Source organism: Nicotiana attenuata, chromosome 10 (assembly GCF_001879085.1).
Source record: "Nicotiana attenuata strain UT chromosome 10, NIATTr2, whole genome shotgun sequence".
NCBI classification, from domain to species: Eukaryota; Viridiplantae; Streptophyta; class Magnoliopsida; order Solanales; family Solanaceae; genus Nicotiana; species Nicotiana attenuata.
Genome location: NC_031998.1, coordinates 345,786 through 489,964, shown reverse-complemented (window position 1 = coordinate 489,964; position 144,179 = coordinate 345,786). Strand labels below are relative to the sequence as shown.

The 144,179-nt window shown below is 39.2% G+C and overlaps 5 protein-coding genes across 9 annotated transcripts; 2 read left to right on the top strand and 3 right to left on the bottom strand.

The window, feature by feature from the left end:
• On the top strand, window positions 11,442-19,915 carry LOC109232877 (NADPH:adrenodoxin oxidoreductase, mitochondrial). 4 transcript variants are annotated; one of them, XM_019398566.1, is made up of 14 exons: window positions 11,442-11,557; window positions 13,515-13,736; window positions 13,847-13,951; window positions 14,341-14,454; window positions 14,564-14,617; window positions 14,776-14,892; window positions 15,583-15,692; window positions 15,778-15,851; window positions 16,010-16,071; window positions 16,969-17,167; window positions 17,688-17,748; window positions 18,367-18,434; window positions 18,695-18,837; window positions 19,234-19,915. In XM_019398566.1, the coding sequence occupies exons 2-14, from the start codon at window positions 13,620-13,622 to the stop codon at window positions 19,465-19,467; spliced, it is 1,458 nt and encodes a 485-aa protein (XP_019254111.1). In that variant the 5' UTR covers window positions 11,442-11,557; window positions 13,515-13,619; the 3' UTR covers window positions 19,468-19,915. The 4 variants fall into 4 exon arrangements, with proteins under 4 accessions (XP_019254111.1, XP_019254110.1, XP_019254109.1 ...); XM_019398565.1 differs by having other exon boundaries at window positions 11,443-11,557; window positions 13,534-13,736; window positions 17,685-17,748; XM_019398564.1 differs by having other exon boundaries at window positions 11,443-11,557; window positions 13,531-13,736; window positions 17,685-17,748.
• On the bottom strand, window positions 29,732-33,959 carry LOC109232876. The gene is made up of 3 exons (XM_019398562.1): window positions 33,180-33,959; window positions 31,389-31,823; window positions 29,732-30,388 (listed from the first exon to the last, which is right to left on the bottom strand). Exons 1-3 carry the CDS (start codon window positions 33,703-33,705, stop codon window positions 30,204-30,206), a joined length of 1,146 nt encoding a protein of 381 aa, XP_019254107.1. The 5' UTR covers window positions 33,706-33,959; the 3' UTR covers window positions 29,732-30,203.
• Window positions 35,850-45,915, bottom strand: LOC109232875. Its single transcript, XM_019398561.1, has 14 exons — window positions 45,452-45,915; window positions 45,287-45,371; window positions 45,074-45,113; window positions 44,733-44,981; window positions 42,814-42,913; window positions 42,648-42,722; window positions 41,169-41,267; window positions 40,821-40,937; window positions 40,623-40,738; window positions 40,426-40,525; window positions 39,639-39,997; window positions 37,696-39,442; window positions 37,096-37,233; window positions 35,850-37,021 (listed from the first exon to the last, which is right to left on the bottom strand). Exons 1-14 carry the CDS (start codon window positions 45,581-45,583, stop codon window positions 36,167-36,169), a joined length of 4,212 nt encoding a protein of 1,403 aa, XP_019254106.1. The 5' UTR covers window positions 45,584-45,915; the 3' UTR covers window positions 35,850-36,166.
• Window positions 58,543-64,431, top strand: LOC109232873 (MLO-like protein 13). Of its 2 annotated transcripts, XM_019398557.1 has the most exons (14): window positions 58,544-58,731; window positions 59,293-59,350; window positions 59,447-59,649; window positions 59,797-59,913; window positions 60,217-60,277; window positions 60,394-60,470; window positions 61,915-61,989; window positions 62,110-62,198; window positions 62,302-62,351; window positions 62,493-62,533; window positions 63,314-63,523; window positions 63,615-63,682; window positions 63,782-63,842; window positions 64,081-64,431. In XM_019398557.1, exons 1-14 carry the CDS (start codon window positions 58,612-58,614, stop codon window positions 64,288-64,290), a joined length of 1,440 nt encoding a protein of 479 aa, XP_019254102.1. In that variant the 5' UTR covers window positions 58,544-58,611; the 3' UTR covers window positions 64,291-64,431. The 2 variants fall into 2 exon arrangements, with proteins under 2 accessions (XP_019254104.1, XP_019254102.1); XM_019398559.1 differs by lacking the exons at window positions 63,782-63,842; window positions 64,081-64,431 and having other exon boundaries at window positions 58,543-58,731; window positions 63,615-63,686.
• LOC109232874 (TVP38/TMEM64 family membrane protein slr0305-like) lies at window positions 64,315-69,201 on the bottom strand. The gene is made up of 5 exons (XM_019398560.1): window positions 69,027-69,201; window positions 66,246-66,514; window positions 65,275-65,511; window positions 64,948-65,165; window positions 64,315-64,869 (listed from the first exon to the last, which is right to left on the bottom strand). Exons 2-5 carry the CDS (start codon window positions 66,495-66,497, stop codon window positions 64,605-64,607), a joined length of 972 nt encoding a protein of 323 aa, XP_019254105.1. The 5' UTR covers window positions 66,498-66,514; window positions 69,027-69,201; the 3' UTR covers window positions 64,315-64,604.

The window sequence follows — 144,179 nt, the reverse complement described above, 5'->3', positions numbered from 1 at the left end:
TATGTTAATTATGGGATTCTACGTACCAGTACCAGGAAGGGTAAAGGCAACGGATTTAGATTCGCAGGAAGTCTTTCAGGGTAAAGTATTTTGGCATGTGGTACTTTTAGGAATGTTTAAGAAAGTATTCAGCGACTTATGAGCCTTAGACGGTGTGGCTTTATGCTTGGCTCCATGTGGTAAGTCCGAGTTGAGGAAATTGTGGTGCTACAGAAAAAGGGAATATCAAGTTGAAGATGAATCAGAAGGAAATTTAGATAGATGGGGTAGCTTGGTAGTAGACCAGACCGGTATGGTAAGGATATTATTGTTCCTTGTGTGTGTTCGAGGTAATGAGTTCTTACAGGTATTTTGCGATAATGCTCGTAGGTTTTGACGGCTTGCTAAGCTTGGTCGAGTTAGAGGGATTCGGTCCTGGCAGGTCTGATTTGTGCAAAGGGAACTCGGAGAGTTCTTGATGGTTTTTACCGCGGTTTGGAGATGTATATTTTCTATGGGCATGCGGATCATGGGATGTATAATGATTTTCTTCTAGGTGGGACCAATGGAAAGTTCTTGACCAGTTGATTACGTAGATGTTTGTGGCTCGGAAGGGAGACGAGGTTCTCATGTTATCCTAGGATGGTATGGTATATGTGATATGTTGTGGAGGATTGAGATTTGCGTGTATAAGGTTACAGTTCAGTTCTGAATGGAAAGTCATAAAATTCTTAGGCAGCTCGGGCAGTTTTAGGTGCTTAGAGAAATGAGCTTCAGATGATTAGGGTGAATGATCTTCAGATGATTAAGGGAATGGTATTGCTAATCATAGTGATTTGACGAGGGTATATGTTTCAGATAAGGCAGTGTGATTAAGTTGATAGTACTTCGGTAGTACTGCGGCGCTTTCTTGTTAGATCGACTGCTGATATTCGAGTTTGCTTGATGGCACAGGGGAATTTTAGAATATCTTTCGTGGAATGATTGGGTACTTGAGGTGTGATATGTATTCGGACGGTGGAATTTGGGATCAGGTATGGTGATTTGTGTGCTACATAGAGTTGGAGACCGGAAGTCTTCATATTCAGGCTATGTTGTGGTTGTAGATCGTGTATCGGCACTGTTTAGTGACTATCGGGGTTTGGAGACCCGAACGGATCTTTTGTGGTGAGTATGTTAGATTTTGGATGTGATATTGGGTTCGGACTGGTTGTCTCCGTGTTAGGTTATTCTGGTCTATTGCGCGGTTGGCTATGCCGGGAATGCCATGGATTGAGTTGCATGGTTCAACGGATTATGTTCTAGTAAGAGTGGTTTTATAATCGAAGACCCAGCGGACGGCTGGGAAGGATTTGTCTTTCTTATTTGGGCTCTTGTGATGAGTGTCAGTGCTGAGGCTCCTATATTGATTCAGTTCCGACGTTGAGGAACTTTTCGGATGTGTTTCTTGCGGCCGGGCATGTCGCCGGGCGAGGTTGTGGATTTCGGTATTGATTTGGTGCCGGGCACCGTATCGTATGGCTCTGGCGGGAGTAATAGTAGTGGAAGGAGCAACTTCAGGCTTCCTTGGCAAGGAGTTCGTTGGCAGGCCAATGTGGATGCGTGTTCTAGCTTGAGTCGGCTTGGTTGGCCCCGAATTGTATTGTTGAGGGATAGGTTGATCTGATCGTTGTTGAGCTTACTAGTGATCTGGGAGATCTATGAGTTTCCTTTCTGTGTTGCGAGACGATATGATTTGTTGGTTATGGGCACATATGGTGCGGTTCTTGGGGTTCATAGTGGAAGTCGAGGGGGGAGAATAATTGGGTATTGCTCAGTGAATGGCGTATCGCTTATGTACTATCGGGCTTGCGTGGTATATGTTACTTGTTTCACCGAGGGTGTAATGATTTGCTTTGTTTCCAGATATCAGATTGTGCGTGGTTGTCAATTTCGAGCATAGTGACTTGAGGTGTCTCTCGTGGAGCCATGTTTGGTTAGGATCGCGCATTTGCAGCGAAGCTATATGGAGATATGACCTTGCGGGTTAGATTCGTGTGTTCTATTTTTATGATGTGAGACGGGTTCTCGGCCGTGTGTTGTGATGATACTGGTAAGCTTGGGGTACAGCTCTTTCGTTTGAGTTAGTTTCATGATGTGAGCATGTTCGGATTGTTGCTTATTGGTGCGCGGACTGCGCAAGTTGTGTCTTTAGCCTGTCTTGGTGTGTCATGTCACCAGAGTAATTGTGTTGGATTAGATGAGGTCGTTGGGGTCTGTAATAAATACAAACGGATTCGATTTCAGCATGTTTGATGGATAAATATCGAGGTTCGGTTCAGAAATTTGCTATGGTCCTTGCCAAAGGAGAAGTAACCTTATGAATGGCTGATCTGAGAAATGGTTATGGTTTATTGCGTGTTTCATTTATCGTTGGCAGTATATGGAAGTGTTGGAATGAGACTTTAGTTGATAAGAGGTTTTCAACCGGTACTCGGTTGTTGTGTGCAGCTGCTGTGATTAGAAGTTATCGCTACAAGTGTTTGAGTTATGTGGTATATCATGTTATTGCACCTGAGTTAGCATGTATGGGTTATTACAGCTTGTTCGGGCTTATTCAGAATATAAATGTGAAATTCTAATCGTATTGATGGGTCTGGAAGTGAAAATGTGGTTCGATGATTTATGGGCTAGACTGGATTGTGTAATTTCAGTTAAAAGGTGTTATCGGACCTATGTGAGATAGGGTGACGTGGGATCACCCCCGGGTTTATGCATGGTAAGGTTATTCGGCGATGGGTTGGCTTTTAGAACAACTCTAGGTACGTTCGAGGACGAACGTGTGTTTAAGTGGGGGAGGATGTAATGACCCGACCGGTCGCTTTGAGATTTTGCACTTTGATCGCCAGTTCGCGGGCATGACTTGCCCCGTGTAATGTATTATGACCGATGTAGATCGTTGGTTTTGGTTTCAGGAAAATCGGAATGAATTTGAAGAACAGTTTCAGTTGAAAGCTTTGAATTTGAAAGGTTTGACCAAGAGTTGACTTATTTGTATATGAGCTCGGATCGGAAATTTTTATGATTTGGTTAGCTTCGTTAGGTGATTTATGACTTAGGAGTGTGATCAGAATTGGTTTTGGAGGTCCGGTGTAGAATTAGGCTTGAATTGATGAAGTTAGTATTTTGGCGAATTCCGGTTGATAGGTGAGATTTTGATCCGAGGGTCGGAATGGAATTTCGAGAGTTGCTGTAGTTTCGTTATTTCATTTGGGATGTGTGTGCAAAATTTCAGGTCATTCGGACGCGGTTTGGTTAGGTTTTTGATCGAAAGCGTATTTCGGAAGATTTTTAGAAACTTAGGCTTGAATCCGATGTGTTTTGGGTATTTGATGTTGTTTGAGGTGTTTTGATGATTGGAGCAGGCTTGAATAAGGTTTTAGGATGTGTTGGTGCCTTTGGTTGAGGTCCCGGGTGCCTCGGGTGAGTTTCTGATGGTCAACCGGACCATTTTGTGCCTTAAAAGATAGCAGAAATTGCAGGCTTCAGTTGCAGGTATTTTGTTCATTGTGATCGCATAGGTGCCATTGCGATCGTGTAGAAGCTTTTGGGGCCAGTCCATTTTGTTCAATGCATTCGCATAGGATGGGTTGCGATCGCATAGTAGTAAGGAATTTATTGATTGTGAACGCGTAGGGAAGGTCGCGTTCGCATAGAGTAAAGTGGACCTGAGGTCCTAGTGGGAATTTGTTCATCGCGAACGAGGAGGGTTGTCCGCGATCGCATAGAGTAATATTGCAGTGGATTGCGTTCGCATGGTTTTTGTTGCGTTCGCATAGGGTTAAATTTGGGAGCTGAGTTTTTGTGCTTCGAGATCGCGAAGGTTTTCCCGTGATCGCATAGAAGGAAATTTTGCCTGGGCTGAATGTTTTTAAGGTCGTCTTGTTCGCGAATGTGGGTCTATTTTCACCCATAGCTGCTCATTTTTGAGAGATTTTGGAGGAGATTAGAGATTCAAGGGGAAACACCTGGAGGTAAGATTTTTGAACTCAATACTCAATTATTATGTGAATTCCACATAGAAAATCATGGAACTTGAGTTAAAAATGGAAGAACTAGGGCTTGAGATTTTGAACTTTTGAATTGGGATTTGAAGGACCATTTGGGGTCGGATTTGAGAACTTTTGGTATGTATGAACTCGTGAGGAGATAAGGAACCCGTTGATGTAAAAATTTTTGAGTTTCGAGAAGTGGGTTTGGGGCTCGGGTTTTGCTAATTTCGGGATTTTTTGATATTTTTCGAGTGTTTTCGCTTGGGCTTTGTTCCCTTAGCATATTGTGACGTATTTGTTCTGATTTTGGATAGATTCGACGCGCGTGGAGGCCGATTCGAGGGCAAAGGCGTCGCGAGCTAGAGATTTCGCCGGTTCGAGGTGAGTAATGATTGTAAATGATATCCTGAGGGTTTGAAACCCTGGATTTGCACATCGTAGTGCTATATTGTAGTGACTTACACGCCGGAAAGCGAGCGTGGGGTATAGCACCGTTGGGGATTGTGACTTGGTCTGTCCCGATTGATGAATTTACCGCGTATTTGACTAAGATTTACTTGTTATCATCATGATTTGGGCTGATTGCCATATTTGGGCTCCGTGCCAATTACTCGAACCCTTCGGGGAGTTTTTATCACTATTTCCTCACTGTCTTACTTATACTTGAACTCAGTCCTGTTGATATTTTCTGTTTTACAAACTCAGCCACCTATATTCAAATTTGAAACTTAAATGATATTTCTAAATGATTTTTTGGGCTGAGAACTACTGTTTTACTAATACCCGAGGGGCTTGTGATGATTTTCGGACTGAGTGAGGCCGAGGGCCATATGTGAGGATATGCTGAGTGATATGAGGCGAGGGCCTGAGATACATTTATATGCCACGAGGTGGCTTGAGTGATGTGAGGCCGAGTGCCGAGTGATGAGGCCGAGTGCCGAGAGATGATGCCACGAGGTGGCTTGATATTGCGCTTGGACCGTAAGGGGGTCCTCCCGGAGTCTGCACACCCCCAGTGAGCGCCGTCGACGAAATATATGGATCGGGCTGCACGTCGACGAAATATATGGATCGGGCTGCACGCCGCAGCGATATATGGATCGGGCTGCACGCCGCAGCGATATATGGATCGGGCTGCACGCCGCAACGGTTACTATAGGATACTATTCTGAGAGTGATCTGAGAGAGAGAGCCCGAGGGGCTGAGAGTGTTCTGAGAGTGAGCCCGAGGGGCTGGTACTATTCTGAGATATTTCCCGAGGGGCGAACCTTTATGTGTTCATCTTTCATATTTACTTGTCATTTTACCTATTATACTGTGATAATTGTGCCTGAGGGGCGGATTTTCTGTGCTTATCGGCGCTACTGTTTTGCAATCATTGCGTAACTGTTGAAAAAGTCAATTTTCAAAGAGATTAAACTGAGCTAAGGTATTTTCTAAAGATTTCACAACTTCACTGTTTTCCTCAAAGGGCTTTACACTGCTTCTATACAGCATGATTGTTTGCTTTATGTGATTTCTTACTGCTCAGTTGTTATTTACTTTATTACTCACTGAGTTGGAGTACTCACTTTACTCCCTGCATCTTGTGTGCAGATGCAGGTATTTATACACCCGATGGCAGGTCTTTGGCTGATTGGAGGCAGGGTTATCGGAGTTTAGCGAGGTAGCTGGCAGCGTTCGCAGCACCGCTTTTCTCCCTTTTCGTTCATCAGTCCTGTTTTGTATATGTCAGACATTGTAGTTATATTTCTACTCTAATAGATGCTCATGACTAGTGACACCCCGATGTCGGGCTGTGTTTGGGTTGTACTTCTGCATTGTTGTGATATTATCTGCTGTTTAGCATTATTAAACCATGTTTTAGCATGTTTTATTGCTGTTTAGTTGTTTAACTTCGAATTGGATATGTATCGGCTGGCCTTGTCTTTACGAGAGGCGCCATCACGACCGGGTATGGGTTTAGGGTCGTGACACAATACTACTTCTAACTTTTTTTCAGCAGTATTTGTTTCTCCAAAATACCCAAAAAGGGCAGGAGGTGCTTTTAAAAGGTTAAACAGAGAAGCTCTTTTATTATATTCCATTTAGCTTTTATTGTTTGTTTGGGTTTGTAACTATGTGACCACTGGAAGTGGAAGAGCTATTTGATGAGACTTCATCAGATGATTGTACAAGAAGGAACTAGATAGATTAGAGAGAAAAAAAGAACAGATGAGAAAAAATGATAATGATAAATAAATAAAGGAATTTTGGATTGGATCAAAAATTATAATAGTTATTATTTTTAGTAAAAAATAAAATTAAATTCTCCTTCTCATATATATATATTTAATATCAAAGTCAATTTTTGTATTAAAATTCCTACATAAGAATTTAAATTATATCTTTATATTGTTTATTTATTTCTTGAAATTATTGTTTATGTTTTTGTCTTTATTTTATCTATTATAATATTTTTAGTTACGTGAACTATCCATATAGCATGACCATATGAATTATTATTAAAACTTTTCTCATCTCAAAAATAAATTGATCTATTGAAGTTATTTAATTAAATATTTTCTCATTTTTTTTATAAAATTTTTCTTAAAAATATATAGATATTTAATTATTTTAAATTTAATTTAAAAAAGAGTAACTAATTATTAACTAACATAAATAAGTTTATAGTAAAATTACTACATGTCTTTCTCCTTATTCGTGAAGTAAAAGACTTTCAATTGTAGCTACAACAAACTTTATTTCGAGATAACCATTTATATCACATTCGTTATTGGTGAAATTGAGCATAGTTGCGTTAGAACCATTGAAAGTTGATACAGACAATGTAATGTAAGAGTTCAGTCCTTCACTTAGCTTGCTAAAGAGATATTATTCCCAAATGGATCTTTAGGAAGAAAACGGAAGCTTTCGTCACTTCAACAAACTCACTCTCTCCATTCCATGACACCACACTTGCAGATGGATAGATGTTACCTCCATATACATAGCATATACAATTAATTAAGGAACATATGATAAGATAAAAATCTACTGACTTTAACTTCAAATTTACAGTGTGTGGCTGCAATATATTTGCCATTAACTTCATTAGACCAATATTCATGTGAAGCATATCAAATTAATCCAACAAACAAAATCTGCTCTACCGAATGCTTATAACTCCAACAACAAAAACAACAACTAAGCCCTAGTCCCAAATATTTTGGATTACGCTATATAAATCTTCACTGATCATGTTACTCATATAAACTCATCGCAGACTAATATTATACAACATAAAAATAAAATAAAAGGTAGCTGTAATACTTTACATGCAAAGCTCTGACATGCAAAGCTCTTCTATAGTCAACAATGATCTATTTATATATAACTATTGTCAGAAGTAGACGAAACCCCAGAAATGTAAGAGTTGTTTCCGCTGGAGTCATTAGTACCCTTATCTTTGCAATGGGCTCCTACTTTGTAAGTGTGGATCGAATTACACCTTAGTGATTTTTCTGTATATGACTGTTCAATCTAAGACTGGTCAGAAAATAACACAAGTTTTCTTGATTAATTTTACACTTTACAGTCATAATTATAGGTTTCATAACACCTTCACACATTAAACCAAGTAGTAGTGGGTGTTATATTAGGATTAAGTTTTTTTATTTTCTGGCTCTGGTTATGGAATGGCGTAGTCATGAAGAAATTTATAGTCCACTTTTGGGTTCGGATTGGGTACATACTATCAGACTAAGATAAAACACATAATATATATAGTTGTATAGTAATTGACAATAGTTAAACTATACAAAAAGAACTTCTCTACCTGTCATTATTTTGCATATCACATCATGTCTATTGCTCTCATACGAATTAAATTTGGAAGATGGTATAGAGGAGAAGTTGGTTTGCCATGGATGAAAAGCAGTGCCGGCTAGAGGGTAAAGCCAATGAAGCAATGGCTTTAGGCCCCAAAATTTCTAGGGCCCTGTTTTTTAGATTAATAATAGGTTAATACTAAGGTAATTTTTCCAAAATATATTTGAATATTTATGGTAAAAAAGTATTAAGATTTTTCTAAAAAAGAATAGAGATTATTATTTAGCCAATGTGACTTATGATGACTAATACTTAATTTGCACTTTCATACTAATATTCTTCTTCTTTTTCTTTCTCAAAATAAAACTTGCGTTTTATAGTCTACTTTTCCCCTGTTACTAAGGTGTCTATTCTCTAAAAAGATAAGGGATGAAAGTGGTAAAAGTTTACCTACACCAGATGTTTATACCAGGCCGATGAATGTAAGATATATCTCATGCACACATATTTTATTGCACTTAACCGTAGTTGAGTGATATACATTTTCACTTTGATTTGTTGATTCTTAAGGTTAATTATTTGGTTAGGTGCAAACTAGCGTCGATGAGTATTTATCGATAGAAGACATGAATAAATTAAAACTGCTTCATTTTTATTTTTTTAAGCATTGCAGCAACAATAAAATTTATCTTATATCAGGTTATTGACTTCTAGAATCAAGTTCTAGTGTTCTAACATACTACTAGTTTTTCATTTAAATTTGAAGTTTATTATTTTTAAGTTTAAGGCCTGTCAAAAGAGTTTGGCTTTGGCTTTAGGCCTCTAGTGTTCTTGAGTCGCCTCTGATAAAAAGCAAGAGCGGGAAAATATTAAAAGGTTTACAGGAGAAGTTGGTTTCTTATGTTGTGCCATGTAAAATCAGTTGCTATTTTTTTTAAAATTTTAAAAATTCTGAAATTTTGAATTCTGAAAAAAGGGGTCCTTTATATTTTTTAAATAAATTGCAAACTCCAACAAAGTTGGAGAATTGTCCAAAAAATTTACATGTGACAATTTTTTTTTGTGCCACTTGTCATCATAACATTTCTTTGCCTCTCCTATTATATATAAATGCTCTCATACAGATTAAATTTGGAAGATGGTATAGAGGAGAAGTTGGTTTGCCATGGATGAAAAGCAGTGCCGGCTAGAGGGTAAAGCCAATGAAGCAATGGCTTTAGGCCCCAAAATTTCTAGGGCCCCATTTTTTAGATTAATAATAGGTTAATACTAAGGTAATTTTTCCAAAATATATTTGAATATTTATGGTAAAAAAGTATTAAGATTTTTCTAAAAAAGAATAGAGATTATTATTTAGCCAATGTGATTTATGATGACTAATACTTAATTTGCACTCTCATACTAATATTCTTCTTCTTTTTCTTTCTCAAAGTAAAACTTGTGTTTTATAGTCTACTTTTCCCCTGTTACTAAGGTGTCTATTCTCTAAAAAGATAAGAGATGAAAGTGGTAAAAGTTTACCTACACCAGATGTTTATACCAGGCCGATGAATGTAAGATATATCTCATGCACACATATTTTATTACACTTAACCGTAGTTGAGTGATATACATTTTCACTTTGAGTTGTTGATTCTTAAGGTTAATTATTTGGTTAGGTGCAAACTAGCGTTGATGAGTTTTTATCGATAGAAGACATGAATAAATTAAAACTGCTTCATTTTTATTTTTTAAAGCATTGCAGCAACAATGAAATTTATCCTATATCAAGTTATTGACTTCTAGAATCAAGTTCTAGTGTTCTAGCATACTATTAGTTTTTCATTTAAATTTGAAGTTTATTATTTTTAAGTTTAAGGCATGTCAAAAGAGTTTGGCTTTGGCTTTAGGCCTCTAATGTTCTTGAGTCGCCTCTGATGAAAAGCAAGAGCGGGAGAATATTAAAAGGTTCACAAGAGAAGTTGGTTTCTTATGATGTGCCATGTAAAATCATTTACTATTTTTTTTTTTAAAATTTTAAAAATTCTAAAATTTTGAATTCTGAAAAAGGGGTCCTTTATATTTTTTAAATAAATTGCAAACTCCAATAAAGTTGGAGAATTGTCCAAAAAATTTACATGTGACAATTTTTTGTTGTGCCACTTGTCATCATAACATTTCTTTGCTTCTCCTATTATATATAAATGGAATTTTTACCTCCTATAGCAAATGTTAACACCTTATTTATTTTAACTAAATATCATTTTAAAAAAAATTATATTCTATAGATACATTTTAATGTTTATAGCAAAATATCTAATTTTGGTTACCTCCTAAATACGCTATTTAGTTACACTATTTTCTTTCTCTCTCTACTTTGATACATCCCATTCTCTTCTCCCATCCCATTAAAATTTCCGCTCTCCTCCTCTTTCTAACGGCATCTTCTCTTTGATTCACTTTATCTAGGGTTTTTGATTGCTCTAGGTTTTGGTTTTTGTAGTGTAATTTTTCCTGAGTATATATTATCTTCTTTGATCGTTTTTGGGGTCTTTTAATCGTTCTATCGGGCTACGATGAACTGATTCTTTGGTTTTTAGTATTTGAATTCTTCTATTAATTCAATTACCTGTAGCAATCAAAAACCCTATATCAAGAAGAATAAGGATATGGTCAAATAAGGAGAAGGCCGACAAGTTGAAACAGTCACTTCCTCCAGGTTTGAGTGTGCAAGATCTTTGAAGATGGAAGGACTATTTGGCTACAAGGCGAAAATTAGGGTTTGTTCTTGAGCAAAGACGATGGAGTTTGGGGCTGAGCAACTTGATTTTCTGTTAATATATTTCAATGTATTTTCAACGTATCACGCTGTATTTTCATGTATTTCATTGTATTCATTGTCTTTTTTTTTCCCATTGTAATTCAATGTATCTCGTTGTATTCCGTGTATTTCATTGTATTCGCTGTCTTTTTTTCCATTGTATTTCAATGTATCACGATGTATTCTATGTATTCATATGTTTTTTTAATTAATATAATTTATGTATTCAAATATATTATATAATTTCTCTGAAGATTGCTATATTTTTGGGATTTTTTCAAGCTGACAATCTTTTTTATAACCGAAAATACAAATTTTGTGTGTTATAATTGAGTTTGTTGAGTTATATTAGGAGTCTATTATGTTAATTGATACACTTTCCGTTTAAAAATAGTATAATCCTCTTTTTCACGCCGTGAATACAGTCGAATATAATCGAATACAGTAATCTATCCAGCTGTAATCCCATGTTTCACGCCATGAATACAGTCGAATACATTCGAATATAACAACTGATTAGTTGGACTTCCCTGATTCATGCCTATTTTTGCTACTGTATGAATACAATAGCTTAAATACATCAAATACATCATATAACCATAGAAAAGATATCTATAATCCGTAATATAGTAAATGGTATCCATAGATGACTAATTACTACTAAAAGATAGTTCTTTATGAAAATTTTTCTATATAAATAGATACATAGATTTGTTTTTTTATTTTTAAAAAGTCTGGATAGGTCTGATTCGGTCAGACCTTTAATTGAGTCTTCATTCCGTTCAGAGGTTTAAAATACCGAAAATACCCGCCTCTTTTATCGGTGCTCCTTTTCTCTCTCTTGACATCGGGCTATTTCTTCTAAACCCAAAACAAATTTCATCCTTTCACACGTCTCTCTCTTTAAGGATCAAGCAGCCGCCGAATCTTTTTCTGGGTAAGATTTTGAAAATTATACTTGGAATTCTCCATCTTGTTTCCACTTTTCTAGTGGTAAATTTCAGTTTCAGTTTAGGGTTTAATAAAACCCCTTTTAAAATACGATTGAGAAGGGGCTAAACTAGAAGGTTTTGCTTGCCTCTTATTTCACTTTTGGATATTCTATTTTGATTGAATCTCTGAATTTTCTGTAATTTTTCTTGATTTTGTTGACATCCCGTCTCTAAATCGTAAATCTTAATTGGGACGTTTTCTAAATTGTTAGCAATGTTTTTTTCTCTTTTGCAGATTCACATAGTCCCTTTTGAACATAGTCCCTTTTGAACGTTCTTTTGTTTTCTTCAAGAATTGCATATTAGTGACTGAAATTCAATTTCTCTAGTTGAAATATAAACCGTAATTGGTGTTTATGAAGCTCGTCCAAAATTAATAAACTTTGCTATGGCTAGAATTCGGATAATGAAGTTCTGTGTTGTTGAAATAGAGACGCTATAGTTTCATATTTGGCTAGAATTCGGATAATGTATACACATAAGTAAGATTTATATTTCAGTGCATTCTGAATATTTATGTGCTATTGCTTTTGAATTATTCGTCATATGTTATATGTTTTATAATTGAACCATGCTTTCTTTTGTTTATTCAAGAATAGCTTCTTTACTTCCTCAATTTTTTTCCTATTTTGTGTTTAAGATCATACCATTTACTACATCTTTGCAATCTTCAAACATATTATTTGCTTAGAAATATACAACTTATGTTCATGGGTGGCTGGGTGAGGCTAGTAAAGCCTTCACTTTAGGCCCCAAAAATTTTGAGGCCCCAAAAAGTGTTGTAAAATACGTAATAATATTTTGACTTAGACAATTCTGAACTTTGTAGAAAAAAGTATAAATCCGTGTTAAAAAGGTTTTTGAAAAAACAAAGAATATTTACTTTTTAACATAAGAAATATTCTAGAACTTCGAATTAAACTACTCAAATTTTTGTATTAGCAAATAAAGTTTTTTACATCAAGATCCAAGGTAATGCATTGCAAACATATGGCTAACATCTTATTAATTTGAATTAACACTTGTTGATATAAATAATAATATTACTAAATGAAGCTAAAAGTCATATATCTTGTATGAATACTTTACGTTCAAAATATTTTTTTGGTTACATTTCGTTACTACAATTGTTGTTATTATATATAATTTTTATTTATAGTTCAAATAGTTTAACAATTGGATCTTACATAAGATGTGGTATGCAGATCTGAACACTGAGATTAAGATGTGGTATGCAGATCTGAACACTGATATTAGGATGTTGAAAAACAAACAATCTTAATCATTCAGTGTTCAGATCTGCATACCACATCTTAATATTCAGACATGCATTCATATTCAGACGTCTTAATCTTAAAAAAAAACAAACGAGGCCTCAGAAGCATTCAACCAAAACTTATAATGGAACTAAGTACATCCATTTCTTAAAGTTCTATTAAGTTTCTATAGTTATAATTGTCACGAATACCACCAATGTCCATAATAACACAAAGCATATGACAAAAAGTAATTAGTTTACAATAAGAACTGGCGTACGAAGAAAATGAATAAATTCTTGTGCCTTTGATTTTCAAATAGAAAGGCATTATTTATCAAATTTAGATTAATATGAAATTACTGAAAACAAAGTCAAGGTATATACGTACAAGATAATTTTTGTTGTATTGGGCCTAGTTTAATTGAGAGATCAAAAGATAATTACTTAAATTCTTTTTTGCTTATCCTTCTTTATTTTGCTAATTTATCTGCTGATGTTAACTTTGAATTCAAGGTATCCATTGCCGGGAAACCAAATCAGACATCTTTTTTAAGAATTGAAATTTAGGACAGTGGACTAAAAATTATTACTATGGAATTGGAAGAAACATCTCTGTCTATATTTTAAATGCATTACAAATGTAGGCTATATTTTAAACAGCAGCCTCTAAAAGTGGCTAGAGTGCGGTTAACCCGTTACCAGAGCAGACGGAAATTTTCTCCATTGCCGGAATAGAGAAATCTGGAGAGATGGCTGTTTCAAGAGCACTCAGAAGGTTCTGGAGAAGCTATTCAACGGTTTCGTCGGAGCGACTACGCTTTTGCATCGTCGGCAGCGGACCTGCCGGTTTCTACACTGCTGATAAGGTACCGTACCTCTATCACTGCTTTGAATTTTCTACAAATTTCTCATATTTCCTATTGTTGCAACTGAATTTAGGAACTTAGAATTTTTTTTGTCGACTACTATTTGACAGATATTGAAAGCTCACGAGAGAGCTGAAGTAGATATAGTGGATCGGTTACCGACGCCATTTGGATTAGTCAGGTCCGGAGTCGCTCCTGATCATCCTGATACCAAGGTCTTTTACTTTCTGGGAAATAAATTTAGCTATAGCTGCTTGAAAATCTTTTTATTTTCTATTTAAATGCACAAGTTTGCATCTTGTAATATTATTTGTGCAGTTCTCTAATAATAATCCCTCTATTTTATAGTATGATATATTACTATTTGGAGGAGGACATAAATTTTGCTGTGACCATATTTTTTTCAATAACGAATTCCCATCTTGTATTTCACTAAACGAGTAAATCAAAGCAATTTTTGAGTAATTAACAGAATGCTTCTATTTGAGACAATGAAAGCAATGAATTGGAGCGTTGAACAATAACCTTTTGGACATTTTAAAGTTTAAAACTTCATGAGATACTGCTCTTATTTGTGCTTAGTTTACCAGAATACTTGCAACAGATTGTGACAAACCAGTTTTCTCGGGTTGTTCAAAATGGACGTTGCTCGTTCATTGGGAATGTGTTGATTGGAACTTCCATATCATTGGCTGAGCTGCGTGAATTATATGATGTGGTAAGACTTTACATAGTGATGAGGAGGCATTTGATTCTCTGACATTTTTTACTTGTTTAGTGTAGTATGTATTAATCACCAGATTCGAAGTTAACTTATCATTTCACAGGTGGTGCTTTCTTATGGAGCTGAAAGTGATCAAGCTCTAGGAATACCAGGAGAGGTATGTGTACTCAACGGGCTTCTTTCCTTTATAATTAGTGTCTTAGGGAATAAATATTACTGATGGTGTCTTTTGATCACTCTTCTACTACTTTGCATTTGTTATTTCGTAAAGAAACATAGTTTCTGTTTAACCATCTAGCAGTGCATGTCTTGTAGGAGTTGGCTGGTATATACGCTGCCAGAGAATTTGTTTGGTGGTATAATGGGCACCCAGACTGCCGAAATCTGGCACCAGATTTGAAGAGCTCCGATATTGCTGTAATTATTGGTCAGGTATGTCTATAATGCCCATAATACTGTTACATGTGTTAGCCGCAGTGCAATTATGGTAAAGTTGTACTTCTAAGGAACACTACCGATGTTTTTAGTTCAATTTTGTTGTCATAGATTATCTCATTGGATAAGTTGGTTGTTTTTCTTTTTCCATTTATTGAACTTTCAATGACATGCGGATTCTTCTACAAGAGAATAAAGTAATAAACCATTATTTGCTTAAATTTAAATAGCATTACCAAGTTCTTTTTTTGGGTTAATAATTGCCGTATGAAATCTTTTCTTCTATCTCTATGCCTGTTGGTATGTCTTTGTCCTGTTGTATAATTTAACCACAGCCAAAGTTTATTTTGTAGACATCATATCTGCTATTGTTTAGAACTGAGGCTAAGGGATAGTTTCTGGTGCTTAGTTGATACATACTGTAACTTGCTCCAAATTGGATGCTTTACTGCATTAGTATGCGCATCAACTCATCAGTTTATAGTCTGAGATGTCTACGGGGAGATTGGCAAATGCATAATTGTCTCACCAGAGATGGTATCTTTTTCATGAAATATTGGCTTTATTTGAAGCAAAGTCTTCTCTAGGAAATAATCTTAGAACTTATTATTTTGCTTAGAACTTTGTATATGAACAGGCACAGGGAAATAGTGCTCCTTTCTAAGTGATTTTTGCACTTCTGTTAAGGGAAATGTAGCTCTTGACGTGGCGCGTATCCTTTTACGACCAACTTCAGAATTGGCAACAACTGATATCGCCTCCCATGCGTTGGCAGCTTTAGAAGAGAGCTCCATTAGGTCTGTCTTCTGTCTTCTGCTTTTGCAATTTAAGTGTCATCACATGTTGTAGTTAAATGATGAGCTTATGCTTGAATATTGTCAGAAAAGTATATTTGGTTGGACGACGTGGAGCAGCACAAGCAGCCTTCACGGCAAAAGAGCTGCGTGAAGTTCTAGGTGAGCTCATACAACTTTTTTTCTGTCTAGGATTGGTGGTTCCCTTCCTCCCACTTCCATTCACCATCTTCGTTTAACTTTACCCTCGCAAGATAATTAGATCCAAATATTGTTTGCAAAAGTAATTAACTTCTTAGATGAAATCTGTGTTGTTTCAGGTATTAAGGATCTATTCATTGAAATTCAGCAAGCAGATTTAAGTAAAACCCCAGTAGATGAGGTACGCTTACTATCTGTATTACTAGTTCAGGCTCCTAAGGAAATGATGTATAAATGTGAAGCCCTTAAACTTTACTCTTTTGTAGCATGATAGCTTCCGTTGCTTTTCTTCAATGCCAAATGTTTTAAGGGAAGTAACTTGCCCCTCCTTTATGCCTCAACTACCATATAAAAAACAAGAAAAAGAAAACGAGGATACAATCACATGATTGAGAGAAATACCTAAATGGTCGGCTAACTACAAGGGTAAGTGTAAATTTGATTCTTCAATGATATCCCAATGGTTTGGTAGTTAAATATGAATATTCTTTCTCACTTGTCTTTTAAACGAAGAAAGTAAAAGATAAGTAAATAAAATGCAAAACCGAGAATAATGTGCAGTGACGGGTCTTGTTGAGAAAAGAGAAGCCTATCTGGCTGAGGAAACTAATCGGATGTGTTAAGAGTCCAAATTGGTTGACGGAGTGAGTTGTTGTCTCCTCGTATAGTTTTGGGAAAGTTCCACCTCATGAGCTAGCTTTCGAGGTTGAGTTAGAACCAAGGCTCATGTTTCTTCACATGATATCGGGGTGTCTTCGATCTTGGTAGAGACTAAAACAGTTTTCACTACTCCTCAAAAAAAAAAAAGGTTTTCACTACTTGCCGGTCGTGCAAGTCAAAAATATGAAAAACAATTTCTGCAAAAACTCTTGTCTCAACCAAAAACGTTTTTTCATTTTTTTAAGCAAACACCACCTTAAAGTTAAGAGGGATTTGATGAGCTTTGCTCCAAGAGTTTCACTATTGCTTCAGACATCAAAAAAGAGAAAAAGGAATTTCACTATTGTTTCGATGCACTAATGTTATGCTTAACTCTCCCCCAAGTTGAGTATTCTGTTCTTTTGTTTTGTATGCAAAGGAAGAACTAAAGAGTAACCGGATTAAAAGGAGAATTCATGAACTGCTGTCCAAGGCAGCCACTTCTGCAGCTTCCGTATGTAGTCCAGGTCAAAAAGAACTGCACTTTGTCTTCTTCAGAAAACCAGACAGGTTTCTGGAATCAGATTGTAGAAGTGGTCATGTTGCTGGTTTGCGCTTGGAGAGGACAATTCTTAAAGGTAACTGTTTGCTGTTAAAGCTTGTTAAAGAGACTGCATGCTTATAAAAATTTTCTTGCCTTTTTGTTTTGGGGAGGGTATATTTTCTTCACTAGGAATTTTCTGCTCTTTTTGTTCTATTTAATGGTCTTAGCATGGAGTTGACATTGTCCAGTGAGGAAATGTAAAGTTGTAAATTTATTGATATGATGAGGGAATCTCGCATACAGACATGTACATAAAAGGATCTTTTGATGAGGATTTATGTTTTGTTCGGTGCTACCTGATGAATTAGTCGAGGTGCGCATAAGTTGATATAGACATTATCTTCACTTATAAAGAAATAATCTACAAAACTTGGTTGAAAACCAAATAACCCGTGTTTGTGTAATTCACGCATAAAACTAGTTTAAAAAATGTGAAAGACTTGACTTAGTGTTTGCATTATATCACAATTATATTTTAGTAAATGTGCATGTTGCAGATCTTGTTCATGACAGATAACCACTTCTAACTCTGAACTTCTGTCTACCTCCAGAAGATGCTGGCTCTGGGAGGCAGATTGCAGTTGGTACTGGACTTTTTGATGAAATGGAATGCGGGTACACTGCTTTAGTTTCCTTTGTTTCCCATAAATTTTCTTCCTTAAATGATTTACCAACTCTTATAACCTGTATGAAACCCATCAGCTCTAGATTTTATTTCACATTGCTGTGCTGTAGGAAGAGCCTTTTTAATTTGCAGCTAAACGTATCTTTCGCTGGATTCCCGTCATATTTTTTTTAAAAAAACCAAAAAGAATACAGAAGAGGGAAGAAGAATATAGTAGATGAAGTGGTGAGATTGGAAGAAAGCAATGTCTGAGAAGATACAACTAGCGAGCAGAGTAGTTGAACATCCAGTAGGGTTCTGTGACATAATAGTGAGTAGAAAAACCTATAAGTTAAAGAAAATGAGATAAGCCCATGTTTTCGATAGATTCCTCAGCTAAATTTATTTGCACTAATTACTCAATACGCTACGATGGGCACCTCCTCTTGGATCAAGAAAGATGCTTTTTAGCTTTTATTTGGTTTTAATCTTTCTTTGCTTCTGGCCTCCAAAGCCATATATATTGCTGGGTCAGTCACTGGTCACTGCACCAGTGGGCTCCTTTATTTTTTTTGTGCAGTCTGGTGTTCTGTACTGAATGTTGATGTGTTTTACTGAATTGTTTGTAGGCTGGTATTGAAGAGCGTTGGTTACAAGTCGAGACCTGTTGATGGCTTGCCCTTTGATCACCATAAAGGTATGTGCTAAATCATGACAAACGTATGATTGCCTTAAAGCTCATCGCTTGGATAGATCTCTCTATAATTTTAAGTTTCCAATTCATCATTTGTATATCTATTTGGCGATTGCAAATACTTCCGTTCACATTAATGTTTTTATTCCCTTCTTTATCCCATCCCATGGGTAAGTGTTTTCAGCATTTGTGTCAATTGCATGAAAACTTTGATTGCTGTGCGGTCCATCACTGTTGCAAATTAAGTGAGGCTGCTTTTCCAGGAATTGTTCCAAATGTTCAAGGACGTGTGTTAAGCGAAGCTTCTGGAGATGCACTAGTAGAGAAAGGCTTATATGTATGTGGGTGGTTGAAGAGAGGACCAACTGGGATAATAGCTACAAATCTTTACTGTGCTGAAGAAACTGTAAGTCCAAATCATTCATAAACCTGCTGCTTTACTATTCTCATCATCATGACCAAGGAATTTTCTTACAAGCTAATAGGATTAATAACATGTTTGGCCAAGTTTCTCCAAAGCCAAAATCACTTTTTTTTTTTTTTTAAAAAGCACCTTTGCTCAAAGTAGAAGTGTTTGGCCAAGTTTTTAAAAGGAAAAAAATGCTTTTGAGTAGAAGCATAAGCAGTTTTGGAGAAGCAGAAAGAAGTAGCTTCTCTCCAAAAACACTTTTTTGAAAAGTACTTTTGAGAAAAGCACTTTTAAGAAAAAACACATCTCAAAATAAGTTGATTTTTGCAGCTTGGCCAAACATGCTATAAGTCTAGAATATTATAGTTAGCTTTGCTAATTAAGACATAACAGGTCGCTAGCATATCAGAAGACGTACAGAGAGGATTGGTAACTTCAAGCTCTGGCTTACCAAAGCCCGGAAGGGACGGCCTGCTCCAACTGCTAGATAGCAGGAATGTCAAAATCGTTCCATTTGGTGGCTGGGAAAAGATCGACAGTGAAGAGAAAAGGAGAGGGAGTCTGAAAAACAAACCCAGGGAAAAACTTACCACTTGGCAGGAATTACTAGAAGTTGCCGCCAAGTGATGAAAAGTGTGTCCAGGATGGCAGATTTTGCTCACATCTGGTCGTTTTCCTGGTGAAGCATGAACTTGATAACTCCTTCAGATGTGTTGCATTTGATTGGCCCTCGGCATATAGAGGATTGACAGTGCATTTAAGGAAACATGAGAAATAATCAGTCCTGCCTAATTAACTCCTTATGGGCTCTTCTGTTCCTTGAACCTTCTACTGATGTGGTGACAGATACTAACCAGGTTCTGGCAGATGACGAGTTTGGTAACACATTCATCATTTGAAATTGAGCACTGCAGTTGTATTACAAGCTAGCATATGCATTTTTCATTTGTCCAAGTGTAACACTCCATAGAAGTTTCAACACTCGCTAAAAATAGAATTTAATTTTTTTGTTTTAAAAAAATAATCTTATATTATACTTCTATTAAAGATTTAAACCCTGGTGATTGACATTTGAGTTACTTCTCTATTTAAAAATAATTGGATATACAGTTAGGGGAATGTTATTAATTATCAAAAGTAGGTATCATTAATTATTAGTTAAGTAAAAAAAAACAAAACAAATAACAAAAAAATTGGAGGACAAGCCGTAGCCCATAAAGGGCTGTTGAAAGAAAAAGGCTTAAGGCTTTAAAGCCTTGCCTTGACGTCAAAACTCAAAAAGGTCCAAAGGAAAAGCAACAGAATATTACTATAGAACAAAGAAACAGAACGCTGCTCTGTTTATGCAGCGAACGCAGGCAAGGAAAAAAAAATTCCAGGATTCTTTACAAACCATTAAATTCTTGGTATGTGAAATACCCTATTGTCAATTACCCCACATAGTAATAGGTAAGAATTGAATAGTTAATTCCTTTCTTTCTCCGTATCATCAAATTTCATGTTTAGGTATGAAACTTTGAAATCAATTAAAATGCACTGGTTGTTGTAGAATCAATTATTTGACGGGCATAAATTGGATTGGGTCTACGTATTGGCTCAAGGAATTTTGAGGTGAGTGGATATAACCCTTTACTAAAATGGTTCTACTTACAAAAACATGCCCACAAAGTGATTGATAAAATGCTTTAAAGAGTCAACATGTGCTTAATTGGAACGAGTATTCTTGTTGAAGCTTATATATTTTACTTGAGAAGTATAACCGTCTATTCTTCATATTTTTATGCTTTTTACATGATCTTACATGTTAAAGTTTCAAGAGTTAGATAGAGCTTATAGACATACCTTGAGTAATTATTTCATGCTTATGCTATGTATACACTCAAGTATATTATTATGAATACTGATAGAGCACTTTCAAACAAGATTTAGACTTGAAAGTCACAAGAAGAAGTTTTAGAAAGAAAAGATTTTTGGGAGTATCCTTTATTCTGAGAAGGGGTCATCGTCCAGGCCGAGGGTCCTGATCTAGGCGTTGACTTCCTGAACTACTTGTGCCAAAGTAGGGAGCACACGAGCCGAGGGTCTCGTTGCTAAAAATTTACTTAGCCATGCTAAGGTATGATACATGAGCGCTGAGAACCATGAAGCGAGTGACACCTCGTGGATTGGGCCTATTCGATCAGGTTGGGGTTGAACTTGTGGCGATCACACGATGACTAAGACAAAAATAAGTCAGGATAGTTGGAACTCCCAAAGTATAAAGTTAAGTATTTTTATTATAAGAAAGAAAAAGAAAAGAATTTCTTTTAGAATATTCATAAACTGCTATTATGCAATTATTTTAGAATTGTTCTTATAAGCTTTATGTTTTACATGCATTTAGAATCTTTGCTCGTAATGTATATGTTATTAAAGTTTCTTCCCCTGTCGTTGAGACTCACTGAGTACAATGGATGGTACTGATGTTCTCTTTTGGGAACCTACGTTGGTCTGCGGTACAACATAGGAACCAGTTTTGCAGGCGAGTAGGCTACGGGTTAGGACTTCCTTCTCTTCCAGTGCTATTGGTGAGCTCCGCTTTTGTTCGTGGAGTATTCCTCAGAGCATCTTTACTTAGCTATTTCTTTGTTTACTTAGAGAACTGGCCAGGAAATCTCATGTCCTGGGCAGTGCGTCAGTTTATCAGTAGAGGCTTCATAGACACAGTCGGTGGGTTAAGATTCATATGTTTTTGATAATAACTTAGCAGCATTTCATTGATTACTACAAATAAAGTTTTAAAGTTGGCTTATTTTAAATATTTATTATTTAAAAGTATTTGGTTATAGTAGTGCCTTGTGGCATGTAAAGTTTGAAGTTATAATAAAGATTTGATAAGCGCAGATGGTTCGCTCGGTCATATTTAGTGATCGGGTGCCGATCCCGGCTTGTTCAGAAAATGGGTCGTGACACCAAGTGTGTTTCCAGTCAAATATGATCCATTTCAGTTAAGGGTGGTAAATGGAAATGTTAGGGGAGAGTGGTCGAAAACACTCTTTGTTTATCCAAACACTCAACATATGCTCTTCTTGTTTATCGTTTTCTCCAGTTCTTCTTTTACCAGGTCTCATTGTTAATCTACATGTGATTTCGATGATCTGACCACTAGAAGTATTATGTATATTTGGTAATAAGCGTTTGTTAGCTAGTTCATCATCGAGGCTAGAAATTACAAAGTTATCGGCAAGTCAAGCTAGTAAAGCACTTGAAGAATTGGTTGCTGAAGCCTGAATTAGACTTCGTTATGGTTCACTAATGGAATGAATGAAGGTAGATTTAGTTAGTAGCCTTTATGGTTCTCTTTGCTACTTTTGTTACTTTTGTTGTTTCTTCAAAAGATTCCAGAAACGATCTCCACTTAGTGTAGAGTGCTCAATATTTCTTTCGAAGTCAAACCATAGATATTACAAACCGATATGGAGAACAAAAATTACAACCAAGAACTAGCATTTGATTTTTTATTGGTTATCTTTCTTGAGAAAATAGCTCCTTCCCGTTGTAAGCCTAACAAATAGAACGTCGAGTAGAAAGGAAAAGGGTATCAACACAAACGTAAGTTGACACCTTTAGCATATGTGCTTTATATTATAAGGTACTAACACTTACTGTAATAGTTTGGGAGCTGGTCGTATATTTTGTCGGAGAAGAGAATAATTGGGAAAGTAATATTAGGGTTGTTTTTAGAAAGCCACGTGAGGAGTCTAGTAAGGCACGTGTATTGCCCATCAACGGCCAAGATGAAGCTCAGATTAACGGACCAGGTTAATTCAAGTGAATTAGTAGTTGGGCTCAATATTCAGTTACTGGGCTTAGCTGTTATAACAAATTGGGGCTGAGGGAGATTATTCAGTTTTTGACCGGTAATTTCTTTTTCTATCTCTCTTCTTTCTATCTTCCTTCTTCTTCTTCTTCTTCTCTAACTCTAATCCCTTGACCTAATTCAATTAATCTTCATTACAAGTGACATTTCAGCTGATTGAGGATTAATTCAGTAGTTCTTTTCCCATTTCAGTTCTGTATGGTGAACTTGTGGATTGTAATTTCAATTTGGTGATCAATAAAATTCCATTTTTGTGTTTTTGATTGAATTATTTTTGGAATATAACAACTTGGTATCAGAGCAACTCCTGGCCAATCAATGACGATAACAGAAACAAGGTCCAAATCCATGGAGGACAATGTTAGAAAGCTGGAAAATCAGTTACAAATTCATATCGAAAATTCACAGAAAAAGGCAGAAACGACTGATGCAAAAATTGATGATCTAGCTAAGAAGTTGGATATGTTGATGGACAAGCTGCTTCCAAATCAAGCAGGTATTCTGGGTAGTGCTCCAACTGGGGAAATCCAACTGGAAGGAATCAGCAACGGATCGAGAGGAGATCAATTTGTTCCTCCTAGAGCAGGGGAGAGAGTTCAAGGCCACCACAACTCCAGTTCTCGAATGGAGATTCTTCTGGACATTTCCCACTAAGCGATTTATATGAATCATTAATTTTCCTTTCATGGAGTTTCTCCCTTATTCATATAATTCCGTATTTCAAAAAAAATGTTTTAATTTAAGTAAAATAACTGGCCCTAGTGTCTATTTTTACCCAAGGCTTTGCTACGTCAGGGTATTTTAACTGAAATACACCAATCTGTGATATTAGTACCTGCTTTCAATCCGAGTGGTTAATANACCTGCAAGGAAGGGCTGAGGCATGGTATTTCTCCTACCAATTAAGCAAAGGCCATGTTAGTTGGCAAGAATTTTGTGAGGAACTATGCAAAAGGTTTCAAGATGCTGAAAATAGTAAGTTCAATCTTATTGGTGAATTCAAGAAAATAGAACAAAAAGGTACTGTCAATGAATACCTAGAAAAGTTTGAAGACTTGAAAGCATGGGTTCTTATTAGGAGCCCTACTATACCAGAGGATTTTTTCTTAGAATTCTTTGTAGAGGCACTGAAGGAAGAGATAAGGCATACTGTTAAGATGCTTAACCCCTATACATTGAGCCAAGCTGTTGAGAAAGCTAGGAATCAATAGAGGGTTATAGAGACCTGGAACAGGAAAGGGAAATCAATGTGGGGAAGGGGGGTTAACCCAATTAACTCCACATCTTCTAACCTACCAAGTTCTAATCCAACTGTTAGAAGTACAGGGAATGTTAGCCAGGGCAGCAAATTGTTTGAGTCCAGAAGAGCTCAAGGTCTATGCTACAAATATGGAGAGAAGTACCACCCAGGGCACCAATGCAAGAACAAGCAGTTGAATGCTATGACTGCTTCTACAGAACAGACTGAAGAAGACCCTATGTTTCCCACAGAAGAGATGGGGGAAGGAGATGAAGAGTTACCTGAGGTGGAGATTATGGATGAAGCTATAAGTTTAAATGCATTATCAGGAACTGAGGTTCCCAACACTATCAAGCTGAGAGAGAGATCTAAAAGGAACACCATGACCATTCTGCTAGACTCAGGAAGTACTCACAGTTTCTTAGATTTAGAATCTGCCAAAAAATGGGCTGTCTAATCAAGGAAGCAGTGCCTATGAGAGTTACTGTGGCCAATGGTAACCATCTCATCATCTTGCACACTTGTCCTAAATTCAAATGGAGTATACAAGGGGTGGACTTTGAAGACTCAATGAGACTCATCAGATTAGGGGGTAATGACATGGTACTAGGGGGAGACTGGATGAAAGCACACAATCCAGTTCTATTGGACTTTATAGAATATAAAGTCCAGGTGACTCATAAAGGCAAGAGGGTGGAACTCAAAGGAATTTACAGTCAAGTTGAGCTTAAAAGCATGACTAATTCTGGGGTTAAGAATCTACTTAAAAGGGGGCAAGCCATCTGGGCTCACCTCTTTACAATTTCAGCTACAGAGTTGCAGTCAGAAGAGAAGATACCTGCATCCATCAGCAGTGTTTTGGAGCTCTTTCCAGATGTGTTTTCTGAACCAAAGAGGCTGCCACTAAGGAGAAACCATGACCACTTCATTCCCCTGAAAGATGAAGCAAAACCAGTCAGCATAAGACCATACAGGTACAACTATTTTCAAAAGAATGAAATTGAGAAACAAGTGAATGAGATGCTTAGTAATGACATAATCCAACCTACTCACTCTCCTTTTTCTTCTCCTGTACTATTAGTTAAGAAAAAGGATGGTAGTTGGAGGTTTTGCATTGACTATAGAGCCCTTAACAATATGACTATTAAGGATAAATTTCCAATTCCCTTAGTAGATGATTTGATGGATGAGTTACATGGCTCTTGTATATATTCTAAAATTGATCTAAGGGCTGGTTACCATCAGATTAGGATGGGGGAAGAAGACATCTATAAAACTGCTTTTAGGACTCATTTGGGGCATTATGAATTCAAAGTCATGCCATTTAGCTTGACAAATGCCCCTGCCACCTTTCAATCCCTCATGAATCATGTGTTCAAGGCATATTTGAGGAAATTTGTGCTGGTATTCTTTGATGATATTTTGATCTATAGTGCATCATTAGAAGATCATATTGCACACCTTCAAGTGGTGCTGAATGTATTAAGGAAGGAGCAGCTCTTTGCTAAACTTTCTAAGTGCTCATTTGGGCAGTCTAGAGTGGAATACTTGGGGCATATCATTACTGGAGAAGGGGTAGCCACAGATCCCTCAAAGATTGAAGCAATGGCCAATTGGCCAACACCCACAACAGTAAAAACACTTAGGGGGTTCCTAGGTCTGACAGGATACTATAGAAGGTTTGTGAGGTCCTATGGAGTGATCAACAAACCCTCACAAATTTATTAAAGAAGAATGGATTCCAATGGGACACAGAAGCTGAGAAAGCCTTCCAATCACTGAAGACAGCCATGATAACTGCTCCAGTTTTGGCTTTGGCTGATTTCACTAAAACTTTTATAGTGGATACTGATGCGTGCTCCATTGGCATGGGAGCTGTGTTTATGCAAGAGGGAAGACCAATAGCTTATTTTAGCAAGGCTCTAGCACCAAGACACATGGGGCTGTCAACTTATGAAAAAGAGTACATGGCTGTTCTATCAGCTGTAGAAAAATGGAGGCACTACTTGCAAGGAGGCCATTTTATAATCAAAACAGACCACTAAAGCTTAAAGTACTTGCTAGAACAAAGAGTCACCACAGCCTTGCAGCAGAAAGGGTTGGCTAAATTGATGGGATTGGACTATGAAGTACAATACAAGAAAGGCACTGAGAACAGGGTAGCAGATGCTTTGTCTAGGGTGCAGGAGGTTGAATCTAGTTTGAAGGCAATGTCAACTACTGAACCAACCTAGATGACAGAAATTGAGCTTAGTTATGAGCATGATCCTACTGCCTTGCAACTAATCACTGAGCTGAATACCACTCCTCATAGCAAACCTCAGTATTCTCTAGCACAAGGGATATTGAGGTATGAACAGAAAATTTATGCGGGCAGAAGTTCTGATTTAAGAACTAGGATATTTGAATTGTTACACAATTCCTCCCCTTGGAGGACATTCAGGACAACAGGGCACTCTCAAAAGAATAAAGATGATATTCTATTGGCCTAACATGAAGCAAGATAGTTCAAGTGGATATCTGAGTGTGATACTTGTCAGAGGGTCAAAACTACCAATTCTCACCCTGCAGGTCTTCTACAGCCCCTGCCTATTCCTGACCTTCCTTGGCAAGATATAGCCATGGACTTTATAGAAGGACTACCCTCTTCCAATCATAAGAATGCAATCTTAGTGGTGGTGGACAGATTAACTATGTATGGCCATTTCCTACCTCTCAAACATCCTTTTAATGCTCAGGATGTTGCTGATGTGTTCCTAAAGGAAATTTACAAGCTGCATGGGTTGCCTAAATCTATTATCACTGATAGAGATTCAATATTCACCAACCACTTCTGGCAAAGGCTGTTTAAAGCCTTGGGTACTAAGCTCAAAATGTCAACAGCCTACCATCCACAAACTAACGGACAGACAGAAAGACTCAACAGGTGCTTGGAATCCTACCTCAGGGCCATGGTATTTACTAGTCCCAAACAGTGGGTTAAATGGTTGCCACTGACTGAGTGGTGGTACAACACCAACCACCATTGTTCCCTAAATAGTACACCTTTTCAAGCTTTGTATGAGTTTGCCCCACCTCAAGTTCCCCTTGGGTCCCTTCCACACCCAACCCATACTCAAGTAGGGGCATGCATTGCGCAAAGGCAACAGATGTTACAGTTGCTTAAGGAGAATCTCACACAGGCCCAAGCCAGGATGAAATTCTATGTAGATCAGAACAGAACTGACAAAGTTCTAGAGGTAGGAGACTATGTCTATCTTAAGCTTCAACCTTACAAGCAGTCATCTTTAGCAATCAGAAAGAATCTAAAGCTAAGCGCCAAATTCTATGGACCTTACAAAATCATTCAGAAGATATGGGAAGTAGCTTACCGATTAGAGTTGCCTGAAGGATCTCAGATCCACCCTGTCTTCCACATCTCTCAACTGAAGCGCCGTGTAGGCCCACATATCACTCCTCAACTCCACACCCCAATTTGTGACTCGGATGGCAGAGTATTGGTGCAACCAGTTGCAATTTTACAGAGGAAGATGGTCAAGGTTAATAATGCAGTTGGGGTCAAGGTTTTGGTTCAATGGGCAAATCTAAGTCAAGATGAAGCTACTTGGGAAGATTGGGGGTACGTGAAACGTCAGTTTCCGGAGTTCATCGCACAGCTATGACCTTGAGGACAAGGTCAATTTCATGGGAGGGGTATTGTAATAGTTTGGGAGCTGGTCGTATATTTTGTCGGAGAAGAGAATAATTTGGAAAGTAATATTAGGGTTATTTTTAGAAAGCCACGTGAGGAGTCTAGTAAGGCACGTGTATTGCCCATCAACGGCCAAGATGAAGCTCAGATTAACGGACCAGATTAATTCAAGTGAATTAGTAGTTGGGCTCAATATTCAGTTACTTGGCTTAGCTGTTATAACAGATTGGGGCTGAGGGAGATTATTCAGTTTTTGACCGGTAATTTCTTTTTCTATCTCTCTTCATTCTCTCTCTTCTTCTCTAACTCTAATCCCTTGACCTAATTCAATTAATCTTCATTACATGTGATATTTCAGCTGATTGAGGATTAATTCAGTAGTTCTTTTCCCAATTCAGTTCTGTATGGTGAACTTGTAGATTGTAATTCCAATTTGGAGATCAATAAAATTCCATTTTTGTGTTTTTTATTCAATTGTTTTGGGAATATAACACTTACCCAATTGTTTACTTTTATCTGGCATTAATCGGGAAAACTACTTCTATATCAGATATTAACCCATTCAACCGCTCTTGCTTTTCCGAGAGTTATTTTGCTCATCACATCTAATTCTAAAACCCATAATACAATGGTGTCTTCAGTTAGAATTGAGAGGGATGAGCTCACTTATAATACTTTTCATAAAATTTTACTTCCCAATGCGCTTTCTCTAACGTTTGTTCCTCATCTATTCGACTTGGGTACTGCAAGTTGTTTTTCTTGACTGGAGCACTCAACATTCACATTATCATTTGGGGGTTCTACTTTCATGCAGCTCCATTTCCTTTTCGAGGGGAAAAGAAGAAGAAGCATAATCTAGCTTTTCATTGTTAAAATAAATAAATTACTAACATAAGACAACAGGGGTGTGGGGTTCTTCTTTCATGCAGCTCCATTTCGTCTGAGGTAAAAAAAGGCATAATCTAGATTTTCATTGTTAAAAACGATAAATTACTGATGTAAGACAACAGGGGTGGTGGCGCAGTTGGCTAGCGCGTAGGTCTCATAGCTTCTGAGTAATCCTGAGGTCGAGAGTTCGAGCCTCTCTCACCCCATTATCCTTTTTGGTCTTTGTTAGAACTTTGAATTAATTCTATTTGTAATTCCTATTGCATTCATATGCTATGGTGGGATTAGTCGTTTTCGATTCCGTCAGGTCTTGATGCTTTATTTTTTTCTTCTTCCTCCTTCCAGCAAACAAAAGGTAGGGAAGGGGTTGAAAGGTCATCAAGCTGATAAAGTAACAACTTTTAGAAAAACTTGGTCCCGCAATGTTCATGTCTTGGGAACACCAAATTGCCTGGATACCACTTTGATTTTACATTTTTAGAAAACGAATAGATAAACAGGTTGAAATATGAGTTGGGCCCTGATAGTTGTCATCATATATATTATTGTGGTAACTGTCTCTTACTGAAATATAATTTTGGCATTTGATACTAGTACCTGATTGCTCTATTACATTGTTACTGAACTACGGCCCCACCTTTATTATGCTTGGCTCAATTGGAGACTTGCAGAAATATGTCCACTTTCCTCTATACGATAACATCTGAGTACAAGATATTCCATTATCATCTGTTCCTATTCCAAGAGCTATTCCTACCATTCACATCAAAAGTATTTGATAAAAACAGCATCTCTGAATTTCACCAGTTTTTGTTTTTTATTTTCATGGTCCTCCAATGCTACCGCCTTTATCTTGTATCACGTTCAGACTTGCTTCCAACTTATTTATTCAACCAAAATTAAGTTTCGGAGAGGAACCCATTTTATCCAAAAGATACACGTAATAACAAAAGATACATTTCATATTTTGAAATCCAAACTTGTTTGACAGTGGAGTCGTATTAACAGGTAACTTTGTTCGGCTTTCAGATAAATACTTTTCACATTGACCAATAAAAGAGAAAAACAAGATATGTGCAGGCTCCTCTTGGTATCAAAGAAGAGCTCTTTTATTCTTTCTTACTACCTAGTGTATCTAGTTACTTTTACAACTAATACTTCTCATACCCTGGTCCTCTTCAAAAACCATTTAAATATATCTCAGTGGCGGCACTGGCAACAACATTATATAGATCTCAATCTCTTCGCAGAAAAAATGATTACAAACTTCATATCGCAGATCGAGAGAAGGTAGAAAAAGCCTAGTGCACGGTAATGGTATACAAACATGACTGATCTGATCATCTATCAAACTGCAACAGTACCAAATACAGACATCAACATTGAAAGACATTTATGTTCTCAAATGCCCAACAGACCCGAGTACAAACTCAGGATACTAATTATTATGTGAGCAAACTGCAAGATAGCTAACAACCTTGAAATCTGATTTGCACATGCTCTAAACAAACCCTCTTGATTTAGTACCAGCAACACTGTTGCATCTTAAAAAAGATTAACTAGCCCGTCCAACTTTTATTAGAGCAAAACTGCAGCATGAAGCTGCCGCAATACCTAACCTATGTATAACTCTTCTTAAAACCCTGGAGTGTGTGCGTGTTGGCCGAGCAAATTAACCAATATTGTTAGGCCGTTTCGTGAGTGCCAGCACCTGGTGACTCACAAGGGTTTGAAATTGGTTGATGTTTACTAGTTTGTGGCAGGTAATTATAAGCAACCGCTGAAACGCCAATGGCAGCAGAGAGCCCTATACAACTCCATAGCCACTTCCTCTGCATTCTTTTCCTCTGTCGCTGCTTCCTAGCAACATCTGCAGAATGTTTGAAATGAAATTTGTCAACTGATAAAGAAATGGCATCATTCCTAGTGGTACATAAGCATATAATTCAATTATAAAAGTTATATATATATATATATATATATATATATATATATATATAGAGAGAGAGAGAGAGAGAGAGAGAGAGAGAGAGAGTTAAAACAAGTAGTTGGGGATTAATGTTTAAATTACACTAAATAAAAATGGCGGTTTACCAAGCTACAGCAGACTCCGACCAAAAATAACCCTGACCAAGGGACTATAGGCCAATAATAAATGAAAATATGGTGGTTTTCTCAAGCTACAACAGACTTAAAATAATCCTGACCAAGGGTCTTTAAGCCAAAATTGGGCAACTAATGAGATAGATCTTTTGAAAAAGGTTGATCAAAACATTCAGATACATCAATGGTGCAAATAACAGTGCCACTGTTTGCACAAGTTAAATAGACTTGTGGCAGAAGTAACTAACTCACTCCCATTCAAATTTATTTAGGGCAGAGTCTATGTTTAAGCAAGCATTATTGTCTCATTCTCATATCACATGATGCAGAAACTTCTGATCAACCAAAAGCGTGTACGACAATAAATGAAGCTCGTGCTAACTCAGAGGTACCCCACAACCATAGCTTATTATAAAGCATAGTCTATAGACTTCTTTTTGGTTGAGTGGGGGAAATAGGATATATCTTTTATTTAAGTAAAGATGCCTGGCTGACTGAAAAGATGCCAGCGAAGTGTTTCAAGTAAATGCAAGACACTTATCCTAGACAATCTTTTTCTATTGGATTATAAGATTCCTTCAGTTATAAGAAACTAAAGCTGAAGAAAGACCACAACAATATCAAAGATGCTAGTTAGCGATTACGAATAAACCTATCAGATTTCTGTGCTGCGGGTGTTTACTTACAGAAGGGTGATGTCTGGATGGTAAGACATTTATCAGAGTTGTTATAATTGGCATTCAAGTAGTAAGAGAAGCAACACCTACCAACAATTTCCTGATTTCTCTGGGACATCTCATGATTTACAGCCTCGTAGTATCGGAGTCTGTCTCTCAACCTCGAAATCTCCTGGTTTTTTGATTCAAGTATTGCCTCTGCAGCTAGTTCAGCTTCTGCACGAGCTTGACCTTTTGCTATTGCTTCAGCAACAAATCTTGTGACAGTTACTTCCTGAGAGAGCTGCTCAATTGAAAGATTATCAGGCTGCATACCACCAATGACATCCGAAGGTGATGGAAGTGTTAACCCTGCCTGAGATAGAACGTTACTGATGCTCTGCCACTGACATTGCATCATATTAAGAGAATCCTCTGCAGTTTTTCTCCTGTCAATTTCCTCAAGGAGTTTGAGCCTTGTGGCACGCAGTTCCAATTCAATGTTAGGGCCGTATGAGTTCAGCGCTGACCCTTCCGAGGAGAAATCTGAGATACCATATAAAGAAATTACAATCAGCATAGTACTATAGGAATAACCTAGGAAACACAACTTCTTCTATCTGACAGCTACCATGACAGAACAATTACAATCAAGCATAATACTGTAGGAATAACCTAGGAAGTAGGAAACATGACTTCTTTTGTCTGACAGCTATCATAAAAGAACAATTACATTCATCACTGTACTACAGGAATTATCGAGGAAACATGACAGGTTTTGTCTGAGCAACCATCAAAATAGAATATCCTGTCGTCACTCGTCACCTTACATTCGAGTATGTATTCATAAACATTACTACATTAAGCCAAAATCATAAGAATTTCTTGCATACAACTTTTTTTTAACAGGTATTGTTTCTCCTAGTAGAAATCCCTAGTCCAAAAATTGGACAACATTTACTTCTATGCTTCTACGACAACAATTAATCAAATATACCTTAATTTGAAAGTAGTTGTAATCGATCCATCCCTCTCTATTCTCATTCTAGTTCCAATCTGATATTTTTTTAATTATAAAGTATCCTGATTCCAATCTGACTATTAAGTCACATTAGGGGTTCTGGCAAACGAACTTCTCTAATATAACGATTATACCTACACGGCGTACAAGTCTCAAATCAAAATGAACGACTCCGGACATAAATCAAGCCTAATCTAAGAGTATGAACAACAACTAAACCTTGAAGCCAACTAATTGGTTTCGCCTATATCTATTCTTTCCTTCAATCTTATTCTGCTCTTACCTATAATTTTAGAATTCAAGTCTATGGAGACAATTTCTCTCCGTGTCAGCTTAGGTCTACCTCATAAACTTTCATCACTTTAAATATATTGCCACACCTGGAAAAGGTGCATATGCAGGCCTACAAAGGAAATGGCCAAACCATGTATGAAAACCTCATTTTATTTTATCCTCTACGTGCCACATGCACCCTTTGTGAAATGTTCTCATTTCTACAGAACTTTGATTCTGCAATAAAAATCAGTCTAAAAAAAAAGGAAGGAGGGGAGGGGGGGTCGAGCTATTCTACTCAACAAGTCAGATCTAAACGGGGCAAACCATTTCTTTTCTTTTACACCCTGTTTATGGACTAGAGCATTGTATGTGACAAGTTGCTCAAAGTGACTCCGCAAAAAGCAACACACTTAGCCTCAAGAATTGCTGCCAATAAGATATTAAAAAAAAACTCAAGGGTCTTAACAAAAAAAATCAGATGCATAGTGACAATTAATTAGACCTCTTAACCTAACTAGAGGACATATTATCATAGATTTGCTGAATAAAAACCATAGAAACAAAAAAAGAAGTAAATTGCAAAGCAGAAGCAAATATATTTATACCTTCATCAGCATCAAAGAACTCGCCTTGAACAGAAACAAAGCTGCGGCAATCAAGTCCTTTCACCTCATTATTAACACTTCCAACACTTAACACATCACATCTCGGATCCAAAAATCCCTCATCTTCATCTTCTGCCTCAAACAAATTATCCTCAGCTAACTCGTCTTCTTCCAATTTCAAATCCAAATCATTCCTCTCCTTAACTTGCTCAACTTCATCCAATTTATCCTCAAGTTTCCGGTTCGCAAATGAGGCTTCTCCACCACCGCCACGTCGCTTGTGGTTGACTACATACGGAGAAGGAGACAGCGAGCCAGAGGAAGTTTCCGGAATCGGAGCTTGCTCAGGTGTTATATACAAAGCCGGTGATATGTATATGTGATTCACCGGCGCCGGCGGTGGCTCAATATTCTCCAGCACTTTTTCTTCTTCCTTTTTCTCGTCATTTAGCTGTTGCTTTCCGTAGGATTTACGAACACGAGGTTCGAGTAGATTCTCTAAGGCTATTGCTGTGTAAGTCGGCATAATAGCAACGGAACAGATGAAAACCGAATTTTTCGGCTCCCGGTTCAGCGACTACGGCGGAGGAGAAGAGCTAGGTTTTGGACATCGGAGCTTTTGGGGAAAGAAAAAGAAATTCTTTCACCGCCGCAACGAGGGTTTGTTTTCTGGAAGAAAGAGGAAAATGACGGAATAATTAAAGGTGAAAAGAGAGGGAGCAACGTGTTATATGGCGTTCGATTCAAGTCCAGCGACTTTGGAGTTATGGGAACACGTTTGGTTTGTTGTCAGTATTTATTATTTTGGCTTCTTCTTGAAGAACAAGTTACGCTTTTTTAAAGGATCCGATTAGATTTAGAAAAAATCTTTTGTGAAAAACAATTTTGTTTTTGAAATAAATAATAATTCTAAATTAAATAAGTCAGTAAAGTTTTACAATTTTCTACGACTACTATTAATATGCGACATTTCCTCAAATTCTTTTTCAAGGACTTGTTAAAAAATTAAAGCAAAACTAATCCACACTGATACCCTTGTCTCCATTTTTTTTTCTTTCAAATGAAAATTTCAAAATAGAAACTTCTATTAATATGTGTCACCATCTTTTAAGAAATAGGGACCACAAAATTTTTCTTTGAAATTTGAATTTCGTTCGACGTAAAACTATACATTAGCCTTTTTATGACAGTAATATTGGACGCATCTCGACTATATCTATTTATATTTAATCATTACAAGTACAAAATAACTTAGTTCGCTAAAATTATAGTAATTCGAAATTCAAATAATTTCATCCCACTTCATTAACAGCAAGGCTACATTTACACCTTAGGTACATTAATTTATTTATCTCTTGAAGAAAATCAACTTCTAATTACTGGGTATAAGTTGTAATTGATGGAGTTGCCTGGAAATTATTACTAATAAATACGATTAGTATTCCATCCTTTTCTCTGCCCCTTAAAAAGAATGGGATACGACAGACTAGAATCAAGTGCTTTATCTGATGGTATAACTTTTCTTTTCCATTGTTATCTTTCCTCTCCGTCAAACATGAAAGCAAAATCCTCCTACATTTTGGATTTTGTTTAATTTAAAGTCTTCTATCCCTATTCTCTTGGAAGAGAATATCTCTTTATTCTATTTCCACGTTAATGACGAGATAACTTTTTATTTCTATAAAGATGGTATGGCAATTTTTGAATTAAAAGTGGGGGGAATTAGAGACCACTCTATATTACATTCCCATAGAAATGGATGATTCTTTTCTCTTTTTGGTGTATAGAAATAAAGATTTGATTCCCTATGTCAATGAAACATAACAGCAGGCAGATAATCCGCAACATTGTTAGACTATAATATAGAAACAAATGATTAAAATTTAATAACTTTACAATTGAGAGATTGATTCTACGATATTTGAATTACTTCAATAAGAAAAATAAGATTACTGTTATCAATATAACTTTATTTAAAGTAGTTACAAGCAAAAAGAAAAAATAGCCCGCATGGACAAATTAATACCTTAAATTAGTGCAAATTGATTGTTTGGTTCAAACTTCAAATTAAAGTCTTATTGGCGTTCAAGTATTCAGCGTTTGACGTCTATTCTCATGTGTACTTAAAATATATGCGCAGGAAATAACAATTAGTGCAATGTTAGTTGGAAGTTGGACTTGGAACTCAGAAATACCATGTGAATTGAACGCCAAAGGCCATTTTGAAACTTCGCCCTACTGCTTCTTTTTGGTACAACTACTGGTCAAACTTGATAAAAGGCCAAAATGTTGATTAGTTCCGAACCTAAGTAGAAACTTCTCCAACTGATTTACGAATTTTTGACGAGGTCTCACCAACATATTTCCTTTTCATTTTTTTTTTGTATATCAAGCATGAAATGGGATTTTTTTATATTATCTGACTGGTTTGAATCACAAACCACATGCAGAAGGAAACTGATGAGTGATACATTCGAAGCCGTGAGATCACATTGAATACCACGAAATAGAGAGTGATTAAAGAAGCATGTTAAGCCCCAATACGAAGCGTCACAACTCACAAGCATGTTTACCCCTAAGAATTTGAACCGAATCAAAATTAATTCCATCCATGAAAAGAAACAGGAAAAAGAAAAAAGAAAGGCGGAGCAAAAATTAACTAGGGGTATAGTCAATTTTTTTTTTTTTATAAAAGGGTTATAAAATCAAGGAAGACGAGCACAAAATAATGTGAATGGCAAAATTTCACCAAATCAAAGAATAAGGAACGGACGGGACAAACAAATTTACAACAAAGCCGATCTAACACCTAAGGTAACATTCCTATCAATGAACACGCAGCTTCGGGCTGCAGCATGCGTAGTGCGTTAAAAGAATAGAAAGAGTAAAGAGATTCTATTCCACAATTATAAGAAATGTAATGCAAGGAACTGTACCGCTCATACGTGGAGAATCTGCATGAGGAGAGGTGAGAATACAAGAGCACGTCAAGAAAAATCAATCATCAAAAGTTCACCAGGAACACTTGGTTTCTTATTATCTGGTGCAGGAGGTTGACCCGTGGCTGAAGTCGATGGAACAATTTCACCTGTTGTGGTTGGTTCTACAGCAGCTGACGTTGATAAGACCAAGGCCTGATTGTCTGAAGGTTTTTCATTCAATGCTGGTGCAGCAGGAACAACTGATTCAGCTGCAACAGAAGCATCTGAGTTTGATGCTCGAGTTGTACTTGATTCTGTAGAAGCGGCACCAGTTTCTGGAGCAGGTGCCGCACCAGTTTCTGACGCAGGTGCCGCACCAGTTTCTGACGCAGGTGCCGCACCAGTTTCTGACGCAGGTGTAGCACCAGTTTCTGTCGCAGGTGCAGCACCAGAGACTGACGCAGGTGCAGCACCAGAGACTGACGCAGGTGCAGCACCAGAGTCCGCCACAGGTGGATTACTTGATTCCAGTGTAGTTGAAGCCCCATTTTCTGATTTAGGAGGAACACCTGATTCTGATGTTGCAGTTGTATCACTTCCAGCAGGAACAGAAGCAATTGGTGCTGTCGTTTTAGATCCTTCTAAAAGTAGTGGTTTGCCAGGTTGTGGAAGGCCCTGTTTCCCCAAAAGAGGTTTGGCTTGACCGGGATTAGGACCATATAGAGATGCCATACCGGGTGGTAGTATTTCAATTGGTGGCTTCTTTGCAGCATCTGCCAAACTTGTGAGCTTAGGTCCCTCAAGAGAGGCCAGAAATGCAGCTGCTGCATCAGTTTTCGTTGATGGAGTGTGTTCCATCTCCTTCTGCAACGTTTTGTTCCATGCCTGGACCAAGGTTCTCAATGAAGGTCGCCCATGAGCCTGAAAATAATGAGACCATTAATAACTACTAAATCAATAGACTGAAATCCAACATTTAGAGAATGAAATTTTACATGTGCATGCAGTACAGCCTCAGCAAGCATCCCAGTTTCCTGCCATGCTTTCTCCATAAGTGCATTGTCTCCCAAAAGTGCAGCTGCAAATGCAGCCTCCCGTCCCGCACCAACTGATATCAAATTGTTTACCAAGTTCTGCAAAAGATTTATCAGTTATTCTGAATCCTGACATGCAGCTGATTCGACCGATCTCAAATTTCACAAAAAACCCTTATCATGTTAGTAGAGTCGAGTAAAGGGGAGGGGGATGACAAAATATACTAGAAGCAAAAAAAACTGAATGTATCCTTAAGAGTTTGACTACTTCCGTTATTCATTTAGACCCAGAAACATGGGAAAAGAATATAATGTAGAAATGTAAATCAATGGTTAATCCGAAGGTCAAATCAATTTAAATCTGATAACATAGATGGTCAATCCAGACTTGGGGAAGTTTATTATCAATGGCAAAGGTATAAAGGCAGCCAAGAGCCAGTGAGTAAAATTCTACGTATATGAGGATCTGAAACTAAAGCAGAAAAGAAGCAGGTAACATACTCCAAGTTGTGTCAGCAAAACCAGTTGGAAACAAAAGCGGAAAGAAAGCAAGTGACATACACTGAGTCGTGTTAATTCCCCATGATTTGCAAGCCGTAAAGCAACACCTCTTAATTCCTGACCTCGTAGAGCTCCCTTTATGGAACCAGCAGCTGCTAGTCTTTTAAGAGCTTCACGAGCAATATCAGCTTGTGCTGTAGCATCTGCAGCATCAATGAGATCCATAAACTCCTTGGCAAATTTAACAACTCCTTGAACAGCTTCAACAACATTTTCCTTCTTCTTTGTCATGCTCATAAGATCGTTCAGATCCAATCCAAGAGTTTCTTGCCCAATATCTCTGCTGTTGCTCATTATTAGAAGGCACTGAAGTGCTCTTTTCAAATCATTGCTCTGCAGGGCCAGATCAAACTCCAACCTCTTGGATATTCCAGGTAAATGAAGTGCTTCAGTAGCATAACCCATCCCAAGCATAAATTGCGCTAGATCATCATGATGTTCTCGGCCAAGTCGACTGGCCCATTTTACTGCACTAACAGCATCTCCATAAGCTGCCAAACATCGGCAACGGATACCAGGATGGCTGAGGGATATTGCATGAGCGCACATATATCGATCAATTAGCCAAAGAACACCATCTCGAACACCTACAATTAGAAGAGGTCCAACTGGTCGTGTTTGCTCTGCGGGAAAACGAGTGACAGCTACTGCAACCCCACCACCGCCAACTGCCACCTCATTAGTTTTACGAGCTTCCATCTCCTTGAGCACACTCGATGCATCACCATCAACTCTTGACTGTCTAGGCAATGACAGAAATGGAGGAATAGAGGGTGCATGCTGAAAAGAAGCCAACCGCACAACTTGTAGCATTGGGGGTCTCAATGCTATCCTCTCTTGTGGATTTGTTTGTGGATTGTCGACTGCTATCAATGCCAATTCTCCATGTTCAGCAACAGCTCTTGCCTGTGCCTCTTTAAGTTTCATTTCCTCTTTTCTTCGTTTTGTTTCTATGTCAATAGGCGCAACCCCAGCATCCACAAAAACACACTCAACGGTAGTTGGTGTAGCAACAAATAACTGCCTTCGCTGCCAAACTGCCCCAGTGGCATAAGGAATTGCCACATCCCCCAAGTATCTAAACTGTGGACGCAAGGAACATATGACAATGTGCTGTGGATAAGCAAAAGCACAATACTCAACTGTTTGATCCCACGCCGTCCAATCTGGTTGAGGAAGAAGACCACCCACTGGTTGAAATGTTTCCCAGCTGTATAATTGGAAGTTCTGCGGTGCTGATTCAGCTGCAGATTTTTGAGAACTGTCTTCCATAGTGCTAAATGAAGACACAGAACTACTTCCAAAGCCCGATAACGGCATAGATTGAATTGTTGAGATTGCTGTAGCAGCAGCAGGGCTAACTCTTCGAGAAGTTCGATAGGCCACACCAAGTAATGCCCCTCCATGCAAGCCAATAACTGGTTCACTTCGGCTTCCCACTGACTTCATTAATACATTTGATGTCCCGTCATCCAGCAATATACGAACTTGAACAGTAGCAGAAGAAGCAGCAGAAGCAGCAGCTGCTGCTGCCTGTGCTGCAGCTGCAGCAGCTTCCTTCGCTTTTCTAGATGAACCTTTTGGAATAATGGGAATTCTAGGAGGGAGTGCAGATTCCAACAAAGCAAACCTATCTCGACAAGTATCCCAAGCCAACAGCCTTGCGCTTCCAGAATCAACGACTGACCAATCGCTGACCTTGTAGATAGAGAAGTAAGGAATATCAGGCCATACGATTGCTAGATACCTGCAAAACATTACAGTTCAAACCTTGTAAAACTGTCCGGTACAACCTAAAAAAGGCATATAGAGATAATGGATGAGGCTTTTAACAATATGAGGCAATAAGACAAATCATGACAATGTTGAAGATACTAAATGCCGCCTGCTACACTAAGCCTGATATGGGGATTGAGTATCACTAGCATCTGTGAACCACTTACTTCCCAGAACTGCTGACAGAAAGAACTGAGTATGAATCATGTGGAGCTGGAGTAGTAATATGCTTTTTGGTTTGTTTGACATAGAGTTGTTCAGGTATCTCTCCTCTGAACCGTCCTGTGTCACTCAAAGAGCCATTACTTCCGAGTGCTGGAGGAGTGGTGCTGGATAACTGAAATTGCAACAGCTTCAATTCTCGTTCAACTACATAGACAGCAGTATGTTCACGACTTCCTGTTGGTGTTGGCAGTGCTGCTACAGGAGGAAGAGACTTCTGATCAAATTCACACAGAATAATGCCAATATTGGTTCCAGTGGCTACAAGGTGTGGCTGTAAAGGGTGTGCAACCATAGAATAAACCTAAAAGACCAGAGAGAAAACATGAAAAAGATGTAGTCAATTCATCTTCAAAAAGTCAAATAACTAGATGCCTCTTAATGTAGAATTTTAACCCTATACGATATGATAGAGTGCGTAAACAATCCTTAAAATTATCTAGCAGAAGAAACTAGTGGAAATTCTTCTTACAAAACGGAAACTACTATAAAAATTACTTTCCCATTGCAATTGCCAGACTTGATACACGAAGGCTTTGCTCGTCTTAAACACTAAACTCTTATTGGTTATTCATTTTTCCAGACATCATAATGTAGATTTAACATTTCAAATAATCAATCTTCCTAAACCTAAGAAGTTGCATAAGGAAAAATAGGTCGAATTTGAAAGACAAGATATACAGCAAGGAGAACATTAAAATAAAAAACGTTATTTATCTAAAGTAGTTTCACCTTCAGCTTCTTGTGAGAGGCAAGCAATTGTGGAGGAACTAGTGCAGAAAGTTCACACAATGGCCTTGTAAGAGCAGAATAGGTAGGATGCTCGATTGCCCTGCAAAGTTGCAACAGAAAATCATGTTCTGTCCGAAGAGGGAAAACTTTAAGCAGTGTTAATAATGTTCCAAGGGAGGCATGTGAAGTACGCCTACCATATATGGGAATCTTTGACACAGGTCAAGATATCGAGGTTGGGAGCCCGTGGATGGCACCACGACGCTACACTGTGACAAGCTAGTTTTGGAACAGGTTTTATTCGACGCAGTTCCTACAATTGGGTTGAAATTATTATTATCATAATTTATCCCCACGTAGTAAAGCTACAAATCAAAGAGATCTTGCACCAATACCTTAAAGGAGACAGTGTCCCAGATTGCTAATGTTTTATCAGCACCAATAGTAATGAGCTGTGGTGCATTACCAATCATTCTAGAGAGCTCTATAGCAACAACCCCGCCATCATGAGCCTATAAAATATAACATTGGAAGGTGAAGAAAAGCTTCAAGGATTTGATAGAAGCAGGTAAGGACTTGCAGTTCTATCAAATTTCATCTATCAGTGATTTTCCAGATGCATTCCATGGGCTTAATCGTTCTCATTTTTGCTTTTAGCAACGGCAAATGAAAATCTTATTAGTGTGAAATTAAGTTGCAATAGAAATTTAAAAGGAGATAAAACTGAAGGAATAAGAAGATACTTTTAAGCTGAGCTTAGGAACAAGCTCTCTCGAATCAAGAGCGTTGTCTGCACTCCAAAGTACAAGCAATCCATCATTACCACCAGAAACTAAAAGAGACTGCATACACATGATAGCAAAGAAAATGGCAATGAGATATCAAACAGAAAAAATATTAAAAGTATAACAGTTTCCGCCAGGTGAACCTAGTCAATTTTCTTACGTAAATTATATGAGAACACATAATTGACACTTACAGCAGTTCTGTTTAAAGTAAAAAATCTCATAGAGTAAAATGTCCATGTTCTTCATTACAACAATTCATTTTCTTTACGGAACTTCAGTTTCTTTTTCTCAGTTTATATATTGAGAGGGAAACACAAGGGACATTCAGATGGGGAATGGATGGACAACAAGCATATATACTTCTGTAATCCAGTTTCATTTAATAATGTATAACTACAAAGTGAACTAGGTATACAACCACGCAAGCGAAAAACCTCAGATAGATGTTTCCCTTTTTCCCCTTACTTCTCTCTAACAGAGAAACCGACATTGTCCTAACAAATTATATGCTTCATTTGAGATTTTTCAATCTGACAGTAAATGAATTACTAAGACAAGAAATACTTCAGAAGAACCTAAGTTCACCTTCTATTGAATTGCGTGAACCACCAAATCTAAAGTTTAAGTTGTTCCTTATCAAAAAAGAAAGTTTAAGGTGTTAGAGAGAGGACACCATTCTTTAAGTTGAAGTACAGCTACATTGTAGGTTGAAAATCCTCTTTAAGCTCTCTGTATTTTATCATAAAAACTGGAAAACATACTTTTCACAATCAATCTATTATTATTTTGGCTCTAACAAGCCTTCAAAGTCTAAAAGAGAAGTGATTCACAATCTTTTTTTTTTATTGTTGATGTGATTCACAATCTTTACTGGCTGATTCCTCTGCACATAGAAGATCAATTGCAAACAAATTGCAGGTTTAACTTATACGAAAGCTGCAGAGATGCACCATATCTTGGCATAATATGGTACCATCTCTTTCTCGAAAAACACTTCTCATCTTCTTCAAGAAGAGAGAAGAGGAAAATGTCAAGCACATCAAAAAAGGAAACCAGCTTAACCAAAATTTGCTGCTTAGATATTATTTCAAATATTTGAAATAAGTGTTTTTTTTAACAATCTGGTCCATTATATCAACTTCAAACTTGAAATAGAGAATTTTAAGTTTGAAAAACACGTTCGAGAGTATTTTAAGTTTCAACTCACAAACTTCAACTTTTTTTCAACTTCAAATTCAAATACTCTTTTTTTCAACTTTAACCAAGTCATGTTCATCGCCTTAGCCAAGTATAATCAAGGAGCGATTTTTCAAACACAATCTATCTCTAGAATTATAAACGGAGATACTAGGTTATGGATCAAAATTTCAAGTCCACTACATAGTGTAAGGTGATAAAAAGGATCTAAGCATCCACTGGAAGCATAACAAGTACCTCGCCAGAAGCAGCCATGAAACTCATCAAACAAGAAATTGCTCCCTTATGACCTCCTGTGTATCTTCGTGCAAGCTGCAGAAGGAGTCTTATTCATCTACTCATTTTGACAATGAATGGAACAATATCAAAAAGACTTGAAATACCAAATATCCTAAAATGAGACCTTCCATGTTATCATTGAAAGAACTCTAATTACACCATCTGACCCTCCAAAAGCCACAAGAGGGCCATCAGCAGCAGTTGTTTTAGAGAGGAATACCATACTGCAAGCGATTCAAAAGAACAAGCAAATTAAGATAATCAGATATGGTCTTTCAACTTTCCATGACCCAGAAAACAACTTTTGTAAGCAAGAAGACCAAACACCAGTATGAAAAAGAAGACTCCATTTTAGCTCAAACCAAAAACCAACAAACTCTATTATTTATATAATTAGTCATCCTTTTTTAGCAATCTTGGCTTCTTAGCAATTCTAACATCTGGTCTGTCATTCAACTGGTAGGAATTCCACCATTTTCAACCAATTCAATGAACCCTTGACATCCAACTACATATTATAAAATTTGAAGTCATTCTCGATTTATCCCACTCCGCATTTCAACAAAATTGGGCAATGATCTGAGATGGTTCTGGCAAGAACTCTCTGTTTCATGTACTTGAATGTTTCGTCCCAGTCATCGTTATTGACTCAATTCTTGAAGCTCTATTGCCAGAATTGTCTCTAAACCAAGTAAATTGGCCCCATGAAGAGGCAAATCAACTAAAGACAGGTCTGATGTCATCTCCACAAACTCTTTTATGAATTTGGTAAATTTAGCATTCAAAAATCTCTACCAATCACCCATGAACAATCCCAAAGCCCTCTTTACGCAGACGGCTCTTCCTATAGAATTTTTCGTCTTTCCTTGTACCAAGTCAATACACCCCATTAAAACCCAGTTTACATCATGTTCACCCCCCTCTGGTTGCACTGTGATTGTGTGATAAGTCATTGATTTATGATTTAGTTATCTCCATTGTCATCTCGAAAGGTTCTTTCCAACTCATGATTTCGTAATCCCATTTAGCCTAAACAAAAAGAAGTGTTGAAGACATATCTGTCTAATTCAACTTAGATCTTGTTAAACATAGTAGTTTTTCTCACTTTCGGTTTCCCAACTGTTGTTGAGACTTTTCCTCACTTCAATGTATAAAGTCTAGTGGTGAGGAACGAAAAGTGGCATCTCTAGCTGGTTGGCAATTTGGGGGTTTATTTAACTCAAGACAATTTAACAAAAAGAGGCATAGAAATCTGAAACAGGTGCTACTTATGCTTGACAAAGAATGAGAACATAGATCATCTGTTTTTGCATTGTCCTGTAACAAAGAACATGTGAGACACGTTTTTCTGCATTTTGGGAGTACAATGGTTAGTACCAATGAGGCTGAAGGAAGCATTTATTAGCTGGGGAAAATTGGGAAATCCATCAGAAATACATGGCAAGTGGTTCCATCTTGTTGCATTGGAGCCTTAGGACGGAGAGGAACCTGAGGTGTTTTCAATCTTTTGATGGAGTCTCAACTCCAATTCATGTATGCTTATTGAATCCTTTTGCTTGGTGTAACCATTGTAATGTAAATAATGCTCTAATGTTTTTGGATTTTGTAAGCCGCTTGAATTTTAGATAGGAGTGAAAGGAGTGTACAGGATCCCTCTGTTTTTGTATTGCTTTTGCATCGTCTGGATGCTGGTCCCAAAAATCTACTTTTTCCAGACTAAAAAAGGAGTATACCGGAGAGCAAGGAATGAGGAGTGGTTGTTGTAATGAGTAAAAGCAGTCAGAAATAGCAAGCAAACTTAGTGAAGTGTTGATTAAGTGGGACAAACATGAGATGCTCTAACTTGGCTGGTAGTTGGCAATGCTGATCTATCAAATAGTGGCATAGAAAACTTAATTTCCAAGGGAAATGGTAGTCTTAAAAAATAGTGCAGCAAGATAGTTTAGCTTTTAGGCAGATTCAAAAAGATTTAATTCGTTAAGAACAAAAAAAATCCAAAAAACTAGATAACACAAAAAAGATATTGACGGATTTAAGACTTGCCATAGAAGTGATTTGTTGTCAAGCTCCTGCTTTGGTACATCGCGGCCACGCATTGTCACCAAGTCTAAGAAGATAGCTTTGTTCTCACAACAAATCACAAGAAAATGGCGCCCTTTGGTTGATGCAGCAGGAGAAGTAAAAGTTGAAGTGACATGACCGGCAGCTGCTGGGGACTCGGCAGCAGCAGACTGATTCCGCCAGAGTTGCCAAAAGCGTATATCATCATCATAAAAGCTAACCTGCTTTACACTTGAACCATGCACCAGAATGGCATACTAAGATTCAACGAAGACACTAAAGAAACTGAAAGAAAATGGAAGTCCAAGGTAAGAATCAATTACCTCCCACCTCGTATGGCTTCTGTAGGTTTCCCTCTAGGCTCTGCATACAACATTGACATCAATCTAAATTCTACCTAAATTAGTCAATTTAAGATGATACATATACCCGACTCCCAGTAGTCTGCGACTGAGGCATAGTAATAGATGTTGCTAATGTTACTGAAGTGCCAATTTAATAATAATTAGCATAAATTAATAAGCACGAAGACCTACCTGATTCACCCTCGGCAAGCTTCTCCAGTTTAGCACCAACCAAACGCCGCTCATCAACACCACCAGGTTTCAGTTCATAAATAATCTAGCAACACAATTTGCTATTATTTGTTAATCCAACAAACAGAAAGCTTAATACCAAAAACTTTTCACGAGAAGACAAACCTGGCGGTGCTCCCAATTCCAAACGGAGACGTGATCGGATGCATCAGCGGTGACGAGCCAAGGGTGCGTCGGATGCATATGAATCTTCACGATCTTATCATTTGTCGGACGAAATGCCCTTAGGCGCAGCATTTTTTCCAATACTTTATGAAAATGCAAGCAACTAAGAAATGGATCTGATTATAAATACATGTATTTTGTGCTGTTTGGTGCTGCAAGGAACTGAATCGCGCTATCTCTCTAAGTGTCTGCCTTCCCAATTTCAGATGATAATGACGGATCTTTTCCGGCGGGTACTGGTGGTTGTTGGAGTGTTTGGCCGGTTCAGTGAAAATGGTTAACTATGGGTTTAGAACGGGCGGATTGAAAGACGCGTTGGACCGGCGAGCGAGAAAGGAGATGAAGTAAGACAGCGAGTGTCATTTTTTGAAAAAGAAAAATCAACCGTTTAACTGTGCTCTCCGTCAAAAATTTGCAAAAATAAATAAAGGGAAAAAGGCCATTATTGCCCCAGTACTATCGGCATTTAAGCACGTTTCTCCCTGTTATACTATACGTTCAATTCCCACTCTATCGTTAATAAAGTAAGCAAAAATACCCCTAACCCTAACGTTTTGACACTGTGGCACCCAGGACCCTCAAATAAATTGCCACGTAATAATACATGTCAGCATTTTTGTAAATTCACTATCCAATAAATTATTTTAATTCCTTTTTCCTTTTTTCTTTTACTTTTCTCTTTCTTCTTTTTTCAACATTATTTCTTATGCTTCTCTAACGCCATAGCCTACCAAGCTGAAAGCTTTCGAAACCCATAAGGATTGTTTAAGTTCATGATAATGAAATTAGAAAAAGAGTGAGTTTTTTCTGAATGGGTAGAAAATGCCAGGACTACTAATTACGATTAATCCCAAAGGTGATAGGCCATTAATCTTCTTCTTCTTCTTCTCCGGCGGGCATGCCGAAAAGATGCGATGAGGGGAGACAATAAACTAAATTGTTAATAGTTGAAACTGTCAACATTGAACAATATTGCCTGTTGACTTTTCAAAGCAGTGCGTATATATTGACAGGCCAGTAACTTTTTCCATCTTTGGTGGTCTTGCCGGAAAAATGCCCGCCGGTGAAGAAGCACTCTCAGATTTGGCCAAAAGATTATCGTTGAATTTTCTTTATCTTAACCTTTGTTTGTGGCAGAAATTTCTCCTACCAACCCCAAAATCTTCATGGGTCTGTCATGGGTGGTAATGGAGGTTTCCGGTATTATTCAATCCTACTATTACGATCTTGTACTTTTCATGGGAACAACATCAATCAAAATCTTGGTGTGAAGCCCCACTCTTTATAGACAGGATAAAAACAAAAGGATATGAATTTGCTATAGAAATCAAAGTTGATTGGTTGAATTTTGAATTCGACGGAAAAGATGATAACGCTGGAAACAGAGGAGAAAGGGAGAAGAAAAAGAAAGAGTTAAAAAGTTTAAAATTAAGTGGGACCCACAAAATTCCCTTTATCTTAAAAATAAAAAATAACACAAGATAAATTTAAGGACTATCTGATTTGGTCAATTTGATTTGGTCGTTGGGTTTGGGGATTAAAAGTTAGTGGAAGTCTGAGTTGGCAGCTGATCTGGCAGCTGACTTGGAAAAAAGAGAGGGGGTCAGCTGCCACATCGACGAGGCGTTAGGATTAGGGGTAATTGCATAAACTTTGTTAACGGTAGGGTGGAGATTGAACGTATAGTATAACGAGGGAGAAACGTGCTTAAATGACAATAGTACAGGGGTAATAATGGCCTTTGTCCCATAAATAAATAATAATCGGATTATTTAGTAGATGTATTCTTGGATAGATAGATTCATCAAATTAAAAAAGAAAAAGCTACACGGATTATAATATATATATATATATATATATATATATATATATATATATATATATATATATATTTGAATTTATAATAGACAAATTTGGATAGTTTAAAGGACCTCAAACTGGATGCAACAAGATTGGTAGAACCCGAAATAGTCTTAAAATAAAAAAGAATAAGACCCGAGAAAGGCCCGCTTTTATAGAAGAGCTACAGAAATGGAACTTTTATTTTCAATTTTAATTATGGTATTCTTAAACAACTTTGAATTAAGACAGATGTTGTGGTTATTATTTCACATGAATGTGATATAAAAATAATAGTAAAGTTATAATTGGCTCCAGAATCGCTTTTTGACGCAAAATCCAACCAAATATGAAATTAATAATCTCATATTTTATCACAACATTAGTGTCCATTTTTCCATGAACTTAAAACTGTATTTTATCACGGCTTAAAGGCAATTGCTCTTGTTGGCCCGACTATTATATGTTTTCTTGCATCTGATAGTGCGTATAGTGCGGGTACTTATGTGCTCGCGTACAGTTCCCATATATCTATACACTAAAATATTATTTTTCGATTAAGGTAGAAGGTTAGTGGGTAGTTTTTAGTTGTTCATCGATTGTCTTAGTAGCATGCATGTCCCTTCATATTCTTAGATTATGTGGTTTTGTTCGTCTTAGGTATTGTATTCCCTGTTGTTATTATTTGGTATTACTTATCACTTATCTCTCCCTTTTTCTTTTCGCTTCCTTCTTTCTTCCTTCCTTGTTTTCCCCTTCTTCTTACCCTTCCTGAGTCGAGGGTCTATTGGAAACAGCCTCTCTACCTGCATTAGGTAGGGGTAAGGTCTGTGTACAGACTACCCTCCACAGACCCCACCTGTTGGGATCATACTGAGTTTGATGTTGTTGTTGTTGTTGTTGTAAAATAATATTTTCCGAGAATCCTTTTGTTATGAAAATATTTTCCTTCATATCAATCACGTCGTAATTATTATTTAGATATTTAGAACGTTTGAATAGTATCTAAATTTTTAAGTTAATTATTTTACTTTTCTTCTAGTTGTTTGTAAATTTTGTTAGTATTACTCGATAAGTTTACCTTTTTGACTTATATTTCTATTATTTTTGTAGTAGATCCTTTGCTTTGTTTTGAATATTTTTAGGAGCTTGGGTTAGCAAATCTCCTCGAATTTCCTTGGTTGCAGTTCTTTGATAAAGAAGTATTCCTTTAACTGGGTTGTTGTAGGACATATAGTGTGTTGTTGGGACCCAATGATAAGAACTCATTGATTATGCATCCTTGTTTGACGGTGCGAAGATGACAAACAACGACAACCCAGTGCATTGGGGTCTGGGGGTGAAGATGTAACGTTTAAAACATATGCATGTTTCTTCGGATTCTTTTTACAAACTATTTCACTATAAATATATATGTGAAAATAATTTACCCAGACAGTACCAATTGTTAAATTCTCCACTTAACATTTTTTTTTTGCTAAAACAATCCTTCAATCCCCATGAATTCAATCACCACTAACCTAGATACTGCACAAATCCCCCAAAAACCGTCGGATAATACATTACCTACTCAAACAGTTGGTGACAAAAATTCATCCAACCCAAGTGCCATAATCCCCCAAACGTTCAAAGAAAAGCTCATGGGAAAGGATGAAACAATTAATATCAGCACAGACCCATCATCCACCCTCACACTCCCAATGGATATTCAAGAACGTGAGTCAGAGTTTCATCCGACCGAGGACAATGGAAATCTTTCTATCACCGTCCCCGTAACCATGGAAGACAAACAAAGAATTTATCATCTATGGAAATATTCCCTAATAATAAAACTACAAGGCAAAAGAATCCTTCACCGATATTGAAACAAAAAATTCAAGAGTCATGAAAAATCAGTGAAAACATTCCTCTCATTGATTTGGGCAATGACTACTTCATTGTCAAATTATAAAAGGAAGAAAATATGAATTTAATTCTATAAAAAGGTCCATAGTTCATCTATGGATATTTTCTATCAATATAGTGGTGGCAACCAAATTTTGTTGCAACGGAAGCAAGACAAGTCTATTCAGTGGTATGGGTAGACTCCCTCAATTACCAACTGAATTTTACGGCGGCAAAATGCTCCAAAAAATAGGAGGAGCCATAGGAAGGCTATTGAAGGCAGATGCTTGCACGTCCTCATCCTTGAGAGGAAGATATGCTAGACTATGTATCGAATTACCAATGGAAGAACCAGTGAAGAAATTTATTTACATAGATACACATAAACAACAAATTCAATACGAAGCAGACCACTTCCTTTGTAAAATATGTGGTAGGCTAGACCATAAAACCACCTTAAGTATCTATATAAGATCACCAACAAATGAACAGATCTCCACTCCAGTGGACCACATAGCAACAAACAAATCAAAATCGAAAGTAGCACAAGAGGAAGGGTGGCATACAACATCATTTACAAGAAGCTGGAAATTTACAACAACTAAGTCAAATTACAAAAGGAAGAAAATATGAATTTAATTCTACAAAAAGGTCCATGAATCATCTATGGATATTTTCTATCAATACAGCGGTGGCAACCAAATTTTGTTGCAACAGAAGCAAGACAAGTCTATTCAGCGGTATGGGTTAGACTCCCTCAATTACCAATTGAATTCTATGACGGCAAAATGCTCCAAAAAATAAGAGGAGCCATAGGAAGGCTATTGCAGGTAGATGCTTGCACGTCCTCATCCTTGAGAGGAAGATATGCTAGACTATGTATCGCACTACCAATGGAAGAACCAATGAAGAAATTTATTTACATAGGTACATATAAACAACAAATTCAATACGAAGCAGACAACTTTCTTTGTAAAATATGTGGTAGGCTAGGCCATAAAATCACCTCATGTATCTATATAAGATCACCAATAAATGAACAGATCTCCACTCCAGTGGACCACATAGCAACAAACAAATCAAAATCGAAAGTAGCACAAGAGGAAGGGTGGCATACAGTACCATTTACAAGAAGCTGGAAATTCAAAACAACTAAATCAAATGAAGCAGATGAAAAGAACCAAGACTCAGGTATTAATGTTAAGTTATTCAATGCAACAACAGGTAAGTACATTGTAACCCAAAAACAAAAATACATTCCTAAGATTACTAAAAATCCGTTTAATAACATTCAAATATCAGAACACTTGCATAAATTGTCCACAAATCACATTGAAAATAATCTCTAAGATACAAAAAATCATTTCTCAGCCATTAACCTAGACTATCAGCAAATGGTTTTGGGTAATACCACTATTGAAAATAATAAAAAAAACCACAAACTCTAGGTGCATGAACCGGATACAAAATACCAAAGATGTCCAAAACAACCAAACATCACTAGAAGACAAAACAGACATTACCCAAGAAACATCCCTTAATAACCTCCTTACCCAATCGGATGGTACTCTTTTATAATCTAATAATATCCATGATGCCCCTAACCCCATCATTAACACTAATCACTAATCACCAATCAGATATCAAAACTCCTTTGCATGCGGACCTACACCCGTCCAACCAAAATTACTCCTCAAAATAAATATCACAAACCTCGTTACACGTGCCTAAACAAATACATGCAAATCCCTCTATTAATTCTAACACACTAAACCTCTCAAATGCCATGCAAATAGAGGTAATTACTCCCCCTAACTCTCCATTAAACCCCTTAAATCGCCAGCTTCTAACTCAAAATAATGCCGAGAATCCATCTAAGCCATCGGAGGAGATTCAGATTAATCCAAATCCTAAGGAACTCATGTTCACAAGCGATGAAGAATCTTCCTCCCTTTCCTCTCCATCTACCAAACCTTCCTATAATATATGTACAACCCCCCTTCCTCAGGATCACCATCCAACTTCTTGGATAGAGCTAGGTTTAATGGGAAGGGGTGTATCACTCCAGCTCAACATCAACGGGCAGGAAAGTATCATATTAATACAGAACCCTCAATTCCTAGCACAACTAGTATCCGAGGGTCACCTAGAAATGAACAATTACATGAACCACATTTGGGTAAACAACATAATGCAACCACTAGCACCGAGAATGAACAACAATTTGATTCAAGCTATGCGTGCATAGTGGAATCTACCACCACACTACAACCAAAATCCATATCCACCCTAAAACATGAGTTTAGATCTATCCTTTTTTCCTCCCCAAGAGATGATTGCCCTCAACCTAGCCTTAATGACTTGGGATCCACCTCTAAACCACATGCAACCACAAATTCTGGTGAATCTAGGAGCAATGGACCAACAAGTTCCACAACCTCAAATGCCCCAAGATTTGGGAAATCCAGTGGAGGAGGAAATCAACCTAATAGGAGAATAATTGGTAGAATCCTCAAACCTAGACGAAGTAAAAGTATTTCTATTCGAGGAGATGCGGGAGAACAGGCTTATTCTAGCCTGTCCAACTTTACTATTCAAGTGCACAATGGACATGCGACCACCCCAAGACCCCACTGTGGGGAAAATAGCAATGATCCTGGTTCCATCCCTAAGGAGGAACCCACTATTCCCCCAGGGGAGTCAAATGAATGGTCACCACCACCCTCTACCCCAAATCATGAATCATGCTAAAACTTTCATTATATGGAACATCAGGGGAGGTAACAATGAGGGCTTTAGAAGGAACTTTCGTGAATTAATAGCCACTCATCATCCTTGCATGGTGACACTGCTAGAAACAGGATGATAAATCATGGTAGTTTAATGAATGAGTTCGGTTTCACGGACATGATCGAGGTCCCAGCTGAGGGACAAGCGGGTGGCATGGCAGTTCTTTGGATACAAGCTTAGTAAACGTCAATAACTTTGTCAAAAGAAACAATAAGATCCATGCGCTAATCGAGGTACCCCCTATACGTCATACTTGGTTATTTTCCTCAATATATGCTAGTACTAACATCTCTAATAGAAACAACGTGTGGGATAACATCACTAATATTTTTGATAACTACAAAGATGCTTGGTTACTAGGGGGGATTTTAATGATGTAATGATAGCTAATGAAAAATTTGGTGGTAACCCTATCAATAGAAGACGAGCTGCAAAATTATGGTCAAAAATAAATTATTGTAAATTAATGGATTTAGGCTTTGTTACATCTCGTGTTTCGCACGTTAAAGTTTCGTCTTCAATTAATCGACGTAGACGCGGGGATGGGGTTATCTTAAGGTTAACGTATTTATGCTATTTATAACAAACGATAAGTAAATGCCATGAAGGATAAAGGGTACACGAATTAAATAAGTTTCGTTGAAGGTTGCCGATTTGGGATAAAATACGGTCCGAGCTATAATAACCGATATTTATGGACCAGTACCATACAAGGTACCATATGACCGTGATAGTATGATGTATAATGTGTATCAAAAATAAGTAGAATTTTAAGTAACTTGAGACAATTCTTAATTATGCGGGTAATTGATTAATTATCGGGTAACGGGTCATTAGCTAATTAATTAATGAGTTATGGCTGGATAATACTAGCCATCCCTACCCCCCACGTGGCAACCACCCTTTCTTCAAGTAATGACTCTTTAATATAGTTAATCTAGGTGGCAACATAATACAATGATGTCAAGACACCTTATTCTAGAATTTTGAACAAAAAAACCACCACCTGATCAGTTGGTATATGTTGATGATTTTGCCCACAGTGGCCGAGATGATATGATGGAATGCCCTAAGAGGCTTGATGATATAATGTACATCTATACCTATGCATGACACGACATTTATACGCACGTGCATGACATTATAAATGTTTTCAGAATTTACAAAGTTATTCAGATTTATAGATGGATCTCTTTATTCCATGTTTCATCTATGTCTTTTGTGTACTGATTTTCATGCCTTACATACTCAGTACATTATTCGTACTGACGCTTTATTTTCCAGGGCCCGCTTTTCATGCCCGCATGTGCAGGTAGACAAGCCGACGGTCCCCCTTCTTAGGATCCTTGATCAGCGAGAGTTGGCGTGCTCCACTTGATCTGGAGCTACTTTTGATTTTGGTACGATATGCTTGTATATACATATGGGTATGAAGTGGCTCAGGCCCGTCTTTGTACAGTTGTATTTCTATTAGAGGTGTGTAGACAGTTATGTATAGTTGGATAGCATGTGGCCTTGTCGGCTTTCAGTTTTGGGTATATAGTTGCTATAGCCTTGCCGGCTCGTCCACTGTATTCCGCATGTATATGTACATATGCCTTTTTGGCAGGTTTCCTTCATGTATGTTATTCTCGTAATTCAACAGACGCCATTCAGGTTTATATCTTAGACGCATGCTTAGGGGTGTTCGACAGGTAGGACTCGGGCACCCGTCGCGGCCCATCGATTTGGGTCGTGACAGGATTTAAGGGCTGTAAATATACTTGGTCAAACCACCAAAAATTTAGTAGTGACCGTATTATGAAAAGATTAGACAAATTACTCGCAAATAAAAAATGGGTGGACCTCTTTCCTAAGGCTTCTGTAATACACTTTCCTAAAACTCACTCTGACCACAATCCAGTGCTTCTGGAATTAATATCCAAACCCTATAATTTACTCCCTAAGCCTTTTAGACTAGAAACCTACTGGAGTGGGCACCCAGAATTTGGGAACATAGTTAGAGACTGTTGGCTTAACAAGAGATTTGTTGATGCTTCAAAAAAATTTTAAAAATCGCATTATTGACTGGAAAAATGATACCTATGGTGACCTCTTTAAAAAAAAAGAAAAAAAATACTAGCTATATTAAATGGTATCAAAAATTTACTTCATATGGCACTAGCACCTTCCTAAATCAATTGGAAATCTCCCTTAAAATTGACTATAACAACCTCCTTAAGATGGAAGAGGATTATTGGAAAATTAGATCTAGAATTAATTGGCTAAATGAAGGTGATTAAAAACTAAATTCTTCCACATAAGTGCCACTAACAATAGAAGGAAAAACAAGATTGTTTTTTTCAAAGATTCTGAAGGAAAGTGGATAGACGATCCATCAAAAATTATGGATCACACTCTCTCCTACTTTGAACAAGTCTTGTCAACTAGTCATAACTATTCAAACTAGACTTCAATAAAATCTGACCCACCTAGTCACCAAATTATCGACCTATCATCTTTAGATTCTAATATATCCCCCTCAGAAATAAAAATGCTATATTTTCCTCCAAACCTTTTAAATCTCCTGGTCCAGATGGACTCCACCCATTTTTCTTTCAAAATTATTGGTATTTTCTAAACTCCTCAGTCACAGAACTTTGTCACCAAGCTTTTGAATCCAGAAATCTACCAACAAGCACAAATGATATATATCTTTGTCTTATTCCAAAAATTACAAATGCAAACAATCTGGAAATTTTTGGCCTATTGGTTTATGTAACACTATTTACAAAGTCATTACAAAGACTATCGCTAATAGACTCAAACCTTATCTAACTAAGATTATCAGTCCATACCAAGCTAGCTTTATTAAGGGCAAACGAACGAGTGATAATGCCATAATAATATAGGAACTTATGTTAAAAATGCATAAACAATTAGGTTCCAAAGCTAATATGATCCTAAAAATAGATCTCGAAAAGGCTTTGACCGGTTAGATTGGTCATTTATATACAAAACTCTTTGTCACTTCAAATTTTCCCCCTAGGATCTCTAAACTCATCATGAGTTGCATTACCATAAGCAGAATATTTGTCCTAGTAAATGGTAGTAGAAGTAACTTCTTTAACCCTAGTAGAGGAATTAGGCAAGGTGATCCTTTATCCCCCCTACATATTTATCCTCTGCATGGAAATGCTATCCATCCAAATCCGTCACAATGCAAATATAGGAACTTGGTCTCCTATTAGTATCGGGAAGAATCATTGCTTATTATCTCATCTTTTCTATGCGGACGACCTTACTTTAATATATAGAATTGATAAAAAATCACCAACTACTATTCTTAACTGCCTCAATTTTTTGATACCATATCAGGCCAAAAAATAAAGTACACAAAATCTAAAATAATAGTCTCCAAAACTTGCCCAACACACCTCCAAGGCTCTGACAAAGCTTTTTAACGTCAACATTAATAATAGCTTTGGAAAATACTTGGGATTCCAAATCATAAATAACAAATCAAAATCATCGGATTACCAATTTATCCTTGATTACATGACTATTAGATTGGCCTCTTGGAAATCAAACTTCCTCAACATGGCAGGAAGAACTACCCTTGCCTCTTCTATCCTGAACAGTATGCCTAATCGTATTATGCAATACAATTACCTCCCTATTAAAATTCCCAAGCATATTGATAAAATTCAAAGAAATTTCATTTGGGGTTCTATAAACACTACTAAAAAATTCATCTTATTGCCTGGGATATTGTGACCAGGGACAAGAGTAATGGGGGGCTTGGCATTCACTCAGCAAAACATAAAAACCTAGTAAATTTGGCAAGCCTCACTTGGAGACTTATCCATAATACAAATAATCCTTGGTCAAAAATCCTTTCTTCAATATATGGCTCCACCAAAATTTTTAAAAATACTTCATTTATATGGAAAAGCATGGTGAAAGGCTGGGACATTTGTAACAAAGGTACAAAATGGATTCCTCACACTAACTCAAATATGAACATCTGGCAATCGAATTGGATCCCTAAGTCACCAAACCTTAGACAACTTGTGGAGGGCCCTCTCATAAAGTCATGCAATAACCTTACCATCAGATATTGGGTTAATAATAATTGAGAGCTAGAAAAAATCTCCTTCAATCTACCCAAACAAACTAGGAACAATATCCTATCCTTACACCCCAGGACATGCTCAAGTGACACTATGATTATGGATCTAACTGGGGATAGAAATTTTTCTTCTAAAATCTACTATAAACTAATTATCCAACAATCAAAATTCAACGGACTTTAGCTGGATTTGGGAAATGAGGTGTCCAAATAAGATCAAATATTTATTGTGGAAATGCCTTCACAATAAACTCCCTAGTAGATCCTACCTCCACCATATAGGAATAAACATAGATCCTACATGTCCGATGTGTAAAAATGATAAAGAAACAATTGAGCATATTTTATCAACTGCAAAGCAATCCTCAATTACTGGAACATGAGGGGTTTAATGCCTTTCCTCATCAAAACACGTCACGTTGGCTGCAAACCATTAGAAATTTGAATAACACCACACCCTTCCCTTACCTCACGTGGAAAGAGCTATACCCGTTTGTCCTATGGAGCATTTGGCTCAACCGTAATAGCAACAATCACTCTAACACGACCTACAATTTTAATCCTAAACACGCCATGGCCTTAGCAACTAAGTATAAGCTCCTTCCTGAAAAGGAACAACTTACTGTTCATTCCCATGCAATTAAAGTTGCATGGCACAAGTCCTACCCAAACTTCTACAAACTAAACGTTGACGTTGCATCCCAAGAAAAAGCTAAGTTAGGGGGTTTGGAGGCGTATTCAGAAATCATAATGGTAGTTGGATAATGGGCTTCCAACATCAATGCCCAGCAAGTTTACCTCTTCAGGCCGAGCTAGAAGCACTCAAGGAAGGTCTCAACGTAGCTCTAACGAAGGGATACACTGCATTGATCATTGAAACAAACGCAACATAGGTAATCAAAGTATTAAATTCTGGTTGTGCCTCTCACGATATGATTCTATGCACTTGCAGGTGGTAAATGCTCTAGCTGAAGCAGCCGTCAATCCGCCATAATTTCAGGGAAGGGAATAAAATAGCCCATAAGCTGGCAAAGGAAGCTCTTAATCATGCTAAGGAACATCAACTTCTAGACAGACCGCTCCCTTATATTATAAATAATCTGGCTACAGATAGGGCGGGATGTGTTTATTTTGTTAAAAATATTAGTATTGAGGTATGCTGTAAGCTAGCCAACTTGGGCAATACAAATGTCCTTAAGGCATGTAGTTTTCTGGATGATGTAACAAACAATATTGCGTAGCTTATAATATATTATCTCCCGTTTGTAAAAAAAAATAATAACAATAATTTACCCAAATCTATTTACCCCTTCATTTTCACCCTTCGTCTTCCCCTTCGCCTCTCATAAACGTTCCTAAAGGATAGCTTAGGCTAGACCATGATTAGTAAGTCTTGACGCATATGCTATCACTCACACATAGTACGAAATATTTTGGGGAGTTGAAAATCAGCATAGATCCTGAAATTTTTGAATAGGGCAATCTTTCGAACTGCTTTTGATCCATAGGCAGCCAAGAGAAAACCAGGCGAACTGAAAGATCTTATTAGCAAGAGGAAAAGAAAGCAAATGCGATTCTCATAGTAGCGGCAGGCAAAATGGGAGCTGCCTAAATCGTGAAAACGAGGTTGTGGGAGAGCAATACAAGCGCCGTACAGCTAGGTGAAGAAGCGGCCCAAATACTGCACCCTAGATGGCGAAAATCCAGTAGCCGAAAGCATCACTAACTTAGGCTCTGATCGCGTGCCTGTTGAAGAATGAGCCGTCGACTCCGGGCAATGGCTTGATTAAGGGAACTCATTGAAGCCGTTGTAAAAGCGAGTCTTCAGAGGAGAATTAATTGTCACTGCTCTACAAAGATGTGCGAGTCTTAAGGGAACCCATCGACAAGAATTTTGTGTGATGCCAAATCATGAGAATGTTTCAATCCAAATGTGTCAGTCTTTCTAAAATCTACCTTTGCAAGGTATAGTATCCCAAAGCTCCAAACATGAGATGAAGGGAATAGTACACCTTAGGCCTTCTGTTTTAAGCAAAACAAAGGTGTCGATCACTTGGACAATGTACTTTTGAATTTCTTTTTTCTAGAGAAGTAATTAAGAATTTCTTAGAAAGATATGGTGCAAAGCAAAGACATGTTTTACACACCTCTAGTAGAAGTTATTTTTTGAGAATATTCCAAAATACTTAATTAACAAAAATATATTTCTGATGAGACTTTTCTCTTTAATTAATAAATTAATCAAATACTAAGTCTTTTTTAATTGGAAAACTCTCACAAGCACAGTGATAGCATTTGTTCTTTGCTTGCGCACCCTTATCTACTTTTCCCTCTCTCACACTTATGCTTTGCCTTAGCTTCAGACATGGCAGCTGTTTCTCTACCTTTATTTTTCCTTTATATACAATGAATGGTTCAGGAATTTGCAGATCAAACGGGGATGTGTGCATTAATTAAGCTTTAGTAATTAATAAAAATGGCGGAAGAAGAGTCACGGTCGCTGGAGTATACACCAACATGGGTGGTCGCCGTCGTCTGTATCGTCATTGTTCTTATTTCCCTTCTTGCCGAACGTGGCCTTCATCGTCTTGGAAAGGTACTTGTTTTATTAAGTAGGCGTTTGGACATTAAAAAATGGTAATGTTTGAAAACAAAGGAGTTAAGTTGAAAACTGATATTTAGAATTTGAAATTATATATATTTGGACATGCATTTTACTTGAAAAAATATTGCAGCTTTGTAAGTGGACGTTTGGACATAAGAATTGTAAATTCCAAAAAAAAAAAGTGAAAAATTTGTTCAAGTGAAAATGGTATTTGAAATTTAGAGTTGTGTTTGGACATGAATATCATTTTGGGTTGTTTAAGTTTTTCAAATTTTTGAAAAATTCCAAAATGCATCTTCAAGTGAAAATTGAAAATTTTATGAACAAACGCTGATTTAAAAAAAAGGAAAAAAATTCTTATGTCCAAACGGGCTCTTCTTTTCGATTTTTTTTTTTCAAAACTTTTAAAATTTCATGGACCAACACGTTTTTTTTAAAAAAAAATATTTTTTTTATGGACAAACGGAGCCTAATTTATTGAACATTTTTGGTACAATTAAAAGCACTTAGTATCATATTATTATTGTTTTAATGATTTCATGTTGCATGCAGTTCTTCCGGGACAAGAAACAAGATGCATTATTTGAGGCCCTGCAGAAATTAAAAGAAGGTTTGATCCTTGCATTTTCGTTACAATATTTTGAGGAAATCGAAATTATCAATTCATAATTCCTTTTTTTAAACTTTTGGCTGTTGAATTTTCCAGAATTGATGCTTTTGGGGTTTATTTCCTTATTATTGACGGTGTTCCAAGGGCCAGTAAGCCAAATATGCATTCCTGAAAATATATCCATAATAATGCTTCCTTGTACGTTGAAAGAATCTGGTGCCTCTAATCATCTCACTGCAACAACTGGGAGACATCTTTTAGCTGGAGGTAACAGTGTAGACCATTGTAGCCGTCATAAGGTATATATATTGTTGCATTGCTAAAATAGTTTCTTAAATAATGCTTGACGCGACTCAAATTAGGTCAATTTGTATACATATATAGAGTGTGATCCACAATCCACACTAATTGTTTTAAGTATATATCTTATTGATTTGTTTGTGTAGGGACAAGTTCCACTTTTATCATTGGAGGCATTACATCAACTGCACATTTTCATATTTGTGTTGGCACTCACACATGTTGTCTTTTGTGCCACGACCATGGTTCTTGGAGTTGCTAAGGTAGGTGTCCTTTAAATTTTTTTGAAAGAAAATTTGTACTTTCTTTAATTTCTTCTCAAAAAAATTCTGGAAGGGAACATTTTGAGCAAATACCAAATTGACAGTAGAAAAAGGATATATTTTGCCGCATGATAATATTATTCAAAAGCTTATAAATTAGCTTATATTGTCTCATTAATATCATGACCTTATGTTAGTGTTGACCTTTTATTTACTTGTAATTTGTAACAATATATTTCAATAATTAGTACGCAACCACGTAATGTAAAATTTACCACTTAACGCCTCCTTTAAATAAAATAGATACAACGTCAATGGGGACATTGGGAGCACTCAATTCAAAAGGAACCAAGGCCACACCATGGTAAACTTTGTGTTGATTATTATTTGGTATTTGTTTATATTCCTTTTTCTAAATTTTTCTGAAGTCAATATAGGATTTTTAACTAATTATTACCATGATATCTCCTCTTTGTGTAGTGCATATTATCCATCTTAAATCATTCATGGATAGAGCTGGTAGACGTTGGAGGAAATACACTGTCGTGAGTTGGACGGTAAGTTGATCGACCTGACGCATTTGGAATGACTGAAAACATTTTTCAAAAGTATTTTTTTTTAAAAATAATCGGTATTTGGATAGAGAGTGAAGAATACTTTATAGAAAAAATGTTATTAAGTAATGATAATTATTTTTCGATGCTTGGTTGGAGAGTAAAAATTTTCTAAAATATATTTATTAAATAATGAAAATAATATTAGCAAATCGGATAACCTTTTAATAAAGAAATTTAGTAGTATTAAAGATTGATGATAATGTTTAATTGTTGGTTGGAGCTAGGGGTGTACAAATGAAACCGACAAACCGCATCAACCCGCTAATTCGAGTCGAACCGAGAAAAAAATCTTACTATGGTTTGGTTTGGTGTTGGAAGAAAAATCCCGACCATAATTGGTTTGGTTTGGTTTTAACTAAACAAAAAAGTCAAACCGAAACCAACCCGACATTATATGTATAGAAGGTTTAAATATGTTTAATTAATACATAAAAAAATTATTGTACCGTAGTTTATAAATATTTCTTAAATTTTTCGTAGCTAACATTATCTTTAAACGTATTTTTCAAGTTTGGACTTTAATTTTTGGATGCTCCAATAAGTTTTGTAGTCCATAAATGGTATCCTAAACCAAAATCAAGTTAATACTAATGCTAATAAAAGACATTCAATTCAATAGTACTATGAATGAAATAGTGTTGGATATCTACTTTTTAGTTTTCCCGTGGTTTAGATAAAATACATAGCTTATTTTTCTCTTTAGTGTTTAGTGAGGTAAATAATAGTAGTACTTATTAGTCGTACTTATTTTAGCAACTTAATTTTAAATTATGTTTGTTTTCATTATGGTTTATTAATATATATTTATTTTATGCGATTTTATTATCTTGTTGAATATTTTTAGTACAATGCCATGACTCATCTCCTATTTATATTATTTTATTGAAAAATACCTTATTTAGTTCTGTCTTACTAGGATTAAAGAAATATTTGGAACACAAATTCTATGTTTTGTGCTATGAAGACTTTATGGGGAAAAAAACCCCGAAAACCCGAAAAATCCGAGAAACAAAGATTAAAAAACCCGATTTTTATTTGTTTGGTATGGTCTTTAGATTTAATAACCCGACACAATTAGTTTGGTTTGATAATTAGAAAATCCGAATCATTCCGACCTATGTACACCCCTAGTTGGAGCAATAATATGATGTGAAGGAAATCGACTTCCACACAAAGTGAGAATATGGTTTGATAAAAAAAAAGTTCCTTGAAAATATTTTTTGACAACCAAATATCAAGATATGACTTTTTTTCGAAAAATATTTTTCTCATACCACAAATATATACTAGTATTCCTCAGAGAAAAATGTGGAAGACATAACATTTTTCTTTTCCTTTTTTTTCTTGGTACAAGAGTTAACATTTTTCATGTGTATATAAATAGGTGGCATTTTTTAAACAATTTTATGGTTCAGTAACCAAGTCAGATTATATTGTCTTGCGGTCTGCATTTATCAGAGTAAGCATTAGTAATTCTTTCCATTATCTTTCATTTTCATTTATCATTCCTTTGTGTCAATTCTATGTTTTTATTGGAACTACAGCTTTTTAACTACAATATATTCGTTTATGTATATAGGAACATTGCCCAACCAATTCTAAATTTGATTTTCACAAATATATGATGCGGACACTAGAGCATGATTTCAAAAAGATTGTCGGAATCAGGTAAATTAGCATACATATACTAATTATAGTTAGGATAATAATTTGATAATTTTGATTCAATTATATATAATCAAGCTAATTTCTGAAAAATGATCTTGAACAGTTGGTACTTGTGGCTTTTTGTCGTTCTCTTTTTGTTGATGAACATTGCAGGTACTTTTCTATCATAGTATATGAATCTTAATTCTAATCTTGCTTTTTTATTTTTTTATTTTTTTTCTTCCCATTTCTGGAATTATGTATTTCATTTTGAACAATAAAACGCTCCTATTAATGTATGGTTCAAATTTGCAGGATGGCACACCTACTTTTGGCTATCATTTTTACCCCTGGTTGTAAGTGACTAATCTTTTCTTCCCCACCCCCTTTTTAATGCCAAAAACTCAAAAAGAAAAGAAAAGAAAAGAATAAAAGAAGCCATTTTGGGTAAAACTTAAATCATATTCAATTTCAAACTTAGACTTTAATGAAATATGCCACCGTATTGCAAGTCCATTGAAATCTGACCTTTTCTATGCAAAAAAAAAAATGTGAAAAGCTGAGTGCTAATTAAAGTTTACTTCAAGTTATTCATCTAACAATAAGATAATTATTATTGGGATTTTTACATTCCTATATACTATTGAAAAATATTATAAACATGTTATAAAATCTTGAATTATGGTGGATGTCCATAACCACCAAGGGAGTAATGCTCACTATTCTCCGTTATCTCCATAACCTCCTCCATGATCTTCCTCTCAAATGCTTAATGACATATTCAATGACATATTTATGTAGTGACCATTCCACTCAATAGTGGCCATTTCTCTCAATAGTGGCCATTCCACTCACTTTTTACAATAATGATTCTTCACTTTTCGTGCCTATATAAAGGCCTTGTAATAGATATGAAAGATATCATAATTGAAGAAGAAATAAGAATCTCTTCCTCTCTGTATCTTTTAGCTTGTTTTTTCTTATTCTATATTGTTATTTTGAGCTATATTTCATAACAAAGCAAGATTATTGAGAGACCCGAAAAGATTCACACATGTCATATAATTATGTTTCAATCTCGAGCAAGTTGCTTTATTTAACAATATATATTATGACATGTGAAAAAATATATGCAGCTATTACTACTAGTGGGAACAAAATTGGAACACATAATAACAGAATTGGCTCAAGAGGTTGCAGAGAGGTCATCAGTAGTAGATGAAACCACACCAGTTAGACCTTCTGATGAATTGTTTTGGTTTCACAATCCAACTCTTGTCCTTTACCTCATTCACTTCATTTTGTTCCAAAATTCCTTTGAGATTGCTTTCTTCGTCTGGATTTGGGTAACTTACTTCACTCACTTTTCTTACTTTTATTCACCCTAGATGATGAGAGCTTCTAACATCAACATTATGTTAATTGACAATTCTCCAGTGTACTTATGGATTCAAATCATGCATCATGGAAGAATTGGGTTTCATTATTCCAAGACTTGTTATTGGGTAAACCCCTCATATCCCATAGACATTTTTTCATTCTCAAGAAACACTAGTATTAGTTTTTGGCCAAAAAATGATCATGTAAATTTTGTGGTGTGACAGGGTGATTGTTCAAGTTCTTTGCAGTTACAGTACTTTGCCCTTATATGCTCTTGTCACACAGGTAAAGAGTTCTACCCCATGTCTTTTAGGATTTATATCCCCTTATATATCAAATCTAATTTACAATGATGACGAGGGTCTTCCGAGACAGCCTCTCTACCTTCTTAAGATAGGGGTAAGGTGTGCGTACACTCTACCTCCTCGGATCCACTAGAGGGATTACACTTGGTTTATTGTTGTTGTTGTTGATTCTTGAATAAGAATTGTGTGTGATTTTTGCAAATTTGACATGGACACAGATGGGAAGCAGATTTAAGAAAGGGATATTTGATCAGCAAACAGAAGGGCTTCTCAAGATCTGGGCAGATGGTAGTAGAGCTGGTTCATCAACCCAAAATAAGATGGCCATGGAAACACTAGAAAGCATCTGTGTTTCTAAGAGACCTGCAATTGAAGGCATCTCATCAACTGTTGAGCTTTCTAATCTAAACAATCATCAAACTCCTTAATTATACAGTTATTAGCATTTCTGATGAACATAATAAGAATGAACATTTATTTATTCTTTTAAGAGTAAACGGGTTGTCTTTGCGCTGAGAGAGAGGGAGAGATGTTCATGCTCCACAATCAAATGTTGTGTTCATTTTCCAGGATCAATTAGTCAGGCATCAGCTCTAGTTACATAACACCATTTTTTTTTTTTCTCGATAAGCATCTTTCGATTTCTAGATACAAATATGGAGGGATATTTAAAACACGCCCCTCTAGCTCAAATTATTTACACTAGTTCCCTAGACAGAGTCGAGGGTCAACATTCCTCTTACTACAAAGTTGAGCAAAAACTAGGGTGCTTGGAGTTTTCCATTGGGAGAGGTTCCATTTCTAACCTCCCACGGTTAGAGGCAGAGCCTTCACCATTGTTTTCTTCTTCGCTTTCAAGTTGACTCAGTGTCCTCTTGGCATAGACTGTGAAAGCCACTATAGTGATGACTGCTATAATGAATGAAATAACATTATAGACAATCTCAACTCTAGTCAGGTGATGGTTCCCATATTGCACATCCGCAAACGTCCTCATTAGCCGACCACTGAATACAAATTGCAGGAAGACAACATAAGCAAATGAACAAAGAAAAGAAGGGATGGGTGCAGTGTGGGGTATTTACCTGTAGATATAAATGAAGGATTCCGGAATCATTCCTGCTATAGATCCACAAAAATAAGGCCAGAACCTCATCTTTGTCACTACCACTGCATAATTGAAGATTGTGTACGGAAATGGCGAAATCCTAAATACTGCAACCACACGGAATTGATGAAACCAACTCCCTTCTCCCACCAGTCTAATCATGGCTGCCTTCTGAGGCCATCTCTTTAACCATTGCTGCAGATGCAATCAACTAAACACGATGAAGAACAATACAGGAAATTACTATTACCAGTCCATAAGACCAACGAACTAATAAACTAGACAAGACACAAAGGTATCTCACATGAATTCTATCTCGGAAAAGCAAACCAACAAAATATGGCAAGGTCATCCCAACTGTTGTTCCAGCCATTATAATAACAAATCCAAGTCCGTATCCAAAGATCATCCCAGCGAGCCACATTGATGGTCCAGAAGGAATTAGGAATACCGGGAACAGTGCCAAAGAAGCTACAATTACGAGAGCAAGCACTGGACGGCCAAATGCAGTGGCTTCCCATTGTAGGACTGGAATTAGAATCTGTAAACTTAAAAAATGCAATGATTAACAAGGAAACCTTACTTATGCATCTTCTACACTAAGAAACAGAAGAAGAAAAACAAAATATCCATTGCAAGAGTAATGCACTTGTAAGGTACAGGCGGAGTCCGTCCCGTGTCTGAGAATCTTGAGCTGAATCACACTAATTTCCAGTTTAATAAATAAAGGGGAAGTGTTATCTTTCTCCACCTCCAGTTTTATTATCAATATTTCTGTTGCAGCTCACATAACTAATCAAAGTTAATTTGCAGAGCCCAACATAGTACATATTCATTAATTCCCATCAATGCTATATGCACTGTGTAACATCTGTTAACAGAACATGATCCAATCTGCCAGAATCTCATGCCATTCAGTCATTTTTAATCAACATAAGAGGATTCATATATGCCTACAACTCAAGCAAACCATCTCGATTTGTTTGGCATTGTTTGACTGGACACAAAATTAAGAAAAAAGGGCGAGGCGGAGACCTTTGAAACATAAGCTGAATATGCATGAAATACCATAATACCCATGTACCAAACAATTTGGTCTATACTCAGTGAGCCTACAAGTCATGTCAATGTCAAGTGGAATGTTAAAGTGGCTGGTTTCTAAAGATGGAAATGTGTCAATCTTTTTGGACGGACAAAAAATGAAAGAGCACTGACCAAATAGGGACATATGGAGTATATAGATAATAGCATGATCAAAATGAAAATTAGGAGTACCTTCTGAAAAAGAAAGGGCGCTCCCCACTTTATGAAAACTAGTAGAATTATCACAGTGAAAATACACCCAATGATGGCCTTGATCCACCATATAATAGACTCTCTTCTGGACAGTGATTGGGATTGTGAAGTTTCAACTTCAGATGTTCTTTCATTTCTTATAACAAGCCTCACATACTCGCTGTCTTCCTTTACTTGACTCTCACGGTTAGTGTTGGCTTTGTCTGAATCATCCGTTGACTCTGGCATCATCGTTCGACACCAGAAACCTGTAGATGAAAGACAGATGAACAAATTAAAATATGTAATCATAGAGACTGAAGATATTCTCATACGTATTCAGGATTCTGTGGGTCATATTTCATCATAATGAAACATAAAAGGATGAAGAGGAAAGAAAGTTCCATTACCAATCCAGATAATCATATGAATTATGAAATGGTAACTATTAACTAAACCCATAATATGAGCATATTTTTTTACTGAACTTGTACAGATTAGCCCAACTATACCAAACCTGGTCCTTTTTTTCAATAAGCCCCAAAAAAAGGAATCACCAGCCAATAGCTGAAAATAAAAACAACGCCATTCCACAGAAAATCATAAGTACATCTACATTGAGAAAAGAGACACACGTTTCTCTACACAAAAAAACAAAGGGAGTAGTACTCTTCTCCATAAAATCCATTAGTGGAACTTATCCAGAAAAAAGAATCCCCTAACGGAATTCACAGTAGCACTAAGATAAGAGCCATGTCCTAACAGCCTCGAAACCCCTTTTGGGATAAGTTGTGCTCCTATTCCCCTTAGAAGCCCAAGAATAAATAGCAGCACCACGGACCAGAAGTTTAAAGTGGTTGAGGCGGAAAATTTTGGTTTGACATTTCCCTTTCAAGCACCTTCAAGTTATGGTGTTACAAAGACCTGCTAACATTTACTCAAGAACCAAGAACATACCGTTTCATCTTGGTCTTGCATAAGGTAAGCAACGAAACTGGTAGAGTGTGGAGACCAAGTATTTTATAGTTTTATACCACCGATTCCTCATGACATAATCAGATTCAACTTTTGAGCCCTCTACCCCCACTATCCTATCCCAATACATTACAAAATAATGGAAAGAAGGAAATTGCTAACACTGAACTTAGCTTATATCAAGTATCATTATGGTTCAGACTTCTCAGCAAATTAAATTGGTGGACTCAAATGACTCGTTGAGTAGTAAAATTCCAAAACCGGAGTTTCTTCCCTGAAAAGGAATCAATCTAGACAAAGCTAAAAAATTCTGGACTCCAAATTCTGCATTCCTATAACCTAATAAAGGTACTAAAGAAGCATGATTTAAGGTGAAAACAGTTTTCCTAGGAGGAACGATATACAAAAAAGCCTATTTTAAAGCTATGACAGGTCAACAATTAAAATCTCTAAACCTCTCAGACGGTCAGACTTTAGAGTCAATGGCTCCAAGATCCTTAAACTCCTCTGAGCAAAGGACCGAAGATTTATTTTTAACAGATACACTGGACTACTAGTAGCTCCCAACTGGACATATCCACCTATTTCTCACGTGCCAATTCTTAGGTAGCTCAACAACGTGCAAGTTCAAGCTTGCAGCTCAAAAATTAGGAACAATACATCATTTTGAACAGTCAGATTATGTTAGGCCATCTAGTAGAAAGTAGTCTTTGCAGCGAATGTTCAGGTAACAACAGCTTGCAACAGTCGAACTGTCTAAGCAATGCGTCGATAGTTAAAACAATTGATCCAACAAAGAATTTTACAGGCAGAAAATTGAAGTTACAATGGCGTTTCCAGTTTGAAAGAAGAGGTAATAAACTAGTCAACCATTGAGCTAGGGAACTTTCCATCAATACAATAGAATACTGTGCTATTAATGTCCAGCTACATGCTTCACTTACATCAAGTGAAGGAATTTCATCCAGAGGGGGATTAGGGTATAGCTTCGTTGATGAGTTTACACACTTTTTACCATATTGGTGAAGGTTCATATTGCCGTATTTTATTCTCCACCACTTCCCTCCTCCCACTTCCCTCTCCCCCAATATGATAATAATCAAAAAAAAAAAGAAAGGAATTTCTTTTAGATAGCAATAGTTTTTGCATATGTAGTTCCAAAAAATCTAGTACCATTCTTGGTCCTGAGCACATAAAGAAGTAATACCACCAAAGGCATGCATGTATGAAGAGGAAAGATGGATCAACAAAGAAAAATTGGAAACAGAAGGCAAAACACAACACCGTTTCTCCTATTTGAGCAAGCTCAATGCTCATCAAATTTGAACTCTAGAACAGAAATACAAAGAAATTATACTTCAAATTGCAGAACACTTGAACCACATATTTTTTAAACTAACGCTTAACACTTGAATTCCCTTTTAGACTAATTGCAGGGTGAACAATTCATATTTCCTGAGCTCCACTGTACTCATCAAACTACACATACCAAGAAAAAGAAATTCCAAAATAAAGCAGGAGACTTCTTATAAACCTCCAATAAGGAAAGTACATTCAACCCCACCTTCTATCTAAAGAATTCATTTTTACCAAAACCCACAAACAAACAAAAATCGTGCTCGTATAAGCTGCTGTTGTAGGTTTTACCTTTGTTTTCTTTTAATTTAAAGTTCTACTTTTCACAAAATAAAGACAAATGTAAATGAGCAGAAACCAAAAGATCAAAGCTTTAGCAGTAGTCAAAAGATGATCAAAGTGAACCCATAACCACATTAAAAGAGTAAAAGGGTTTTCAAGAAAAATTACCGGTGACCGGAAAAGATGAAGTTTCCCGGCGGGTACCACTAATTAGAGAATATTCAGTGTAGTTGGTAGAGAAATGCTGCTAATGTGTAAGGTGTAGGGCTTTCCCAGGCACTTTCTTTGGTTTTCTAATTTTGCTTTTTTCTTCTGCTGCTTTCCTTTTTCGTGAATAAATTGGTTTCCTTTTATTTTATTTTTTTGAATATTGTCGTTCCGTGAAGGATTTCCCTAACTTGCCTTCGACTATTTTTCTTCCTTTTTTTTCCTTCCTTTTTTTGTTTTGTGAAGATGAAATATTATTCAAATAAAGGATGACGACTTATTCCTTCCTAATGAAGGTATTGATTTTATCTCTTAAAGTAAGTAGTGTAATTATAAGGATAATAAGTAGTAGTAAAAAATTGAATTAACATTTCGTGTTTTAAATATTTTGACAATAGAAAAGGTCCAAATACCCCTCTGACCTTTACGATAAGGTCTACAAATAACCCTCCTTATAAGTTTGGCCCATTACCAATATTTTCTTACACTCTTGGCCTGGATACCCCTTTATTTTAAACGGCTGCCACAATGGATAAGTTATCTACTCATAATGTGACATGTGAAAATTTAATTTACATCCAAAATTTTAATTCATACCCAATCGGATTTAATTGGCCTATCCGTTACCCGACCCGTAAAACTTAACCCTTTCTTAAAAATACTCAAATTTGACTTAACTTATCAATTAGGGATAGTTATTCTTGTCAATCTCAATAAGGAACTCATAGAGTTACAGCTAATTCCGGTACAATTCTGGACGACCAAGTTAGGGTTAGTGCCCCGACCATTTTTCACCATTCAATTCCCAAAATATGAGCCAGGGATCTCTGAGTTCATCATATGGTTCGAGGAGGAAATGCTATTGTGGAGTTGCTGCTAGACAATTCACTGCTTGGACTTCAAATAATGCCGGCAAACGATTTAACAAGTGTTCAATGCCGGCGGACGGTTAGGCTCACCACAGTTACTACATATCATCTGTGTCCCCTTTCTTGATTGACTCCACTCCCTATAAAATTTACCTTAGGCATTTAAGTTAATAAAATGCTTTCCAATTCAAAGGATTCATCAGGTAAATCATTTTGACACACATTGCCTAAGTGATGCCAAATATTACAACACAAAAGAAAACAAGGAAAGAAATTGCTTGGGAACTGAGTTTGGAAGGAAAATGAGAACATGAAAGTGAATTAGAGAAGTTTCTTTTGGTTAACCAAACTTGATCATATTGTGAATGCGACTTCCAAATTGATTGCTTGGTAGCAAAGTAAGTTAAGTATTATTTTTTTGGATAGTGCTTCTTTTTGAATGGCATATAAATGGGCATATGCTATTAGACAATCAACTCAATTTTGCATCATCAGTGGCCTACACTTTTTTTTTTGTTAATATAGGTTTGTTATTCATGGTCCAGTGATCAAGGAAGTGGTTTGAGAACCTCAAGTTTCTTCCTATCTGTCCAAGTCTTGATAGATAGGGATGGGCATTATTTGGACAAACCCGAAATCCAAATCAAAATCCGAATTTTTTGGATTTTTAGCTTGGATTTTCGGATTATAGATTGGATTTTGGATTTAATTTTTAAAATTTGGATTTCGGATTAGATGTTGAATTTGGTACTTCAAATTTTTGGATATCCGAAAATCCTAAATTCTTATACTTCATATTTAGTCAATTATCCATATGTCAATAGTAATAAGTTCAATACCCTACCCATTTATCTCATATATTCAATATTAATTACTAAGTTACTATGAGAATACTTTCTATTTGGATATGGTTTTACCATTTCTACTTCTTATCGGCCATATTAATGTCTCTATTATATTTTTTTGATAATGACTTCATTACTCTAATACTTCTTTTCGATGATAGTGGTGAGAATGAGGAACTTTTTAGGCAATTTAATATGAGTACTTCATTTGAATATCCATTTTTATAAAAAAAAAAAAGAAACATCTCAACTTATAAGTTCAAACCGAAAATTCAAAATATCCAAACCGATTAATCCGAAACCGAACTTATTTGGATTGTCATTTCTTCAATCCGAAAATCTGTACTGCCCGAACGCCCACCCCTATTGATAGTTAGAGTTATCTGGTACCTGTTGCTGGTGGAAGGGGGCAGATAACCCGTGAAATTAGTCAAACTATGTGCAAGTTGACCCGGATACCACAGTTATAAAAAAAATAGGTTAGTTCAAGATGGACGGAGAAGTGACGTAAAAATTGCACGGGACGCCCTATTTGGTCGCCCCCATTTAACCTGTACCCATATTTTTAAAATTATTTAACCTATACTCTAATTTTAACAACTTCAGACGCCTCCTCTTCTTCCTCCTGACCTATGCGTTCGCCAATAGCAGCGCCTAATTTCAGACAATGTCTGAAGTTTATACTTTAGTATCTGAAGTATATACCCCATATGTTTGACAATCTTAGCCAAATATTTGAAGTTCATAACCAAATGTGTGAAGTGTATGTCAAAATATCTGAAGTTATATCAAAATGACTGAAGTTTATAGAAAAATATCTGAAGTACATAATTGAACTGAAGTTTGCCCTTGCTTATGAACTGAAGTTTGCGTGATTGCTTTGCAAGTCAGGCCAAACTTCAAGCAAAAATATCTGAAGTTTGGCTTTGATAAGGCTACACTTCAGGTAAAAAAATTCTGAAGTTCAAACTTCAGACATACACAATACTGAAGTTTGACCTTGCTTATGAACTGAAGTTTGCGTGATTGCCTTTGCAAGTCAAGCCAAACTTCAGGCAAAAACATCTGAAATTTTGCTACACTTCAGGTAAAACATTCTGAAGTTCAAACTTCAGACATAAATTTTTGCTGCTTCAGGCCCGTATGTGAAGTTACGCGAAAAGTGGGTACACTTGCAATTTTTTTTGCAAAGCGAGTATAAGTTAAAAGGTGACCCAAAAAGCAGATACAGATACAAATTCCCAGAAGTGACTCATAATTGAATTTTCCCAATTTCAGATAATTTTATATGGTAATTGCTATACCAAATTATATAGTAATAATAGATTTATGCCGTTGATAAAAAAATAGTAGTAAAAATCCTAGAATTAGTCTGCGCGTTCACATTAGTCTTGCATTTTGACTTATTTCATTTGGTCGCTATTTGGCAGCTGCGCAACCTTTTATAATACATGTTTATCTTGACAGGGATTCTTACTTAAACCTTAATAAACTAATCACTCAAGTCACACTAATTATTTTTGTTTAGAATTTAATAATGGGTATAGCCATGATAAATTTATTATGGATCGAATAGATATTTTAAATATGGTGTAAAAAGCTGCGAAGGGATTAAAGATTTCGTTCATTGACTTTGCATTGAATATGCTTCTAGAAGTTGAATTTATGCCACCATTAATGAACTTTTCCACAACTCACAAACACTCAAGCATAGTAAAATATTTCATCTTATACAAAATACAGGATAATAAAGAGCTGTTGGGACTTGCACTTGAATTTTTTTCTTTTTTTTTTTCAACAATATAAAAATTCTAATGCTTAAAAACAGGGGTGTTCGTGGTTCGGTTTGGATCGATTTGGATAGGTTTTTTCCTAAAAAGAAACCAAACAAGCAAGTCGATTTTTCCAATATTGGAACCAAACCAAATCAATTAAGTCGGTTTTTTATCGATTCGATTTATGTCGGATTTTATGTTTTTTCGGTTTTTTATCTATTTTTTCTTAAATATATGAGACATGCACTACCAAACGCATATTCCGCCGGCTACATTTTTAACATAACACTATCAAATCAATTGCTCTTTGAGAAATCTATTATTTACCAAGATATATTGATGATAATTAAATAAAAAAGTGAGGAATAATTTAAGGATTAAATTTAAATTAAAATAAATTATTTTAACATGAAATAGATTCTTAGCAACAAAAAAAACTACCAATCAAACTAGAATGTAAAGGCAAAAAATTAGACTAAAAGCGAAAATGATTAACATGTACTATAATATTTTAGAAACTTTGTATAAAAATATACATATAGATAGCTGAAATAATAAATAATAAATAGCTACTTCTATAGTTGGTTTGGTTCGATTTTTTCCTAGTTATTTTTTGAGTAAAACCAAAACCAAACCAAATTTGATCGGTTTTTAAAATTCAAAACCAAAACCAAACCAAACCAAAGAAGTATCGATTTTTTTTGTTGGTTTGGTTTAGTTTTAGAATTTTTACCTCCTATAGCAAAGGTTGATACCTTATTTATTTTAAATAAATACTCTTTTAAAAAATTATATTCTATCACTAGCTTTTAATTTTAATAGCCAAATATCTATTTATGGAACCTCCTACCCTTAAGCCATAAAATATGCTTTGTATTAATTTTCTCTCTCATTCTTTCAGATTTTTCTCTCACAAAATTACTGTATTTGATGTAAACTTCTCTCTCCACATTCTCTCTCTCTAATTTCTCTCACTCACATTGCCATTCTGTAATACATTCTCAGAACCCACGATTCTTCACTTCAATTTCTCTCACTCTCATCGCTATTCTCTTCCCCTTTCTCAGAAACCACGATTCTTCACTTCTTCATCTGCATTGTCTCTCTCAATTTTCTATATTTTTTGCTCCAAATAGTTGTGGTAAGTATTTAAGTTGTTAGATTTTCGCTTTTACTGTGTTTCTTCTGTTTATCTCTACTAAGTTTTTATAAATAATAACCATTGTTATGCTTCCAACAAAAAACTTTAAAGTTCCTCTCCAATGGCTGATTCAACATCCAAGAAGATGGTTTAAAGAGGTATACCCACCAACACACTCAACTTCGATGGTCCTCTTTCTCTTTGCAAATCACTCAAGCGGAATTGTCACGACTCAAAATCCACTAAGGGTCGTGATAGCGCCGGACACCATTGTCAGGCAAGCCAACACCAATTTACAAGTAATTTTTTGTTTTAGTATTTTTGAAATCTTTTCCTTTATACATTAAACAATAAGTAATGAATTTCACTGAATAGATATTGATGTCTTTAACAAACTTAATATTAAATAATACCATGTCACAAGTGCATGTGCAATCACTAAGTAATTAAATAAAGTACAATAACTGTACGGAATACAAATTGGACAGAAAGTAAGTACAATACACTGAAAGAGACTATACTGGCTGCGGGTCGCCTCAAGGAATGCAGCTCACCTAGTCTCCGTATCATCCATGCTGCTACGCCCATTAGGCCACTCGAGATACATGTGCCTGTGCAACAAAAATACACAGCAGGTGTAGCATGAGTACGAAAACAACGTGTACTCAGTAAGTATCCCGTCTAATCTCGAAGAAGTAGAGACGAGAGGTCGACTTCGACACTTACTAGTGGTCCAATAATGATACGCCAATAATATAATAAATCAAAGATTTTATAAACATGGTTGCAACTCAATAGAATAAGCAAATAAATAATTCTTTCTTTCATAGGAAATTTCCAAATTCCTTTTCATTAGTTATACATTTATCTCAGGCCAGGGAGAACGAATATCAACATTTATAAATCTCAAGGAAATATTACAAGCATGCGCAAATCATGCCGAGGTCGTACGGCCCGATCCAACAATATTTAAATTGTGCACTGCCAGAGCGTCGAATGGCGGGAACCATAGATGCATCTATTACCCCGCTCGCGAATCATACATGCGACGCTGTCAAATATAAATAAACAATCGCCCTGCTCGCGAATCATACATGCGACGCAGGTACACATAGAAACACACAGTTAAATAGTCAATCAAGACTTCATCAGGGAAAAAATTATTCAAGGAGGTGTAAATTTCTCTTTTGCAAGTCAAGAAAATGAAGTTTAACCCTTTTAGAAAGTCATTTGCCACTTCGATATAATTTAAGCAATTTAAACTAACAATAAGGTTACAAGTATTACAAGTAAAGCATGTTTTTGGGTCCTAGACTACCCGGACATAAGCATAATAGTAGCTACGCACGGACTCTCGTCACCTCGTGCGTGCGTAGCCCCCACAAATAGCAGCACATGTCCAATTAATTCGCCTATGGGGACAATTCCCTCTTATAAGGTTAGAAGGGAGACTCACCTCGCTCCGAAGTTCCATAACCGGCATTCCACGTCCTTTCGAAGACTCAATGCGATGCAAAAATGCTCCAAAACTAGCCAAAAATTATGTAAACCCATTAATATGTGTTCAATTACTCATTATAGTCCAATTTATAACAATTCCTAACCCCTATCGAAAAGTTGACAAAATTGCCCTCGGGCCCACGTGCCCGGATTTCGAAATTTTCGAAGATAAAGTTTGCCCATGACCTCACGAACTCAAATACATAATTTATTCTCAATTCCATGCCCAAAATCGTGGTCGAAATCCAAAATCTAAATTTTTAGGTTTTTCTTTAAACCCCAAATTTTCCTTTAGATTCTCATGAATTTTGATGTTAAATCTAAGGTATAATCACAAAACATAATTGAAAATTGGTTAGAGGCACTTACCCAATGATTTGATACGAAAATCCTCTCTTAAAATTGCCCACTCTCGGACCTAGGGTTCAAAATACGATAAAATGAAGCAAAAACCCGAGTTACACAGCTGAAAACAAGCTGCAGATGTCGCATATGCGATCCAGGGTTCGCAATTGCGAACCCTCGCAAAAGCGAAGAAAGCCTTTGCAATTGCGAACAAGGAAGGGCTGGAAAAGGTCGCATTTGCGACAAAAAGTTCGCAATTGCGAATTGGGCATCGCAATTGAGATGGATATGTTCGCAATTGCGACCATACCAGAAGCAGCAGTTTTCTGACACAAAAATGAGCATAACTTCCTCATACGATATCCAAATTCGATGATTCTTTTCTGCTATGGCTCCGTAATTACGATACGGATCTACTAGTTCAATAAAAACTGAATTTGGAGTTCATTTGCTTAATATGGTACCCTTTATCCCTAAAGAAACGACGTTGAAACATCAAATAAGAGCGCAATACAACCCTGAGACCCCGTCCAATCACACAACTCAGTCCCATAACATAACACGGACCTGCTTGAAGCCTCAAATCACGTCAAACAATGCTAAAACCATGAATTGCACTCCAATTCAAGCTTAATGAACTTTAAATTTTAAAACTTCTACTTTCGATGTTTAAACCTATCAAATCACGTCCGATTGACCTCAAATTTTGCACACAAGTCATATTCGAAATTACGGACCTACTCCAACTTCCGGAATCGGATTCCGACCCTGATATCAAAAAGTCCACTTCCGATCAAACTTCTCAAAAACCTTCAAATTCCAACTTTAGCCAAATGACCCCAAAATGACCTACGGACCTCTGAATTCACATCCGATCGTGCTCCCAACACCAGAATCACCATACAGAGCTATTCCCAGATTCGGAATCCCAAACGGATATCGATAACTCTGAAATGCACTTCAACCCCAAACTTATGAAATTCTTCCAAAATGCTAACTTCCACAATAGGTGCCGAAACGTTCCCGGGTCTTCCAAAACCCGATCCGGACATACACCCAAGTCCAAAATTATCATAAGAACCTGCTAGAACCTTCGAATCATGATTCGAAGGTCGTTTACTCAAAAATCCAATCTTAGTCAATTCTTTCAACTTAAAGCTTCCAAAATGAGAATTCTCTCTCCAAATCAACTCCGAACATTCCGGAATTCAATTCCGACTATGGGTACAAGTCATAATACCTGAAGTGAAGCTACTTAGGGCCTCAAACCGCTGAACAACGCGCTAGAGCTCAAAACGACCGGTCGGGTCGTTACATTCTCTCCCACTTAAACATACGTTCGTCCTCGAACGTGCTGAGAACTGCACTGAAGCAGTCTGAAATCACTGCTTAACACCTCGTGCACCTGCCCGTGCTACCTCAACTCAGTTTTGCACATTAGCTCTATCAAATCTAAAGATAACCTCTTTCATTTAGGCAAATAAGCCTTAGAGCCCAGTTTCAACATCTGAAATTCTCGGCCAGGCCTGCTTTCAACATATAAACACCGTATAAAATCACCACACGATGCGCCGATACAAGATTGCATACCTTTGCTTAATTCACACTATGCACCACGTCATTCACAGGACCATAATAACATTCTCTGATCATAATACCCGACATTCCCCGAATCTGATGCTCACAATGCACCTCATGATATATATAAGTCTTGTTCCAACTTTTGCAATACCGCCATGACGGAAGAGATGCGTGGAAACTCATAACCAACTGCTGAGTCGACAACTCATTGAGTCTATGCTCCTGAGAAGAATCATTACATCCTTCTGAACCAAATAATAGTATTTGCCCTTTAATATGCTTCATATAATCCGATTGCACTGATTCTAGATCCAATAATCTTGTCTCACCCAATACGAACTGCTCAGGCAATAAGTCACCCCAGATCTGACCAAAAGTCTCATATGATGCCAAAATGTGCCAATAGGCCACAAACTTGAACCTGATACATAAAAGAAATGAACCATGGAAGGGACTACTCAACTCATGCAACTAATATGAACCTTCCTCAGAAAATGGGAAGCAAAACACACAAAAATTAGAATATAGGGGACTGAACTCAATATCACATTGTTGCGGCGTGCAACCCGATCCAACCAACATACAACTCACATAAGGAGATGCACACCGAGCTAAAATTGCTCGTTACTACAAAATACCGAATATCGGTCACAATCATGTTAAGTGCATAATACCATCCCTGGGGAGACATATAGCGCCATAAGCTACAAAACTCAAGCACAACGGAGGTGCGATATATGATCAGAAACTCAAGAGCCATCCTACTCACATAACACCATCACTACGCGGAACCTCAAAACATAAGAAAATTATCAAGCCGTTTCACAACTCACACGGCACAATATAGCATTACATGAGATAGCCGACGACGAAATAGCATCCAACGCCCGAATGCTCCTCCACAAGGAGCTATGCTGAAATGAACACCTCCAGCCTGATATAGAGCCCACATTCATATTTAAATCCATTCAGAGACCTTAAGCCAATTCTGATCGTACCGAACTAGGCCAAAAATCTTTCTTGGTTCCATAATAACCCCTTTTTCCCATAACACACAAGAACAACCGTCATAACCAGAGTAATCCTCCACAGTATACAACCCAATAAAACAAGTGCCCTCCAGGCATAAATTCTGAAATTAACAATATCACCACAATCTTCATACTTGGTTTAATTCTCCAATCAATCAAGTGACTACATGCCACACTTATACAACCTTCCTATGGGGCACGCTCCCACGACCTTCCGTAACAGATAACATGTCTGCACATCCATACCACCGGCTGCACTAACGCTGAGAAGCGATCAAGAATCCTTAACCAGGATGCAAAGCCCTTTTCACAAAACACCGATCTCAGGTGACGTCGAAGACAATGCCAGCTTACTCTAAACATTCAAACCCCATTCCTGCTCATCTGAGCTCGTGACATCTTTGTCAACACCGAACCGTAACCTTGATCCTCACTTTCAAATCCCATACCACTCACTGCACCCAACATGCCAATATGCGATAGCACAAGATTTTTATCATAACTCCGGAACTACTATTAGGGTAAATACCTCATTACATAGAAGCTTCTTACTTAACTCATTCCAAGAGAACCATAGAAACACGCGAGTAACTTCTCATAACTGTAGAATATGTAAATCTCTAAGTAGTGGTCTAAGCCACCATAGCCCTTCCGGGATCTGTCTACACATAACAGGGTCATAACACTAGAATACTTTCGAATAAAATTAATTGCGGCGGCCGTCAAGCCTTGCACGTATCGTCACAAATCACCGGCATAACTCAATCACGCTGGAGGAACTGACCACTGCCACCAATATGCTAATTCAACCATGGCTAACCAATCTAACTTCTTCTAATTTATCCTTTATCGCCTCAGAAACAATAATAACTCCATTCAACACATAACAAACTCAATCTGCACTCCTCCCGAGTGGCCTTGTATCACGAGACTATGCTGTCTCAAATCCCACAAAGCGTCTCATACCCTCCTTGTGGCGCATATTCGCATCTTCATTTGATATACCTATTCTAAAAATCCCTTTCCGAATCTGAAGTCATTCCCTTTCATTCCTCCAAAAGCTATGCTACAAGCCGAAGATATCATAGAACCTTCCGGGCCTCTTTTCATAATCCACTGCAAAGTCAATTCTTAACCATACTTATGGACTCGAAATCCTTAGGCGCCATGCCTTAACCTTTGAATCCACTAGGACCGTTATTAATAGTCACCCACTCTGACTTGGTCCTGAATATAATCAACTCCAAGACTCTTCTAGCACATGAACACCCTCTCAATGAAGCACCCGCATCTACACAAAGCGTAAATCCTAAACCTTCCCCAAGCCTGAACATAATTGATAAGGCCATTTAGGGCACACATCTCTCGAACCATTTGCTCAAATTACCACTTATATTCTTTTCCCTTAACTGCCGATAGCCAGAAGCCTCACAAGTAGTTAATCATGCAACCCAATCGTAAGCGGTGGGACTCTCCCACATAGCTTGGAGCTACTATTACACAAATCTGGAACCCAACAAGATCTTTATCTCTCGTTGACATAACCTTGCACAACCAACCGCCAAATTCCTCGAAATCCTTCCGTTAGCATTTCATGAACACTTTGAATCTCTCGCAACATTCACATATTTGACTTCTTGCTAGATAGCCAGTAAGATTCTTCGCAGAAGCTTCGCCAACCACGCGACCGCTAATCTGCTCACAGGAGATAACCCACCTGTGGAAATTACATGCCGACATCTTCCAACGTTGTTGCACGAGGTACAATCACTACGACATCAATAACCCACCCGAGCCCATGCTCATTCACCAACTGTACTAGTCCGTTCACTTCTTATGGACATCAACCAAATGTGCGACAATATCATCCAATTCAAAGTTATATTGCATCCTTCTTCGTATCAAGCAACCCCCCCTTTCTGTTGCATCCAATCTCCCGCCGTATAATAGCCAATATTTCAAATTAAGCCCGTGGACCTAATTACCATCCATTAAAATTCCCAAATCACTTTGACTTTTCCTCAAGGTGTGTAGTTACCCTGCTACTGAAACCATATGCTATTCTGCCACTCTCCCACTTTGGTCAAACTCACTCCTTTAAGCAACTACTCGACTCCCGTTTCCTATACTTGGCCTTCTAGGAGTTTAATCACCACAAGACACTTCCCACATGCCCTTCCTCATCCTTCGCTGCTCAGTCAACTCGCAGGAGGAAACATCACGCACCACATCTGCAGTACCATTAAAATTCCTCAATTCTCGATTATAATAAGCGCTTTGCATCGCATAGATTGAGTAGGAAAGAAGTAAAAACATAAGCCTCAAAGGAATCAAACCGCACGATAAGGAATCAAGAAGGGAAGTGCTCCTAACAACCCTGTAGCCTCTCGAAGATAAGTACAGACGTCTCCGTACTGATCCACAAGACTCTACTAGACTCGCTCATGACTCGTGAGACCTAAGGGAACCTAGTGCTCTGATACCATGTTGTCACGATCCAAAATTCACTAAGGGTCGTGACGGCGCCGGACACCATTGTCAAGAAAGCCAACACCAATTTACAAGTAATTTTTTGTTTTAATATTTTTTGAAATCGTTTCCCTTATACATAAAACAATAAGTAATGAATTTCACTGAATAGATATTGATAACTTTAACAAACTCAATATTAAATAATCCCATGTCACAAGTGCATGAGCTATCACTAAGAAATTAAATAAAGTACAATAACTGTCCGAATTACAAATTGGACAGAAAGTAAGTACAATACACTGAAAGAGACTATACTGGCTGTGGGTCGCCTCGAGGAATGCAACTCACCTAGTCTCCGTATCATCCATGCTGCTACGCCCATTAGGCCACTCGAGATACATGTGCCTGTGCAACAAAAATGCTAGTACGAAAATAACGTGTACTCAGTAAGTATCCCGTCTAATCTCGAAGAAGTAGAGACGAGAGGTCGACTTCGACACTTACTAGTGGTCCAATAATGATACGCCAATAATATAATAAATCAAAGATTTTATAAACATGGTTGCAACTCAATAGAATAAGCAAATAAACAATTCTTTCTTTCATAGGAAATTTTCAAATTCCTTTTCATTATTTATACATTTATCTCAGGACAGGGAGAACGAATATCAATATTTATAATTCTCAAGGAAATATTACAAGCATGCGCAAATTATGCCGAGGTCGTACGATCCGATCCAACAATATTTAAATTGTGCACTGCCAGAGCGTCGAACGGCGCGAACCATAGATGCATCTATTACCCCGCTCGCGAATCATACATGCGATGCGGTCAAATATAAATAAACAATCGCCCCTGCTCGCGAATCATACATACGACGCATGTACATATAGAAACACATAGTTAAACAGTCAATCAAGACTTCATCAAGGAAAAAATTATTCAAGGAGGTGTAAATTTCTCTTTACTAGTCAAGAAAATGAAGTTTAACCCTTTTAGAAAGTCATTTGCCACTTCGATATAATTTAAGAAATTTAAACTAACAATAAGGTTACAAGTATTACAAGTAAAGCATGCTTTTGGGTCCTAGACTACCCGGACATAAGCATAATAGTAGCTACGCACGGACTCTCGTCACCTCGTGTGTACGTAGCCCCCTCAAATAGCAGCACATATCCAATTAATTCGCCTATGGGGACAATTCCCTCTTATAAGGTTAGAAGAAGGGAGACTCACCTCGCTCCGAAGTTCCATAACCGGCATTCCACGCCCTTTCGAACACTCAATGCGATGCAAAAATGCTCCAAAACTAGCCAATAATTATGTAAACCCATTTATATGTGTTCAATTACTCATTATAGTCCAATTTATAACAATTCTTAACCCCGATCGAAAAGTTGACAAAATTGCCCTCGGGCCCACGTGCTCGGATTCCGAAATTTTTCGAAGATAAAGTTTACCCATGACCTCATGAACTCAAATACATAATTTATTCTCAATTCCATGCCCAAAATCGTGGTCAAAATCCAAAAATCTCAATTTCTAGGTTTTTCTTTAAAACCCAAATTTTCCTTTAGATTCTCATGAATTTTGATGTTAAATCTAAGGTATAATCACAAAATATAATTGAAAATTGGTTAGAGGCACTTACCCAATGATTTGATACGAAAATCCTCTCTTAAAATTGCCCAATCTCGGACCTAGGGTTCAAAATACGATAAAATGAAGCAAAAACCCGAGTTACACAGCTGAAAACAAGCTGCAGATGTCGCATTTGCGATCCAGGGTTCGCAATTGCGAACCCTCGCAAAAGCGAAGAAAGCCTTCACAATTGCGAACAAGGAAGGGCTGGAAAAGGTCGCATTTGCGACAAAAATTTTGCAATTGCGAATTAGGCATCGCAATTGCGATGGATATGTTCGCAATTGCGACCATACCAGAAGCAACAGTTTTTCCCGACACAAAAATGAGCATAACTTCCTTATACGATGTCCAAATTCGATAATTCCATTTGCTATGGCTCCGTAATTATGATACGAATCTAATGGTTCAATAAAAACTGAATTTGGAGTTCATTTGCTTAATGTGGTAGCCTTTATCCCTAAAGAAACAACGTTGAAACATCAAATAAGAGCGCAATACAACCCGAAACACACCCGAAGCCCCTGGGACCCCGTCCAATCACACAACTCAGTCCCATAACATAACACGGACCTGCTTGAAGCCTCAAATCATGTCAAACAATGCTAAAACCATGAATCGCACTCCAATTCAAGCTTAATGAACTTTAAATTTTAAAACTTCTACTTTCGATGTTTAAACCTATCAAATCACGTCCAATTGACCTCAAATTTTGCACACAAGTCATATTCGACATTACGGACCTACTCTAACTTGCGGAATCGAAATCCGACCCCGATATCAAAAAGTCCACTTTCGGTCAAACTTCTCAAAAACCTTCAAATTCCAACTTTAGACAAATGACCCCAAAATGACCCACGGACCTCTGAATTCACTTCCGATCGTGCTCTCAACACCAGAATCACCATACGGAGCTATTCCCATACTCGGAATCCCAAACGGACATCGATAACTCTGAAATGCACTTCAACCCCAAACTTATGAAATTCTTCCAAAAATACTAACTTCCACAATAGGTGCCGAAACGTTCCCGGGTCTTCCAAAACCCGATCCGGACATACACCCAAGTCCAAAATCATCATACGAACCTGCTGGAACCTTCGAATCCTGATTCGAAGGTTGTTTACTCAAAAATCCAACTTAAAGCTTTCGAAATGAGAATTCTCTCTCCAAATCAACTCCGAACTTCCCGGAATTCAATTCTGACCATGCGTACAAGTCATAATACCTGAAGTGAATCTACTCAGGGTCTCAAACAGCTGAACGACGCGCTAGAGCTCAAAACGACCGGTCAGGTCGTTACAGGAATTAAAATTTGCAGGTTCAGAAGCAAATACAATTGCAGAGAGGAGAACAAAAATACGCAATGACACATCGAAAGAAGTCCAAATTGAGAAATATTCGAAAGAATAAACACTTCCCGATGCAAAAAAGAGAAGAAAACCTATGGATAATCCTTCTGGTGTTAAGGGAAAGGAGGTCGATGCAAGAACTAGCTCGGATACACGGGACGAAAAGGTAATTGTTGATGTATCTATATGTATTTGAGTCCTCATACACTGAATATTACCTTCTCCAATGGGTTTCTCTTATTGTATTTATTGTATTTATATGTGTGCAGTGGTGGATACATTGCTTTCTCTTCTTTTATGTTGATATTATATACATGTATGTTGATGTATTCATAAGTATTCAACAGTGCCTTCACTGAATTGTACCTTTTTCAATGACTTTTTGCATATTTTATGTAGATGTATTTATATGTATTCAAAAGTTCATTCACTATTTTGTATTTATTACATTGCCTGTTGCATATTATATTTAGATGTATTCAAAAGTTTATTCCACAACTTTTTTAAATACACTATTTGTTCTAGTTTTAGTTAAGTATTTCAACTAAGTATTTTCATGTGTATTCTCAAGCCAACTGTATTCTAATGTATTTACATCAACATTCATTGCCATAACTCTCATTTTTTTGTGGTAATTACCAATACATTATGTTTGCAAAACATGAATGAGTTATGTATCGCAAAAGATTTATGAAATTTTTTGTAATTTTTGTTATATGCAGGAAATAAAACTATTTCTGAAATACCTGCCTATTTTATCACCGCATATCAGTTCCTACACTAACACAGACATAGTATCCGAGCTCAAAGAAAAACTTACTCCAGAACAGTACAAAATATTTGGTACTACTTATTTTGGAAGTTTCCTTGATATGAAGCGTTGTGAGGTCCAACATCAATTGTTCAAGTGCTTCATGGTTTTGCAGATGGAAGGAAGTCATGATGATTCATTTTCAATATACGTCAATGGTCCAACATTATCCTTTTCAATCAGGGAGTTTGCGCTTGTCACTGGTCTCAATTGTGTTGGTGACCCTGAAGATTTTCAGTTTAACACAAAGGTGCCTAACAGGATTGTTGATACATACTTTGGCGGTGCAAAGAATGTCAAGAAGAAAGAAGTGTTGAAATGCTTTGATGACAAGAATTGGGGTCATGACAACGATGGGGATGCCATCAAATAGCTCTATTGTATTTATTACACACTTTCATATTTTCCTCCAAGAAAAACGCTTTTACCATCCTAAGAAAATATTTTGACTTGGTCGAGAGTGGGAGATATTCTGATTATCCATAAGGTAAGGATGCATTCAAATACCTTGTTAAATATATTAGCAAGAAGATGGATTCTCAGAAGAAGTACTATAGGATAGGGGGGATGCATCTCGCTATGCAAGTATGGTTTTACGAGTGCTGTTCAAAGGTTGACCCCAAAATTGCACGGCAAGTTGATAGCTGGATACCCAGAATACTCAATTGGAAATCCACTGTCAACCGGACAACTTATGTTTTTTTTAATGAACGACATGTTCAATAACCAGGAAAACATGGTAATTTACTATTCGTAAGTGGTTGATTTTTTTTTAAAGAATATATTTCTGTTAGTGAATTCATTGTTGAAATTTTCATTGAAATATAGTTCAATGCATCATACATCAATGTCCGTGTTCCAAAATTAGGTCACATACTGTATAATACATAATACAGTGTTAGAATTAAATATTAAATACAATTGTATACATCATACAACTTATTTATCTGTTTTCCAAATTGACTGGAATACATAGGAATACAGAAAACAGTTTACAGATACATATGTAATTCAATGAGCATAATTTTGTAATCATTCAACAAAGGTCGTTCATTTTTAGTGTATTTCTATTTTCATATTGTTTACAGTGACATTCAACCAAGCGATATAGAGCTTGCTATTATTCAGATTCCTCCAGAAGGCGTTGATGTAGAGAATGGTCCTACTCATTCAGACAACAATGAAGATGATTCAGATGACTTTAGTCCTACGCTGCCTCTTCAGCCTAAGAAGAAACATGATGCAAGTGTTGGTCCATCTTCATCACCGTCTCACAAAAAGCACAAACAACAACTTATAGATCCCTTAACTGCAGAGAGTCCAATTTCACATGTGTTGGCAATACCTCAATCCAAGACTCCTGCTGGCATATCTGAAATCAAAGAAACTGTAATGCATGTTAAGAAGCTAGCATATTCTAAATCAGATGATTTGTCTTCTTTGAGGAAGGATCTAAATTCATTGAAGGATTATGTGGGTATTGGTAAAACATTATAAACTTTACCGTTTATGTATTAAATTTCATATAATTTTCTAACACCTCTCTAATTATTTGTGTATTAATTAGGTGATGGGCGAGTTCACTTCTCTATGAACATTGATCAATAAAAATTTCAAAAAGCTTTCTGACCAGGTTAAAGCCAATCAGAATTCAGAAAGCGTATACCAGAGAAAGAAATATACCGGGAGACATGATGATGGTATTCAAATGTCATTTGATGCCAACTTGCCAGATAATCCCAAATGCCAAACACAGAGTGACATAGCTGTTGGGGAGAATTCAGATGTTAACATTTTTAACCTCTTTAGTATATGTTTATATAACTATATTCAGAATATATATTGTAATTTAGTTTTTACTATTATTCAGTTTAATCATATATATTACAAAATACAAGTCTATACATATTAATTCAGTTATACATATGTATCAGGGATTATCTAAATACAGATTTTAAAATAATTTTTACTATCCTTCAGTTTACTCATGTATACGGTAGCATACATATTACAGAATACGATTATATACATGTGAATTCAGTTTTACATATGTTTTTAGGCTTTTATAAATACATTTTCTATCATAGCCTTCACTATTCTTTAATTGTACCATGTATGCATCAAAATACGGTTCATAATACACTCATATACAGATGCATACATTAATAGAATACATGTTTGAAAAAAATATGCTATATTAATATAATCTATTGGTTGTGTTATTAGGCCATGCAAAGGAAGCTGAACACCGACATTCATGCCTATCAACACCCACATGCTATTTCAACCGGAGACACGTTAACTGCATCTATAGAGGTTAATCTTGTTTGTGGTGAAGTAATAATGGAGGGGAATACTACATCTGAGGTGCCGTGTATCATACCACCTATATCTGACGAGGGTGTATCCAGAGAAGTACACGTATCACAATTTGAGTTGGCGGATGAGTTTCTTCCAAGTCAAATTCCAGAAACTAGAATTGTGATACATCATGCACCAAAAATATTGATTCAACTCCTATACCCTCTCATAGGAATCGGCGTCCAAGTCGATGGTATATTTCGCCTTACGAGACAAATTTCGTCTCCGCCGGTTAGTAAATTATTATATAAAAAATATGTATAATGAAACTATAATCTGTTTTCCCATGACATCTATAATTAAATGTCTCTATTAATGATTTTAATGAACTATAGGCACTTCGGTAAAGTTGACTCCCATATATGACAAAAAATACCCTTTGAAGATGATTGATTATCGGGGTCACATCCTGCATTAGTCATTTAGGAACACGATAAATGAGTTCGTGATGGTCTTCTTGCTAAACATGATCAAAAGTAAGTTTTTTTCCGATATGTATAATATTGTTTTATCAATTAGAAAGTTGATATAATATTTTTTCCAATTCCTTGTAGAAATGATATGGAAGACCATTACTAGAAAACAAGTCAACACTGCCTATAACGTTGGATTTTGGAGTTGATCAAGTCATTTCAAAAAATTGGTTTTACCTTCTCTCATTTGACGGTAAACTATGGAATGACAATGTAAGATATAACCCTTCTAAATTCAGTTTAATTCTTTTTTCTCTGTTTGGTTTGTCTAATTGTATATTTCACAATTTTGTTAGTGACATACAAATGCTAAATTCATTGTATTTATATTTTACTACTGGTATGTAGATAGATGTATTCTATATTAACAGAAATACAGTTAAATACTGTATTCACTGTTCCTGGGATGTAGATAGATGTATTCTATATTAATAGAAATACAGTCAAATATTGTATTCACTGTTCCTTGAAGAGTTTTATCTATTGTTGTTGTTTAGTTCAACGAGTTATGTATATTCAATGTATCTAAATGTATTCAGATTTCTATTTGTTTCACTGTTTTATCTAGCAATTAGTTAAAAGCTATATGTATTCTTCATTAGTTTTTTAATGAATGACTGATACAAAGCAAATTTATAGTTATTAGTATGTATTTAACTGTATGCAATATTAAATACTCAAATCTATTCAACAGTATGTATCTAACTGTACACACTATATTCAATTGGTTTCAGGCAGTACTGCCTTCTATAATCATTTAATTTTCTTCAACATACAATACCTGTATATATAAAGTTTCTTCAATGAAATTTGTTTTCCTTGATTTCATTCAATAAACTGACGCTATGTATTTAATTTTATATATAGCATATTGATGTCATATTTTACTACTTGAGAAAGAAGGGCAAGTACAACCAAACCGCCACCTTAAAGTATACAACTGTTGATAGTATATTCAAGACAAGAATTGCTGAAATCTTTGACAAGTATGCTGATACAGATAGTAATGCAAGTGTATCCAAAGAAGAGGATGTGGTATGTGAGTACATAAGGGGCTACTGTAACGACCCGACCGGTTGTTTTGAGAAAATAATCTCTGTTCGGCAGCGTAAGGTCTGGAACAACTTCATAATATGAGTATCGACTTGTGTGCATGGTTGAATTCAGATAACAGATGATTCAGAGTCAAATTGGAAGAAAGAATCTAGTTTTGGAAGTTTAAACGGTGAAAATTTGACCGAAATTGGACTTTTGAGTAAACGGCCCTGGAATGGGTTTTGGGTGATCTCAACAACTTCGTATGGTGATTTTGGACTTAGTCTTGCGTCCGGATTCGGATTTGGAGGTCCGTAGGATAATTTGAGGCGTTTCGGCGAAAGTTGGAAAAGTTGAAGTTTAGAAAATGGAGAAGTTTGACCCATGGTTGACTTTTGTGATATCGGAGTCAGAATGCGATTCCGAGAGTTGGAGCAGCTTCGTTATGTCATTTTGTACTTGTCTATGAAATTTGGCATCGTTCCGGGTTTATTTGATAGGTTTGGGCACAAGTTTTCGAAGTTGGAAGATTTGGAAGTTCATAGTTCGATTCATGGTGTGATTCGTCGTTTTGGCATTGTTTGATATGATTTGAGATCTCGAGCAAGTCCGTGTTAGGTTATATGACTTGTTTGTGTATTTAGACGGGGTCCCGGGGGCACTCGGGTGTGTTTCGGATCATTTTGGGCTACTTTGGATGCTGATTATCTGATATCTGGTGTTGTTCTTCGCGTTTGCGAAGAAGAATTTTGCTTCTGGAAGTTTTTTTTCCCCTAGTCAGCTAGTGGCAATGTTGTGTCTTACTACTATTTTANTTTGTGTGCAAAAAGTTATGGTAGTTACATTACAGGCTGTCCGGGGAGGGTTCGAAAATCTCTGCTGCACTGGGTTGACTTTGAAAGCTTATATCTCGCAATATATAATGACTCAGGAATTGAGAAACCTATGAAACTATAGCCCCTGGTGTCTAGTTTTCAGAACATCAAACCATTTGTCATTTGGAGTTGTGTGTAAAACGTTATGTCCATTATACTAAAGGCTGTCTGGAATGAGTTTGGAAATCGCTGACGAGGAATTTACTCATCGCGAACGCGAGAGAGGGGTCGCGAACGCGAAGAACAACCCTTGGGCAGGCAGAACATATTCCCAAATCGAGGGTTAGATCATTTTATTCATATCTTGACTTGTGGAGCTCGGTTTTGAGCGCTTTTCTTTGAGAGTTTTTCACTCAAATCGATTGGGTAAGTGTTCTTCATCTAGAATCTAAAATATTCCATGATTTTATCTTCATTGTTTTCATTTAATTTGTGTTTTAGGTTGGAAAAAATGTTGGTTTTTGAAGAAAATTCCTATAATGAAAAATCATGATTTGAGGGACCAAATGGTATCGGAATTTGATAAATTTTGTATGGTTGAACTCGTATCGGAATGGGTATTCGATTTTTGTAAATTTGTCGGGTTCCGAGGTGCGGGCCCGAGGATCGACTTTTGGATTTTGTTAAAGATTGAGACTTATGATCCGGAATAGTTTCTTATGTGTTTTAGTTGTGCTTTAAAGTTAATTTGGTTAGATTTGAGCCGTCCGGAGGTCTTTTTTCACCCGAGAAGTGCATTTTAGAGTATCGATTTGTCGTCTTTGAGGTAAGTATCTTGCCTAACCTTGTGTGGGGGACTTCCCCTTAGGATTTGAGTCTGCTATGTTGATTGTAGTTCGTGTACGCGAGGTGACGAGTGCGTGCTCGGACTTATTTGTGGAAAAATTGGCCTTTTAGGGTTCTTAGGTCCTTATATTCAGTGTGTATGAATGTGTACTTGATATGCTTGAGTTTTCCACTTACTAGTTTCACCTCTACATTATCTAATTGGAATTAATTGCTTATGATTCATTCTTATTGCCTATTTGACTCTTATTTTGCTTAAATGAAGATTTTTACCTCTTCTATTGTCATGCTATCATTCATAACTGCTTGTCTTTAGTGGAAATCATTATTATCTCCCCTGTAATTGTTTAGTCTTAATTGAGGTTATGATTATCTTCCGCTGCTCATCCTTAATTGAAATTATTGTATATTCTTCGTAAATTGCCCAACCTTAAAAGAAGTTTAGATAGCCTATATTTAGTTGACGTTTCCTTATTTGGAATTATTTGATTCGTGTTAGCTTCCTTGTTGTTGAATTACATATTGTGGGATCGTTGCTTCATATTATTTTCTCCCTTGTTGAGCTGTTCTTATTACGCTTAGTATTCTCTATTGTGGTTATTCCTTGTGAGCTAGATTTACCGTCTCCTTGTGATCGAAAGATCTTGAGTTGATTTACTTGTCGTGTTCTTGTATATATTGTCATTGTTGCTGTTGTACTTGTTGTGGTGGTGCACGAGGTTTCTGCCGTGCGGTTGTTGATATTGTGATGCACGAGGTTTCTACCGTGCGGTTGTTGTTATGGGGTTGCACGAGGTTTCTGCCGTGCTATTGCTACTATTGATATATTGCACATGCGGTGTGACAAGGCGGGGTATGTATATATATGCTTATATGTGGGTTGCGCATGTGGCGAGACAAGGTGAGAACATTATGATGCACGTGTGGCGAAACAAGGCAGACACTTATTAGTTATTATTTGCACACGCGTCGAGACAAGATGGGCTATGTCAGGGATTGATTGTGATGATTGTGATGGCCTGGGGGCATTCTTGTTGTTTGATATTGTGTTGTGGTACGCTTACCTGTATGAGCTTTATCTCGTGGAAGTTTTGAGGAAATATCTTACGTGTTGTCCGTTCTTTTCCTTATGCTTATTAGCTGGTAGGAACTATGTTAAAGCACTTGCACAAGCATACACGTAGTTGAACACTCCTATTGGATGTGAAGTCCTCCTGATTTTGCTGAGTATAGATGCACACCCTTGTTTACTTGTTGTATATGTGAGAGTGGCTTTAGTTAGCAAGTGAGTTGTCAGCACGACAATGAGATGTGATGGGGGAACAAGATGCCAAGTGTTAGATTTCAGGTACTGGGACTCGTCTGCTGTAATTTGTCCGAGATTCGGTACTTCATGGAAAATACTGGATAAGACCTGATGCGAACACTATCGTAGGATCTGAGTTATTTCTTACCTTTACTGTATTGTGAATTTAGGATTTGGGTTGTGTTTTTGCTCGCTCTTCTATGTCATTAGTTTTGGTATTTTCGCTGTTACTTGCTGTTTTCTTCCCTTATTGTGATTGTAGTATTGTTAGCCATTTCGTGTAGTCTTTATATATACATCATGTTCCGTTGTTCCTATATTTGTACAGTTTATTGGACCGGTAGGTGTCTTGACTGTTCCTCGTCACTACTCCACCGAGGTTAGTCTTGATACTTACTGGGCACCACCGTGGTGTGCTCATGCTACTCTTCTGCACATTTTTTGTTGTGCAGATCCAGGTGTCGACCATTAGTAGCTGTGCGGATCATCGCTGAGGAGACTCAAGGTAAACCTGCTGCTGCGTTCGTAGGATTCGGAGTCACCTTCTTACTTGTATTCAACTGTTTTCACTCTTTTTCGAACATATATTTAGAAGTGGTAGCTAACTCTGTAGAGCTTATGACTTGTACTACCGGGTTTTGGGAATTATAAATGTTGTAGATATTTCTGCTTCAAGACTGTTAAATTTCATTTATTATTGTGGTATTTCAGTTTGAGTTAGGCTTACCTAGTCCCTAAGACTAGGTGCCATCACGATACCCAAACGGAGGGAAAGTTGGGTCGTGACAAGTTGGTATTAGAGCTCTAGGTTCATAGGTGCTATGAGTCATAAGCGAGTTTAGTAGAGTCTTGCAGATCGGCACGGAGACGTCTATACTTATCTTCGAGAGACTACGGAACTGTTAGGACAATCTCACTTCTTTCATTCCTATCGTGTGGGCTTATTGATCTTGGTTTCTGAACTATTATCATTCCATTCTCTCACAGATGGTGAGGACACGCTCTGCAGTTATCGATGACGCTGCTCCCGGAGCAGGTGTCTCTAGAGGCAGAGATAGAGGTCGACGAGGAGTACGTGCCACAGCTAGAGTACCTACCAGAGCAGCTGTTGAGGAGCCGCCAGTAGCTCCAGTTGGGGGGCAGGTACCCAAGGCGCCTGCTGTTACCCCTGGACTTCAGGAGACCTTAGCACAGTTCCTGAGCATGTTTGGTACATTGGCTCAAGCGGGGTTGATTCCGGCTGCACCAGCTACTTCACAAATCAGGGGAGGGACTCAAACACCAGCAACCCACACTCCAAAGCAGCAAGTTCATGTCGGTTAGGTTCCAGGCGTCATGGCTGCACAACCTATGGTTCTAGTTCAGCCCCTAGTCAGGGCAGCAACATCCGAAGAAGAACAGCTTAGGCTTGAGAGGTATAAGAAGTACGACCCTCCTACCTTCAGTGGTTTGGCTTCAGAGGGTGCACAGGGTTTTCTGGAGGAGTTCCATCGCATTCTCCGCACTATAGGTATTGTTGAGACGAGTGGGGTTGCTTTTACTACGTTCTAGCTCAGGGTGGCTTATCAGTGGTGGCGGACATATGAGTTGGGTAGCTCGGCCGAGTCAGTTTCACTTACATGGGTTCAGTTTTCAGAGATGTTCTTGAGAGATTTCGTACCTCAGTCCCTTCGGGATGCATGGCGTGCGGAGTTTGAGCAGCTGCACCAGGGCACTATGTCAGTATCAGAGTACGCCGTTAAATATAGTGATTTGGCCGAACATGCACCGATTTTGGTTTCTACTGTTTGGGAGAGGGTCCGCTGGTTCATTGAGGGACTCCATCCCAGCATCAGGACTAGCATGGCCTGAGAGTTGGAGATAGATATTTCGTATCAGCAGATCGTGAGTATTGCTAGGAGGGTGGAGGGCATGCTGGCTCGAGAGAGAGGGGAGAGAGTAGTCAAGCGAGGCCAGGAGAGAGAGGACAAGCGGGGCCATGAGAGAGAGGGCAGACGAGATCAAGAGAGAGAGTTTGAGGAGGCGAGGAGGCCTCGTAGATCGGGGAGATCTGCTGGTCCTTATTTTGGAGGCAGAGTGCGACATGGTAGAGGTTTTGGGTCAGCCAGTTCAGTTCGTGCTTCAGGCTTTGCATAGTGACTCAGGTGTTCATGGGTCTCGGAGTACCCGTACCGCACAGTTCCCACAGCCTCGTCAGTAGAGATGTTGCTTTGAGTGTGGAGATACTAGCTATATGGTGAGATTGTCCCAGACTTTGGGCTGATGTGTCACAGCGAGGTATTCGAGCGAGTAGAGGGCGCCCAAGAGGGGGAGGCTCGACTCATTGATGTGTTTCATATAGTGGGCTTAAGGCCTCTACGCCAGCTGAATGTCATTCAGGTATGATTTCGGTTTGTTATAGAGGAGCACCATCCGTAGTTCATTACAGTTCTGCTTATCGGGGTGAGTTCCCCTATTTGTTGCTCCACTTATGGGTGCGTTTCATGATTAGCACTCTGTTTATGTGATTACCCTGTTGGGAGGTTCTATGAGTGATAGCCGTGTCTATCGTTTGTTTCTAGTCATTTTCGAGAGTTATGAGACAGTAGTAAATTCCTGTTGTCCATTTCGGTAGGTTTGATGTGATTTTTGAGTATTTTTGGCTACGAGCTGTGATTTTTATGCTCCACCGGTGTGGGAGCCAGTACGTGTTGTAATTTTGTTGACGGAACCGATCTAGTGAAAGGTTTCAGTTGGTTTGATGTACACCCTACTTGTGATTCAGAGTGGAGGGTGGGACCCTCGTGATTTCATGTGATTTGATGTGTTGAGACCGGGCTGTGTACCGCGGTGGGAGTTATATCAGTATGAGATCCTTGCGATTCTTTTATATGCTTTAATTCTTTCTTGTTAGATTGTTTTGTAGATTAGTATTGATAGAAAAATTTATGCTTGTCAGGCTTGTTTGATAGTTCCCTCATGTGTTTCCCTTTCCATATTCATACATTTTTCGTTCTGTGCTTCTTGAGTTTTAGCTTGTGGGGTGTGTGCCCGTTGGTATTAGCTGATATTTGGTGATTCAGGTGTTTAGTTATGTGGCTTTCGTGGTTATTTTATCATCGCCAGTGTTGTGGAGGTTTGAAACAAGTTCCTATTGAATATGAGGCTTATAGCCGGTGCTGAATTTGATTTCGGGCAAATATTGTGATCAGAAATATTACTGTGGGCCTATGTGTGATGTGTCATGTCGTAAGGTTGTATTATATGGGCATTGGCATGAATTGATGCAGCTGGTTGAGACTGATACCGGGTATGGATTTAGAATCGGGTCTTTTGGAAATGGATGGAAGGTGAGAATTCTGGTTCTAAGGCTTATCGGTATTGCTAGAAAGGCTAAGTTTCAGTTGAGATGGTGTCGTCAGATTTATGTGGATTGGGGTGACGTGGGATCACCCACGGGTGTATGTTGGAAGTGTGCACTCAGTGACCTGAGGACTTCGAGGCAAATCTTGGCACGTTCGAGGACGAACGTTGGTTTTAAGAGGGGAAGGATGTAACGACCCGACCGGTTATTTTGAGAAAATAAGCTCTGTTCGGCGGCGTAAGGTCTGGAACAACTTCATATTATGAGTATCGACTTTCGTGCATGGTTGAATTCAGTTAACGGATGATTCAGAGTCAAATTGGAACAAGGAATCTAGTTTTAGAAGTTTAAACGGTGAGAATTTGACCGAAATTGGACATTTGAGTAAACTACCCCGGAATGGGTTTTGGGTGATCTCAACAGCTTCGTATGGTGATTTTGGACTTAGGCGTGCGTCCGGATTCGGATTTGGAGGTCCGTAGGGTAATTTGAGGTGTTTCGGCAAAAGTTGGAAAAGTTGACGTTTGGAAAGTGGAGAAGTTTGACCCATAGTTGACTTTTGTGATATCGGGGTGAGAATGCGATTCCGAGAGTTGGAGCAGCTCCGTTATGTCATTTGGTACTTGTCTACGAAATTTGGCGTCGTTCCGGGTTGATTTGATAGGTTTGGGCACAAGTTTTCGAAGTTGGAAGATTTGGAAGTTCATAGTTCGATTCATGGTGTGATTCGTCGTTTCGGCATTGTTTGATATGATTTGAGACCTCGAGCGAGTCCGTGTTAGGTTATATGACTTGTTTGTGTATTTAGACGGGGTCCCGGGGACTCGGGTGTGTTTCGGATCATTTTGGGCTACTTTGAATGCTGATTATCTGATATCTGGTGTTGTTCTTTGCGTTCGCGAGGAGCCACTCGCGTTCGCGAAGAAGAATTTGGCTTTTGGAAGTTTGTTCTACGCGTTCGCGAGGAGACTCCCGCGTTCGCGAAGAAGGAAATCTCGGTTGCACAGGTCTTCATTTTTATCATTTAATTTGTGTTTTAAGTTGGAAAAAATGTTGGTTTTTGAAGAAAATTCCTAAAATGAAAAATCATGATTTGAGGGACCAAATGGTATCGGAATTTGATAAACTTTTTATGGTTGAACTCGTATTGGAATGGGAATCCGACCTCGATATCAAAAAAGTCCACTTTCGGTCAAAACTTCTCAAAAATCCTTCAAAATTCCAAACTTTAGGCAAAATGACTCCAAAAATGACCCACGAACCTCTGAATTCACTTCCGATCGCGCTCTCAGTTTTCAGAACATCAAACCATTTGTCATTTGAAGTTGTGTGTAAAATGTTATGGCCATTATACTAAAGGCTGTCTGGAATGAGTTTGGAAATCGCCGACGAGGAATTTACTCATCGCGAACGCGAGAAAGGGGTCCCGAACGCGAAGAACAACCCCTGGGCAGGCAGAATATATTCCCAAATCGAGGGTTAGACCATTTTATTCATATCTTGACTTGTGGAGCTCGATTTTGAGAGATTCTTTGAGGGTTTTTCACACAAATCGATTGGGTAAGTGTTCTTCATCTAGAATCTAACATATTCCATGATTTTATCTTCATTTTTATCATTTAATTTGTGTTTTAAGTTGGAAAAAATGTTGGTTTTTGAAGAAAATTCCTAAAATAAAAATCATGATTTGAGGGACCAAATGGTATCGGAATTTGATAAATTTTGTATGGTTGAACTCGTATCGGAATGGGTATTCGGTTTTTGTAAATTTGTCGGGTTCCGAGGTGCGGGCCCGAGGATCGACTTTTGGATTTTGTTAAAGATTGAGACTTATGATCCGGAATAGTTTCTTATGTGTTTTATTTGTGCTTTGAAGTTAATTTGGTTAGATTTGAGCCGTCCGGAGGTCTTTTCACCCGAGAAGTGCATTTTAGAGTATCGATTTGTCGTCTTTGAGGTAAGTATCTTGCCTAACCTTGTGTGGGGGACTTCCCCTTGGGATTTGAGTCTGCTATGTTGATTGTAGTTCGTGTACGCGAGGTGACAAGTACGTGCTCGGACTTATTTGTGGAAAATTGGCCTTTAAGGGTTCTTAGATCCTTATATTCAGTGTAGTTGATATGCTCGAGTTTTCCACTTACTCGTTTCACCTCTACATGCTCTAATTGGAATTAATTGCTTATGATTCATTCTTATTGCCTATTTGTCTCTTATTTTGCTTAAATGAAGATTTTTACCTCTTCTATTGTCATGCTAGCATTCATAACTGCTTGTCTTTATTGGAAATCATTATTATCTCCCCTGTAATTGTTTAGTCTTAATTGAGGTTATGATTATCTTCTGCTGCTCATCTTTAATTGAAATTGTTATATATTTCTTCGTAAATTGCCCAACCTTAAAAGAAGTTTAGATATCCTATATTTAGTTGACGTTTCCTTATTTGGAATTATTTGATTCGTGTTTTCTTCCTTGTTGTTGAATTACATATTGTGGGATCGTTGCTTCATTTTATTTTCTCCCTTGTTGAGCTCTTCTTATTACGCTTAGCATTCTCTATTGTGGTTATTCCTTGTGAGCTAGCTTTATCATCTCCTTATGATCGAAAGTTCTTGAGTTGATTTACTTGTCGTGTTCTTGTATATATTGTCATTGTTGCTGTTGTACTTCTTGTGGTGGTGCACGAGGTTTCTACTGTGCGGTTGTTGATATTGTGATGCACTAGTTTTTTGCCATGCGGTTATTGTTATGGGGTTGCACGAGGTTTTTGCCGAGCTATTGCTACTATTGATATATTGCACATGCAGCGTGACAAGGCAGGGTATGTATATATATGCTTATATGTGGGTTGCGCATGTGGCGAGACAAGGTGGGAACATTATGATGCACGTGTGGCGAAACAAGGCATGCACTTATTATGTTATTATTTGCACACGTGGCGAGACAAGGTGGGCTATGTCAGGGATTGATTGTGATGATTTGTGATGGACTGGGGGCATTCTTGTAGTTTGATATTGTGTTGTGGTACGCTTACCTGTATGAGCTTTATCTCGTGGAAGTTTTGAGGAAATATCTTACGTGCTGTCCGTTCTTTTCCTTATGCTTATTAGCTGGTAGGAACTATGTTAAAGCACTTGCACAAGCATACACGTAGTTGAACACTCCTATTGGATGTGAAGTCCTCCTGATTTTGCTGAGTATAGATGCACACCCTTGTTTACTTGTTGTATATGTGAGAGTGGCTTTAGTTAGCAAGTGAGTTGTCAGCACGACCATGAGATGTGATGGGGGCACAAGATGCCAAGTGTTAGATTTCAGGTACTGGGACTCGTGGGCTATTATTTGTCCGAGATTCGGTACTTCGTTGAAAATGCTGGATAAGACCTGATGCGAACACTGTCGTAGGATCTGAGTTATTGCTTACCTTTACTGTATTGTGAATTTAGGATTTGGGTTGTGTTTTTGCTCGCTCTTCTATGTCATTATTTTGGTATTTCTGTTGTTACTTGCTGTTTTCTTCCCATATTGTGATTGTAGCATTGTTAGCCATTTCGTGTAGTCTTTATATATACATCATGTTCCGTTGTTTCTATATTTTTACAGTTTATTGGACTGGTAGGTGTCTTGATTGTTCCTCGTCACTACTCCACCGAGGTTAGTCTAGATACTTACTGGGCACCACTGTGGTGTGCTCATGCTACTCTTCTGCACATTTTTTGTTGTGCAGATCCAGGTATCGACCATTAGTAGCTGTGCGGATCATTGCTGAGGAGACTCAAGGTAAACTTGCTGCTACGTTCGCAGGCTTCGGAGTCACCTTCTTACTTTATTCAACTATTTTCACTCTTTTCCGAACATATATTAAGAAGTGGTAGCTAACTCTGTAGAGCTTATGACTTGTACTACCGGGTTTTGGGAATTATAAATGTTGTAGAGATTTCTGCTTCTAAATTTCATTTACTATTGTGGTAATTCAGTATGAGTTAGGCTTACCTAGTCACTAAGACTAGGTGCTATCACGATACCCAAACGGAAGGGAAAGTTGGGTCGTGACAAGTTGGTATTAGAGCTCTAGGTTCATAGGTGCTACGAGTCATAAGCGAGTTTAGTAGAGTCTTGTGAATCGGTACGGAGACGTCTCTACTTATCTTCGAGAGGCTACGAAACTGTTAGGACAATCTTGCTTCTTTCATTCCTATCGTGCTAGCTTATTGGTCTCGGTGTCTGAAATATTATCATTCCGTTCTCTCACAGATGGTGAGGACACGCGCTACAGTTACCGATGACGCTGCTCCTAGAGCAGGTGTCGCTAGAGGCAGAGATAGAGGTCGACGAGGAGTACGTGCCACAGCTAGGGCACCCACCAGAGCAGCTGTTAAGGAGCTGCCAGTAACTCTAGTTGGGGGGCAGGTACCGAAGGCGCCTGCTGTTACCCCCGGACTTCAGGAGACCTTAGCACAGTTCCTGAGCATGTTTGGTACATTGGCTTAGGCGGATTTGATTCCGGCTGCACCAGCTACTTCACAAACCGGGGGAGGGACTCAGACTCCTGCCACCCACACTCCGGAGCAGCAAGTTCATGTTGGTCAGGTTCCAGGCGTCATGGCAGCACACCCTGTGCTTCCAGTTCAGCCCGTAGTCAGGGCAGTATCATATGAAGAAGAGTAGCTTAGGCTTGAGAGGTACAAGAAGTACGACCCTCCTACCTTCAGTGGTTAGGCTTTAGAGAGTGCACAGGGTTTTTTGGAGGAGTGCCATCGCATTCTCCGCACTATGGGTATTGTTGAGACGAGTGGGGTTGGTTTTACTACGTTCCAGCTTAGGGGAGCGACTTATCAGTGGTGGCGGGCATATGAGTTGGGTAGCCCGGCTGAGTCAGTTTCACTTACATGGGTTCAATTTTTAGAGATGTTCTTGAGAGAGTTCGTACCTCAGTCCCTTCGGGATGCATGGCATGCAGAGTTTGAGCAGTTGCGCCAGGGCACTATGTCAGTATCAGAGTACGCCGTCAGATTTAGTGATTTGGCCAGACATGCGCCGATTTTGGTTTCTACTGTTCGGGAGAGGGTCCGTCAGTTCATTGAGGGACTCCATCCCAGCATCAGGACTAGCATGGCCCGGGAGTTGGAGATAGATATTTCGTATCAGCAGACCGTGAATATTGCTAGGAGGGTGGAGGGCATGCTGGCTCGAGAGAGAGAGAGGAGAGAGTGGTCAGGCGAGGCCAGGAGAGAGAGGACAGGCGAGGCCATGAGAGAGAGGGCAGGCGAGACCAAGAGAGAGAGTTTGAGGAGGAGAGGAGGCCTCGTAGACCGGGGAGATCTGCTGGTCCTTATTTTGGAGGCAGGGTGCGACATGGTAGAGGTTTTGCAGGTCAGCTAGTTGAGTTCACGCTTCAGGCTTTGCATTGTGACTCAGGTGTTCATGGGTCTCGAGTACCCGTACCACACAGTTCCCTCTGCCTCGTGAGCAGAGAGGTTGCTTTTAGTGTGGAGATACTAGCCATATGCTGAGAGATTGTCCCAGACTTCGGCCGATGTGTCACAGCGAGGTATTCAGGCGAGTAGAGGGCGCCCAAGAGGGGGAGGCCCGGCTCGTTGATGTGTTTCATATAGTGGGCTTAAGGCCGCTACGCCAGCTGAATGTCATTCAGGTATGATTTCGGTTTGTTATAGAGGAGCACCATCCGTAGTTCATTACAGTTTTGCTTATCGGGGTGAGTTCCCCTATTTGTTGCTCCACTTATGGGTGCGTATCATAATTAGCACTCTGTTTATGTGATTACCCTGTTGGGAGGTTCTATGAGTGAGATCCGTGTCTATCTTTTGTTTCTAGTGATTTTTGAGAGTTATGAGATTAGTAATAAATTCCTTTTATCCATTTCGAGGTCCCAAGCCCGAGAAATGAATTTTTAAAGAAAATTGTTTTCTAGAAAATATATGAGTTTTTGGAAATGAAATGTGTTTGAAATTTGATGGTATCGGGCCCGTATTTTTATTCCGGAGCCTGGTACAGGTCTTATATGTGATTTATGTTGAGTCTGTGAAATTTGGTAAGAAACGGACTTGAAATGACGTGAATCGGACCTTATTTGAGAAAATTGGAAAATTTGATGTTCTTAAGTGATTTCATGATTTTGATGCAAAATTCATAGTTGTTGATGTTATTTTGGTGATTTGAATGCACAAGCAAGTGCGTATGATGTTTTTGGGTTAGTGTGCATGCTTAGTTTGGAGCCCCGAGGGCTCGGGTGAGTTTTGGATAGGCCACGGAGTGGAAATTTAACTTAGAATGTTGCAAATCTTTAACTGGTATGTTGCAGGCCTGCAAGCTTCGCATTTGCGAATCCTGGCTCGCAAATGCGACCAACCCATCGCAAATGCGAGTGAAGGCCTGGGCAGGGCTGATCGCAAATGCGAAGTGGCCCAGAAATTCCCTTCGTCGCAAATGCGACTCCCCCATCGCAATTGCGCGTTTGCAAATGCGAACTTTTGTCGCAAATGCGAGAATAGCAGACTTCTGAAGGGTTCGCAATTGCAAACCCTAGTCGCAATTGCGACATCAGAGACCAGTTAATTAACACTTAGACACATTTTCAGCCATTTTTCATATCTTCTCAAAACATAAACTCTCGTGCGATTTTCCAAAGAAAATTTCTTCTCCAAATCGATTAATTCGTTTTTAACTCGTTTTCTTCAATCTTCAACATCTTTCCACATGATTTCAACTCAAAATCAAAGGTTTTCATGGGGGAAATTGGGTGTTTTGGGTAGAACCTAGGTTTTTCAAATTTTGGGGATTTGGACCTCGATTTGAGGTCCGATTTCAAAACAAATTATATATTTGAGTTTGTGTGTGAATGGGCAATTGAGTTTTGGTTCGAACCTCGGGTTTTGACCATGTGGGCCCGGGGTCGATTTTTGGCTTTTTGGGAAAAACTTTAGAAAACTTATTTCCATGCATTAGAACTGATTCATTTAGCATTTATTGATATAATTAAGTACTTGTGGCTAGATACGAGCGAATTGGTGGTGGAATCAAGAGGTAAAGCGATAGTTGAGGCTTGAACTGTGTTCGAGGCATCGAGGTAAGTGTTTGGTCTAACCTTTGCTTGAGGGATTAGGAGTCGAGTCCTATTTACGATGTGTTATTTGATGAGTACGACGTATAGGGATGGTGACGAGTATCTATATGTTGGTGTCAAGCATGCCCGCGAGTCTTAAATTGAAATCGTTGTGCTCTTACTAAGTACTACAAATGCCTAAGTTGTTGATTCTCTGTGTTGGGCAAGAATTATGATTATTCTCGTGGAAATTGCTTTTGGTTGAGTATTGGTTCCAGTTGAGGTCACTTTTGTGAAGTTAAATGTTGGAGCAAGTTTGGTTATAGCTAATTCCCTTGCCGGGACGTAATTACTGCTTATTGTCGATTTCCTTGCCGGGATATTGTTGTTCCCTTATTTCTCCCTTGTCGGGATTCTTTTTGATTGGTGTTGCATTATATATTGGGATCGGGTTGCACGCTGCAACAATATTATATGGATCGGGTTGCACGCCGCAGCAATATTATATGGATCGGGTTGCACGCGCAACAATAATATATGGATCGGGTTGCACGCCGCAACAATATTTTATGGATCAGTTTGCACTCTACAACAGTGACATATCATATGGATCGGGTTGCATGCCGCAACAGTGTCTTATGATTTGGATCGGGTTGCACGGTGCAACAATAAGGAATAAAAGTGGATATTGATTTGTTACTGTTCCCTTATTCCTTCTGCTGCGAATTTTAAATTGTTCTTATGATTTTCTCCTGAGTCACTGTTGGTAAATGATAACCCCCACAGCATGTCCCCTTCCCACCTTAAACTGCTAGTTTTCCCTTATTATTATTTGCTATATATATATATATATATGATTTAACTGTATAGGTTTATTTGGTAGTCTGATCCTAGCCTCGTCACTATTTCGCCGAGGTTAGGCTAGACACTTACCAGCACATGGGGTCGGTTGTGCTGATACTACACTCTGCACTCTCTTGTGCAGATCTCGGTGCTTTAGCTTACGGTCCGCAGTGAGATTGCTGTTTCTTGTTCATCAGGCGACTCGAGGTAGTCCTGTAGGCGTCCGCAGGCTCTAGCGTCTCCTGCTATCTTTTATTCCTGTTTCTTTCATGTTTTTCCAGAGACAGTGTTGTATTATTTCTTTCAGACCTTTATTTGTAGTACTCCTAGACAGTCTGTGAAGTTGTGACACCAGTCTTGGGTAGATTTGTTATGGATTGGTATTAGCAGTATTATTAAAACTTTGCATTCAGTCTTCCGCCTATTTAAATTATGTTGTTATTTAAATGTTGGTTCTTAATTGTTATCGGATTAGAAATGGAAACAAGGTAATAGTTCAATTGGTTGGCTTGCCTAGCTTTCATTAGTAGGCGTCATCACGATCTCCCGAGGGTGGGAAATCCGGGTCGTGACAAGTTGGTATCAGAGCTCTAGGTTACATAGGTCTCACAATTCACAGACAAGCTTAGTAGAGTCTGAGGGATCGGCACGGAGACGTCTGTATTTATCCCCCAGAGGCTACAGAGTTAAGAAAAACTTCACATCTATTCTTTCTTGTCGTGCGGTTTGGTTTCTCAATGCTAATTGAATTTCTACTATGTTCTTTCGCAGATGCCGAGAACACGCGCTTCCTCATCGCTGATCAGCAGCCCGAGCCCCCAGCAGTAGCTCTCACGAGGGGCAGAGGGCGAGGCCGAGGCCGTGCTAGAGGCCGAGGTAGGGGCAGGGCTCAGCCCGGAGCAGCAGCACCAGTGGCGGAGCCTCAGGTTGAGTTTGACGAGGAGGCTCCGGCCCAGGTAGTTCCGGTGGGCCCAGCTCAGGTCCCAAAGGGGTTCATTGCTACCCCAGTACTTCAGGATGCTCTGGTCCGTTTAGTGGGCCTTATGGAGAGTGTCACCCGGGCAGGCTTGCTTCCTGTAGCACCAGCTGTCTCTCAAGCTGGAGGAGGAGCCCGGACTCCTGCTACTCCGCACTCCGGAGCAGGTGGCTCCCTAGTTTCAGACTCTAACAGCTCATCCAGCTAGAGCAGTTCAGTCGAGTGTGGTAGCCCAGACCGGCGATGGAGCGGCTATGTCTGCCGATGCCTTATGGAGATTGGACAGGTTCACCAAGCTCTTCACTACCACTTTCGGCGGTGCATCTTCTAAGGATCCCTAGGATTATTTAGACAGCTGTCACGAGGTTCTCAAGAACATGGGGATAGTGGAGACCCATGGGGTCGACTTTGCTACTTTTCGCTTATCTGGATCCGCCAAGACTTGGTGGAGAGATTATTCTTTGGCTAGACCAGTTGGGTCACCAGCTCTGACTTGGGATCAGTTTTCACAGCTATTCTTGGAGAAGTTTCTTTTCGTCACTCAGAGAGAGATCTATCCGAGGCAGTTTGAGCGTCTCCAGCAGGGTTCCATGATTGTTACTCAGTACGAGACCAGGTTTATTGATTTGGCCCGTCATGCTCTACTTATACTTGNCGAGAGTTATGAGACAGTAGTAAATTCCTGTTGTCCATTTCGGTAGGTTTGATGTGATTTTTGAGTATTTTTGGCTACGAGCTGTGATTTTTATGCTCCACCGGTGTGGGAGCCAGTACGTGTTGTAATTTTGTTGACGGAACCGATCTAGTGAAAGGTTTCAGTTGGTTTGATGTACACCCTACTTGTGATTCAGAGTGGAGGGTGGGACCCTCGTGATTTCATGTGATTTGATGTGTTGAGACCGGGCTGTGTACCGCGGTGGGAGTTATATCAGTATGAGATCCTTGCGATTCTTTTATATGCTTTAATTCTTTCTTGTTAGATTGTTTTGTAGATTAGTATTGATAGAAAAATTTATGCTTGTCAGGCTTGTTTGATAGTTCCCTCATGTGTTTCCCTTTCCATATTCATACATTTTTCGTTCTGTGCTTCTTGAGTTTTAGCTTGTGGGGTGTGTGCCCGTTGGTATTAGCTGATATTTGGTGATTCAGGTGTTTAGTTATGTGGCTTTCGTGGTTATTTTATCATCGCCAGTGTTGTGGAGGTTTGAAACAAGTTCCTATTGAATATGAGGCTTATAGCCGGTGCTGAATTTGATTTCGGGCAAATATTGTGATCAGAAATATTACTGTGGGCCTATGTGTGATGTGTCATGAATGGGATGTTTTGAAAGATGGATGCTGGACTCCGGTCTTGAGTTGCCTACATATCCCTAGTTCTACAAGAATCAGGCCATGTGTAGTTCTGGATTCATTGGCGGAATATACCGATGAAGTCATTGCAACAACGGACACGAGGTGCAAAGAGCGGTTATGATGAACGGTTAAGCTTGAGATAGTTTGAAGGAACTAGAGCGAGGTCGCTCCTACTAGGATAGCGGTTGCTTGCTGGTCACCTGCAGATAAAAAGATTGCTACAAACATGCATTTGTTCGAAAATCAAAACATGATGCAGATTCCCTTTTGGACCATGAAAATTGTCTTTGGACGGTTAAGGATGACGTCCACAGACCATGATGTCCTGGGCCATGAATTGTTTAGTGAGGGATTCGCAGGCCATGAGATGGTGTTCTCGGGCCAGGAAGATGGTGCCTCCGAACCATGACGCCTTTGAATAATGATATGCAAATTTGAGGGATCCTCAGGCCATGGCATGGTATCTTCCGGCTATGAGGATGATGCCTTTTAGACTATGACGCCTTTGGATAGATTGGCGATATTTTAGCCCATGATATGCAATAATATGATGTTAACAAGACAGGGCTTAGTCTTCTGAAATGGAGGACAAAGCTTAGCCCGATTGAAAAGCAAATAGGTAGGACTAGAAATAGAGCAATATTTGTGCAAAGAGGGATAGTGCTTAGTCCCATGCAAATGGGGGAGGCAAGTATTAGCCTCATGCAAGTGGGGAGGCAGGGATTAGCCTCATGCAGATAGGGAGGCAAGGATTAGCCTCATGCAAATGTGGAGGCAGGGATTAGCCTTATGCAAATTGTGAAGGCAGGGATTAGCCTCATGCAAATTTGGAGGCAGTGATTAGCCTCATGCAACTTGTGGAGGCAGGGATTAGCCTCATGCAANCCGCGTTCGCGAAGAAGGAAATCTCGGTTGCACAGGTCTTCATTTTTATCATTTAATTTGTGTTTTAAGTTGGAAAAAATGTTGGTTTTTGAAGAAAATTCCTAAAATGAAAAATCATGATTTGAGGGACCAAATGGTATCGGAATTTGATAAACTTTTTATGGTTGAACTCGTATTGGAATGGGAATCCGACCTCGATATCAAAAAGTCCACTTTCGGTCAAACTTCTCAAAATCCTTCAAATTCCAACTTTAGGCAAATGACTCCAAAATGACCCACGAACCTCTGAATTCACTTCCGATCGCGCTCTCAACACCAGAATCACCATACGGAGCTATTCCCAGACTCGGAATCCCAAACGGACATCGATAACACTGAAATGCACTTCAACCCCAAACTTATCAAATTCTTCCAAAAATGCTAACTTCCACAATAGGTGCCGAAACGTTCCCGGGTCTTCCAAAACCCGATCCGGAAATACACTCAAGTCCAAAATCATCATACGAACCTGTTGGAACCTTCGAATCCCGATTCGAAGGTCGTTTACTCAAAAATCCAATCTTAGTCAAATCTTTCAACTTAAAGCTTCCGAAATGAGAATTCTCTCTCCAAATCAACTCCGAACTTTTCGGAATTCAATTCCGACCATGCGTACAAGTCATAATACCTGAAGTGAAGTTACTCAAGGCCTCAAGCCGCTGAACGACGCGCTAGAGCTCAAACCGACCGGTCGGGTCGTTACAGGAATTGAAATTTGCAGGTTCAGCAGCAAATACAACTGCAGAGAGGAGAACAAAAATACGCAATGACACATCGAAAGAAGTCCAAGTTGAGAAATATTCGAAAGAATCAACATTTCTTGATGCGGAAAGAAGAAGAAAACGTATGAATAATCCTTCTGGTGTTAAGGGAAAGGAGGTCGATGCATGAACTAGCTTGGATACACGGGACGAAAAGGTAATTGTTGATGTATCTATATGTATTTGAGTCCTCAAACACTGAATATTACTGTCACGATCCCAGTTCGCCCTCCGTGAACCATCGTGACGACACCTAGTCTCTACGACAAGGTAAGCCTAACAAATGCGGAAAACAACTAATCTTGCGAAATAAATAATCAAAAGCCGAAATAACTGAAAGAAATAATATTTAAATGCTGCTCGGCATATACACACAACTTGTCAAAAATCTGATACATTGTCCCAAAACCGAAAACTCACGGATCCACAAGCTGAGAAAACACTACATAGCTCTAATCTCCGGAATGTCTAACAAGAACATAAAGTACAGAAGGGCTAAACACTAAATGCAGGAATAGAAAGAGACTCCTCGGTCTATGGACGCGGCAGATATACCTCGAAGTCCTGTAGAATCGCCTCACCTCAAGAATGGTAAGCTTGAGTAGGGGTACCTGGATCTGCACATGAAAAACATGCGCAGGAAGGGCATGAGTACACCACAGCGTTACTCAGTAAGTGCCAAGCCTAACCTCGGTTGGGTAGTGATGAGGAAGGTCAGGGCCCTACTGAGGTTAAATAAGATATAAGGTTTAACAGTGTGAAATAACCAGTATAAATAAGTAACACAAGATATGAAGGACATCAACAACTATTACAAAGGCAAGTACAATACAGTAAGAGAACACAACTCAGCTCCAAGATAAAAACCGGGATCTCCTAGGATATCGTCCTGTAGTCCCCAAATATAAATATCATATCCAGTGGATCTCCCGGGTGCAGTCCCGTAGTCCAACTCATAAATGTGCAGGGGGATCTCCCGGAATGCAATTCTGTAGTCCCAAAGTAAACATACAAGGGAGCTCCCGGGATACCGTCCCGTAGTCCCAAAGTAAACATACAGAGGAGCTCCCGGGATACCGTCCCGTAGTCCCAAAGTAAACATACAGGGGAGCTCCCGGGATACCGTCCCGTAGTCCCAAAGTAAATACGCAGCAACAACAAGAATTCAATCCAATCAATTGCATATCAAAGTGAAGCAGGTAATCCTAACCTAGCATGGTTCACGTAATACAAATAAGGCAGTTAAGGCGAATATACCAATTTAGTCAAGTAGACATGCTTCTCTAAGCTAACGATAGGCTTAATAGTACTAATAATATAAGCAGGAGAAGAAACATACTAATAAGTACTTAAAGAAAACCAGATTTCCAACAATTTGCACACGTACGCGCTCGTCACCTCACGTACAAGGTATTTCAATTACCAAATATATCAAACCTAAGGGGAAGGTCCCCCACACAAGGTTAGACAAGCCACTTACCTCGAACAAGTGCAAGTCAACCCGAAACCACGCCTTTGCCACGAGTATCCGACTCCAAATGGCCCAAGTCTATTCAATTAAATTTCATAATGTAAATAACATTTCAAGTAACTGATTCTATAATTACATTTTAAGCTAATACGCAAAATTAGGTAAAATGACCAAAATGCCCCTCAGGCCCACGTCTCGAAATCGGATAAAATTTACATTTTCAGAAACTTCGTACTCTCACGAGTCTAAACATAACAAGAACACTGAAATCGGAGTCCAAATGACCCCTCAAATCCTCATTTAAAGGCATCTTAAACTCAAGCCCTAATTACCCATTTTTCCCAAATTTTCCATCACTAATTAGGTCTTTAACCACATAAAAACGAGTTATGAAGTCAAGGACATTACCTCCAAGCGATTCCCCTTTGTTTTCCTCAAAAATCTCTCTCAAAAGCTTCAAACCTAGATGAAAATGGTGAAAGAATGGCTCAATTTCGCAAAGGCAACTAATTATAAGTTCTGCACAGCGATTCCCGCATTTGCGGCCCTGGGACCGCATCTGCGAAAACTACGTCGCATCTGTGACTTTCATTTAAATGCCAGATTTCGCATCTGCGGAACTCTAACCGCAGGAGCGATTGCGCTTCTGCGATCAACTCACCGCATCTGCGGTTCCTGAGGAATTTCCAAATTTCGCTTCTGCGGCCACTTAGCCGCTTCTGCGGTCCCCCTACCGCAGATGCAAAAATACCAGAAGCAGCAAAAATACATCAGCTGCAACATCTTCTAAATTTCTCGCCAACCATCCGAAATCATCCCGAGGCCCCCGGGACCTCAACCAAAGGCACCAACAAGTCTAATACCACTCCCCAAACTTGTACCAATCCTTAAAACACCTAAAACAACATCGAAACCTCAAATTAACCATGGATTCAAGCCTAGGAACTCCAAATTTCTCAAAATACGCTTTCAATAAAAAAGTCTATCAAACCTCGTTCGAATGACCTGAAATTTTGCACACACTTCCCAAATGACATAACGGAACTACTGCAACTCTCGGTTCCATTCCGACCCTCGGATCAAATTCTCACTATCGAACCGGAAACTTCAAAATTCGACCTTTCGGCATTTCATGCCTAAATTAGCTACGGACCTCCAAAAGCCAATCCGACCACGCCCCTAAACCCGAAATCACCCAACGGAGCTAACGGGACCATCAAATTTCCATTCCGAGGCCGTCTTCATACTGTTCCGACTACGGTCAACTTTCCAACACTTAAGCTCTCATTTAGGGACTAAGTGTCCCAAAACTCTCCGAAACTCAAAATCGAACATCTCGGCAAATCAAAATAGCAGAAATAAACTTGGGGAAGCAGTTAATAGGGGATCGGGGCGTGAATTCCAAAAAAGACCGACCGGGTCGTTACATCCTCCCACACTTAAACATTTTTTTGTCCTCGAACGAGCACAAAGACATACCTGAAGTAGTGAAAAGATGAGGGTACTGGCTGCGCATATCCTGATCGGTCTCTCAGGTCGCTTCCTAGACCGGCTGACCCGTCACTGAACCTTCACTGATGCAATGTTCTTTGACCTCAGCTTCCTGACTTGCCTGTCCAATATTGCCACTGGCTCCTCAACATAAGATAGATCCTTTTCCAATTGGACTGAGCTGAAATCTAACACGTGCGACGGATCACCTTGATACCTCCGGAGCATCGAAACATGAAATACCGAATGAACTCCTGCCAAGCTGGGAGGCAAGGCAAGCTCGTAAGCAACCTCCCCAACACGCCTCAATATCTCAAAAGGGCCAATAAATCGGACTCAACTTCCCCTTCTTCCCAAATCTCATAACGCCCTTCATAGGCGAAACCCAAAGCAGAACCCGCTCTCCAACCATATAGGAAACATAACGAAGCTTCCGGTCCGCGTAACTCTTCTATCTGGACTGGGCTATATGGAGTCTATCCTGAATCACCTTGACTCTCTCCAAAGCATCCTGAACCAAGTCTGTGCCCAATAATCTGGCCTCACCAGGCTCGAACCAACCCATCGGAGATCTATATCGCCTACCATATAAGGCCTCGTACGGTGCCATCTGAATGCTGGACTGATAGCTGTTGTTGTAGGCAAACTCCGCCAATGGCAAGAACTGATCCCAAGAACCTCCAAACTCAATCACAGACGCACGGAGCATATCCTCAAGAATCTGAATAGTGCGCTCGGACTGTCCATCCATCTGAGGGTGAAATGTTGTGCTCAACTCCACCCGAGTACCCAACTCCTGCTGTACGGCTCTCCAGAACCGCGATGTGAACTGAGTACCTCTGTCTGAGATGACGGAAACTGGAATACCATGCAGACGTACAATCTCCCGGATATAAATCTCTGCCAACCGCTTCGAGGAATAGGTAGTACACACAGGGATGAAATGCGCGGACTTGGTCAGTCGATCCATAATAATCCAAATGGCATCGAACTTCTTCAAAGTTCGTGGGAGCCTAGATACGAAGTCCATGGTGATCCGCTCCCACTTCCACTCCGAAATCTCTATCTGCTGAAGCAATCCACCCGGCCTCAGGTGCTCATACTTCACCTGCTGACAATTAAGGCACCGAGCTACAAACCCAACTATATCCTTCTTCATTCGCCTCCACCAGTAGTGCTGCCTCAAATCCTGATACATCTTCGCGGCACCCGGATGAATGGAATATCGCGAACTATGGGCCTCCTCTAGAATCAACTCCTGAAGCCCATCAACATTGGGTACACAAACTCGACCCTGCATCCTCAGTACTCTGTCAGCACCAATAGTCATATCTCGAGCATCGCCATGCAACACTTTGTCCTTGAGGACAAGCAAATGAGGGTCATTAAACTGACGCTCCCGGATACGATCAAACAAAGAAGACCGAGAGATCACACAAGCTAGAACCCGACTGGGCTCCGAAAGATCCAATCTCACAAACTGGCTGGCTAGGGCCTGAACATCCATCACCATAGGCCTCTCTGTTGCTGGTAAATAAGCCAAACTCCCCAAACTCTCTGCCAGACGGCTCAAAGCATCGGCCACCACATTGGCCTTGCCCGGGTGATACAAGATAGTGATATCATAGTCCTTCAGCAGCTCTAGCCATCTCCTCTGACGCAAATTAAGGTTTTTTTGCTTGAACAGATGCTGCAAACTCCGGTGATCAGTATAAATCTCACAAGGCATGCCGTACAAGTAATGACGCCAGATCTTCAAGGCATGAACAATGGCAGCTAACTCAAGATCATGGACATGATAATTCTTCTTATGTATCTTCAACTGTCTGGACGCGTAGGCAATCACCCTACCATCCTGCATTAATGCCGCTCCAAGGCCAACTCTCGAGGCATCACAATAGACAGTATAAGACCCCGAACCGGTAGGCAATATCAAAACTGGGGTTGTAGTCAGAGCTGTCTTGAGCTTCTGAAAGCTCTCCTCACACTCTTCCGTCCACTGGAACGGAGCACCCTTCTGGGTCAGTCTAGTCATAGGTGCTGCAATAGATGAAAACCCCTGAACAAATCTACGGTAATAACCCGCCAAGCCAAGAAAACTACGGATCTCTATAGCTGAGGATGATCTGGGCCAACTCTGTATGACCTCCACTTTCTTCGGATCCATCTGAATACCTTCTCTCGAGACCACATGACCCAAAAATGCCACGGAATCCAACCAAAACTCACATTTTGAGAACTTAGCATACAACTTCTTCTCTCTCTAGGTCTGGAGCACTGTCCTCATGTGCTGCTCATGATCTCCTCGGCTCCGGGAATATACCAGAATGTCATCAATAAAAATGATCAGGAACGAATCAAGATATGGTCGAAAGACACTGTGCATCAGATGCATGAAGGCTGCTGGGGCATTAGTCATCCCAAATGACATAACAAGGAACTCGTAATGACCATACCGAGTCCTGATGGCAATCTTCAGGATATCTGGCTCCCGAGTCTTCAACTGATGATAGCCTGAATGCAAGTCAATCTTAGAAAACACACAAGCACCTTGTAACTGGTCAAACAGGTCATCAATACGAGGTAAAGGATAGCGGTTCTTCACTGTCACCTTATTCAACTAGCGGTAATCAATACACATACGCATAGAACCATCATTCTTCTTTACAAATAATACAAGAGCACCCAAGGCGATACACTGGGCTGAATGAAACCCTTATCAAGTAATTCCTGCAACCGCTCCTTCAACTCTTTCAACTCAAGAGGAGCCATACGGTATGGAGGGATGGAAATGGGCTGAGTGCCCAGCAACAGATCAATGCCAAAATCAATGTCTCTATCGGGTGGCATGCCCAGAAGATCAGCTGGAAACACATAAGGGAAATCTCGCACTACTGGGACTGAATCAACAGAAGGAGTATCCATACTGGCATCTCTCACATAAGCTAAGTACGCATCATAACCTTTCTCAACCATACGCTGAGCCTTAAGGAAAGAAATAACTCTACTGGGAGTGTGACCTAAAGCACCCCTCCACTCAATACGCAGTACACCTGGCATGGCTAGTGTCACTGTTTTGGCGTGACAATCAAGAATAGCATAATGAGGAGACAACCAGTCCATGCCCAAGATAATATCAAAATCAACCATGCTGAGAAATAATAAATCGGCTCTGGTCTCAAAACCACCAAGAATAACCAAACATGACCGGTAAACGCGGTCCACAATAAGAGAATCTCCCACAGGAGTAGAAACATATACTGGGGAACTCAAAGAATCCCGAGGTACACCCAAATGTGGGGAAAAATAAGTAGACACATAAAAATAAGTGGAGCTTGGATTGAATAGAACAGATGCATCTCTGTGACAGACCAAGATAGTATCTGTGATGACAGAATCGGAGGCGACAGCCTCAGTACGGGCTGGAAGAGCATAATATCTAGACTGGCCTCCCCCTCAAGGGCGACCTCTACCTCCCCGACCTCCACCTCTGGCTGGCTGGACCGGTGGAGTAGCAACTGGCGCTGGGACCATAGCTTGAGAGCTCTGTGGGGCCTGCTGTGGCTGAGGAGTCTGCGGAGGTGCACCCCTCCTGAGTCTGGGGCAATCCCTCACCATATGGCATGTGTCACCACACTCAAAACAAGCTCTGAGAGGACGTGGTGGTTGTGACTGGCTCGGGCCAGGTCTGCTGGACTGACCACTGGAAACACCCCGTGCAGGAGTCGCACTAGAGACTGGAGGTGCATAATAAGACTCTTGAGGCCTAGGTGGAGCTGGAATACCACTGGCTGCTGGAAGAGCTGAATGAACGGGGCGGCCCATATGAACCTTACCATGACGACCTGCAGTTGGGGCACGGGCACCAAAATAATGGCCAGACTCTCGAGACCTCTTGGCCTCCCTCTCCTCTCTGTCCCTAGTATGCATACCCTCAATCCTCCTAGGAATGCTCACCACCCGCTGATAAGATATATCCATCTCTAACTCACGAGCCATGCTAGATCTGATGCTGGGAATAAGTCCCTCAATGAACCGGTGAACCTTCTCAAATCGAAGAAACCAAAGCTGGTGCATGTCTAGCCAAGTCGATGTAACATACAGCATACTCCAAGACAGTCATAGTACCCTGGCGCAAATGCTCAAACTCCGTGCGCCAGGCGTCCCTAAGACTCTGGGGACATACTCCCTCGTGAACATATCTGAAAACTGAGCCCAAGTCAGGGAAGCTGCCTCATCCGAACTGTCTAACTCATAAGCACGCCATCACTGATAGGCGGCTCCTCGAAGCTAGAAAGTAGTGAAGGAAACCCCGCTCGAACCTGATATGCCCATAGTACAGAGAATACGGTAGCACTCCTCCAGAAATCCCAAGGCATCCTCTGATGCTAACCCACTGAATACAGGAGGATCATATTTCTTGAACCTCTCAAGTCTCCACTACTTATCCTCTGAAGCTGCTGCCCTGTCCTCGGGATGAACTGGCACTGCAGGCGGTGCAGGAATAACCTCTGGGACCTGATCAACATGCACTCGCTACTCAGGAGTGCGGGCAGCGGGAGTCTGCGCTCCTCCCCCGGCCTGGGATGTGGCTGCAGCAAGGGGAAACAACCCTGCCTGAGCCAAAGTGCTGTACATGCTCATAAACTATGCCAAAGTCTCCTGGAGTGCTGGAGTAGTAGTGGAAGACGTATCAGGTGTCTGGACTCTGGCTGGTACTGCTGGTGGTACCTCGGCGGTAGCTTGCGCGGGTGCTCTGGCTGCACCACGAGCGCGTCCTCGGCCTCTACCCCGGCCCCGGCCTCTGACGGCTCCAGTAGGGGGCACGGGTGCCTGGTCATCTCGAGTAGCACGTGTCCTCACCTTCTGTGAGAGAATAGAAAGACAGAAGTTTAGAATTGGGATATCAAAAATCTCGCACGACAAGGAACCCAAATGAAGTGAAATTTTCCTAACAGTTACATAGCCTCTCGTAGATAAGTACAGACGTCTCCGTACCGATCAGCGAGACTATAATAAACCGGCTTGTGATCTATGCCTCCTATGAACCTAGAGCTCTGATACCAACTTGTCACGATCCCAGTTCGCCCTCCGTGAACCATCGTGACGACACCTAGTCTCTACGACTAGGTAAGCCTAACAAATGCGGAAAATAACTAATCTTTCAAAATAAATAATCAAAAGCCGAAATAACTGAAAGAAATAATATTTAAATGCCGCTCGGTATTAACACAGAACTTCTAAAAAATCTGATACATTGTCCCAAAACCCGGAAACTCACGGATCCACAAGCTAAGAAAACACTACATAGCTCTAATCTCCGGAATGTCTAACAAGAACATAAAGTACAGAAGGGCTAAACACTAAATACAGGAATAGAAAGAGACTCCTCGGTCTGCGGATACGGGAGATATACCTCGAAGTCCCGTAGAATCGCCTCGCCTCAAGAATGGTAAGCCCGAGTAGAGGTACCTGGATCTGCACATGAAAAACATGTGCAGGAAGGGTATGAGTACACCACAACGGTACTCAGTAAGTGCCAAGCCTAACCTCGGTTGGGTAATGACGAGGAAGGTCAGGGCCCTACTAAGGTTAAATAAGATATAAGGTTTAATAGTGTGAAATAACCAGTATAAATAAGTAACACAAGATATGAAGGACATCAACAACTATTACAAAGTCAAGTAAAATACAGTAAGAGAACACAACTCAGCTCCGAGATAACAACCGGGAATCTCCCAGGATACCGTCCTGTAGTCCCCAAATATAAATATCATATCCAGTGGATCTTCCGGGTGCAGTCCCGTAGTCCAACTCATAAATGTGCAGGGGGATCTCCCGGAATGCTATTCCGTAGTCCCAAAGTAAACATACAAGGGAGCTCCCGGGATACTGTCCCGTAGTCCCAAAGTAAATACGCAACAACAACAAGAATTCAATCAAATCAATTGCATATCAAAGTGAAGCAGGTAATCCTAGCCTAGCATGGTTCACGTAATACAAATAAGGCAGTTAAGGGGAATAGAGCAATTTAGTCAAATAGACATGCTTCTCTAAGATAACGACAGGCTTAATAGTACAAGTAATATAAGCAGGAGAAGAAACATACTTATAAGTACTTAAAGAAAACCGGATTTCCAACAATTTGCACAAGTACGCGCTCATCACCTCACGTACAAGGCATTTCAATTACCAAATATATCAAACCTAAGGGGAAGGTCCCCCACACAAGGTTAGACAAGCCACTTACCTCGAACAAGTGCAAGTCAACCCGAAACCACACCTTTGCCACGAGTATCCGAATCCAAATGGCCCAAGTCTATTCAATTAAATTTCATAATGTAAATAACATTTCAAGTAACTGATTCTATCATTAAATTCTAAGCTAATACTCGAAATTAGGTAAAATGACCAAAATGCCCCTCAGGCCCATGTCTCGAAATCGGATAAAATTTACATTTTCAGAAACCTCGTACTCTCACGAGTCTAAACATAACAAGAACACTGAAATCAGAGTCCAAATGACCCCTCAAATTCTCATTTAAAGGCCTCTTAAACTCAAGCCCTAATTACCCATTTTCCCCAAATTTCTCATCACTAATTAGGTCTTTAATCACATAAAAACGAGTTATGAAGTCAAGGACGTTACCTCCAAGCGATTTCCCTTTGCTTTCCTAAAAAATCTCTCTCAAAAGCTTCAAACCCAGATGAAAATGGTGAAAGAATGGCTCAATTTCGCAAAGGCAACTAATTATAGGTTCTGCCCAGCGATTCCCGCATTTGCGGCCCTGGGACCGCATCTGCGGTCCCGCTTCTACGGAAACTACGTCGCATCAGCGACTTTCATTTAAATGCCAGATTCCGCATCTGCAGAACTCTAACCGCAGGAGCGATTGCGCTTCTGCGATCAACTCACCGCATCTGCGGTTCTTGAGGAATTCCATATTTCACTTCTGCGGCCACTTAGCCTTTTCTGCGGCGCCGCATCTGCGGTCCCCCTACCGCAGATGCAAAAATACCAGAAGCAGCAAAAATACAGCAGCTGCAACATCTTCTAAATTTCTCGTCAACCATCAGAAATCATCCCGAGGCCCCCGGGACCTCAACCAAAGGCACCAACAAGTCTAATACCACTCCCCAAACTTTTACCAATCCTTAAAACACCTAAAACAACATCGAAACCTCAAATTTACCATGGATTCAAGCCTAAGAACTCCAAATTTCTCAAAATACGCTTTCAATCAAAACGTCTATCAAACCTCATCAGAATGACCTGAAATTTTGCACACACGTCCTAAATGACATTACGGAACTACTGCAACTCTTGGAATTCCATTCCGACCCTCAGATCAAAATCTCACTATCGAATCGGAAACTTCAAAATTCGACCTTTCGGCATTTCAAGCCTAAATTAGCTATGGACCTCCAAAACACAATCCGACCACGCCCCTAAACCCGAAATCACCCAACGGAGCTAACAGGACCATCGAATTTCCATTCCGAGGCCGTCTTCACACGTTTCTGACTACGGTCAACTTTCCAACACTTAAGCTCTCATTTAGGAACTAAGTGTCCCAAAACACGCCGAAACTCAAAACCGAACATCCTGGCAAATCAAAATAGCAGAAATAAACTTGGGGAATCAGTTAATAGGGGATCGGGGCGTAAATTCCAAAAACGACCGGCCGGGTCGTTACAGTTACCTTCTCCAATTGGTTTCTCTTATTGTATTTTATTGTATTTATATGTGTGCAATAGTGGATACATTGCTTTCTCTTCTTTTATGTTGGTATGATATACATGTATGTTGATGTATACATAAGTATTCAACAATGCCTTCACTAAATTGTACTTTTTTCAATGACTTTTGCATATCGTATGTAGATGTATTTATATGTATTCAAAAGTTCATTCACTAATTTGTACTTATTACAGTGCCTTGTATTTAGATGTATTTTGATGTATTCAAAAGTTTATTCCACAACCTTTTTAAAGACACTATTTGTTCTAGTTTTAGTCATGTATTTCAACTACGTATTTTTATGTGTATTCTCAAGCCAACTGTATTCTAATGTATTTAGATCAACAGTCATTGCCATAACTCTCATTTTTTTGTGATAATTACCAATACATTATGTTTGCAAAACATAAATGACTTATGTATTGCAAAAGATTTATGAAATTTTTTGTAATTTTTGTTATATGCAGGAAATAAAACTATTTCTAAAATACCTTCCTATTTTACCACCGCATATTAATTCCTACACTAACACATCATAATATTTGTCCTCAAAGAAAAACTTACTCCAGAACAGTACAAAATATTTGGTACTACTTATTTTGGAAGTTTCCTTGATATGAAGCGTTGTGAGGTCCAACATCAATTGTTCAAGTGCTTCATGGTTCTGCAGATGGAAGGAAGTCATGATGATTCATTTTCAATATACGTCAATGGTCCAACATTATCCTTTTCAATCAGGGAGTTTGCTCTTGTCAGTGGTCTCAATTGTGTTGGTGACCCTGAAGATTTTCAGTTTAACACAAAGGTGCCTAACAGGATTGTTGATACATACTTTGGCGGTGCAAAGAATGTCAAGAAGAAAGAATTGTTGAAATGCTTTGATGACAAGAATTGGGGCCATGACAACGATGGGGATGCCATCAAATAGCTCTGTTGTATTTATTACACACTTCCATATTTTCCACTGAGAAGAACGCTTTTACTATCCCAAGAAAATATTTTGACTTGGTCGAGAGTGGGAGATATTCTGATTATCCATAGGGTAAGGATGCATTCAAATACCTTGTTAAATATATTAGCAAGAAGATGGATTCTCAGAAGAAGTACTATAGGATAGGGGGGATGCATCTCGCTATGCAAGTATGGTTTTACAAGTGCTGTTCAAAGGTTGACCCCAAAATTGCACGGCGAGTTGATAACTGGATACCCAGAATACTCAATTGGAAATCCACTGTCAACCGGACAACTTATGCTTATTTGATGAACGACATGTTCAATGACCAGGGAAACATGGTAATTTACTATTCGTAAGTGGCTGATTTTTTTAAGAATATATTTCTGTTAGTGAAATCATTGTTGAAATTTTCATTGAAATATAGTTCAATGCATCATACATCAATGTCCCTGTTTCAGAATTAGGTCACATACTGTATAATACAAATACAGTGTTAGAATTAAATATTAAATACAATTGCATACATCATACAACTTATTTCTCTGTTTTCCAAATTAACTGGAATACATAAGAATACAGAAAACAGTTTACAGATACATATGTAATTCAATGAGCATAATTTTGTAATCATTCAACAAAGGTCGTTCATTTTGAGTGTATTTCTATTTTCATATTGTTTACAGTGACATTCAACCAAGCGATATAGAGCTTGCTGTTATTCAGATTCCTCCAGAAGGCGTTGATATAGAGAATGGTCCTACTCATTTAGACAACAATGAAGATGATTCGGATGACTTTAGTCCTACACTGCCTCTTCAGCCTAAGAAGAAACATGATGCAAGTGTTGGTCCATCTTCATCACCGCCTCACAAAAAGCACAAACAACAGCTTATAGATCCCTTAACTGAAGAAAGTCCAATTTCACATGTGTTGGCAATACCTCAATCCAAGACTTCTCCTGCTGGCATATCTGAAATCAAAGAAACTGTAATGCATGTTAAGAAGCCAGCAGATTCTAAATCAGATGATTTTTCTTCTTTGAGGAAGGATCTAAATTCATTGAAGGATTATGTGAGTATTGGTAAAATATTATAAACTTTACCGTTTATGTATTAACTTTCATATAATTTTCTAACACCTCTCTAATTATTTGTGTATTAATTAGGTGATGGGCGAGTTCACTTCTCTATGAACATTGATCAATAAAAATTTCAAAAAGCTTTCTGACCAGGTTAAAGCCAATCAGAATTCAGAAAGCGTAAACCAGAGAAAGAAATATACCGGGAGACATGATGATGGTATTCAAATGTCATTTGATGCCAACTTGCCAGATAATCCCAAATGCCAAACACAGAGTGATAGAATACTGTAGCATATATATTACATGTTTACTCATGTATACTGTAGCATACATATTACAGAATACGATTATATACATGTGAATTCGGTTTTACATATGTTTTTAGGCTTTTATAAATACATTTTCTATCATAGCCTTCACTATTCTTTAATTGTACCATGTATGCATCAAAATACGGTTCATAATACACTCATATACAGATACATACATTGATAGAATACATGTTTGAAAAAAAATATGCTATATTAATATATTCTATTGGTTATGTTATTAGGCCATGCAAAGGAAGCTGAACACCGACATTCATGCCTATCAACACCCACATGCTATTTCAACCGGAGACACGTTAACTGCATCTATAGAGGTTAATCTTGTTTGTGGTGAAGTAAGAATGGAGGGGAATACTACATCTGAGGTGCCGTGTATCATACCACCTATATCTAACGAGGGTGTATCCAGGAAGTACTCGTATCACAATTTGAGTTGGCGGCTAGGTTTCTTCCAAGTCAAATTTCAGAAACTAGAATTGTGATACATCATGCACCAAAAAATATTGATTCAACTCCTATACCCTCTCATAGGAATCGGCGTCCAAGTCGATGGTATATTTCGCCTTACGAGACAAACTTCGACTCCGCCGGTTAGTAAATTATTATATAAAAAATATGTATAATGAAACTATGATCTATTTCCCCATGATATCTATAATTAAATGTCTCTATTAATGATTTTATTGAAATATAGGCACCTCGGTAAAGTTGACTCCCATATTTGACAAAAAATAACCCTTTGAAGATGATTTAATATCGGGGTCACATCATGCATTAGTCATTTAGGAACACGAGAAATGGGTTCGTGATGGTCTTCTTGCTAAACATGATCAAAAGTAAGTTTTTTTCCGATATGTATAATATCGTTTTATCAATCAGAAAGTTAATATAATATTTTTCCAATTTCTTGTAGAAATGATATGGAAGACCATTACAAGAAAACTAGTCAACACTGCCTATATTGTTGGATTTCGGAGTTGATCAAGTCACTTCAAAAAATTGGTTTTACCTTCTCTCATTTGACGGTAAACTATGGAATGACAATGTAAGATATAACCCTTCTAAATTCAGTTTAATTTTTATTTCTCTGTTTGGTATGTCTAATTGTATATTTCACAATTTTGTTAGTGACATACAAATCCTGAATTCATTGTCTTTATATTTTACAACTGGTATGTAGACATATGTATTCTATATTAACAGAAATACAGTTAAATACCGTATTCACTGTTCCTGGGATGTAGACAGATGTATTCTATATTAACAGAAATACAGTTAAATATTGTATTCACTGTTCCTTGGACAGTTTTATCTGTTGCTGTTGTTTAGTTCAATGAGTTCTGTATATTCAATGTATCTAAATGTATTCAGATTTCTATTTGTTTCACTGTTTTATCTAGCAATTAGTTAAAAGCTATATGTATTCTTCATTAGTTTTTTAATGAATGACTGATACAGAGCAAATTTATAGTTATTAGTATGTATTTAACTGTATGCAATATTAAATACTCAAATGTATTCAGCAGTATGTATCTAACTGTACACATTATATTCAATTGGTTTCAGGCAGTACCGCCTTCTATAATCATTTAATTTTCTTCAACATACAATACCTGTATATATAAAGTTTCTTCAATGAAATTTGTTTTCCTTGATTTCATTCAATAAATCGACGCTATGTATTTAATTTTATATATAGCATATTGATGTCATAAAGGGCTACTGTAACGACCTGGCCGATTATTTTGAGAAAATAAGCTCTGTTCAGCGGCATAATTTCCGGAACAACTTCATAATATGAGTATCGACGAGCGTGTGTGGTAGAATTCAGTTAACAGATGATTCAGAGTGAAATTGGAAGAAGGAATCTAGTTTTGGAAGTTTAAACGGTGAGAATTTGACCAGAATTGGACTTTTGAGTAAACGGCCCCGGAATGGGTTTTGGTGATCTCAACAGCTTTGTATGGTGATTTTGGACTTAGGCGGGCGTCCGGATTCGGGTTTGGAGGTCCGTAGGGTAATTTGAGGCGTTTCGGCAAAAGTTGGAAAAGTTGAAGTTTGGAAAGTGGAGAAGTTTGACCCATAGTTGACTTTTGTGATATCGGGGTCGGAATGCGATTTCGAGAGTTGGAGCAGCTCCGTTATGTCATTTTGGACTTGTCTACGAAATTTAGCATCGTTCCGGGTTGATTTGATAGGTTTGAGCATAAGTTTTCGAAGCTAGAAGATTTGGAAGTTCATAGTTCGATTCATGGTGTGATTCGTCATTTCGGCATTGTTTGACATAATTTGAGACCTCGAGCGAATCCGTTTTAGGTTATATGACTTGTTTGTGTATTTAGACGGGGTCCCGGGGGGGGGGGGTAAGGGGGGCTCGGGTGTGATTCGGATCATTTTGGGCTACTTTGGATGCTGATTATCTGATATCTGGTGTTGTTCTTCGCATTCACGAGGAGCCTCTCGCGTTCGCGAAGAAGAATTTGGCTTGTGGAAGTTTGTTCTACGCGTTCGCGAGGAGACTCCCGCGTTCGCGAAGAAGGAAATCTCGGTTGCACAGGTCTAACTTCGGAGGCTCATATCTCACAATCTATAAGGAATTTGGAGATGATCCAAAAATTAAATTTGTAGCCCTTTGTGTCTTGTTTTTCGAAATGTAAATTAATTGGTATTTAGATTTGTGTACAAAAAGTTATGGTAGTCACACTACAGGCTGTCCGGGGAGGGTACGAAAATCTTTGCTGCACAGGGTTGACTTTGAAAGCTTATATCTCGCAATATATAATGACTCAGGAAATGAGAAACCTATGAAACTATAGCCCTTGGTGTCTAGTTTTCAGGACATCAAACCATTTGTCATTTGGAGTTGTGTGTAAAATGTTATGGCCATTATACTAAAGGCTGTCTGGAATGAGTTTGGAAATCGCTGACGAGGAATTTACTCATCGCGAACGCGAGAGAGGGGTCCCGAACGCGAAGAACAACCCCTGGGCAGGCAGAATATATTCCCAAATCGAGGGTTAGATCATTTTATTCATATCTTGACTTGTGGAGCTCGGTTTTGAGCGCTTTTCTTTGAGAGTTTTTCACACAAATCGATTGGGTAAGTGTTCTTCATCTAGAATCTAACATATTCCATGATTTTATCTTCATTTTTATCATTTAATTTTTGTTTTAGGTTGGAAAAAATGTTGGTTTTTGAAGAAAATTCCTAAAATAAAAAATCATGATTTGAGGGACCAAATGGTATCGGAATTTGATAAATTTTGTATGGTTGAACTCGTATCGGAATGGGTATTCGGTTTTTGTAAATTTGTCGAGTTCCGAGGTGCGGGCCTGGGGGGGGGGGGGGGTCGAATTTTGGATCGATTTTTGGATTTTGTTAAAGATTGAGACTTATGGTCCGGAATAGTTTCTTATGTGTTTTATTTGTGCTTTGAAGTTAATTTGGTTAGATTTGAGCCGTCCAGATATCTTTTCACCCGAGAAGTTCATTTTAGAGTATCGATTTGTCGTCTTTAAGGTAAGTATCTTGCCTAACCTTGTGTGGGGGACTTCCCCTTAGGATTTGAGTCTTCTATGTTGATTGTAGTTCGTGTACGCGAGGTGACGAGAGCGTGCTCGGACTTATTTGTGGAAAAATTGGTCTTTTAGGATTCTTAGGTCCTTATATTCACTGTGTATGAATATGTACTTGATATGCTTGAGTTTTCCACTTACTAGTTTCACCTCTACATGCTCAAATTGGAATTAATTGCTTATGATTCATTCTTATTGCCTATTTGACTCTTATTTTGCTTAAATGAAGATTTTTACCTCTTCTATTGTCATGCTATCATTCATAACTGCTTGTCTTTATTGGAAATCATTATTATCTCCCTTGTAATTGTTTAGTCTTAATTGAGGTTATGATTATCTTCCGCTGCTCATCCTTAATTGAAATTGTTGTATATTCTTCCTAAATTGCCCAACCTTAAAAGAAGTTTAGATATCCTATATTTAGTTGACCTTTCCTTATTTGGAATTATTTGATTCGTGTTAGCTTCCTTGTTGTTGAATTACATATTGTGGGATCGTTGCTTCATATTATTTTCTCCCTTGTTGAGCTGTTCTTATTACGCTTAGTATTCTCTATTGTGGTTATTCCTTGTGAGCTAGCTTTACCGTCTCCTTGTGATTGAAAGTTCTTGAGTTGATTTACTTGTCGTGTTCTTGTATATATTGTCATTGTTGCTGTTGTACTTGTTGTGGTGGTGCACGAGGTTTCTGCCGTGCGGTTGTTGATATTGTGATGCACGAGGTTTCTGCCGCGCGGTTGTTGTTATGGTGTTGCACGAGGTTTCTACCGTGCTATTTCTACTATTGATATATTGCACATGCGGTGTGACAAGGCGGGGTATGTATATATATGCTTATATGTGGGTTGCGCATGTGGCGAGACAAGGTGAGAACATTATGATGCACGTGTGGCGAAACAAGGCAGACACTTATTAGTTATTATTTGCACACGCGTCGAGACAAGATGGGCTATGTCAGGGATTGATTGTGATGATTGTGATGGCCTGGGGGCATTCTTGTTGTTTGATATTGTGTTGTGGTACGCTTACCTGTATGAGCTTTATCTCGTGGAAGTTTTGAGGAAATATCTTACGTGCTGTCCGTTCTTTTCCTTATGCTTATTAGCTGGTAGGAACTATGTTAAAGCACTTGCACAAGCATACACGTAGTTGAACACTCCTATTGGATGTGAAGTCCTCCTGATTTTGCTGAGTATAGATGCACACCCTTGTTTACTTGTTGTATATGTGAGAGTGGCTTTAGTTAGCAAGTGAGTTGTCAGCACGACAATGAGATGTGATGGGGGAACAAGATGCCAAGTGTTAGATTTCAGGTACTGGGACTCGTCTGCTGTAATTTGTCCGAGATTCGGTACTTCATGGAAAATACTGGATAAGACCTGATGCGAACACTGTCGTAGGATCTGATTTATTGCTTACCTTTACTGTATTGTGAATTTAGGATTTGGGTTGTGTTTTTGCTCGCTCTTCTATGTCATTAGTTTTGGTATTTTCGCTGTTACTTGCTGTTTTCTTCCCTTATTGTGATTGTAGTATTGTTAGCCATTTCGTGTAGTCTTTATATATACATCATGTTCCGTTGTTCCTATATTTGTACAGTTTATTGGACCGGTAGGTGTCTTGACTGTTCCTCGTCACTACTCCACCGAGGTTAGTCTTGATACTTACTGGGCACCACCGTGGTGTGCTCATGCTACTCTTCTGCACATTTTTTGTTGTGCAGATCCAGGTGTCGACCATTAGTAGCTGTGCGGATCATCGCTGAGGAGACTCAAGGTAAACCTGCTGCTGCGTTCGTAGGATTCGGAGTCACCTTCTTACTTGTATTCAACTGTTTTCACTCTTTTTCGAACATATATTTAGAAGTGGTAGCTAACTCTGTAGAGCTTATGACTTGTACTACCGGGTTTTGGGAATTATAAATGTTGTAGATATTTCTGCTTCAAGACTGTTAAATTTCATTTATTATTGTGGTATTTCAGTTTGAGTTAGGCTTACCTAGTCCCTAAGACTAGGTGCCATCACGATACCCAAACGGAGGGAAAGTTGGGTCGTGACAAGTTGGTATTAGAGCTCTAGGTTCATAGGTGCTATGAGTCATAAGCGAGTTTAGTAGAGTCTTGCAGATCGGTACGGAGACGCGTATACTTATCTTCGAGAGGCTACGGAACTGTTAGGACAATCTCACTTCTTTTATTCCTATCGTGTGAGCTTATTGATCTTGGTGTCTGAACTATTATCATTCCATTCTCTCACAGATGGTGAGGACACGCTCTGCAGTTATCGATGACGCTACTCCCGGAGCAGGTGTCTCTAGAGGCAGAGATAGAGGTCGACGAGGAGTACGTGCCACAGCTAGAGCACCTACCAGAGCAGCTGTTGAGGAGCCGCCAGTAGCTCCAGTTGGGGGCAGGTACCGGAGGCGCCTGCTGTTACCCCTGGACTTCAGGAGACCTTAGCACAGTTCCTGAGCATGTTTGGTACATTGGCTCAAGCGGGGTTGATTCCGGCTGCACCAGCTACTTCACAAATCAGTGGAGGGACTCAGACACCAGCCACCCACACTCCAAAGCAGCAAGTTCATGTTGGTTAGGTTCCAGGCATCATGGCTGCACAACCTATGGTTCCAGTTCAGCCCATAGTCAGGGCAGCAACATCCGAAGAAGAACAGCTTAGGCTTGAGAGGTACAAAAAGTATGACCCTCCTACCTTCAGTGGTTTGGCTTCAGAGAGTGCACAGGGTTTTCTGGAGGAGTTCCATCGCATTCTCCGCACTATGGGTATTGTTGAGACGAGTGGGGTTGCTTTTACTACGTTCTAGCTCAGGGGAGTGGCTTATCAGTGGTGGCGGACATATGAGTTGGGTAGCTCGGCCGAGTCAGTTTCACTTACATGGGTTCAGTTTTCAGAGATGTTCTTGAGAGATTTCGTACCTCAGTCCCTTCAGGATGCATGGCGTGCGGAGTTTGAGCAGCCGCACCAGGGCACTATGTCAGTATCAGAGTACACCGTTAAATATAGTGATTTGGCCAGACATGCACCGATTTTGGTTTCTACTGTTTGGGAGAGGGTCCGCCGGTTCATTGAGGGACTCCATCCCAGCATCAGGACTAGCATGGCCTGGGAGTTGGAGATAGATATTTCGTATTAGCAGATCGTGAGTATTGCTAGGAGGGTGGAGGGCATGCTGGCTCGAGAGAGAGGGGAGAGAGTCATAAGGCGAGGCCAGGAGAGAGAGGACAAGCGAGGCCATGAGAGAGAGGGCAGACGAGATCAAGAGAGAGAGTTTGAGGAGGCGAGGAGGCCTCGTAGACCGGGGAGATCTGCTGGTCCTTATTTTGGAGGCAGAGTGCGACATGGTAGAGGTTTTGTGGGTCAGCCAGTTCAGTTTGTGCTTCAGGCTTTGCATAGTGACTAAGGTGTTCATGGGTCTCAGAGTACTCGTACCGCACAGTTCCCACAGCCTCGTCAGTAGAGATGTTGCTTTGAGTATGGAGATACTAGCTATATGGTGAGAGATTGTCCTACACTTCGGGATGATGTGTCACAGCGAGGTATTCGGGCGAGTAGAGGGCGCCCAAGAGGGGGAGGCCCGGCTCATTGATGTGGTTCATATAGTGGGCTTAAGGCTTCTACGCCAGTTGAATGTCATTCAGGTATGATTTCAGTTTGTTATAGAGGAGCACCATCCGTAGTTCATTACAGTTCTGCTTATCGGGGTGAGTTCCCCTATTTGTTGCTCCACTTATGGGTGTGTATCATAATTAGCACTCTGTTTATGTGATTACCCTGTTGGGATGTTCTATGATTGATAGCCGTGTCTATCGTTTGTTTCTAGTCATTTTTGAGAGTTATGAGACTAGTAATAAATTCCTTTTATCCATTTCGGTAGGTTTGATGTGATTTCTGAGTATTTTTGGCTATGAGCTGTGATTTTTATGCTCCACCGGTGTGGGAGCCAGTACATGTTGTAATTTTGTTGACGAAACCGATCTAGTGAAAGGTTTTAGCTGGTTTGATGTACACCCTACTTGTGATTCAAAGTGGAGGGCGGGACCCTCATGATTTCATGTGATTTGATGTGTTGAGGCCGTGCTGTGTACCGCGGTGGGAGTTATATCAGTATGAGATCCTTGTGATTCTTTTATTTGCTTTAATTCTTTCTTGTTAGATTGTTTTGTAGATTAGTATTGATAGAAAAATTTATGCTTGTCGGGCTTGTTTGATAGTTCCCTCATGTGTTTCTCTTTCCATATTCAGTCATTTTTCGTTATGTGCTTCTTGAGTTTTAGCTTGTGGGGTGTGTGCCCATTGGTATTAGCTGATATTTGGTGATTCGGGTGTTTAGTTATCTGGCTTTTGTGGTTATTGTGTCATCGCCAGTGTTGTGGAGGTTTGAAACGGGTTCCTATTGAATATGAGGTTTATAGCCGGTGCTGAATTTGATTTCGGGCGAATATTGTGATAAAAAATATTACTGTGGGCCTATGTCTGATGTGTCATGTCGTAAGGGTACTGTATGGGCGTTGGCATGAATTGATGCAGCTAGTTGAGACTGATATCGGGTATGGATTTAGAATCGGGTCTTTTAGAAATGGATGGAAGGTTAGAATTCTAGTTCTAAGGTTTATCGGTATTGCTAGAAAGGCTATATTTCAGTTGAGATGGTGTCGTCTGATTTATGTGGATTGGGGTGACGTGGGATCACCCGCGGATGTATGTTTGAAGTTTGCACTCAGTGACTTGAGGACTTCGAGGCGAATCTTGGCACGTTCGAGGACGAACGTTGGTTTTAAGAGGGGGAGGATGTAACAACCCAGCCGGTTGTTTTGAGAAAATAAGCTCTGTTCGGCGGCGTAAGGTCTGGAACAACTTCATAATACGAGTATCGACTTGCATGCATGGTTGAATTCAGTTAACAGATGATTCAGAGTCAAATTGGAAGAAGGAATCTAGTTTTGGAAGTTTAAACGGTGAGAATTTGACCGGAATTGGACTTTTGAGTAAACGGCCCCGGAATGGGTTTTGGGTGATCTCAACAGCTTCGTATGGTTATTTTGGACTTAGGCGTGCGTCCGGATTCGGATTTGGAGGTCCGTAGGGTAATTTGAGGCGTTTCGACGAAAGTTGGAAAAGTTGAAGTTTGGAAAGTGACTTTTGTGATATCGGGGCCGGAATGCGATTCCGAGAGTTAGAGCAGCTCCGTTATGTCATTTTGGACTTGTCTACGAAATTTAGCATCGTTCCGGGTTGATTTGATAGGTTTGGGCACAAATTTCGAAACTACAAGATTTGGAAGTTCATAGTTCGATTCATGGTGTGATTCGTCGTTTCGGCATTGTTTGATATGATTTGAGACCTCGAGCGAGTCCATGTTAGGTTATATGACTTATTTGTGTATTTAGATGGGGTCCTGGGGGGACTCGGGTGTGTTTCGGATCATTTTGGGCTACTTTGGATGCTGATTATCTGATATCTGGTGTTTTTCTTCGCGTTCGCAGGAGGCTCTCGCGTTCGCGAAGAAGAATTTGGCTTCTGAAAGTTTGTTCTACGCGTTTGCGAGGAGACTCCCGCGTTCGCGAAGAAGGAAATCTCGGTTGCACAGGTCTGACTTCGGAGGCTCATATCTCACAATCCATAAGGAATTTGGAGATAATCCAACAATTAAAGTTGTATCCCTTTGTGTTTAGTTTTTAGAAATGTAAATTAATTGGCATTTAGATTTGTGTACAAAATGTTATGGTAGTTACACTACAGGCTGTCCGGGCAGGGTTTGACAATCTCTGCTGCACATGGTTGACTTTGAAAGCTTATATCTCGAAATATATAATGACTCAGGAAATGAGAAACCTATGAAACTATAGCCCATGGTGTCTAGTTTTCAGAACATCAAACCATTTGTCATTTGAAGTTGTGTGTAAAATGTTATGGCCATTATACTAAAGGCTGTCTGGAATGAGTTTGGAAATCGCCGACGAGGAATTTACTCATCGCGAACGCGAGAAAGGGGTCCCGAACGCGAAGAACAACCCCTGGGCAGGCAGAATATATTCCCAAATCGAGGGTTAGACCATTTTATTCATATCTTGACTTGTGGAGCTCGATTTTGAGAGATTCTTTGAGGGTTTTTCACACAAATCGATTGGGTAAGTGTTCTTCATCTAGAATCTAACATATTCCATGATTTTATCTTCATTTTTATCATTTAATTTGTGTTTTAAGTTGGAAAAAATGTTGGTTTTTGAAGAAAATTCCTAAAATAAAAATCATGATTTGAGGGACCAAATGGTATCGGAATTTGATAAATTTTGTATGGTTGAACTCGTATCGGAATGGGTATTCGGTTTTTGTAAATTTGTTGGGTTCCGAGGTGCGGGCCCGGGGGGTCGACTTTTGAACCGATTTTTGGATTTTGTTAAAGATTGAGACTTATGATCCGGAATAGTTTCTTATGTGTTTTATTTGTGCTTTGAAGTTAATTTGGTTAGATTTGAGCCGTCCGGAGGTCTTTTCACCCGAGAAGTGCATTTTAGAGTATCGATTTGTCGTCTTTGAGGTAAGTATCTTGCCTAACCTTGTGTGGGGGACTTCCCCTTGGGATTTGAGTCTGCTATGTTGATTGTAGTTCGTGTACGCGAGGTGACAAGTACGTGCTCGGACTTATTTGTGGAAAATTGGCCTTTAAGGGTTCTTAGATCCTTATATTCAGTGTAGTTGATATGCTCGAGTTTTCCACTTACTCGTTTCACCTCTACATGCTCTAATTGGAATTAATTGCTTATGATTCATTCTTATTGCCTATTTGTCTCTTATTTTGCTTAAATGAAGATTTTTACCTCTTCTATTGTCATGCTAGCATTCATAACTGCTTGTCTTTATTGGAAATCATTATTATCTCCCCTGTAATTGTTTAGTCTTAATTGAGGTTATGATTATCTTCTGCTGCTCATCTTTAATTGAAATTGTTATATATTTCTTCGTAAATTGCCCAACCTTAAAAGAAGTTTAGATATCCTATATTTAGTTGACGTTTCCTTATTTGGAATTATTTGATTCGTGTTTTCTTCCTTGTTGTTGAATTACATATTGTGGGATCGTTGCTTCATTTTATTTTCTCCCTTGTTGAGCTCTTCTTATTACGCTTAGCATTCTCTATTGTGGTTATTCCTTGTGAGCTAGCTTTATCATCTCCTTATGATCGAAAGTTCTTGAGTTGATTTACTTGTCGTGTTCTTGTATATATTGTCATTGTTGCTGTTGTACTTCTTGTGGTGGTGCACGAGGTTTCTACTGTGCGGTTGTTGATATTGTGATGCACTAGTTTTTTGCCATGCGGTTATTGTTATGGGGTTGCACGAGGTTTTTGCCGAGCTATTGCTACTATTGATATATTGCACATGCAGCGTGACAAGGCAGGGTATGTATATATATGCTTATATGTGGGTTGCGCATGTGGCGAGACAAGGTGGGAACATTATGATGCACGTGTGGCGAAACAAGGCATGCACTTATTATGTTATTATTTGCACACGTGGCGAGACAAGGTGGGCTATGTCAGGGATTGATTGTGATGATTTGTGATGGACTGGGGGCATTCTTGTAGTTTGATATTGTGTTGTGGTACGCTTACCTGTATGAGCTTTATCTCGTGGAAGTTTTGAGGAAATATCTTACGTGCTGTCCGTTCTTTTCCTTATGCTTATTAGCTGGTAGGAACTATGTTAAAGCACTTGCACAAGCATACACGTAGTTGAACACTCCTATTGGATGTGAAGTCCTCCTGATTTTGCTGAGTATAGATGCACACCCTTGTTTACTTGTTGTATATGTGAGAGTGGCTTTAGTTAGCAAGTGAGTTGTCAGCACGACCATGAGATGTGATGGGGGCACAAGATGCCAAGTGTTAGATTTCAGGTACTGGGACTCGTGGGCTATTATTTGTCCGAGATTCGGTACTTCGTTGAAAATGCTGGATAAGACCTGATGCGAACACTGTCGTAGGATCTGATTTATTGCTTACCTTTACTGTATTGTGAATTTAGGATTTGGGTTGTGTTTTTGCTCGCTCTTCTATGTCATTATTTTGGTATTTCTGTTGTTACTTGCTGTTTTCTTCCCATATTGTGATTGTAGCATTGTTAGCCATTTCGTGTAGTCTTTATATATACATCATGTTCCGTTGTTCCTATATTTGTACAATTTGTTGGACCGGTAGGTGTCTCTACTGTTCCTCGTCATTACTTCACCGAGGTTAGTCTAGATACTTACTGGGCACCACTGTGGTGTGCTCATGCTACTCTTCTGCACATTTTTTGTTGTGCAGATCCAGGTATCGACCATTAGTAGCTGTGCGGATCATTGCTGAGGAGACTCAAGGTAAACTTGCTGCTACGTTCGCAGGCTTCGGAGTCACCTTCTTACTTTATTCAACTATTTTCACTCTTTTCCGAACATATATTAAGAAGTGGTAGCTAACTCTGTAGAGCTTATGACTTGTACTACCGGGTTTTGGGAATTATAAATGTTGTAGAGATTTCTGCTTCTAAATTTCATTTACTATTGTGGTAATTCAGTATGAGTTAGGCTTACCTAGTCACTAAGACTAGGTGCTATCACGATACCCAAACGGAAGGGAAAGTTGGGTCGTGACAAGTTGGTATTAGAGCTCTAGGTTCATAGGTGCTACGAGTCATAAGCGAGTTTAGTAGAGTCTTGTGAATCGGTACGGAGACGTCTCTACTTATCTTCGAGAGGCTACGAAACTGTTAGGACAATCTTGCTTCTTTCATTCCTATCGTGCTAGCTTATTGGTCTCGGTGTCTGAAATATTATCATTCCGTTCTCTCACAGATGGTGAGGACACGCGCTACAGTTACCGATGACGCTGCTCCTAGAGCAGGTGTCGCTAGAGGCAGAGATAGAGGTCGACGAGGAGTACGTGCCACAGCTAGGGCACCCACCAGAGCAGCTGTTAAGGAGCTGCCAGTAACTCTAGTTGGGGGGCAGGTACCGAAGGCGCCTGCTGTTACCCCCGGACTTCAGGAGACCTTAGCACAGTTCCTGAGCATGTTTGGTACATTGGCTTAGGCGGATTTGATTCCGGCTGCACCAGCTACTTCACAAACCGGGGGAGGGACTCAGACTCCTGCCACCCACACTCCGGAGCAGCAAGTTCATGTTGGTCAGGTTCCAGGCGTCATGGCAGCACACCCTGTGCTTCCAGTTCAGCCCGTAGTCAGGGCAGTATCATATGAAGAAGAGTAGCTTAGGCTTGAGAGGTACAAGAAGTACGACCCTCCTACCTTCAGTGGTTAGGCTTTAGAGAGTGCACAGGGTTTTTTGGAGGAGTGCCATCGCATTCTCCGCACTATGGGTATTGTTGAGACGAGTGGGGTTGGTTTTACTACGTTCCAGCTTAGGGGAGCGACTTATCAGTGGTGGCGGGCATATGAGTTGGGTAGCCCGGCTGAGTCAGTTTCACTTACATGGGTTCAATTTTTAGAGATGTTCTTGAGAGAGTTCGTACCTCAGTCCCTTCGGGATGCATGGCATGCAGAGTTTGAGCAGTTGCGCCAGGGCACTATGTCAGTATCAGAGTACGCCGTCAGATTTAGTGATTTGGCCAGACATGCGCCGATTTTGGTTTCTACTGTTCGGGAGAGGGTCCGTCAGTTCATTGAGGGACTCCATCCCAGCATCAGGACTAGCATGGCCCGGGAGTTGGAGATAGATATTTCGTATCAGCAGACCGTGAATATTGCTAGGAGGGTGGAGGGCATGCTGGCTCGAGAGAGAGAGAGGAGAGAGTGGTCAGGCGAGGCCAGGAGAGAGAGGACAGGCGAGGCCATGAGAGAGAGGGCAGGCGAGACCAAGAGAGAGAGTTTGAGGAGGAGAGGAGGCCTCGTAGACCGGGGAGATCTGCTGGTCCTTATTTTGGAGGCAGGGTGCGACATGGTAGAGGTTTTGCAGGTCAGCTAGTTGAGTTCACGCTTCAGGCTTTGCATTGTGACTCAGGTGTTCATGGGTCTCGAGTACCCGTACCACACAGTTCCCTCTGCCTCGTGAGCAGAGAGGTTGCTTTTAGTGTGGAGATACTAGCCATATGCTGAGAGATTGTCCCAGACTTCGGCCGATGTGTCACAGCGAGGTATTCAGGCGAGTAGAGGGCGCCCAAGAGGGGGAGGCCCGGCTCGTTGATGTGTTTCATATAGTGGGCTTAAGGCCGCTACGCCAGCTGAATGTCATTCAGGTATGATTTCGGTTTGTTATAGAGGAGCACCATCCGTAGTTCATTACAGTTTTGCTTATCGGGGTGAGTTCCCCTATTTGTTGCTCCACTTATGGGTGCGTATCATAATTAGCACTCTGTTTATGTGATTACCCTGTTGGGAGGTTCTATGAGTGAGATCCGTGTCTATCTTTTGTTTCTAGTGATTTTTGAGAGTTATGAGATTAGTAATAAATTCCTTTTATCCATTTCGAGGTCCCAAGCCCGAGAAATGAATTTTTAAAGAAAATTGTTTTCTAGAAAATATATGAGTTTTTGGAAATGAAATGTGTTTGAAATTTGATGGTATCGGGCCCGTATTTTTATTCCGGAGCCTGGTACAGGTCTTATATGTGATTTATGTTGAGTCTGTGAAATTTGGTAAGAAACGGACTTGAAATGACGTGAATCGGACCTTATTTGAGAAAATTGGAAAATTTGATGTTCTTAAGTGATTTCATGATTTTGATGCAAAATTCATAGTTGTTGATGTTATTTTGGTGATTTGAATGCACAAGCAAGTGCGTATGATGTTTTTGGGTTAGTGTGCATGCTTAGTTTGGAGCCCCGAGGGCTCGGGTGAGTTTTGGATAGGCCACGGAGTGGAAATTTAACTTAGAATGTTGCAAATCTTTAACTGGTATGTTGCAGGCCTGCAAGCTTCGCATTTGCGAATCCTGGCTCGCAAATGCGACCAACCCATCGCAAATGCGAGTGAAGGCCTGGGCAGGGCTGATCGCAAATGCGAAGTGGCCCAGAAATTCCCTTCGTCGCAAATGCGACTCCCCCATCGCAATTGCGCGTTTGCAAATGCGAACTTTTGTCGCAAATGCGAGAATAGCAGACTTCTGAAGGGTTCGCAATTGCAAACCCTAGTCGCAATTGCGACATCAGAGACCAGTTAATTAACACTTAGACACATTTTCAGCCATTTTTCATATCTTCTCAAAACATAAACTCTCGTGCGATTTTCCAAAGAAAATTTCTTCTCCAAATCGATTAATTCGTTTTTAACTCGTTTTCTTCAATCTTCAACATCTTTCCACATGATTTCAACTCAAAATCAAAGGTTTTCATGGGGGAAATTGGGTGTTTTGGGTAGAACCTAGGTTTTTCAAATTTTGGGGATTTGGACCTCGATTTGAGGTCCGATTTCAAAACAAATTATATATTTGAGTTTGTGTGTGAATGGGCAATTGAGTTTTGGTTCGAACCTCGGGTTTTGACCATGTGGGCCCGGGGTCGATTTTTGGCTTTTTGGGAAAAACTTTAGAAAACTTATTTCCATGCATTAGAACTGATTCATTTAGCATTTATTGATATAATTAAGTACTTGTGGCTAGATACGAGCGAATTGGTGGTGGAATCAAGAGGTAAAGCGATAGTTGAGGCTTGAACTGTGTTCGAGGCATCGAGGTAAGTGTTTGGTCTAACCTTTGCTTGAGGGATTAGGAGTCGAGTCCTATTTACGATGTGTTATTTGATGAGTACGACGTATAGGGATGGTGACGAGTATCTATATGTTGGTGTCAAGCATGCCCGCGAGTCTTAAATTGAAATCGTTGTGCTCTTACTAAGTACTACAAATGCCTAAGTTGTTGATTCTCTGTGTTGGGCAAGAATTATGATTATTCTCGTGGAAATTGCTTTTGGTTGAGTATTGGTTCCAGTTGAGGTCACTTTTGTGAAGTTAAATGTTGGAGCAAGTTTGGTTATAGCTAATTCCCTTGCCGGGACGTAATTACTGCTTATTGTCGATTTCCTTGCCGGGATATTGTTGTTCCCTTATTTCTCCCTTGTCGGGATTCTTTTTGATTGGTGTTGCATTATATATTGGGATCGGGTTGCACGCTGCAACAATATTATATGGATCGGGTTGCACGCCGCAGCAATATTATATGGATCGGGTTGCACGCGCAACAATAATATATGGATCGGGTTGCACGCCGCAACAATATTTTATGGATCAGTTTGCACTCTACAACAGTGACATATCATATGGATCGGGTTGCATGCCGCAACAGTGTCTTATGATTTGGATCGGGTTGCACGGTGCAACAATAAGGAATAAAAGTGGATATTGATTTGTTACTGTTCCCTTATTCCTTCTGCTGCGAATTTTAAATTGTTCTTATGATTTTCTCCTGAGTCACTGTTGGTAAATGATAACCCCCACAGCATGTCCCCTTCCCACCTTAAACTGCTAGTTTTCCCTTATTATTATTTGCTATATATATATATATATATGATTTAACTGTATAGGTTTATTTGGTAGTCTGATCCTAGCCTCGTCACTATTTCGCCGAGGTTAGGCTAGACACTTACCAGCACATGGGGTCGGTTGTGCTGATACTACACTCTGCACTCTCTTGTGCAGATCTCGGTGCTTTAGCTTACGGTCCGCAGTGAGATTGCTGTTTCTTGTTCATCAGGCGACTCGAGGTAGTCCTGTAGGCGTCCGCAGGCTCTAGCGTCTCCTGCTATCTTTTATTCCTGTTTCTTTCATGTTTTTCCAGAGACAGTGTTGTATTATTTCTTTCAGACCTTTATTTGTAGTACTCCTAGACAGTCTGTGAAGTTGTGACACCAGTCTTGGGTAGATTTGTTATGGATTGGTATTAGCAGTATTATTAAAACTTTGCATTCAGTCTTCCGCCTATTTAAATTATGTTGTTATTTAAATGTTGGTTCTTAATTGTTATCGGATTAGAAATGGAAACAAGGTAATAGTTCAATTGGTTGGCTTGCCTAGCTTTCATTAGTAGGCGTCATCACGATCTCCCGAGGGTGGGAAATCCGGGTCGTGACAAGTTGGTATCAGAGCTCTAGGTTACATAGGTCTCACAATTCACAGACAAGCTTAGTAGAGTCTGAGGGATCGGCACGGAGACGTCTGTATTTATCCCCCAGAGGCTACAGAGTTAAGAAAAACTTCACATCTATTCTTTCTTGTCGTGCGGTTTGGTTTCTCAATGCTAATTGAATTTCTACTATGTTCTTTCGCAGATGCCGAGAACACGCGCTTCCTCATCGCTGATCAGCAGCCCGAGCCCCCAGCAGTAGCTCTCACGAGGGGCAGAGGGCGAGGCCGAGGCCGTGCTAGAGGCCGAGGTAGGGGCAGGGCTCAGCCCGGAGCAGCAGCACCAGTGGCGGAGCCTCAGGTTGAGTTTGACGAGGAGGCTCCGGCCCAGGTAGTTCCGGTGGGCCCAGCTCAGGTCCCAAAGGGGTTCATTGCTACCCCAGTACTTCAGGATGCTCTGGTCCGTTTAGTGGGCCTTATGGAGAGTGTCACCCGGGCAGGCTTGCTTCCTGTAGCACCAGCTGTCTCTCAAGCTGGAGGAGGAGCCCGGACTCCTGCTACTCCGCACTCCGGAGCAGGTGGCTCCCTAGTTTCAGACTCTAACAGCTCATCCAGCTAGAGCAGTTCAGTCGAGTGTGGTAGCCCAGACCGGCGATGGAGCGGCTATGTCTGCCGATGCCTTATGGAGATTGGACAGGTTCACCAAGCTCTTCACTACCACTTTCGGCGGTGCATCTTCTAAGGATCCCTAGGATTATTTAGACAGCTGTCACGAGGTTCTCAAGAACATGGGGATAGTGGAGACCCATGGGGTCGACTTTGCTACTTTTCGCTTATCTGGATCCGCCAAGACTTGGTGGAGAGATTATTCTTTGGCTAGACCAGTTGGGTCACCAGCTCTGACTTGGGATCAGTTTTCACAGCTATTCTTGGAGAAGTTTCTTTTCGTCACTCAGAGAGAGATCTATCCGAGGCAGTTTGAGCGTCTCCAGCAGGGTTCCATGATTGTTACTCAGTACGAGACCAGGTTTATTGATTTGGCCCGTCATGCTCTACTTATACTTGCCACTGAGAGATAGAGAGAGTGAGGAGGTTCATTGAGGGGCTCATTCAGCCTATTCGACTTCAGGTGGCTTAGGAGACGGGGAGTGAGATTTCCTTCCAAGAGGCGGCCAATGTGGCTAGGAGAGTTGAGATGGTTTTATCATAGGGAGGTGGTTAGGGGTCTGACAAGAGGCTTCGTCATTCAGGAAGATTCAGTGGTACCTCGTCTGGATGTAGGGATTCGTATGGTAGAGGCCATCCTCCTAGGCCTTTTCAGTCAGCACTTCAGGTTTCTCACAGTGCTTCAGGTGGCCATGGTTCTCATATGCAGTATTCTGATCAACAGTCCTATAGTGCACCACCAGCTTCTATTAGAGAACCTCCTATCCAGAGCTATCCTCATGGTCAGCCGGCCCACCAGGGTTAGTCTCAGTTTTCTCAGTCGCAGCACTCAAGCCGATGCTTTGAGTGCGGTGAGTATGGTCATATCCAGAGAGCTTGCCCGAGATTAGTGGGTATTGAGTTGCAGTAGCAGGGTTCCCGTGCCATGGTTCAGGCACCGAGTGTTCCACAGCCCGCTCAGCCAGCTAGAGGTGGAGGTAGAGGTACTAGAGGTAGAGGTAGAGGTGGAGGTCAGGCCGCTAGAGGTGGAGGCCAGCCAGCAGCATGCCGTCCTAGAGATATAGTCCAGGGTGGTGGAGCCCAGCCCCAATGTTATGCTCTTCCAGCCAGGCCTGAGGCTGAGGCTTCCGATACAGTTATCACAGGTACGGGTTTGGTTTGTAGTAGTGATGCTTCAGTGCTATTTGATCCAGGGTCTACATACTTTTATGTGTCATCTTATTTTGAGCCGTAGCTGGTCATGCCTAGTGATTCTTTGAGTGCTCCTGTTTATGTATCTACACAGGTGGGTGATTCTATTATGGTAGATCGTGTTCATCGTTCTTGCGTAGTTGTGATTGGGGGTTTTGAGACCCGAGTAGACTTGTTACTACTGGACATGGTTGATTTTGATGTCATACTGGGGATGGATTGGCTATCACCTTACCACGCTATCTTGGATTGTCATGCCAAGACTGTGACCTTAGCCTTACCGGGTCTACCTCGTCTTGAGTGGAGAGGGACTCCTGGTCATTCTACCCGTAGTGTTATCTCATATATGATGGCTCGGCATATGGTCGAGAAGGGGTGTTTGGCTTATTTGGCATATGCTCGTGATTCTAGTGCTGAGGTCCCTTCTATTGATTCTGTGCCTGTAGTTCGTGAGTTCCCTGAGGTATTTCCTTTAGACCTGCCGGGTAGCCACCCGACAGGGATATTGACTTTTGTATTGCTTTGGCTTCGGGCACTCAGCCCATTTCTATTCCGCCGTATCGTATGGCCCCTCCTGAGTTGAAGGAGCAGTTGCAAGACTTGCTTGATAAGGGCTTCATAAGGCCCAGTGTCTCGCCGTGGGGTGTGCTGGTGTTGTTTGTCAAGAAAAAGGACGGGTCGATGAGAATGTGTATAGATTACCGACAATTGAACAAGGTCACAATCAAGAATAAGTACCCATTGCCGAGGATTGATGATTTGTTCGACCAGCTTCAGGGTGCCCAAGTGTTTTCTAAGATCGACTTGAGATCGGGCTACCATCAATTGAGGATTAGGGCATCCGATGTCCCTAAGACAGCTTTTCGCACTCGGTACGAGCATTATGAGTTCTTGGTGATGTCATTCGGATTAACAAATGCCCCAGCAACTTTCATGGAATTGATGAACCGAGTTTTCAGGCCTTACTTGGATTCGTTTGTGATAGTCTTCATTGATGATATTTTGATTTATTCCCGCAGCCGGGAGGAGCATGAACAACATCTGAGAGTGGTTCTTCAGACTCTGAGAGATAGTCAGTTGTATGCTAAGTTTTTGAAGTGTAAGTTCTGGTTGAGTTCAGTTGCTTTCTTGGGTCATGTGGTTTCAGCAGAGGGTATTCAAGTGGATCCAAAGAAGATAAAGGCAATCAAGAACTGGCCTCGACCCACATCCGCTACAGAGATCCGGAGTTTCTTGGGTTTGGCAGGCTATTACCGTCGGTTTCTGGAGGGGTTTTAATCTATTGCAGCCTCGATGACCAGGTTGACCCAGAAGGGTGCCCAGTTTAGGTGTTCGAACGAGTGTGAGGCGAGCTTCCAGAAGCTCAAGACAGCTTTGACTACGGCGCCAGTGTTGGTTTTGCCCACAAGTTCAGGGCCATATACGGTTTATTGTGATGCATCTCGTATTGGACTTGGTGCGGTGTTGATGCAGGATGACAAGGTCATTGCTTATGCTTCACGTCAGTTGAAGATTCATGAGAAGAACTATCCAGTCCATGATTTGGAGTTAGCAGCCATTGTTTACGCGCTGATGATTTGGAGGCATTATTTGTATGGCGTGGCATGTGAGGTGTTCACGGATCACAAGAGTTTGCAACACTTGTTCAAGCAGAAGGAGATAAATTTGAGGCAGATAAGGTGGTTGGAGCTATTAAAAGACTATGATATCACCATCTTATATCATCCGAGAAAGGCCAATGTGGTGGCGGATGCTTTGAGTAGGAATTCAGCCAGTATAGGTAGTCTTGCATATGTTCCGGTCGGTGAGAGACCGCTTGCTTTGGATGTTCAGGCTTTGGCCAATCAGTTCGTGAGGTTGGATGTTTCTAAGCCCAGCCTTGTATTAGCTTGCACAATTGCTCGTTCTTCTTTATTGGAGCGTATCCGAGATCGGCAGTATGATGATCCTCATTTGTGTGTCCTTAGAGACACGGTGCAACATGGAGGTGCCAAGCAGGTTACATTAGGAGATTATGGAGTTTTGAGGCTGCAGGGTCAAGTTTGTGTGCCTAATGTGGATGGGCTCTGGGAGCTGATTTTAGAGGAGGCCCATAGTTCCCGGTACTCAATTCATCCGGGCGCCGCCAAGATGTATCAGGATTTACGGCAACACTATTGGTGGAGGAGAATGAAGAAGGACATTGTTGCGTATGTGGCTCAGTGTTTGAATTGTCAGCAGGTTAAGTACGAGCATTAGAGACCTGGTGGTCTGTTCCAGAAGATTGAGATTCCTGAGTGGAAGTGGGAGCGTATCACTATGGACTTCGTTGTTGGACTAACACGGACATAGAGGAAGTTCGATGCAGTGTGGGTTATTGTTGATAGGCTGACCACGTCAGCACACTTCATTCCTGTGGCAGTCTCCTATTCTTCCGAGAGGTTAGCTGAGATCTATATCTGGGAGATTGTTCGTCTTCATGGTGTGCCCGTGTCTATCATTTCGGATCGAGGTACGCAATTTACCTCACATTTCTAGAGAGGAGTTCAGCGTGAGTTGGGAACACGATTCGAGTTGAGCATAACATTTCATCCTCAGACGGACGGGCAGTCCGAGCGCACTATTCAAATTTTGGAGCATATGCTCCGGGCTTGTGTTATTGACTTTGGAGGCTCGTGGGATCAGTTTTTGCCTTTAGCGGAGTTTGCCTACAACAACAGCTACCAGTCGAGTATCCGGATGGCTCCTTATGAGGCTTTGTATGGTAGGCGGTGTCGGTCGCTGGTTGGATGGTTTGAGCCGGGAGAGGCTCGGTTGTTGGGTACGGATCTAGTGCAGGATGCTTTGGACAAGGTCAGGATCATTTAGGATAGGCTTCGTACAGCTCAGTCCAGGCAAAAGAGTTATGCCGACCATAAGGTTCGTGATTTGGCATTCGTGTTCGGTGAGCGAGTATTGCTTCGGGTGTCGCCTATGAAGGGCGTGATGAGATTTGGGAAGAGGGGCAAGCTTAGCCCTACGTTCATTGGCCCGTTTGAGATTCTCGATCGAGTGTGGGGGTGGCCTACAAACTTGCGTTACCACCGAGTTTATCAGCCGTGCATCTAATGTTTCATGTGTCCATGTTTCGGAAGTATCACGGCGATCCATCCCACGTGTTAGATCCATCCCACGGCCCCCTTTATTCCCTCCTCGTGGCGGGAGAATCGGGTTTATGACATTTTTGGGTATGGGGCAACTCGTTCCTTTTGGGAACTAGGTTTTGCATTTTTGAAGAGTCGCCACCTAATGATTTATGGTGCATTAGGACACCTTACAAGATTAAACTACAACTATGCTTTTGTTAACCAGAGATAGGGTAAGGGCTTGAAATTATCCTAAGGGGAAGGTGTTAGGCACCCCTCAGGATCCACTAGTGTGGTTCCCGGCCAGATCGTTTTTGTGAATTTGTGCAATTAACAAGTAAACAAATAAGGCTCAAGTAAGAGGGGATTTTAATACACAAATGCTTGGAAGTAAACAAAGCATGAAAGAGCAGTTATTAAAAGGGTGATTTTGAGAAGAGGTCAAAATATTTTAAAGACAAAGAAAGAAAAGGAAAGGGGGGTCCTAGGTTTATTCATAATATGGATCACATCAATGCAATACCCGGTAATCACTCCTCAAAAGAGGGGCTACACGTGGTATTAGCACACCGGTCATCATATCCATATCTACCCTTCCCATCCGTTAAGGTATTAAAGCGCGGATTGGTCTCGATCGCTATTGCATGCTATTACCCGTCCCGTTCCTATCAGTCCCGGAGGCACTTAGGACTACTAATCCTAAAATGGAGGGATATTAGGCTGACTTGAGTTCCAAAGGTAAAAAAATCTAAGGCGACATACAAAACATATAAAAGACTGCACATTCAAGGGGAAGCACATAAACACACAAGGCTCAAGCATACCTCCTCAAACAGAATAATCCAATAGCATGACTTAAACAAACAAGTAAGGTCTGATTCTAAATAATACTCGAGGGAAGAGATCATTGTTGTTACAGCAGGCTTGGTCTATTACATGACTCAGTTAGGAAACACGAATCAGGCCTGTCTGCTGGTTGTAACACTTAAACAAATAACGGAGGCGAGTTCAATTTTATTTATATTATTGCCTAAGGCTTGCCTAAGTGTTTAGGGGAACTCTTAGGGACATGCATATACTACTGATTCTGAACGTGGTCAAGCTTAAAACGAATGGTTTGGAATCCTATAGGCATGCTTGCTAAATCGTGTTAACAAGGAGAGATTAAGCTACTTAAGCACTGGTTCAGAATAGACTGATTTCAAAATTAGACTAGTTTCAATTTCCTCAGGCGATGGTATCTACTGTTGCTGATTTTAAACCTTATGGACATGATACCTAACATTGAGTGTGAATAGAAACGAACCAGATTTTTTGTTTACTTGCTTTGGGATCCCTATAGGCATGATTTCTACGAAGGGGTACTGATTTTAACGATATCTGATTTTAACCATTTAGATCCTAGTAGCATGATATCTAAAATGCAGAAGTAAACATAACAACAGATCCTATAGACATGATCTCTATTGTGCAGAATTAAACATGCAGAATCTAAAGTCCTATAAGCACGATTTCTAAATTGCAGAATTACACATGTAGAATCGAAAGTCCTATAAGCATGATTTATAAATTGCAGAATTACACATGCAGAATCGCAAGTCCTATAGACATGATTGCTAAATTGCAGAATTACACATGCAGAATCGCAAGTCCTATAGACATGATATCTAAATGCAATTTGAATATGCAGAATTAAAATAGTCCTATAGGCATATTTTCTATCCTTGACATGCATAATTACCCACCCTTTTTCACTAGCCATCCCCGCTGTTTATTATAAATTATTACAAACCGGAAATACTGAAATTAGCATCAAAAATATGTAAAAGACATAACCAGAGGAAGCCTGATTCTTGGTTCCTCCCTGAGCTATGGAGTAAACTGCCTTAAGATGCCATTGCTTCAAAGCCTTTCTCAGGCTTGAGTGTGTCAAAGTTCCTTAAGGGTCTCAAAAGGACCCCGGGCAGTGCTCACACCCAAGTTGCATTAATCAGATAGAGATGAGTGCAGTGTGGAAATCCCAGCCCTTGTGTGTCCAAGTTCAGAGGGAGCTCATGGGTCCCAAGGCAAGGTCACATAAGGGGGAGGCCTTAAGTTCTAAGAAGATAGTGGAAGTACTGGAATAGAGTTTAAAAACTGAGGGGGAAAAGGAAAGGGGTAAAGGGTGAAAACAAAATACAGAGTTGATAACTTCATACAAAGAGGGGTCGGGGGTTGAGGATTCAAAGAGCCTATGTACTTAGGCAAAGGTCAGCTTTAGGCATGTACAACAATAGAAGATGCTGGCTGCCTATAAGCCAACCAGAACATACAACAATTAGAGAAAACATGGGGGTTATGATCCCAGGGGGATCAAGTTTAGGTCATGGACAACAATGTTCAATGCTGTCATGCCCCAAACCAACCACAGATACCAAACAAATTGGGGGTGGGGATTTAAGGTTCACAAGCCATGATAAGTAAATAGAAAAACCATTAATTTAGAACAGAAAAGGCAGAATACAACATGCTCAATGATGGAACTTATTTAGATACAAACAAAAAGCAAACAGGAATGAAAGAAACAATAAAGAAACATGTTGTTGTTGATGCTGAAAATTAATCAGAACATACCAGTCAAAGAAGCAAAGTGCAGTGAAGAAAGCAAACAGGACTCCAATGTTTAGCCTTGGCTTTCAGCCGGCTAAACAGACAATAGCACAAGTAGCAGTAAGCAAGAGAGAGTTTTTTGAGTGTAAGTGTGTGTTCAGAACTAAAACTGTTCGTGTGTTAAAAGAAAAGAGGGTAGGGTATTTATAGTTTTGAAAACGAGTGAAGAATAAGGTAATAAGTAAAGCTTTGGCACAAACATGGAAATAATCACAATCAGAATCAATTAACAAGTGATTCCCTTTAATTAAGGAATCACTACTTAACGGATACTAACAGGCTCATAATAAGGAAAGAAATCAATTTGTAGGTAAATTGGTAGTTGTCATAAAAG

Excerpts from the sequence above, each read along its gene's own strand:
- LOC109232877 (XM_019398565.1), top strand. The coding sequence starts at position 13,620 with ATGGCTGTTTCAAGAGCACTCAGAAGGTTCTGGAGAAGCTATTCAACG. Across the intron at positions 17,749-18,366 it reads TTTGATGAAATGGAATGCGG|GCTGGTATTGAAGAGCGTTG; the intron begins GTACACTGCTTT and ends AATTGTTTGTAG. Across the intron at positions 18,435-18,694 it reads GCCCTTTGATCACCATAAAG|GAATTGTTCCAAATGTTCAA; the intron begins GTATGTGCTAAA and ends CTGCTTTTCCAG.
- LOC109232876 (XM_019398562.1), bottom strand. The coding sequence starts at position 33,705 with ATGCCGACTTACACAGCAATAGCCTTAGAGAATCTACTCGAACCTCGT. Across the intron at positions 31,824-33,179 it reads GTTCTTTGATGCTGATGAAG|ATTTCTCCTCGGAAGGGTCA; the intron begins GTATAAATATAT and ends ATGGTATCTCAG. Across the intron at positions 30,389-31,388 it reads GAGAAATCAGGAAATTGTTG|ATGTTGCTAGGAAGCAGCGA; the intron begins GTAGGTGTTGCT and ends AACATTCTGCAG.
- LOC109232875 (XM_019398561.1), bottom strand. The coding sequence starts at position 45,583 with ATGCTGCGCCTAAGGGCATTTCGTCCGACAAATGATAAGATCGTGAAG. Across the intron at positions 42,723-42,813 it reads TTTCAATGATAACATGGAAG|CTTGCACGAAGATACACAGG; the intron begins GTCTCATTTTAG and ends CTCCTTCTGCAG. Across the intron at positions 37,234-37,695 it reads GGGAATTAACACGACTCAGT|AACTTGGTAAACAATTTGAT; the intron begins GTATGTCACTTG and ends AATCTTTTGCAG.
- LOC109232873 (XM_019398557.1), top strand. The coding sequence starts at position 58,612 with ATGGCGGAAGAAGAGTCACGGTCGCTGGAGTATACACCAACATGGGTG. Across the intron at positions 63,524-63,614 it reads CTTTCTTCGTCTGGATTTGG|TGTACTTATGGATTCAAATC; the intron begins GTAACTTACTTC and ends ACAATTCTCCAG. Across the intron at positions 63,683-63,781 it reads ATTCCAAGACTTGTTATTGG|GGTGATTGTTCAAGTTCTTT; the intron begins GTAAACCCCTCA and ends GTGGTGTGACAG.
- LOC109232874 (XM_019398560.1), bottom strand. The coding sequence starts at position 66,497 with ATGATGCCAGAGTCAACGGATGATTCAGACAAAGCCAACACTAACCGT. Across the intron at positions 65,512-66,245 it reads CGCCCTTTCTTTTTCAGAAG|ATTCTAATTCCAGTCCTACA; the intron begins GTACTCCTAATT and ends TTAAGTTTACAG. Across the intron at positions 64,870-64,947 it reads TCCTTCATTTATATCTACAG|TGGTCGGCTAATGAGGACGT; the intron begins GTAAATACCCCA and ends ATTTGTATTCAG.